The following is a 144179-nucleotide window of genomic DNA, read 5'->3' as shown; positions in this document are numbered from 1 at the left end:
CCTATTAAGAAATATTGTTCAAGGTTTAGTCCTAAATGGTTATCAAATTAACTAATGAGACTCGTGACAGAGAAGAAAAATGCATGGGATGCATATAAATTATCAAGCGATTCAGAAGCCTATGGCAGATATAAGCTAGTCTGTAATCAGGTCACAAAGGATGTTAGGCAGGCGAAGGCAGATTACGAGAAATCTTTGGCAAAGATGCTAAGAAAAACATCAAGGATTTCTTTACTTATATAAACTCTAAAAGGAAGGTGATGAATCTGATTGGTCCACTTGATATCGATGGTTCGACTGTTGACGATCCTGCTCAGATAGCAAACAAATTGAATGAGTATTTTGCATCTACATTCATACATGAGGGATTATTAAGGTTCGAAAATGCAGATGGTTATCAAATTGTAGCAGAGTGCTTAATGATTTTGTAATAACTGAGAGCAAAGTGTAGGAGAAATTGTTGAAGTTAAACATAAGAAAGGTACCTGGGGTGGATGGGATCTATCCAGTTATATTCAAGAAGGCGGCAAAGCAACTAAGCAAACCATTAGCCATAATTATGAGAGCATCCTTGGACTCAGGGGAGGTCCCCATGGACTGGAGATGTGCAAATCTATCCCCAATTCACAAAGGGGGATCGAAGGGTGACACGAGTAATTACAGACCAGTTAGTTTAACTTCTGTTCCGGGTAAAATAATGAATCACTGGTTAGAGATGCATTGCAGGATCATCTAGACAAGACTGCAGCAATAATTCAGACACAGCATGGGTTTTTTAAGAGAAAGTCTTGTCTGACAAATTTGATAGGATATTATGATGTGATTACAAAGGAACTAGATGCAAAAAATAATTTTGATATGATATATTTGGATTTCAGGAAAGCTTTTGACACTGTTGCACATGGACGACTATTGTACAAATTGGAGCAGAATGGTATTAAGGGTAAGTTGCTACAATGGATAAAAGGATGGTTGAGTGGGAGAAGATAGTGGGTGGTAATCATTGGATGCTGCTCTTCGTGGACTAATGTTATTAGTGGAGTCCCACAGGGTTCGGTTTTGGGTCCTCTGTTGTTTTGTATATTTATCAATGATATTGATGAAGGTATATCAGGCTTAGTGATATACCTTCATCAATATGGCAGGGTTGTTATTGACAGTAATGGCAGTGTGCTACTGCAACAGGATCTAGAAAATTTGGGGAGATGGGCTAAGAAGTGGCAACTGAAGTTTAACCTTGACAAATGCAAAGTACTGCATATGGGTAGAAGTAACCCCAGAGAAAGGTACCAACTGTGTGGTACAACACTTAAGGTGGTAGAAAATGAAAAAGACCTGGGAGTAATTGTGCAGTCAGATATGAAGTTTTCTGAGCAATGCAGACAGGCTGCCAGGGCAGGTCATTGGGTTTTGTCAATGATATATAGGAATTTTGATAGCAGGGAAAAGGAGGTGATTGTCTCTCTGTATAAGGCAATGGTCAGGCCACGCCTTGAGTACTGCGTACAGGTCTGGAGGCCTCATTTTAGGAAGGATGTAGATTTGCTTGAGCGTGTACAGAGAAGGGCAACAAGATTGGTGAGGGGAATGAAGAGATTCTCTTACCAAGAGAGGGTTAAGTTCTGAAAATTGCAGTGGCTGGAGACTAGACACCTGCGCGGTGATCTGATTGAGGTGTATAAGGCCTTGAATGGGTTGAGCACGCTGAATTCTGATGGGATTCTTCCACTTGTTCAGATTACGAACCTAAGGGGGCATAAATTCAAATTAAGAAAAGCGAGATGTAGAATAGATGTGCGGAAATTTGCCTTTAGCCAGTGGGTGGTTAATTGCTGGAACAAACTTTCATCTGTCGTTGTGGAAGTTGATAGGTTAAATAAATTTAAGGAGGAATTGGACAGGAATTTGGAGGGAATGGTGTGATTTTTTTTTCGTGATGCTGATATGTATTCTTTCCACATTATTCTTTATCTCAATTTTTTCTCTCTACTTTCTCCAGTTACTTTTATTTTCCTAATTGGTTTTAGCTGTATTCTCTATTTGTAGTGCTCCTTCTTACTGTCTTACTTTAATTTAACTTACATTAAATTGAATTCAATTTCAATATAACACTAAAATGCTTTAAGGGCTTAAGTCTCAGGCTCCGAGAGGATTAGACAGCGTACAGGTTAGTGCAACCGCATCGTATGCCGTGGAAGTTTGGTCTGCCGTACCTGCCACCAGCCTCAAGAAGCTATGGGGTATAGAATTCTCGGTGCTGAAGTGGGCCAACTTGTGGTCTTACCAGATTTACACGACATCCAAATCTGCAATCTGTTCCAACCTGCAATACACGCCCACAGTCCACAGAGCCCATGTGCAGAAAATAAAGGCATTCCTTCATCTGTGTTCATCTAAGTATGATTACTTGAACATCTGGAACACGGTTGGTTGGCGTTTGCCAGGAAGACACCTCCGTAGTACACCCTCTTTGTGTTCAAGGCTCCAGAGGTTACAGAGTTTCAAGAGATACTTCCCAAATGTGACCTTGGACATTGCTTAGTTAAAACGACGTTCTTCATCTGTTCACAGCTCTACGCACACCGAAACTCACAATGCAGTTGTCTTTCAAGGTGGTCTTCTTTCACATTTTAGCACTTTCCTTTCTTCCCTAATCCGTTCTTTCTATAGGGCTCTCCCCCTATGCGTCTTGCACTTTCCCTGCTCCAACTCGCTTAGGGGGTAGCCTTCCGCTCTACTTATCTCTGCTTCTTTCCCTTTTCTTATCTTTCATATCCAACTCGCTCCATTCGTCTTACTTGGCCTCTCTACTCTATCGCTTTGCAAGTAGGGGAGAGAGCCCATCAGGCGTCCCTTCTACCTACTTGGCCCGGCCCCTCGTGCTGGTGGACCGATGTTGAAAAGCTCTTTCCATAGTGATCGAGCCTCCCAGTAACTAAGAGGCAACACAAACAACACACTACTCACACATAATCCACACTACCGACACCAACTGGCCTTGCAATGCTGTGCATACATCACAGAGTGCTGAACGCGAATTTGTGGGGGAACCACAGGAACCGCTTGACAAAAAGCACTATGTCCGCTATATGACTTTGGACACTGTCAACTCGCTGAATATCGACACTGACCTATGCCTATTGGCAAGTCAATATCGAGATGACATCCTAGCCAATCTTACTGTATGTAAAGGATAAGGGTGCAAGTGTCGGTCCTAGTACGCGGATATCATTTTATGTTATGCTTAATTTGTAGTCTTCTTTGTTTTAATTACGATTACTGTAATTTTTTTCTATTCTGATATTTTGTTTTTAATGGGTACGTTGTAGCTGAACTTTGTATTTTTGTGCATGGTCACTTGTACAGTTAATGTTTTGTAAGATTCCTCTGGTTTTCTGTTCATGGAATCAAAAATGTATACGATTTAAGTTATTAAAGAATTTATTATTATTATATTATATTATACATGTTGGTATTATATTATATAGCAGATTATATTATATATGTTGTGCTTCCCCCATTGTTGTCCACAGACGTACTTGAACAATCACAGCAGCCTAGTTGAAACTGGAGCTCCACAAGACACTTTAGCCAAGGTATCTAGATATCCAGTCCGCTTCCACTGCATTGACATTCTTAAGCTATGTAAGGTGGGATACCAGATCAAAGGAAATATCTTGAATTCTTAAAGTCGCTTCTTACGAACAGGATTCTTCACCTGACGGTGAATAAAAAATCCTTCACTAGGAAAGTCAGTGTAGGTGTTCCCCAGGGTGGAGTCTTTTCTGGGCTCTTCTTTACTGCTGCCATTCACCCATTCCTATGCCAGCAAACGGATTTTCTCAGCTACGCAGATGATTTGAAGCTCCATGAGACTGACCAACCTGAGACTGCTTCCGAAACCGTCATCAACAGCCTAAAAACACTTATTACATATTTAGCACAGTTCTCTCTTCAGATTAACTCAAATAAATCTACACAAATAGTGTTTTCACTCAAATCGCACCCAATTCAACTAACCCTGAAAATCCATGGAACCTCCATCCCTCCAGTAACCAAGCACAGAGATCTCGGGGTCATCTTTTACCCTAAACACAGCTTTAAACACCATGTCGCAGATATTCACAACAAGGTCTGCCGATCCAGATGGCTTACCAAACAACACCTCCTTCATGTCACAGAGTCAGTATATTTCTTCAATATATTTACCGGTTTCTTCAGCCAATCATCACCTACGGATCTGAAATCTGGGCGTTGGCAGCGAAAATCACCTCATCTGATGAGTACTGGCTTCTTCCTTGAGTGCTCTTCAAGCACAAACTTTCACTCCGCACAAACTTACACACCTCACAAACTTACACACCTCACACGCACTTCACAAATGACCAAACTTCTAAACTACAGAAAAGTCTCAGAATGAATCTTCGTCCTCCGCTTGCTCGTCACAATTAAAATGATAGCGGGCGAAATCAATATGCCAAGTTTTTGGCAGATGTGTAATTGGAGAACCCCCCCCCCCAAAAAAAAAACCCTTAAGAGCCCTCCATTCTTTACAGTCCGTGGCGTGGAGACTCAAGACAGGCGGCAGATTCCTGCCAACGGAGATGCTCCAAAACGTCTAAGAGATGGATGCTGACTACAAGAGATTCCCGCTATTGTGAAAAAAAAAAACTGTTTTCACGTGATTACTTGTTTTTTTTTTTTTGTTTTTGTTTCCTGTTTTAGTTCATTTCTATGTTAAACTCCTAGCATTTTTGCTGTTATGGGCATTGCATCAGACATGCATGTAAAATTTTCACTTATTTTCAATGATTGCAATAAAGATATTATACGTATTTCGATGTGGTCCTTGTGGCCTACTGCTAGCCAATTAGATATCTTATGGAGGTCTCTCCAGACGAGAACACCTCGACTGCCACATCGACACAGCAAGACCACAGAATGTATTGTAGGGTCTGCATGTGTTCCTGCGCTAGATCTCGAAATATGTAATTAAGCATTTTTTCTGATTTTCTTTGTCTTCCAAGCCTGTTATTAGTCTATGCGCGGAATACAAACATTAACTAATGATTCTCTATTTAGTAGTATTCCTTATTACTCATTATTTTGTATTCTCTAATCTAAGTATGTACACTGGTGTGCAAAATTTAAGGACCAGTTATGTTTTCACCTGTAGCTTCTCATAGGAGTGGCCTGGATATCGGAAAAGCATACCAAAGGAACCTCGTGAGGTACAGAAATGATGAAGGAAACAGCACCGACACAACAACGGAAACAAAACGGTACAGAGGGACTTTATTCAAAAATGGCAACATAGCACTGGCTGCCATGATACAGATGCATCACTGCCAAAGATGAAACAAAGGGAAGAGGTGGTCCTCAGTAGAGATATGGCCACCCCTAATAAGTGTATAGTGTGTAAAGTGTGTTTAGGGTCTAACGGCACCAGGGGTTACCCCCATCTCCGTGTAGTCTACATTGTCACGTGTTACAGAACACTGTAAAGGCCAGAGATTTAAAAGTGTATGGATATTGTTGGATGTAGTGTCGTGTACCGTTGTTCATCTGGCTATTTAGCCGCTGGACCCCTACTGAGGCCCAACGTTGCCCACACTTAGCCCCGTGGAGGCAAGCCAGGTACACCAGTATTTTTAAATAAGTACTCTGGCAGGTCCTGCCACCTAATTTCCTGGGATTTCAGTGGCTAGGACAAAAAAAAAAAAAAAAAAAAAAAGGTGGGGGGTGCGCTAGAGGTTGGGTCAGGGCAAGGAGTTTTAAGTTATACAGGGTGGAATAATTTTGGGTGTAGGGCTAGGATAATTTTGACATGGGATGAACGCTAGTTGGAAAGCTAGAGGGGGAGGGGAGACTAAAGGCTGGGGGGTGAGAGACAGAAGTATAGGGTCGATAGAGTAGATGACCCCAAAATCAGTGAGGCAGGCCCATGCCACACCAGAAGGAAAGAGGGGGTGGCGGGGAGGAGACAAGGGGACCTTCACCTCCTCCCGGCCAGGACAGGGGAGAAACAGGGCCGTGCAAGGGAGCACGGGTTCACTATCGCCACGTGGCATTGGCAGCAATGCTGCGTGAAGTCATAGTTGGCAGAGTCCAGTCCGAGAAGGTAAGATTCGAGTAGTGCAGTCCTGGGACAGACAGGTCCCGTCCAGGTGGTGAAGTCATTTCAGTAGTGAGCTGCATGAAGATATATTTGGTAGAGTCAATCAAAGAGGATCAAATCCGAGTAGTGTCAATCCTGGGACAAAGAAGTCCCGTCCAGATAGTGGAGTCATTTCAGTGGTGAGTCAACTTGGTGGGAGGCGAAGCCGGAGCGGCAGTCATGGTAGATGAAGGTGATGTTGAGACTGCATTGTAAAGGCACAATTATTGTGCAGGTTGAAAGGCTTCACGGGGATTGCAGTATGCTGAAGCAAGTAGTGGTCTTTACACATGGCTGATTAGGCCGTTTCATTGTCTGGTTGGGTCTGATTCTGTGGTTGTGGTAGGGTTTTCCGCCTCGTGAAGAGGCTCTGAGCAAAGTTCGAAAAGGCTGTGTAGGTATGGTGGTCTTCCAGGAGATGTTGCTCCTGATCTCTAGGGATGAAATGAATTTGTGTGATGAGAGAAGATCTGAGGTCATCATATAGTAGGCAGTCATGCATCAAGTGATCCCAGGTTTCCTGGGCACCACAGGTGCAAAGGGGGCTGTCGGAAAGTCCAAGAAGGTTCAGTTTACTGCGAAAGGCACCATGCCCTGTTAGGAGGTACGTGGTTAGAAGGCCTGGGGAGAACCAGGATGGTGATTTGGGATATACTTTGCATATGTCTGGTATAAATTTGCGGGTGATGGCCCCTTTGGTGGATTCAGACCATCTGGCTTGCCAGGTCTGTTGTAAGTAGGTTAGGAGTCTGCTTTTTTCGCTGGAATAGGTGTTAGCAGGATCCGTGGTAAAATCAATAAAGGTGGTAGACTTTCCTCTGATGAGCTGATACAGCATCCCCACATGGGCCACCTCAAGGTCTAGGGGCAGTACACCGGCGAGGACCTGTAGGGCGTGCGTGCTGGAAGTGCAACATGCTCTGGTTATTGTAAGGAGAATTGGCCGTTGAATGATGTTCAGCTTTCTTCGTCCTACCACAGTAGAGGCTTTGTTGAACCATATGCCAGAACCGTAGGTGACAGCTGGTATGAATATGGCTTTATACAGTAAAGCTAGAGTGCGTTTTTTGAGCCCCCAATCTCGGCGGGTCACCCTGGCAATCAGTGCAATGTACTTTCTAATTTTCTTCTGTAGATAGTTGAGATGTGGGAGAAATGTTAGTTTGCTGTCGATGATAATTCCAAGGAGTTTCAGCTGAGTAACAAGCTTGATGGTTGTGCCATGTATCTTGATTTGAGGCGGCCTCCGCGGATCAAGATAGCCCTTCAGGAGAATGGATTGGGTTTTTGTGGATGAGATGGTCAGATGGTTTTTCCGGACCCACGATTGCAGGGTGGTAAGGGCTCTGTTGGCAGATATTTCAAGTTGAGCCCTGGAGTCCCCTGCCAGGATCAGGGAGAGATCATCAGCATATGCCAAGGTCTGGACATCGCCTAAGTCAGTACTGAGAAGCTCGTCGAGTACAGAGTTCCAGAAAAGGGGGCCCAGGACAGAGCCCTGAGGGCAACCTCGGTGGACACAACGATTCACACTGGAGAAGGGAGCCTGAACCACAATGCTCCTGTCACTGAGATAGCTGGCAATGCAGTTGTAGAGATTTCCTGGGAGCTCAGCGCGTCTCAGCCGTCCGAGGACGCTAGGCCACCATAAGGTGTCGAATGCCCCAGCAAAGTCGATCGAGATGACAAGGAGGTACTTCTGGGTGCAGTTCCTGGCAGCATTTGTAATGGTCTCCAGCGCATCGACCGTAGACATGCCCGGTTTGAATCCAAATTGATTTCGTGCTGGTAGCTGTGCAGTACTGTAGTGGTTTTCCAGTCTCCGTCTAAGGAGCTGCTCAAAAACCTTACTCAGCACAGAAAGGAGAGCAATAGGCCTGTACGAGTCAGGGCGATCATGCGGTTTAGTTGGATTTTTGAGTATGAGCCGAATGGACGCAGTTTTCCAATCAGTTGGGAACCATCCCTTTAGCAGGCAATGGTTGAAGAGGTTTAGCAGGGTTTCTGGAGCGAATTCAGCAACTTTTTTAATTATTTCGGGCTCAAGCATGTCCAGGCCTGGTGACTTGTTATTTCTCAGTCTCCCAACGGCCATAGAGAGATCCTCGACGTTGAAAGGCTCTTCCACGAGTGTTGAGTTATAGTTGTTATTGTCGAGGCAAAGCTGCTGTTGTTCTGGTGAGTTGTCATCTGGTGGCTGTTTGAAAGAGTGATCAAGTATGTTTGAAATTGAATGCTGCCAGGTGGAGGTCATGTGGCCTTGTGGGGTGATTGTGGAGCGAATAACTTCTCCTCTTGGCAGTTTGTTTGTTGTTACTTTGAACACGACACCCCAGGGGTCAGAGTTACCAACTGTTGATACCAGGTGCTCCCAGGACAGTCTTTTACGCTGCCTGATCATCGCGTTGTAGGCGTTTCGAGTTTCTCTGTACTCCTGCCGGAGGTATTCAATTTCTGCAGGAGGCCAGGATCGCCTGGCTCGTTGGAATGCACGCCTCTTTTGGTTTACTTCACGTCTGAGGGCCTGAAGCTCCCCTGACCACCAGGGGACTGCCCCAGGGATTGGATTTTTCCGTTTTATTGCTGTATTTGCAGCGATCGTAATTATGTCCGTGACCTTGCGCTGATGGGAGTCTGGATGCTGAACTTGCACATTCTCGGTTTGTAAGTGCAATATCCCATTGATGAGTGTTTCTTTAAACAGGCTCCAGTCAGCTTTGTTCAAAGCGTATCTGTGTTGCTTCTGTCTGAGAATTGTGGACTGAGTAATCGATCTGTACATGTTGAAAGTTATGGCCCGATGGTCTGAGGTGGACCAGCCCTCCCGTACGGTCCAATCCGACAGAAATCTAGCAAAGGACCTGGTGGAGAGAGTCACGTCAATCGTAGATTCCCAAAGTGAGCTGGAAAACGTCGGCAGGCTGTTGGGCCTATTTATGACTTCCAGACCACTATTAGCCAGAAACTCCTCCAACCGCTGTCCATTTGTAGCACCTCTACGCCCTGGGGTCTCACTGTGCCAGAGGGCAGAGCGGCAATTTACGTCGGCACAAATGACAATCTTTGCACCTGCCAGTTCTGTTAAGACGTGTTGTAGGTACTGGACTGCAGGTAGAATGTCCTCTCCCGGCCTGCAGTACAGAGAGACGGCATAGAAGTCGCCCAGAGAGGAGATGATGTGGGCACAGGCGGCCCATGGAGAACAGAGATGAGATATCTGCATCACAGTCAAGTGAGGATTCCTCACCGCGATCCCCGCCCAGGGTGTCACACCAGGAGCCTGGACAATTTTGTAGGACAAGGGGTATCCCCTTATTTCGTTTGAATGAGTGTAGGGTTCTTGTATTAAGAGAATATCGATGTTTTCCTCATCTGCCTTCCGTTGGAGTTGTCCCACAACGGCCTTTGCCCGCTGCGCATTTATTTGCAAGAATTTTATCTTGTTGCTGTTATACTGTTTATGCAGTGTCCCATAATTTATTCGTTGTTGGAGCGTGCTCTTGGCCTTGATGTAGACAGGGCATTTATTATCCCGAAGTGAGTGGACATGAGGTAGTTTCTGGCTTTTACAGTTAGCACAGATTGATTCATTGGCCTTGTTCGGGCAGGTTTCATAGCTGTGGCCTTTATCAGCACAGTGACCACAGGTCTGTTCTGTCTGGGTGCACGTGCGGGTCGTGTGACCGAAACGACAGCATCTGAAGCATTTTGGGACAGCTACATGCTCCTTGTAGCGGTGGGAGCCCCAATTTATGTACACTCGATTGTGGTGGGTCAGTATGTGCCAGGCTGTTGGTGCCAGTTCTACAACATAGTTGAAGGAAGTGCCACTTCTAGACTTTGTTTGGTACTTTGGCTTTATTAGGCTAGCTGGGTCCTCTTTTGGGAGTGCATGGTTTAGGTTACGCCTGTACAATTCATCTCGTATGGTGTTGGGATCCAGACCCTTGTCGATGTCATAAATTACTATTGAGGGTGCCTTTTTCCTTGGGGGCTCAGCTAGGAGGCCCAGGGTAGGTATCTTAGCATTTGTTAATATCATATCTCCAGGGCTGTTTTATATACCAACTTAAATATTACTCCCTGGAGAGTTCACATTGCATCCAGGAATATTCTTCTTCTTTCTCAGATGCTTACCGGTGTGATTGACGCCCCCAGTCTTCGAGGACTTATCTCTACTCCACGTGCTGGACGCAATAATGACAGTCCCTACCTACCACTGCATTCTACACTATCCAACCTGTGCTGTCTGAAGAACTTCTTCCCAAACAACGCAGTGAACCTTTTCAACTCATTGACAATAGACCCTGTGAAATACTCCGAAAGCAAGCAGTACAGAGTGAAGAGCATCTCAGAAGCGCACTGCTTACTTCAACTATAATCTTGACAATGAGTGAACTTGTAAACAATATTGTAAATATACGCACTTGTGTAAATATTTGTATTCGTGCATTTTTGTACACTCTTCTTATATTGTAAATACTGTAGATAATTGTAATTTTTTATTTTGTACACCCTTCATATTGTATATAATTGCAATTCTTGCAATTTGTACACCCTTCTAGCCGGTCGGCTGTGTATAAGGGGTGAAAGCAAACACTTGCTATTTTTTAATAAACGGATTTTAATAATAATAATAATAATATCAGCGTCGTCCTTCGAGTCAGTTTCTATGATGATGCCCGTATTTCGGGTCTTTCGAATGGATTTTATTTTAGTGTTTCTCAGGTCATCAGTAAGGGAAGCGATTACAGTCTTCTTAATCTCCTCGCTTGTTTTTGGTGCATTGGCTGTGGCCGGCTTGAGAATTACCAGGTGTGGTGTTGGTAGTAATGTCTTTCTTTTTGGTGGCGGGTCCGTTCTCGTATTTGGCTTTGTGTTCCTCAGCGCATCAGCAAAAGTTGGGGCGCGCTGTAGCATTTGTGTGCCCCTACATTCGAGGTATGCCTCGAGTTTGGCCTCATTCCTTTCAGAAGCAAGGTGAACGTTGCGCAGGATAGTCTCAAGCTTTGCCCAGATACCAACAATCTCGCCCCGAAGGGTTGAGGTAATGCGGCTGGAAGACTCTTTTAGTTTATTTTCTAGTTCAACTCGCAGGGCCAATACCTGCTCATTAACGGTGCCCTCTGGAAGAGTTGGGTCGATGTTAGTCGACTCTTGCTGTTTTGTCGTCTTTTCGCGGTTGTCTTGTATGGGGCCCTGGGATCCCTGGGGCTCTTGAGGCTCACTTTGCGAGCGGGTTTCCCTGTCCGATTGGGGAACTACCCGTTTTCTATGTTTCTTTTTGGATACCGGTGTCAGCCGGATATCCTCAAAATTATCCGTGATTTCAATGTCAGGTTGGTCACTTTTTGTATTATCAGTGGTTTGTTGAGCGCTCGATGACCGTTCAATGACGTTACAAATCAATTCAGTGGGATTTGTACTGGGTGTATCCATATTCTCAGATTAGTTGGAAATATCGGTTTATCGGGAATATTCGGATAACAGATTATTGCTGCACAGTTTGATAGAGGTTGAGGAATGACGAAGTTTGGTGCCAACCACAGGTTTGTAGCTAAATTTGAAGCCAGATAGCGCACGGATGTCGATTTGGTCTATCCCCCACTGTCACGTGAGGGGGGGGGGATCTACAACCGTAAAGATAGCCTAGGAGAACCTGTGCTACTTTCTTCTAGCGTTTTCGCAGAATCGCAGAAACTTATGGTGAAGTCTGTTTTTCCACTATACAAGCAGGAACAAAAGTAAAAGCTGTCCATGGTAAGTCTATTGCAGCGGGGGGGGGGGGGGTCACTGAAATCATGATTGCACCGAAAATTGTTCTCTAACATAGTTTGAAGATATTGGACGTTATCACAGTTCAAGGTTTCACAGGTGGAATTGCCGTCCCCAATCAATGCGGCAGTCAAGGTCACAGCTGAAGGGGTAGATAATTCACTAATCCCTGCGCCGGAGGGGAGTGCTACACATTCCTCCCAAGTCAAGTGCAGGGTATTTGCGTGGCAACCACAGTATAATTGGTGCCTCTCTATAGCCCTGCTGTCAGCCGCATGGTGACCAGTACGGTCTGGCAACAAAGGATATAGATAAAAAACGCAAATAATCTGCAAAGTTCCCGTTAAATATTCAAAAGTTTCTCACCCTGAGATCCACTGTAGTTGTTATACTAAGGAGTAAACTTTTCAAAAACTAGTAGACACTGTTACCACATATTCGTGAACAAGATCCAGGAGCGCGGAGAACGTGCGTTCACACTAGACGGCGGCCATGTTGTAGTCGGCCACCCCTAATGTCGATACAGGTTTTGCACCGCCTGTCCATACTTAGAACACTGGTGATAAGTTCTTTCGGTAACATCGTCCATTCATCTGTCAACGCCATCTTCAGCTGGTGAACATTTTGTGGTGGGTGTGAACGTGCCGCTAGGCGTCTCCCCAGAGCGTCCCATATGTGTTCGATGGGATTTAGATCGGTCAGGGGAACGGGCAGGCCAATCCATACGAACAATGTTCTCACTTTCCAAAAGCATATCACAGCTTCAGTGCGATGGAGTGTGGCGTTATCATCCATAAACACGAACTCAGAGCCAATGGCACCTCGGAACAGACGCACATGGGGAAGGATTACCTCAGCGTGCACCGATTACAGTACCACCTTCCAGTATCTGGAGTTGTGTACGTCCATCCAAGATAACGCCTCCCCAGACGAAAACACCTCGACTGCCACATCGATCCCTTTCAGTGATGTTACGGGGTAATATCGAGTGTCAACCTCTTGCCACATTAGCTGACGTCCAGAATCGCTGCTGAGACTGAATCTACTCTCATCAGTAAAGAGTACCTTAAGTAAAGATTTTGTGGTTGTAATCTTTAGAAATGGTGTTGGTCCTTACGTTTTGTACACCAGTGTAAGATGTTACGTTTTGCACACCAGTGTAACTCTCTGCGCTCGTTCCCGATTAGCACCTTACAAAATTAGATGAGCAATTGTACTACATATAATTGCATCACAATAAAAATATATTATATTTAAAAGAGTTACAGGTATAATATTCAGAAATATATATTACGGTAATTTCTCTTACAATTCAGACACCATATAACTGACGTAAACCAAATTACGTTATTAAGTTACGAATCGGAATGGCACATATTGTAAACAGTGAGTCAAGTTAGGCTACTCATGTTGATTATCTTGGGTTATCTTTGACTACAGACATTTCTAATTATACTTTAAATAATTATATTTAAAGAGTTTATCGTATTTGGATGTTTCCAAATACGATAAACTCTTTAAAACTCAGCACCCTTGGAGATTGAGTGGTGCCGAATTTGAAATTTTTTTTTGAAAAATTATCTGATTTTCGAAAGATATACGTAGTGGTTGAGCAGTTCTGGAGAAGCACATTTCAATGAATATTAACCTCTAACAACTGACCTTATTATCATTTATAAACCATTATAATGACTAAAAGTAGTGTAAAAATGTTCTCCTTAAGGAATAATTATAACTTGAAAACTAGACATCTTAGAAAGAGCTGATTGAGGTATATGACCCTGAAGGTAATCAGTAAAGAGGGAGGTATATTTTCACTGGCAGAAGAGAGGAGAACGGGGGGGGGGGCACAAATACTAAATTTTGGGGAGTAATAAAGGCTGGATCTCATGAAGGTTTTTTTTTTTTTTTCGGGCGGCTTGTTGTAAATCATTGCCTGCCACAGTGATCGAAGTTGATAGTTTAGTTAACTTCAAAACGGAATTGGGTTGCCACATTTTGAGAAGATATGAATAAGAGGGTTTTTTTTTTTTTTTGTTTTTTTTTGGCAAATGCCCAAAATGTAGTTTATGTTCAAATAATAAAGTGCGGACTGCAAATAGGCATCTTAGGGAGGACCTGAAAGAGATGTGCATAAGGTCCGGAAGGGAATCCGTAAAATGAACGAGAGAAGTATATTTTTCTGGCAGGAGAGAGCAGAATGAGGGGACAAAGAGGCGCCTCCGTAGCCAGGTGGGAAGGAGCAGCAGTGCGGAGCACACGTTTCTTGATTAGACCGGGGTTCGAGCCGTCACCACCAAATACGGAGGATGCGGAAAGGTCAGGGAATGACCACCGCATATCCCGGAGCAATATGGCCTTAGTTGCTAATGCTCCTAAAAACCAAATAACAACGAGGGGACAAAGTACAAAGTTCTGGGGAGTAACAGCCTGCCAAGTTGTCGAGGCGGAGAGAAGGCAAAGGAGAATTGGACAGTCACTTTTTGGAGACGGGGAAGAGAGTAGAGATGAAATAAAGGGCCCGCTTTCTTGCATCATAACAGCCATAATAACACTGATACTGATAAACACACAGCTCCGTCAAAGTTTTAATGATTTGTTTAATTCAAGAGAAATTCTCCCATTTAAACAACTGGAATACATACATTACTCGTATGTACTTATACATACGAGTAATGTGTTGGAATCTCAGTCCAATAAATTACTCGTATGTATATGAAATTAAACATTCACTGGAATCTCAGTTATTCATGTCACGCAATCCAGTAATTAAATATGAAAGAAATAAGTATTACAAAAATGACCCATTCAAAACAAATTCTGAAGTTTTGGATTATGCCTGATGCGGTTGAGATCTGAGGTTTTGGATTATACCTGATGAAGTCGAAACTACTTAAATAAGAAATTTGTCGGTACTAAAAGACGAACAAGCCTGGGGCTACAACTGATAGTCATAAATCTATCAGTTAGCTAATCAACGCCAAACTATTGAAATGCATTCTTGCATAGGACATTTTCCCCTACCCTTATGATAGGGGTTCTCAAACTTTGATATACCACGACTCCCTATAATGAAAATGAATTTATGCAAATTCTGGTCCACGAGTAAAACTGATGAGGAATTTGGGTAAGGAATAAATGTACCATTTACTTTTGATCAGTGATTCTGCTTAAATCAAGGCAAATTACAAAACAAAACTACAAAGATGGATAAATTTAAAACGTAAAATAATAGATGATTATAAAATTTTATTTCAAAATAACCTTCTGTAATATATATGATATTTTAAAGACAACATTACTTTTGGCGGTTCATAGAACCCTTCTGCCTCTGCAAAGAATAGCAAGCAAGTGTAAAGCTGATTCTGATGCTTAATAACAGTCAAAAGTCGGAGCTTGACTATCATATTTAAGGCAAAATTTAACAAAAAAGTGTGCGACTTCTCCCCTTCAAGTTACGCGCAATCACCCCGGGGGGTTCACGACCCACAATTTGAGAAACTCTGCCTGGAAAAAATTAAGGGCATTTTTCATGATGACATCGGCAAGTAGGTCAGAAAAATCCAATGCATCCTCATGCTCTATATAGAACAACCTAAATCTATTTTTTGAATAAACCAACAGTTTAGCAAATGTCAGCACCTCTCTCTCTCTCTCTCTCTCTCTCTCTCTCTCTCTCTCTCTCTCTCTCTCTCTCTCATCCTTCTCTCTTCTCTGTATAGCATTTGCTCAAGTGTTGAGCGAAGTTATATCTCTTTGAATGAAAGACACGTGCCGTACCAACTAAAATATCCTTCTCTCCGGCTAAAAGTGCAGAAAAAAAAACCGTGAACTGATATTGTTCATCATTTGGTATTATCACTTCTCGTTAAGTCATATCTGAAAAATATACATCACAGGTCAGTGTCACTTATTATCATCATAACATCATTCTTTTTATCTGTTAGACCTTGGAGATTGGCTTACCAGCACGGATAGAATGTATGTACACAATATACACTGAATGGACAGAAATCATGGAATACCTACCTAGTAACGGGTAGGCCCACCTCACGCCCGGATAAGGGCAGCCACACGGCGAGGCATTGAGTCCACTAGTTCACGAGCGCGTTCCATAGTTATTTTCCATCCATGCTTGCTGCGCCGTTGTCCATAATTCCGTTGCATTCCTGGGTGGAGGATCCAAAGCCCCAACGGACCTTTCCACAGCATCCCAAAGATGCTCCACAGGGTTCATGTCTGGTGAACGGGGAAGCTATTCCATGATGGTAAAATCTGCGGAATGCTCTTCGAACCATATTTTAGTCACCTCGGCTCTGTGGGGAGGCGCATTGTCCTGCTGAAAGAATCCATTGCCCTGTGCACGATGACCATGAAGGGATGCAGATGGTCTGCAAGGATGGACACGTAACCTGAAAGGTTCAGAGATGCGTCTAAACGTACCAGAAGTCCCAACGTGTGTCAGAAGAACACGCCCCAGATCATTACAGATCGTCCACCTGCCTCAACAGTTCCTTGTTGACATGACAGCTGCATAGCTTTGTGCACTTTCCGCCAGATACGCATTCTCCCGTCCGCTTGAAATAACTGGAAACGGGACTCATCGGACCAATCATGCAAGGTCCACTGCTGATGTTCTTTCGCCCGGTTGAGGCGTAGAGACCTGTGTCGTGGTGTTAGCAATGGGGCTCTTGTTGGTGGGCGGCTCCCATAACCTGTTGCGGCTAATGATCGCCTGATGGTCTTGGTGGAGACGTTTCTTGCACCTCCCTCGTTGAAGTCGGTGGTGATTTGTGCTACTGTCGTTCTCCTGTTGGCTGAAACAATGCGAGACAAGACGTCAACGGTCATGTTCACCCACCACCATTCTCCGCCCACAGCGCTGTCCACGATGAGATGTTATTCCGGAAATAGCGTATTCCCGATACACTCTTGATACTGTCGAACGGAGATAGTGGAATTTCTGTACCACCTTCGCGATAAAGTGACCCATGCGTCGGGCACTCATTATCATCCCTCTTTCAAAGTCGATTAACTTACGACGTTTATCCATACTGACATCGAATTGCCGTCTACGTGAATGCAGTGATGCACTGTACCTATATACCTATCAAGCGGTGGGTTCGTCCACTAGCGAGAGGGGTGACAGCGTCGCGTTGCCCAGGAACCAGGTATCCCATGAATTCTATCCTTTCAGTGTATTTGTGGTTTCGTCTTTGCACGCGTTTCAAAATGTTTGCCACGTTTTAGTTATGAGGCTATTTTTTTAATTTATAATCCCAACTATAACAAAATGTGTAGGATAATGTTTCTAGGAAGGTACGAAGTTAAGGAACAATTTTGAGTAGTTCTTTGCATTTCAATTTCACTTGGGACTTAGGCAAAAAACAATTCTGGCAAAATGCAGTCGGTGCATTTTAATTATTTAAATGAAAAAATGCATTTTAATTAAAAATGATTTTTATGAATAATTATGATTTATATCGATTGCATATTCTTTGGTATTATATTAGGAATGGACTGGTTTTAATGGTACCACATCAATAAAATCATATCAGAAAGCATTTTTTTTTTCTAAAAAAAGTTTCTCCCAGAAAAGAATATCATTTCAAAACAACTACATATTGTAATATTATCTCCCTATCCCTTTTCTTTCATTTTCTGTACAATGGTATAGCGGAAAATCTAGGACCTCCTTAGAAAATAAAAGAGGAAAAAATGTGCAGTCTCTGCGAAACTTATTATATTATATATTTCAGTACAAGAGCATAACATGTTTAAAATGTCATAATCACAAAAAATTATTCGAGTTCCCCCATCCTAGCTACGAGCTCCCCGCACATTGAGAGGGTCTTCCTCTATGTCACTACTGGAATCGCTTTGGAAAGCACACGAACTGGATTATCTTGTGCCATTAAACAGTAACCTGGATTGTTTGCTACTCATATGGTATTAGTTACAGTTCGTTAGTGACCGAAACGGCGATCAGGTTTGGGTCTCTCTCTCTCTCTCTCTCTCTCTCTCTCTCTCTCTCTCTCTCTCTCTCTCTCTTTCTCTGAGTTAATCGGTCTCAAGCGAAGGCACCGTGGTTTTTTTCCCGGAAATTCGGGTTTTTCGTCCAGAAAAACAGCAAATTGACCATAGAACACACCCAATTTTATAGACATATTATATATGGTGGAATATGGCCTAATTTGCCAATGCGCCTAAAACATACAACCACCCAACCTATACCTCCTCCTGCCATCTTCAGTATTAGTATTTTTCCATTTCCTTCTTTCTTGGCCCTCGTGGGTAGCACAGTTGGTAGGATCGCCTTCCTACCCACACCGGGTAGTAAAGACCTGAATTTGAGTCCTGTCGATGACGGGAGGAATTTTTATGGGCGTTTTTCACAACGTAGCTTAGTTAGTCGGTTTCAGGCGAGGGTAGCATGGTTTTCAATCCGATAAAAACTCTGGTTTTCGTCCAGAAAAACAAAAAATCGACCACAAGAACACACGCGCAATTTACAGACAATATGCAAGGAGCAATATTGCCTAGTCGCTGATGCTCCTAAAATAACAAAAACAACAACAACCTTCTTTCTTCCATTTCTTTATCATATCCTCTGTCATCTACAGTTTCCTAGGTCTTAATCCCTATCTATATCCTACTTCCTTTTCAGCGTTAATCTTCATATTGCCTTTTAACTTACCAATTTACCATTTATCATTTATACTTTGATTTGATACTTTGACTGATCCTTTGATTTAATACTTTTGACTGATCCTTTGATTTGATAATTTTGACTGATCCTTTGATTTGATCACACTTACGCATTCGAAAATACGCACTGTAAACTTTGTGCCATCACTGATGCTATGTTTCACCTGCTTCGGAACTACATAATATCCACACACTTAGCATAAACAGTCTGGTGATAACTTACACCTTCGTTCGGTAGCCATAGCAAATTGCAGGAAAAAATAAATCAGTATAGGAATCTACAGGCTATTATACAGTATATTACAGTGTAGGTTCGCGCTTATGGTAGGCCTCAAAAACATGAAATCTTAAACACGCTAAAATATTGGCACTGGAGAAAATCAATGTCACTACTGGAGATGTCACACAAAATATACACAGTGAAAAGTAAACCCCCGGTATAGCGCTTTCAAATGGATCGGTTCCAAAGAGACTACAAACGGGAAACTAAGCAGAATCCCCTTTTGGAGGCTGTATCAGCGAGGATAGAAAACGAACAATGTTGAATTAAAAAAATAGCGTATGAATGCATCAATATATAGCAAGACACTGAGTTGAAAACAGCGGCTCCTTTCCATCACCTTCAAATTGTAGAGTTAATATGGAACAAGTTAGTTAACGTTTGCAGCGCGTTACATTTGAGATGCAGTAGCAAGTAGTAATACAAATTTTGTAATTCGTGATTGATAACACGCTATATGGATATATTGTGCGATATGTATGAAAAATAGAAATCATCGCTGAATTTAATTACAACAGGACATTGGTCCGATTGTAATGAAATTTGGATGACTCGACAAGTCTCAATATCAGAGCTAAATATAAAATTTCATGAAGAATAATCCACTGGAAATCGAGTTATTATATATGGACACAGTCAAATAAATAATAATTTCCGGATTTCTATTAGTCATTTCAATGACACTTGGGGGGGATTCGATTAGTTTTTCCACAAAAGCCAAATAGAAAGTTTTATGAAAATCCACCCATTAGGAGTTGAGTTATGACATACGGATGGACGGGCATGGTGAAGACAATAGGTACTTTATTGCATATACGAGGGCATTGGAAAAATTCGTGGCCTGAATATTAAGGATTTATTTGAGGAGTCTGGTAACATGCTACTTTTCAATATTGTTCCCTTTGGAGTCAACAGATTTTTTCCACCGATGCTGTAATGCGTTTCTTCCAGCTGCAAAGGAAGTTTTCTCTTGAACCTCCAGGAATGCAACCATTGCAGAAATGACGCCACTGTAAGTGGGGAAATGAATGCCAGCCAGGAATTCATTTTCCCACGGACAGTGACGTCATTGCACTTTCGCCTATTTTCTAATATTTTCAAATTAGGAAAGACGTGAAAGTCTGATGGTGCTAGATATGGTCAATATGGGGGATGGTCCAAGATTTCAACGCCTCATTCATTCATTCATGCAGTGCAGCTATGGCAATGGCAGATTTGTGAGCAGGTGCATTGTTCTTGTTGAACAAAATTCATTTGCTGGGGTTTCCCGGCATTTGTTTTTGATGTTTTCATGCAAACGCCTCACAAGGTCTGCGTAATATGCCCCCATGACTTTCTGTCCTTTCTGGAGCGACTAGCAACACTCCATCCACTAGAACACTCCATCAGAATCCCTAAAACCGATGCCATAACTTTGCCAGCAGAAGGTATCGAATTGGCTTTCTTTAGAATGGGGGGCGGAACAGCTCTGTTTCCACTGTTTGGACTGCTCCTGTGTTTTTGGCTGAGAGTGATGGACACGCATCTCATCCATGATCACAAAAGGAAATGCAAGGAAATTTGCTGGATCTGCTTGAAAAATATGCAAATGTTCACTTGAGTTGGCAACTCTTGTACATTTTTGATCTGCTGTCAACAACTTTGGAACTCATCGTGCTGATACCTTTTTCATAGCAACAACGTCTGTTATTATACGGTAAACACGTTCAGATGAGATGCCCAGACGCTAGTAATGTACCGAACTGTCACTCGTGGATCATCATCACTAGATCATGCACACTGTCAACAACTTCTGGATCGACGGACGTTGCAGATATTCCACAACGTGTGGTCACTTTTCAGGCTCTTCCTCGCTCGTTTAAATTCTACTGCTCGCTTCTTAACGACGGAACAAGAAGGAGCATCTTCCTTGCAATGCTGTACCTATATCCTCTTGAATTGCTTTCGGCGTTAGTCCCTCCTTTCCAAAATATTGGATGTCTTCACTGTGATTGATTTTGTGCATCTTTCCCCATTCACACAACTTTGTTGACTTCAGGAAGTGCAATTTAAAAAATACGTTACTGAACCTTGGTGGGTTACTATTTGAAGTGCCATACATTAAGTACAGAAATTTTTAACACTCTACCACTAGTCTTTCATTCTCAAGCCACAAACTTTTCACTCGTCCCACTTATGCTAACGCGCCTAATAAACAAACGTCACCTGCACTAAAACTGGAAATGATTTCTATGAAGTAAACAAACTTTCCATAAACGATTCCTAGATTTTAGTCTCGATCATCCGTTTCCCAGAAACAAAACTCATGTGGAAGGAGGTTTATATCCAGATTTATTTCTTCTTGGAACCAAAAAAAAAAAAAAGAGATATAAGCGGAAAGAGTTTTAAATGGGAGTGCTATAGACATTGGAAATGCAATTCGAATCTTTTCTTCTTATCCTGTGCTAAGAAGAAAGGAGAGGAAAAAGCGAGATAGCAAATAAGCGGAAATATTATAACGGAACATAAGAAACAATTAAATATATTTTTATATTTATTATGCATAGTGTTATTTACTTTTCACTTTTAATCACAAAAAATTAAAATTCAATTCATTTAAGAAAGATAAATCGAAAAAACAACGCACCGATCACATTAGCTAACTTATTTATTTTTAATCACAGTGCGTTAGTTTCTATTGTGCAAATTTTAAGTTTCCGAATGCATTTCAAGGATTTTTATAGAGTGGAGAAATCAAAAATATGGGTTGAGTGAACATCATACGAAATGTATGAGAGTCATCTCCTCGCAATTAATACTTTCTTGTGTCCATCCTACTTGAAATCCCAGAATGGGCAAGGCACGTTTATTAAAATAACAATAGATAATTAGTGTTATTGCTGAATTTCAATGACTATGGGGGTTCAAATGTATTCTCTTATGATGTCATTTCTTTTACCTGTGGTAGTCAAACTTTCTTTTATATGCAAGCGGCCTTCACTTTAAGGTGGCTCCCCAAGGGATGATAGAGTGTAAACAATGTACAGTGTGCTGTTCTGGATGGACAGAGGCATTGTGGGACAAGTTTTATTTACAGCATGCTTTAAGTTGGTAGGGCACCTTATAAGATGGTTAGGTAAGGATCTTACATGAGCTCTATTTACTCATTTTAAATGCAGATTTTCTACTTTTCTGGATGAATTTCAAAATATAAGTCGATTCGACTACATTGCAAAGGATATTTTGAGTGATTCACACGGAAGATAGATCAATAAACATTAAAGAATCCGTCTCTCCTTTTTTTATGCCTGCAGGTTCGTGTTTCATGAAAATCAGGAATTTCAACAGAAGCAATCATGTTGCATTACCAATCAGCGTCTTACCGTAGAAGCACGCAAGTCGTTCATTGATGTGTCGGCACGCCTCCTGTCCTTCTGATGTTCTTGTAGTCCTTTAGTGGGAAGATAAAGTAAAATATTTAGTCTATCCGGGTTATGTCATGGTCGGAACAGGATGTGACAAGAATGGGTGGGGCGTACATTCAAAGAACTGAGATGAAGCTGCTTTGATGAGATAAATGGGAGAGATATCCGCAAGGAGCGATAACCTGCAAGTTCCTAGAATCTCAATACGAAGGTATTACAATTATCGGTTAAGCTAAAAGTAACGAAGAAGGCCTAGGTGTGTGGCATCCTCATAATAATTAAAACTTCTTATAAGGAAATGGCGATAAAAGAACTAATGCGGAAGTAGAGCATATAGCATGAAAAGCATTCGTGTATACTGAAGTAAAGAAAACCAACTTCGTGGAAGCCATGAAAGTTTCTTTTCATACATCTGAAACTTAAGATAACTGTCATCGAATTGTCACTCACTTTAAATCGTTTCACTGTAAAACATCAAAACTGAAACGAATCGGTACTAATAGTTCGAGCAAGGATTTTCGCTTCGTACGGCACAACAGTTTTCATTGCCGTGTAGATAAGAGGATTTCTAGGAAATGCTTCTGAGGACTTTTACTACCTCCACGTATCGCCGTAAAATCCCAAGTGAACATTTAAGTTACGTATTTAAAAATTACCTAGTTTTAAACCTAGCAGAAAAATCATCTTTGAAATTTGATTTGAGGAGGATATTACAGTTATACTGTTAAGTTAGTTATTGAAGAAAATACGCATTTCCACGTGGTAAGTTTTAAATTACATTTATTGGTAAATCAGGATAAAATTTTTATCACCCTTTTCAGCAGTCGGTCTCACTATCTAAATTATACTGGCGACTTTCTGCATTTTTTATTCGATTCTGCCGCCCGACCAGGGTTTTGGTTTTAAAACCCTTTATTAGATAAAAATCAAAAATTCAATAAGGAATTCAAATGTAACCATTTTAATTTAAGATATTGGGACCGATTGTGTAAAAAATTTATTCTGTCTTTCCAATGTCTAATTAAATAAACTATACCAAATAACAGCAGAAGCTGTTATTTGGTAACTTGTCACTGTATCTGCTTGGTTATAAATGCATAATTAAAAGAAGCTGGTTATAGACGTGCACTTATCAAAGTGCAACTCTAAAAAGGATCTATATTCAAAACCGTCGAAGCAGGGCCCAGTGCATATCCGAAACAGCACGGCTGGTGGTCCGAAGAGGGAAAACCCACGAACCGCCGGCGAGGTGTTGGACGACCACGACTCATCGATGCTCGAGGTGAGCGAAGGCTCTCCCGGGTGGTACGTGGTAACTGAAAGGCGACTGTGGCTCAACTCGCCGGTAACTGGAATGCTTGTGACGGGAGTAATGTTTCGCAACACACAGTACATCGAACCCTGCTGAAAATGGGGCTGCGTAGCCGGAGGCCGCTCCAAGTGCCCATGCTAACCACGGTTCACTGGCGACGGCGCCTACATGGGCACGTGATTGGAAGAAGATCGTCTGGTCCGATGAATCATGTTCCCTGTTGCACCATGTGGACGGCCGTGTACGTGTGCGTCGTTTACACGGGGATGTGATGGCGCCTGGATGCACCATGGGACGAAAACAAGCCAATGGCGGTGGTGTCATGCTTTGGGTGATGTTCTGCTGGGATACCCTGAGTCCAGTCATCCATGTGCCAGGCACTCTGACTTCTACCACCTACGCGGAGATGGGGGAAACCCCTGGTGCCGTTTGACACTAAACACACTCTACACTCTACTTAAACTCCCAAGTAATTTATACAATTGCATTAGCAGTTACCTGTGCGACAGGTCAGTAAAAGTCACTGCTCCTTACTATACAATAACCAGACGCATCTACAGAGGATGCCCACAGGGCTCCGTCCTGGGCCCACTGCTCTGGAACGTGGTCCTGGACGGATTCCTCAACCTCAACCTCGGAAATGCAGCCTCCCAGGCGTATGCGGATGACCTTGTCCTGACACTGGCAGAAAACTCCAGGGCACAGCTGGAAAACACAGCAAACCGGGCGCTCGCCACTCTACAACAATGGGCTGACGAAAATAACCTGAAGATATCATCCACTAAGACAAGCTCCATCCTACTTCGGGGAACTCTGGACACCAGGAGACCACCCCCCCCCAAAATAAAAGTACAAGGAACCACCGTCAAGCTGACCACAGAAATGAAATTTCTCGGGGTTGTCCTTGATAGAAACCTATCCTTCACTTCCCACCTTAACTATCTCAGAAATAAAATCGTAAATTACTCGTCACTATTTGCAAGAATCACCTGCAAGGACTGGGGCATAAAGAAGAAAACCCTTGCTCTTTTTCACAAACTGTGTTTCTGCCAGTCATGCTCTATGCCTCGGGTGTCTGGTACAAGAAAGCAACCACTGCAACTAATAAATGAAAACTAGAAATCATACAGAGGTACATCTTGCTGACTATCTCACGAGATTGCAACACAGTGAGTACACACGCGCTTCAGGTGCTCACGGGTGCCCTCCCCTTGGACCTGGAAGTGATACGCAGTGGACTCCTCTACAGCCTTTCCAGAGGCATACCGGATACCTGCCTAAATTTCACATTAAATGTAGCCAGCGAACCGAAATTAGAGAAAAGAAGACTAACTGTACATCTCCAGCAAACCTGGCAAACACGGTGGCAAATAAAAGAGCAAATAACGCGAAAATTCCTCCCAACTGTCTCGGCCGTATACCCAAAATACCCAAGCTGGCTCTCCCCAGGATTGCTGGCCACGTACCTCCTAACTGGCCACGGCGCCATCAGATTCAAACTGATGACCTTTGGACTGAGCAACACTGCCCTCTGTCATTGTGGCTTAGTGGAAAGGTGGGAGCATTTAATGTACTACTGCAAGCTTTATGAAGACCACCGATGCCGACTAATTACAGAATTGCATAATGTACCAAAGAATCAAGAGGAACGCTTACTGGAGGAGGAGCACAGCTACAAAGCACTGGCAAACTTTGCACAAGATCTTTTTGACAGAAGGCATATACTCTTCCGCCCCAACAGCCACAATAGTGATTCTCAGGCCCGCAATATATGACTTTGCAAACAACCATATATAAGGTGCACGGACAGTCACCATCAAGGCAATCCACAAAGGGATTGCATCCCAGGAAGAAACAGCATAAACTGAAGTAATCACATACTGGACCAAACACCCGCAACCACAGACGTGACTAATGTGACCTGTCCTGGTGCTAAGTGACAACTACGGACAGGATCCTACACCCGGACTCGACAAATTCGGATCCAACAAATGGACCCAGGATCCAATAACTAATGACCATGATTCCAGACAGAGACATAAGTAACCACGGACTGGAATGAATACCCAAAACTACGGACCTGACTGAATACCCAAAACTACGGACCTGACTGAATACCCAAAACTACGGACCTGACTAAGGCACCTGTCCTGCTGCCAAGTGACAACCACAGACAGGAACCTACACACGGATTGGACAACTAGGACCCAACCAAGGACCTGACTCAAGCAGACATGCAGCCGCCAGGCCATACGGCGACCTGTGCCGGCTCCTTTGCCGTGCACACTTTCCTCCCTCCCCTGGCAGAGGGGGAGGTGACAGCCTTCTTGTTGCCTCCCCCTGCCATCCCACATAAATAAAATACATTTTCTGTTTATACTCCGGTACGACCAAACGGTCAGAGGAGTTCACAAGATAGAAAGAATACAAGAAACAGCACCGTATTCAGCAGTTACGGGTTTGAATCCCGGTCACTCAAGGCACGTGTACTTATGCACCCGCGCGCCTGATCACTAGGCTACGGCGGCCTCATCTTTCTCTCTGGTGGGGCATGGGCATGCCCCACCAGAGAGAAAGATGTGGGATGACAGGGGGGGAGGCAACAGAAAACATGATCTTCAAATTTAAAGAGTTATTTGTGATTAAAATTTTTGTTATTTTTTATATTCTTTCTATACAAAATTAGATTAATTTTGTATAGAAAGTTTTGTATAGATTCTGGCCTGTCCAGCTTTTCAGCTGTCGGGATTCTGGGCTGTCGGGATTTTAGCCGTCGGGATTTTGGGCCAGACCCCTTGAGAACAGTATCGAAATGGAAAGGAAAATCGTTAGTTTCCCTGGTGCTTTGACATTCAAAAATCCTGATAATGACAAAATTGGCAGTCTTCTCCTCAGGGGTGGAATGAATAATGTCAATGTCAAAATGTTTTTATAATATCAACTTTATATTCAACATTTTTCATCTTGTTTCCTCACAGGTTTTCTGTTTATTTTTCTTTCAAAATTATGCCAGTGATCATCCTTTCCTCTTAGTAAATGAACTAATAAATATACAATCACCTCTCTACAGAAGTAATGTGAACTTTCTCTCAACAGTAAAATATTGTGTACATGTGCATATGCACACACAAAACAACAATATATATTTGATATATATACAACAATACACAGATATATATGACACAGATACAACAATATATATTTGATATATATACAACAATACACAAATATATATGACACAGATACAACAATATATATTTGATCACTGCGCAAAAAGTGGTACTTTTTCAGCTGATAATATTAAGAATGAAATATTATTCTTAATCTTAAACAGCAAACCCTCTACAAATGATGACATTAATTCTAAGTTTTGAAAAGATATATGAATAAAGTCATAGGCATACATAACAATTTATTTACTTCTCCTATCACCGAATAAATCTATAAAAAATGAGGAAGAAAGCAAAGATCATGTTATCTATCCCTTTAGTAATACATTTGGTTTATTTATTTAATATTTTTTTCTCAGCTTTTAGCTGGTAGTAGCAGGATCAGCGAACTGTTTGTTCTCCACTTCCGTCCCATCATACACAGATCCTCGACGGAAGGCTTCTGCTATGGGTCACTGAAAACGCGGAATATCTCACTGAGAAAGAAACCTTGCACCTCACCTTAACATCGGCTAACTACAGCAGGATTTTCCTTCGCTGTTACAAATGTAGTCAAGATTGCTATTCTTCCATACCATGTGAAAAAAGCCTTAGATCTAATCCATTCCAGACAAGAGAGATTTTTATGGGCTTTTTTTCACACCATGGCCGAGTTAGGGTGACACTCTGGCAAGAGTGGTACTGTTTTTAACACACGGAAAGTTCGTTTTTTTAATCCAACAAAACAGGAAAGCCGATCACATAATAAACGTAGTTTACAGATATAATACACTGATGCCTTATGTCCTTAGTTTCCCTGGTGTAAATACCCACGTAACAACTGAATAGTGAAAAGGCTGCATAAGAATTTCTATATAAGAAATTCTTCCAGTCGGTGATCACATTTGAGTAAAAACCATTCCAAACAAGCAAAAGTAGATAACTTACTATCCTCTCACGAAGGGCATCAAATGGTAATAAATTCTACAAACGACTTCGTTTTCTATAACACAAGTTTCATCGCGAATGTTGTCGCATGACTGTACCACTACGGTGATACTTACAAACTTGAGTGCTGGTGCTGCCATCTTCCGATAATAATAGCAACATAACGTTGCACTATGTTGAATATTCGTTCAATTAACGAATGCTCGAATTGCGCCGCAATGCACCAAGAAAACTCTTCCGGTTGATAACTTTACATTTTACAATTAACCAAATTAACCGCAGAGCGTTTCGGTTGTTTGTTAAACTTCTCAAAAACGTTGTTAAAATGAACGTTACTGGTTACAAGTTTGAGCACATTCGAAACTGGGGACTATGAAAACTAGTGTACAATGTTTGAATGTGTTGGATAAACTTGTGACAAAAAATATATTTCGTCGTTTTCGTTGCCAAATAGAATAATATTTAATAATATTAGTAAATAATAGTTATATTATATAATTAATAATGCTACTGTTAATTATGAATATAATTAACATCATCAGTAGTGTCTTGGGTCACTAAACACAGATCAACTATCGGACCATTTTCCATCTGCAATAAACAAAATGCAGGGTTTCATATAATTGAAGTTAAGATGCTGTTATTGTTCTTGATTTTAAAAATAATGAGGATTTCGTGTTGATGACATCATTAATTATTAACAAACAATGAAAGACAATTTTATTTATTCATGGTGCTCTTGGGAAATTTTTGGCACGTCGACTGCTGCAAGTGATCTGCTTTATAGTATATTATCTTTATACAATAGTGTGTTCACGAGCCGACTACGTGTTGCACTTTCCCGTGCAACACGTAGATCACAGGAAATATGCATATACAGTACTACCAACTAAAGAAGCCTTTAAGAATTCCTTTCCTCCAGTTTCTAACTAAGATGAATCATCTCGTGTCGCATTTTCTTTGCGATTTTTGTCAATCCACGGGCGCATTGCACGTATACGTGCTCTATACGCCTTACAACGCTTACTACAGTGGGCCCCCGCTTTACGATTGGTTCACTGTACGATCAAATCACTTTACGATGGACACTCCATAACAAAATACCGTTCACTATACGATGTGTAGTAAGCGCCGGTCATTGTGACCACGTTTACGAATTCAATTTCAATTTTATTAACGGCGATTCTAATAAGCGAAAATAGGAGGAATTATCCACAGGCTTTTATAAAGTAAAGATATAAAGCACAGATTTACACTGCATTACCTTACCAATTAAAAAGAAAGGAAGGCAACAAAAAAGTAAACTACACGTGGTATTCTCAAATGGTAATCTTCCCAATTAATAACCGGGCCCAATACTAACTAACATCAGAGATCGGACAAGAACCATTGCATTCAGCCTAGCATGACAATTGACTGTGCACAGTGCCTCTAATGCATTTACTTATGGCTTAGTCTGCTGTGTCGTATTTTCGTTGCGATTTTTGTCAATTCACGAACGCAAGTTACTCCAATGTGAAAACTGCCTGGAACGCGCCTAAAGAAGTTTCACTTCAAATGTAACTATCGATTGCTATTTTACGCATCAGTGCTCTTCAAATGGCCTCTAAAAGCCGATAGATTTTATTTTATGGATTTTAATTTGGTGAGAGAGGCAGCCACTTTACATTATCCGTTGTTGAGAATATTTAGTGTTCAAAGAGGACTCTTGCACACATCATGTATACGAATTAAGCATTACCTAATTACTATAGGCTCCGCCACTCGTTATTCGTTTGTAAAAGGTGTGAAGTTAAATTTTCGTCATAAGGAAAAAAAAATTTCTATCAAGGTCTCGCTTTCCCCTTGCGGAGTGGCTGTACTTGGTTAAGTACAGTTCTCCGGAGTACAGTTGTGCTCAGGAGGATTAGATTTTTATTCCTGAAATAATTTGGCGGATTTTTCATTCCATTTTATTTACTTACGTAACTCTCTCCACTAAATTTTTTAAGAATTTGTAAGTCCAGTTTTATCAGCCTATTTGATCGAAAAAATAGCACATGAACAAGAGTAATAAAATATTTGAAGACACTGAAGAATTTACATTTACAAAAACAATCGCTATTATCCACCTTAAACCATTGACCCTAGAAGGCAAACACAAAGCCTGCATTTCGTATTTAAAATTATAAATAATAAATGTACAAACAACCATTTGCCACCTTAATATTATACTCGCTGTGCGTCGAACATGTAACCACACATTATTCAAAAAAAATTTAAAACAGAATGTGAGAGGCATCCTTTATGAATTATTCACTTGCTTACAAGTTACGAGCTGTATTATTATAAGTTCTTGGTTTTACAGTGCGCTGCTTTGGTGCACAGATAAGCAAAATCCCGAGTAAAAGAAATAATTAGTTAAAATATTACTAGATATGTTACTACTAAATATTATTAATATTAAAATATTACCTAGTTAAAAATTTAATCAGATAACACTGAGTGTTCGAGATATGTTTCTGTTTGCAAACTATCCAAATACTATTTACCAGCAGAAAAGCATGAGTGCTCGCTGCACATTGTTAACTAATAATAGATGAATCTGCTTATACAGAAAGTAGCGGATCCAACTGTTCTACTTTCATTGTTATAAACTTTTTACTAAAAATCCATTGTTTTCGAGGGACAACGTACAGAGTAAAAAAGGGGAGAGAAAGAGCAAGAGGGAGGGAAAGAGATTTTCGGAAACATTTTTCGGTTTTCGCTTTACACCGTAATGTAGATATGCCGGTTGCTCTCACAACGAGGGAAAAATCTGCCATCAAATGTCTGGAAGAGAGGAAGTGCGAATTTGTACGGGTCATAGGAAAAGGAACGTTTGGAACTGTCGTTCACATGACAAATGGAGAAATGGGAGATATAGCTGTAAAAGTAGTCAGCGCAGCTCATGGTGAACTCTTATACTGGAAACTCCTCCGCCATCCAAATATTCTTCCTCTATTAAAGATTATTCGGCTACAGGGAAAAGCTATCATCTTCATTAGTCCCTTGAAAATAGGAACACTAAAAGAGCATGTGAAAAATAAGGCGTATAGACTTAATCCTCGTGGACCTAATGAATGTAGAGGTTATTTGAGAGATGTTCTATCTGGCTTGGCTTACCTTCATCAGTGTAGATACTGCCACCTTGACATTAAATCGGACAACATCTTTCTAGGGTTAGATTCAAGAGCCGTAATAGGAGATTTTACTGGCCTAAGAAGGTCTTTGCCAGTCAAAAGCATTCCTTTACCTACGCACTATCGGCCTCCAGAATTAATCCTTGGAAATCAATCGGAAGGAACAGCGGTAGATCTCTGGGCTTATGGAATGCTAGTGTTCGAAGTCTTCACTGTTTTTGCTTACAAGAAAAGGTTATCTAAAACCAGAAATTCAGGAAGCGATTTAATAAAAGTATTCAGACGGGTCGTCACAAAAGATTATATACTTAAAAAGGTACGAAAGAGCTTCAAAAACTGCTCTATATCTCCTAAAGATGTTGAAGATTTGTTAACATTCCTAAGCCTCTTCTTACAGGAAGATCCTTCTAATCGTAAATCTGCAGCAGAAGCACAAAATCATCCTTATAATAAAACCTACATTCGTGATGACGACTTGATGAGATATTCAGGTATGAAAACTCACTTTTCTTTAACCCTGACCCGAGATCTGTAAAGTGATTTAACAATAGACAACTCAAATCGTACTAACCCAGTAGGCCAGTTCTTATCAACCTTTTTATGTTGTCTTAGTGGCACAGTGAAGGCACCAAAGAAAAATTTCTCGTAATTCACTTATTACAAGGTTATTCATGTATTATTCAATAAGACTTAACGTACATAATTAGCGAAGAAGAAAATTACTGAACTACATTTATTAGCCATATAATGTACGATGGTGAAACGAAACATTTTATGAAAAATAGTTTTGAAATTTAAAGCAACGCCACAATAACAGTTACCTATCCCTGCTTTTTTTTCACATGGTCTCTATTACATTCTATACATTTTCGCCAAGTGGAAGCAATTCAGATTGAAAAAGAAAGTTACATCTTGTCCATGCAGCCAACAATGAACTGTTTTCTTCACGTCACCATTGGATTCAAAATGTTGTTTTCCATTGGGCATCCTGGACGTTCCGAACAAATACATATTTATGAGATATTTGTTGACTCTTATTGGTTTTTCTCCTATCGAAGTTAAAAATTCAATTACAGCTCTCTGCTTGTAACTTGACAGACATGTCTGTAATTTTCGATTGCTACTTCTGCCATGAAGTAGAACCGAAAAATTACGTCAGATGACAGGAAATTCAAATATTTCGTTCCTGAAGATTACATAAAGAGCAAAGGCTAATTACGAATTTTATGAATAAGTAGTCTACATCAGTGTTTCCCAAACTATGGTCCAGGTAACTCATGAAAGTGGTCTCCACGAAACTTGACGATGACACAGAGCTATTTTTGTAGTTGATAACAGTCCCATTAACAGTGATGGAAGACGGTGTAGGTATGCTTATAACAACCTAACGTATGCTACATATATTAACTATGAGCACATGTCGTTGTATTTAAAAAAATAGTTATTAATATTGCTTGTATAGTTTAATAGTTCTTGTGGTCTGTAGCCCCTAATTTCAAATATAAAAGTAATCCGTATTTGAGAAAAGGTTGGAAAACGCTAGTCTGTGTCACTTAACGTAAAATATACATCATTAACAAAATAATTCGAAGAAAGTGCATGTAGTGTAGGCTGTTCTAAAGTTGATAATTTTGAAATAGTCCGTATGGGTGAAATATTTTATGAATGTTTAATATTATTTAATTTTTATACTTGGGAATAGTAAATTCCTTACAAGAAATAATGGGATTTGATATGATTTATAATCAGTAAAAGTAACCGCTTCAAAAATGTATTTGAGTATTCCCATTTCGCATCTTTTTTTTTTTTTTTCAATCAATAGTTTATTTGGTTGACGTTGGGTACTGACCCTGGATGTTAATTGCACTGCAATTCATTTCATAACAACCAATCGATTTTGCATGTTGTTATTCAGGTTTGCAAATCAGTACTAGAATTGTGCGTCAGTTTTATGTGATGATCTTCTGGCTCGCCTTGTTGAGGTATAATGTAATAAAATAAGGAGAAGAAGTATATACTTGTGATCTTCTGCCATTTTACTCGCGGTTTCTTTCAAATTTTATTTAACTCTTATATTGTTTTGATAACCAAGTTTGTGAATAGACTGTTTTTAACCTCAGCATCAGATAAAATTCAGAAACAAGGTCGTTCAACTTATTATGACATTTAAAATCATTATTTTGAAAGCGAAAACATAAAATATAGTTTTAGCTGAAAGATTAGCAACGTAAACATAAAGTGGTTCAAGTATGCTGCAGAAAAAAGGTTATTGGTTACTGTACTTTATTAACAAAACAACTACAAATGACAAAGCGAAGTAGTTTGCAAAATAGTTGGCATAGAAGCTGTGGTGTATCATCCTGTGGTATGCAGGTGATGCGCTGCACCAGGGCTTTGATCTCAAGGGGATTCAAAAGGAAACGAGTAAATATTTTATGGGCCAAATAAATTAATGCTGCAACAGGGCACAAGCTTGAAATAATATAGAAGCACATTATATCATGACGTAAGAGTGTGCGAACTTTTATAAAATGTGTCATTTCTGAATGCAAATCAGCTCACATTTACCTCAAAAATAAGCGTCCAGAAGACGGGAGAGGAAACTATAGACCACATCTAAATGAGTGGTACGATTTCCTCAGAGCCAAGCAACGCAACAGAGTCGAGTCGCAAACGGGCCCACAAGCTATTAAAAAGAATATTCAAGGGTCCTGGTGTTATAGAAACGCACTCTTTCAGAAGGCTACATCGTAACTCATGTAAAGCTTTAGTAGTGGGGAGTAGAGCTAGTTGACTTTTAGAAATTCCTCTTCCCAGGCATCTCGCACTGTTCGATGGGATTTGAGACTGGAGATCTCGGTACCAAGTTCATTCGGGAAATACTTTCGCTCTGAAGAAAGTCCTCCACCAGTTGCTTCCTACAGGGGTGGGGAAAGAGAGTATTGCCCTTGCATATAAGCTTGCGTATAAAAGAATAGTACAAGGGGCGATTGTAACTTGCAATCAATTCAATAAATAAATAAATGGGAAGGAAATGAATAAGGTGCTCGCACCAAAAGAGGGGTTTGTGGTTGTTGTTCGGAGGGGTTGCAGACTTCCAGTGGTAGTTCTGGGTTCAGTTGGGGTCCAGTTCTGGGAGTGTCCAGTTATATAATGAAGGGTTCTGTCGGGCATGTTCCTGTGCTAGAAGTTAATCCGGAAGTTGAATAACAAGCCAGTCAGATAGTGCCCTGGCTTCTACTACTGTTAATCCGGAAGTTGAATAACAAGCCAGTCAGATAGTGCCCTGGCTTCTACTACTGCTGTGGTAATTTCTTTCAGTATTAACAGAGAACTGTTCTCGAAATAAGACAGTACTGGAGGAGCTATACAGCAGAGATGCAGAATTCAACTAAGAAGAGAGAGAGAAACATCACCGCACTCTGTGGAAGGAACCCGCACAAAGAAATCCCACCGTAAAAGAGAAGGAAGGTAAGTCCTCTGAACTGTGTTGTTTTGGAAATGGTACTTAGATAAAGTGGGAGATTATTTTAGAGTAAAGTTTAAGTTGAAGAAACACGAGAAATAAGGAAATGTTTAGTATTAAGTTAGCATTAAGTTAGCGACTTATGGATTGCTTTTGTGAAGAGAATTGATATTGGTAATTAAGAGAAATATGAGTAAGTGATTAAGATTGAATTTAGTTTAGTGTTTTAAGCTGTAGAGAGAGTTGGTATTGTTAATTGAGAGAAATTTTATGGAAATGATAGCATGTATTAACAGATTAAATGAGAAAAATGAATAGATTAGATGTAAATGAACACCAGTTATGTATTGTAAGTAATTTGTATGATAAATGACTTTTGTTTTTTTATTTGTGTCATTGCTCTTGAGAAACTGACAGCTCACATATAATATATATACTCGTGTGGGGGGGGATATCCCTCAGCTCCTGGAAATTCTCATTTTTTAACGCAGTCAGATAGCTTGTGGGGCTTAATGCTTGAGGGGAGCTGCTGTACGAAAATTATAACAATGGCCATTGACGGCAATACTAAGGTATAGGGAAATAAAAATTAATAACCCCCCACACACACACAACTTAGATTTAGTTTCCTCACCAAGCTTAACCGTCAGTCCCTTTCTTTCGTTAATACGGAAATAGTGCCATAAAAAGTCAAAAAGGAAATATTTTTTATTTTTGATAAAAAGGAAATAAGATTTTTTGAAGATGAGGGAATAAGAGGGGGGGGGGTTAAACTGCAATTCGTCTACAACTATCTCATTACAAAGCACCAACCAGCACAGAATCCAAAAGGACGTTTTATGCCGATAAATAAATATGTACCAAAATTAGATCCAGTTTAAACGATAACACTATTGAGTTTCTTCAGCGCTCACTTTATTCGGACAGGTAGTGCGGATGCTTATTTTTTTGTTTTTAGAATAACTGTATTTTGATAGAATGTTTATTACTGTAATAAAAGTTTGATTTAAAACGTGAATTCAAGTAATTACTTGTTTTTTCCTTATTTTATTGCACCTAATTGTCATCAAAATTTATTGCGAAAATGTTTTTATTTTAGTACCAGTATTTAATTTATGAAACCTGGATACCGGTATTAATACCTGGAAAACTTCTCAGCCGGCGAAGTTTTCCAGGAAGCAGTTCGGATGTTCTCTGTAATAAATCCCTAAAAACTCGGCTCGCTACAATCAATTTTTTCCCGTCGTTTTAGCTGGCCGCGGATATTCAAACCGCATACAGTAATACCCCGAAGTTACGCGATAGGTGGGTCCGACGAAAATCGTGTAAGTCGAATTCGCGTAAGTCGGGGTACAACTTTGCATATAAATACATATAAATTTTGCTTAATTGGGACCAAGGACTAACAAAAACACTAGTTTAGAAGAAAAATATTAATAAAATTGCAGTTCTTTATACATATTAATACAAAATATGTATTAAAAAAACAAATGACTTACGTTAAAAAGTTATTTCGATGTCGATGGCTTCATAAAATCTAACAAATTCGTCTGACGACACAGCGCGTTCTTTTTTTCACGCAGAATTTCTTCGTAGCAAGCTAATAATTTTTTTATTCCTTGCTTTGTAGCTATAACGCGTTCTTCGTTGGAGTCTATGTTTTCTAAAATTTTTAAGCCCTTTAAAATTGAGCCCTTTTCAATTTTCAACCTCTCAAGTTTGCAATTGTCATGTGCTTTTCGCCGTTGCTTCATTTAGGCCTGTAGCACGTGCAATATCACATGGTCTTTCATTTCGCTCAAAGCGTTTCACAATTTCATATTTTTTCTCTATCGACAGAGGCGGACTGGCCATAAGAATTACCGGGGAAACCCCGGTGGGCCAGTGTGATTTTGGCCATAAACCATAGTATGAGGCCACTATAAATTTTCCCGGGTAAGAATTTTTGATCCAGTCCGCCTCTGTTTATCGATAATTGCTTTTCTTTTTCTCTCTGAATCTGCAGTGTCTTCACCAGGACGCTTCCTTTTCACACCTTTTAATTAAGTATTTTACTCATTTTTAAGGAATAAAGCACAATTACAAAACGAGAGGCACGCTTGATACGCATAAACAAAGCTGCGCGCATGTAGCAACTGAATAAACAACACCATAAAGGCAGAGATACACTATTAACACCTCACATTTCTAGGGGTTACTACCATAAAACAATAAAAATCCAGTTGCGTTTCTGCTAGTGAAATCTGTTATAAACTGGTAGTAAATTCGATCTAATTGCATTTGCGATTATACCGATAGCTGGAATTGTGTTGGTTTTTACGTTATTATGGTGAAATGTGTTTCCCCTTCACTGATATAAAAAACATAAAAGCAGCAAAGTTGAATTTTGTTCATCTTTCGCTCTCATTCTCCGCCGTCGCACCGTATATCGATAACATATGAAAAACGACCTTGAAGATAGTGGGCGGCAGCGTTGCCAAACGAAAAAATCAAGAACCGCGTAACTCCGAGTTCGCGTAAGTCGGGGTATTACTGTACTTTACTTTGCAAACGCTTTCAACGATACGTTTTCTCGGTGCGTCATCCACCATCCGCCACCACGATGACTAAATGAGGGCACCAGATGTTCGAGAAACGTTTCAGAATTTCAACGTTGAAATGTCATCGGTGAAAGAAGTGTGCTCTCGGCCAATCTCTAGGTGTGAATATATACCAAATATTGTCTGCGTGGAGAGCACAGTGGTATCGTCAGCGTCATCCCCCCACTGGCTGGAAAAGGCCCGGGTTCGAATCCCGTCGATGACGCGAGGAACTTTAGTGGCTTTTTTCACTCCGTGGCTGAGTTAGTCGGTCTCAGGCATAGATAGCAAAGTTTTTTTTTCCTAGAAACTGCGGTTTTTTCGTCCAGCATATCGATCAGAGAACACGCGCAATTTACAGACACAAATACGGGTTAATGTATTAAATTACGGATAACCCTAATATAATAATTTAAATTTAATATTATTTCCATCAAATATTTACAGTATAATCATCACAGTGTACAAAGGCGGAGTTGAACTTTCGTTCAGATGCCGTACTACATAAGATATACATATATCATGTCTATCAAATAAAATAATAATAGAGCCTTAGGACCTTATATATATATATATATATATATATATATATATATATATAAAAGGTTCTCTTTTTATACTCTGGCACGACCACCAGGTCTGACGAGTTTACAATTGATTATTTTGACAATGAATATGAACATTAACTATATTTAGCAGTGATACAGCCCTTCCCTCGTGGGTAGCACAGTTGATAGAATCGTCGTCCCTCTTCCCCCCCCCCCCACACCAGGTGGAAAAGACCCGAGTTCGAGTCCCAGAATGACGTGAGGAATTTTTAGGGGCCCTTTTCAAAATGTGACTGAATTAGTCGATCTCCTGCGAGTCAATTTGCCTGTTTTGTTGGACGAAAAAACTCCGGTTTCTAGGGGAAAAAAACTTGCTATCTATGCCTGAGACCGACTAACTCAGTCACGAAGTGAAATAAGCCCATTAAAGTTCCTAGCGTCATCGACGGGATTCGAACCCAGGCCTTTTCCACCCGCGTAGAACAGTGTTGGGAAGATGATCCGGAAAAACAAGCATGCTAAGAGCTAACAAATGTAATCCGCTTTTTTCTTTTCAGGGACAATATTTAATGATATGAACGCCAGAAGGAAACCTGAAGTCAAAAAGGAAAAAAAAGAAAACGACTCCCTTTCTCCCAAGTGCAACAGAGGTTCTGATCACAACCAAGACTTGATCTATGCATTAGCAGGAACAACTAGAAACTGCTATCGAGCAGTAATGGGAAGCCCAGACCTGTCCAGTTCCTCGGACAGAGGTAATACCTTCGAATGCATTCGTTTAACATAACAGGTCTACACTGCGCTAAGCAATTATTAGATATATCGCAACAGCAATTACACAGATATAACATGACAATTCAGTATTTAGTTTATTTAATCTTTTCAAAGCCGTATACACTTCAGTTAGGTCAACACGTAGATGCCTGTTTTCCAGAGACTGTAATTTACAGATCCCAGTCTTTCTTGGTAAGAATATCCTTTTGTTCCTACAATTAATCTGCTGTTGTTCTTTGAACCTCAATTCAACAGACCTATGTTCTTCCTAAAACGAGGTTTCAAACCTGTATGCAAGTCCAGATGTAGTTTAAAGATTGTCTTACACAACGTGATTATCACTTTCTTATCGCTGCTAACAAAATTCTCCTACTGTATATCACTGACATAAACCTATGAGCCTTCCTAGACTGAGCTTTCCTTTTCTATCTCGCTCAGAGTACTTCAAGTAAAAATGTACAATTACTGCTAAATAATTTTCATTCTCCACAACCTTCTGTATGGTACCATCTAATTAGTATGTTATTCTTGGATTACTGCTATCTAAGGGCAAGGTTTTTAATTTATCAATGTTAACCCTCAACTATTAATTTTCAGCTTATCTGCCTAGATTATCTCGATATTTTTGAAGTAGCATATACCACGATCAAACTTGAAGTTCCCACAATATCATTAATAAATATTAAAAACAGTAAAGTGAGCCAACACAGACATCTGTGGTACCACTTTCACCACAATAGTCCATGAAGAGTAGTGGCCATTTATAACCACTCCTTCTCGCTGCTATTTAACCATTTCTTTATCCTTTAGTAATTTCTCTCTAAAGCCACAATGTCCCAATTTACACAACAATCATACGTGGTATTGCATTAGAGACCTTACTAAAATTTAAGTACGTATGACTTCAAAATTATTCTTTGCATCCAGTTCCTTCAGACGACCTCACAGTAGCTGATCAGATTGGTTAGTCATAACTCCTTTTAACAAATCTGCGCTGTGATTGTCTTATAGCTCCACTCCAACTAAAATGATCTTGCATTACTTCATTTACTATTGATTCCACTGTTTTCCTTCGCACAGAGGTTAAACTTACCGGTCTGTTATTACCACTTCACATTTTGAACCGCCTGTGAATAGGAGACATCGGCACAGTTCCAATCTTTAGGGATTCCCCTTATCTAATGGTGTTCTTATTATTTTGGCTAAAGGTTATAATAAAAGGTTATAATAAAAGGTAGTTATAATAAAAGGTAGCTCCAGTTATAATAAAAGGTAGCTCCTTTTATTATAACTGGAGAGCTTTCAGCAGCCCCAGGTGCTTTGTTCACTTTTGGCTACAGCAATTTCTTTTTCATCTTCCTTTCATTTATTATGAAATCATTTAACTCCCCAAGTATTAATAAACAATTTATTAGGGTCACCCGGAAAACTATTTCATCTACCCATTTGTATTGTGTCTATAAATTGCATGTGTTTCTCTGGCCGAGAGAACACTCGCAATTTACATGCCTGCTTTGCTGGACGAAAACCCCGGGTTCGGGGGTAAAAGCCTTGCTGTCTAGGCCTGAGACCGACTAACTCAGCCACGGAGTGAAAAAAGCCCATTAAAGTTCCTCGCGTCAAATACCACTGTCATAGACGTTTGGTAATAAATTGTTTATTAATACCCTGTCTTAAAAACTCCATGTATGAACGTAGATATCTGCGATATAACATTAGTGTTAAAAACAAAATACGGCGCCATTAATAAAATTAATTTGGCTTCAAAATTTTGATATTAAAGTCAGCATTATAAATAATTCAAGTGAAGTAAATGTATTCCTTCAATAAACGAGCAGATTACATCTTTAAATCAATCTATTTACTGTGAAAATTTCCAATATTAATAATGCCAATATTATAAATGAATAAGGGCGCTATAAATTAAACTAAAGAAAGATTTAATTCGTTTGATTACTCATATTAGAAATGCGAACAAGGTGGTCCAGTACGGAAACTTGACAAAGTCGAAAAGAGGTAAGGAAAACTTCGGATCAATGAGCTTTGAAAATAATTACCCTTGAGGTGGCATAATCAGACATCCAATATTCAAGTTCATTCAATCTGTCAAGTAAAGGAGCACTAACATGCAACGTTTCCAGGGATAAGGATAAAGCAAAAGTCCAACAAGAATGTCAACGTTTTGTGTAAGATCAGTGCACAATGTCTCATAAAGATGCTCTAGTGCACAATGTTTCAACAGTCTCGTGGGTAGCACAGTGCCTATAAAGAACAATCCTCCCCACCGGTTGGAAACGATCCGGGTTCGAATCGCATCGATGATGCAAGAAATTTTTATAGGCTCTTTTCACAACGTACCTCAGTCAGGCGGTCTTAGCTGAGAGTTGCATGGATTTTTACCCTGGAAACTCGGGTTTTTCGTGCAGCACAAGGCATATCAAGCAATTTCGTCCAGCACAGACATAATATATACTGGCAATATGGTCTCCGTCGCTGATACACCTAAAATTCTACACCACACACTATGTTTCATAAAGATACCCTAGTACACAATATCTCATAAAGATGTCCCAGTGCTGTGCACAAAATCTCACAAAGGTTCCTTATGTTTGTTGTTTTAGTAGGATTTACGAGCATCAGCAACTAAGGTCTGTGGTCTCATCCATATTGCTCCGTGTATACTCTCTTTAAATTGCGTGTGTTTTGTGGTCGATTTTCTGTTTGCTGGACGAAAAAATCCGAGTTTCCGGGACAAAAAAACATGCTACCATCGCCTGATACCGATTAACTCAGTCAAGTTGTGAAAAAGGCCCATAAAATTCCTCATGTCATCGATGGGGCTCCAACTCAGATCTTTTCCACCCATTGTGGTGGGGAGGACAGCGATTCTACCAATTGTGCTACCTAAGAGGTTCCTTAGAAACTCTTGACTGCACCATGAAAGTAATAGGAAGGAAACTGATGAAAGAAGTCTCTGGTACTGACTGATCACTTGAACCAAATACTGCCAGTCATCATAGGTGGAAACGAAGATGAAAGATCATGAACTATGGGCTTGCCTCAACGTTTCATATATTTGGAAGAACATTCGAAATTTCATCTTAATGATAAACGTGTGAGGGCATCTCAAAGGTTATGGATTTGCTGGAGAGTTTACTGAAAGCTTGAGCTGAGATTTTAAGCAATTGCATCTGATAATCAAACACCAATGTGACAATAAACTACCCAAAAGAATGTCTAAATTCTCTGAAGCTACCGGGCTCATAAACAAACTCAAGATCTGTGGTCTCGTCACGTAGGACTCTCATCTGTGGTCTCATCATGTAGTCCTACAAATGGTCTCGTTTGTAGGACTCTAGATCTGCCAACCTTCTGCAGTAGAACATGAATGACTCTTAAGAAGCTCCCATATAGTTGAAGTCACCATTACGAATGGCTAGGCAGCAGGGAGGATATACAGTATTCATTCCACGGATTTCCCATTTCAATTTATGTGGCTACAGTTTCCTGCTCTCTGAAGTTTGGTCATGAGCATCTACAAAGAACAGAAACAAACATTCAAGGTCGTTGACCAAACTATAAAGCCTATGTTTTCCTAATGGTAAGTTCTATTGGCTAATCTGCAGTTGAAAATGAGAAAAAAACATGCCATCTTCACCGAAAAATGGCAAAACATGCAACATTTTGTTTGCAAAACATGTTGCAAAACATGCAACATTTTTCCATGTAAACAAAAGTTTACATGGAAGCTTTACATTAATAAAACATTGTCCAAAAGTGTAATGCAATGGGGCGTAATAAATACGTATTTATCAATTTCATTTTTAAAATTGCATAATTTTAAAAATTGAAATTATTGATAAAATGAGCTTTTAAATTACTTTCATTCATAAATTTTGGCTTAATTTTAGGATTTTATATACTGTTTATGCGGCATGGAATTACTGTAAACACTGCACTTTAGCTAGTCCATAATAAAATATGCAGCAAAACATTAATCAACTGCATGGGTCCAAAGTCAAATCTGTGAATAATTTGTTGGTATTTTGCTGCATGTTTTATTATACAGAGGGTTTTATATAATCTCCTACCACGGAAGTGTTCCACGTACTATATTGAGGTAAACTCCTCTTATTAATTTACTCATATTATTATCAACGTAGAACATATTGAGTATTACAGCTCTGATTCATACTATCTAATAATCTCCTACCGAATTCAATGATTATATGTCATCTTAAAACCCTGAGAAAATATACTGAAGAACACAGCTAGAGTAATGGAGCCAATCTGCCAACACGGACGAGTCCAGGTTCATATTGCAACCTGATTTTCGACCGCCTTCGCGGGTAACGAAGTTGATAGCGTTTCTCCTCGCACATACCATGCGGAAAAAGCACGGATTAAACTCCCACTACTGCTGGCTAAAAATGATAAATAAGTACACTGAGATGGGAAGAAATTTTATACGCTTTTTCTACAAGAAGGCCGAAGCAGTCAGGCTCTGAGGAGTGCTGCACTGCCTTTTCTCCAAAAAAAGTAAGCCGACCATAAAACACAGGAAATTTATAAACACCACATAATGATGCCTCGTGGCTTTAGTTGCCCTGATGTAATTCTATATAGCCCAGATCCTCAAAGAGTCCTTATCCCACGCGAACGTGCAAACCATAACAGCACTTCCCTTTTTGTTGTCTCCAGAGATTGGGACAACAATTCCGCCATCCCTTTAATCCCTTGCAATGTATATAGTCTCAGCTGATGGACTATTAGCTCAACAGCTTGTGTTTTTTTTTTTTTTTTTTTTTTTCATTTTCCTCCCAAAATCATGTCCTTGCTCTATTTTTAAATGGCACTGACTAATAATTGTAGAATAACTGGAGAATCACATTACATTCGCATTTATCTGTTTACCAAGGAAAATTATTATTTCAGCCGAAGCATTTTATTTTATAATAACAAAGGATATAAATCGCATTTTTTTTTTTCTATTTAATCTACTTAAGTTTACCTATCTTTATATTCCAGAAATGCTTACAGATGAAACACAAGATTCCAAACAGGTGTCAGAAAAACACAAGACTAAGAAACAAAGCGCCTTTTCGTTTCTCCATTGTTTTAAAAGAAAGAAGCCATGTAGTTAATACAAAAAACTGAATTACTAAATTCCAAATATTATATTGTTTTAATATCGTCAATTAATATCTAGATAAAACACATCAATATTATAAAAGAGACAGACTGAGGAAGAGAAAATATATTTCTAGGATAGCTCAGAATGGTGAGTAAAACAATTGATAGAAAGATAAATCTGATACAGCGACTGAATATGCTTTAAGAAGACCTGAAGTTGCTCATTCGTATGGCGAGATCAGACTCCAAATTCGTCCAAATGATTTGCTATTTCAAATCTTATCCAGTCGAGATTTAGTTCGCACTTAACTGAGAGCACATCCTACTCTCCAACAACGTACCCACATTGAATAGTTACCTCTGATTCAGAGCTCCGTTTTTATTAACATTTCTGCAGAATAAAAATAAATATTCGCCGCCACCTCTGAAAGATAAAGTGGTTAGCATCCATTATCAACCAAATAGTCTTCTCTGCAATTTTATATGGCACCAAAATATGGGGTCTGCCGATCCGACAACTCTAACTCCCGCTGCACATCAGAATTATAAAATGCTACGACGATCAGCCAATGGATAGCATTTCTCTCCCACTCCTGCAATAATGCAGTACAACAGCCAGCCATAGTAACTAAGAATAACCGACACTGCAAGACTCCGAGCAAATATTCAATTACAATAACTGCATGCATCCTAACCAAAATTAGATGACAATAATTGCTGTTGTTGTTGTTGGGTTTTAGGAGCATCAGCGACTAAGGCCATGGTTGCTCTGTGTATAGTCTGTAAATTACGTGTGTTCTGAGGTTTATTTTCTGTTTGTTGGACAAAAAACCTGAGTTTTCGGGAGAAAAAAAACCACGATACCCTCGCCTGAGACCAACTAACCCAGCCACGTAGTGAAAAACACCCATAAAAAATTTCCCCGTCATCGACGGGATTCGAATTCAAGTCTTTTCACCGGTGTGGGGAGGACGGCATCCTACGAACTGTGCTACTGACGAGGGCTCAATAATTGCATGATTCCAAATTGAAATAAGACTAATTATTTAAGAGAATTAAACAGAAATAAGCCTTACAAGGGCATAGATGCTCACTGACCACATCTGACACCATCCGAAACTACTGCTACTGAAGAATCTCGTTTTAACACTCAGAGCCACGCCCTCCCTCTGTACAGATTTCTTTCCAATTTCATGTTTGCACATCGTAACACCGAACTGAGCAAACAAGCATAAAAAAATACAGTTGCCTGTATTTTTTTATGCTTAGAAAAAACATAGAAGCACAAAATTATAAAAAATTCAATCTTCTTGACCACCTCTTTTCATCAGCCTCGAACTGATATGCCTCCATTCCCTGACTATGGTGCTGGATGAAATACTTTTTAAATGGAAAATAGTAACAATTTACACCGAGTGGAAACTTTATTTGGTACATCCACCGAATAGCGAGGCCCTCCTTTCAGCCCTCAGAACAGCCTGGCTTCATCATAGTGTGGACTCAACAAGATATCGAAAGCGTGCCATAGAGATGCTGGTCCATGACTCAATTGACTCATCTGCTTCCCATAGCTCTTGCAAATTGAGTAGTTGCGATAACCACACCGAAGAGCTCGTTCCGCCTTATCCCATATTCTGAGTTTCCGGGAGCTTACATTGAGATCTGATGAGCGTGAGGCCAAATCAGTAGGCTGAATTCACTCTCGTGCTCCTCGAACCATTTCTATATAATTCTAGTCTTGGGACGCGCGCATTATCGTGTTGTTGGATTCGCAGATAGATATACTGCAACCATGAAAGGATGTACCTAGTCGGAAACAACTTCAAGATAACTTGTGGCATCGAACTCATAGCCCACTGAAGAACAAGGTACACCACTTAAACGCAGCACTTGAACCACCAAGTGGCATTGTTCACACCGGGCATAAACTCGTACTGTTTTCGCCACATTCTGATCTTCCCATCAGTATGAACCGGGATTTGAAAGACAAGCCAACTAGGCAGTACCTTCATGTTTTTGTTGACAGGAGTGAAACCGGGTTCAGTCATCAGCTCTGATAACACACCTGTTACAATGTAACAAATTGTGCGTTCTGAGATGGCTCTTTGGTTATTACTTTTTTATTGGATTTCTTTTTATAGCATTTCTGCACCCTGTACTAATCTTGTCAGCTTCCATTGAACTTTCAGCGTCAACGAGCTGTTTTCTATCACAGGAAAACCGTTGGCTGCATGTTTTTTGCTTATTAGTTACCAATATCAATACACCAAAGACACAATTGTACGTGAAATACACTGCTTGACAAAATTAACAGAACGAAATCTTTTTCGTGAATATTTTATTGTGAACAGTGTTGCCCCAGGATGCCTATTATATTTCATATAATAGGCATGCAAATTCCGAGAAATAGAAATCAATCGTTGGTTGGTTGGAGTTTTATGGCGCATCAGGCATAAACGGGTATATGTAATCATTTACAGGTGACTCTAATATAACAATTAAATAATTAGTGCCGAGCAGACACTGCGTGAGCAGTGTCGGCTCGGCATTATGGAAGCAGTTTCAAGACACAGGAACCATTACAATAAGAGCTGGCCAAGGTCGCCAGAGCAGGGCTATGTCAACCAGAACAGACTGCTGCCTCGCTCTAACAGCAAAACAAAACCCTACGATAGCCTGTCATCAACTGTCTCTTGACGTTGCTGCAGCCACAGGCGAAAATATTTCCAACTAGACTGTGTCAAGAAGCCTCAATTCAAGTGGAATCTACGCAATAATCTCCTTTGTATACCATTAACCCCGTCTGCAGGCGCCTCCGTAGCCAGGTGGGAAGGAGCAGCAGTGCGTAGCACACGCTTCTTGATTAGACCGGGGTTCAAGCCCGTCACCACCAAATACGGAGGATGCGGAAAGGTCAGGAAATGACCACCGCATATCCCGGAGCAATATGGCCTTTGTTGCTAATGCTCCTAAAAACTAAATAACAAACAAACAAACTCCGTCTGCGCGGTAGCACAGTGGTATTATCACCGTCCTCCCCACGCCCGGTGGAAAAGGCCGGGTTCGAATCCAGTCGATGACGCGAGGAACTTTAATGGGCTTTTTCACTCCGTGGCTGAATTAGTCGGTCTCAGCGTCATGGTTTTTTCCCCCAGAAACTGAGGTTTTTTCGTCCAGCAAAAAATAGGCAAATCGACCAGAGAACACACGAAATTTACAGAAAAAAATACGGGTTCATGTAATCAATTACGGATAATCCTAATATAATACACTCGGACCTCTCTTTAATGAACTTCCATATAGGGAAATGTTCTATGTAGCGAACTGTTTTGATATCCCCCTTGGTCTTTACATTGAAAATAGTTTCCGTATAACGAAATGATTTCGAGAGACCTGGGTACGCATTGTTCGCACTTCTGGCCTTCAGGCAATAGAGCTGACGCTGTAGAAAGCACAAATTAAGAGATAAACGGATTAAGACTTATCAGGACTATTAATAAAAGAAAAGGCTATAGAGTACGCATCTTTTCTCGGGGAAAAAACATTTCAAGCCGGTTCTGGTTGGCTGGACAAATTTAAAGAGCGTCATGGCTTACTCGAAAAAGTTATTTCTGATGAAAGTGGAGTTGCAATCTAAGAAGACTATACCCATTGGAAAGAAACAGTTTTTAAAAATATTGAGGATTACGAGTCCAAAGACATATTCAACGTTGATGAAAAAGGTTTATTTTTTAAATGTTTGCCGAACAAGAAACTGACTTTTAAAGGTGATAAATGTGTAGGTGATAAAAAAGTAAGGAGAGAATTACTCTTGGTTGAAAATATGACTGGTAATGAAAAACTGAAGCTTTTGGTAATAGGCAAAAGTAAACAATCCCTATATTTCAAAAGAGTCAAGTCGTTAGAGTTGGACAACAACTACAACAAAAAACCTTGAATGACAAGCGAAATTTTTGAGCAGTGAATTTTAAATTTCGATAGGAAAGATGACGAAAGAAAACAGAGAAATCGTGTTGATTGTCGACAACTGCCCTGCCCACCTTCACTGGGTAATTTCGAAACTTACAAGTGTGAAGCTTGTTTTCTTCTTTCTGAATAACTCGTCTTAACTGCAGCCAGTGACAGATTTACATATAAGCTAAACAAGCTACAGCTTAGGGCCTCACGTTCCAAAGGACCTCGCTCCATCTTAAAAAATCCTTTTTTTAATATTGTCACAGGTGAACAGTAAGGTAGAAGGGTCTCATACATGTTATACCTTAGGGCCACAACAAGTTTAAATCCGATCATGACTGCAGTCAATGGACCAAGGCATTATCAAGAGCTCCAAAATGCACTACCGAAGGCTCATACTGAAAAAAAAATTATACTGAGAATAGAAACCAACCAACCTAAAGATTCTGTTATAGATTTGTGGATGCGCATATCAGAGTTGGCGAAAGTGTGGAGTTAAGATGTGACGGAAACAACAATTAAGAATTGTTTCGCAAAAGCAGGTTTTGCTAAAATGCTAATTAACAAAAATGAGAAAGAGAGAGATGAACTACTAGAAGACGTTGAGCAATCTTGGGAAGAGTTCCAAGCGAGATTTTATCAGCGTAAAAATTGTTCTTGACTAATTTTTAGGAATTGATAATGTCATAGTAGCTGAATATCCGAGTTACCCCAACATTCTGGAGCGTATTTAAAGAACTAGTGACAATATCGACGATGAGTTGGATGAGGGCAATATTAAACATTCCAAACAAGAAACGTTGGCAGCATTTGAAACTTTGCATCGAAGCCTTCAGTGGAAGAAAATGTAACAGAAAATATATCTCAGTGGTTAAAGTTTAAACAAATTCGAACATTTTTATGAACGGTGTACAGTAGAATCCAGTGTACAACAAAAAATAACCAAATATTTTACGACATAATTCTTAAAAGTGTACTAGTATATTTTTCGCATCATATACGTATACGTATTAATACATACATATCTTAATATGTATGTATTAATAAATTGTTTTAAAATGTTAGAAAACGTAACCATCCCCACTGATTTATTTCCCATATTTCACTATATTTCTGAATTTGCAGTATTTTTCATTGTTGAAAAGGCCATATTTCTTTATAACGAATTTTTTTCAAGGGAACGATCGATTTCGTTATATAGAGGTCCGACTGTAATTTGATACCATTAACCCCCAAACCACTGTAAAGCTCGTCGAAACTGGTGCCATGAACATGCGACTTGGAGCCCTGAAATATGGGGTACAGTTCTGTTCTCTGATGAGTGCCGTTTTAGCCTATAAACAGATTCTAGAAGTCATTTCTTCACGAGACAGTGAGAATGCGGTACTATTTCTGCAACATCAGAGAAAGGGACACTTACAGTGCAGGCGGTAATCTCTTGTGGGGCGAAATAATGATCATCAGCCGCATCCTCTTCATGTTTTTGATAGAGGTACCGTAACTGTGCAGAGGTAGAAAAGATCCTGGAACCCTATGTGCAACTTTTTTGGGTGCGGTTGGCCCAGATTTTCTTTTCATGCACGACAACGCAACTGAACATAGAGCTCTAGTGGTGGAAGAATATCTTGAAACTGAAGATATCCAACGACTTCCGTGGACAGCACGATCACAGATTTAAATCCGCTCGAACATGTGTGGGACATTGGGCGTCGAATTGCCCAAGTAAAATGCAATAACCCAAGCCAACTCCTCGGTCACTGTGACGACAGCCAACGCCGACAGCGAACTCGGTTACTCTGAGCTGGTGGAAGAATGGGAATTGCTGCCACAGAATCTTATAGCCATCCTTATATCGAGCGGTCCACGGTTGTCATGTATGTTTAGCCGTTGGAGAGACTCACACGCCGTACTGGTGTCATGTGACCATATTTTCCAGCAGCTGGTATCAACATCTGTAATGTGACCTTTTTGGTAATTCTTATACAACCTCTAAAACGCTTCTCATACTTTCATCGCAAGCTTCACCAGGTTCTCCAAGTTTTCTAGGTGTTCTATTAATTTTGTCGAGCAGCGTAGTAAATGTGTCTCGAAAACTGCAAAAGTTGCAGTTTCCTAGATACTCATTAATACTGTATTAACTCCTTAATACTGTAAATTGTGTGTGTTCTGTCCTCCTTCACTATCTCTTGCCCCATTAATTGTGAAGCCCAACTACTGAACAGAACTACATGGCCCAGTGGCACCCTCGTTAAAAGATACAGAGAACAATCAACAAGGCCCACTACTAGTGCAGTGAACACCCTAGCAAAACAATAGCAATTAACGAACACCTCGCCAGACTTCAAAGGGGATACAAAAGTCTCCCTTTTTCTACAAAATGTTCGCAGCATATCCAATAAACTCCACACCTTGCAGAGTCTTCTAATAAATGCAGAACACTCATTTATCTGTGTGACAGAAACGTGGCTCCAAAATAATAAACAGCTGAACGCTCTGGTAGACAATTTAGGCTACAAGTGCATTGGTAGAGGGAGAGAGATCAAAAGGGGCGGAGGAGTAATTATGATATATAAAACCGACTTCCAGATTGTGAAAGAACACAGCTCTAATTCTGATAACTTTGAAGCTGTTATCGCCACATTCACTGGTGAGAACAGCAAGGTACAGCTTTGCCTCATCTACATGCCACCAGAACATACGAGAGAGATCAGAAATGAGTTCTTTACCTGGCTGGTATCAAACTTAGACGAAAATATTGACACAATCATTTTAGGAGATCTGAATATGCCGATATTTTCCACAAAATATATTAAATGCGAGGTCATCTTGCAATGCTTTGCGCGATACAACTTTCAAAGTCTACATAAGATGTCCACTGAAGAAGCCATAGACGAGATTTCGCGGTTACTCTTGCATATCGCCCGTCTAGGAGCAGCGAAAGTATTAAAGATCTCAGACAGAGCGAACTCTTGGTTCACTCCAGAAGTTAAAGTTATGTTTAAAAAAGAAGCAAAAGCTCTACCGAAAGTGGAAAAGAACTGGGCACCCGACTGATCGGACAACGTATAAATAAGAAAGGGAAAAGTTCATTCGACTGAAAAGACAAGCATATATTGAGGTTATTAAGGAAAAATTAAAAAAAGGAAAGAGAATAGTTAGCAAGAAAAACAACAAAAAAGAAATGACAGACCAGCTGTTTAGAGAATGGACAGAAGTCACATTCGGAAAACCTTTGAATGAAAAGCAGAAAAATTATGAGGAAAACATCCGCGAGATGCAGAAAATGATTGAAAAACTGATGGATCCCACTGGCACTAACCGAACTAGAGATAGAAACATATTACGTGAAATTAATATCAGCAGGGAAAACTTAAAGGAAGCTATTAACTCGCTCCCCAATAAAGCAAAGATCGGGCCGGACCAGTTCCCGCTATTCATTGATAAAAATATGTAGTGCTTACATAATCGACCCGCTCCACCACCTCTTCCAACGAATACTAAGTGACGGGGTTATCCCGAAAACATGGAAGAGATATTACGTAAAACCAGTTCCAAAAATAAACAATCCTAAAACCAGTAAAGATTTCAGGCCCATCGCAATCGGATGCTCTCTGCAAAAAGTTTTTGAGAAAGCAATCCTCAACACCGTCAATCAGCACTGCTTTGGGGACAGGCCACAATACTTACATTCTGTGCTTCCTCGAAGGTCGACTATTACAAATTTAATGGAGACTCTACTCCGAATACAGCTAGCTTTAAACAATAAACAACAGTTGGACATCGTTTTCCTGGATGTAGCAGCAGCCTTCGACAACGTCTCAATCCCAGCTATAACAGTAATCCTCAAGGAGTATTTCCTCATTTCAGGAAGCACTTTAAGCATTCTCACTAACACCCTTCAAGAAAGACAAATTATCGCAATAAACGGGAAACAAACAGCAAGTTGCTGTATCTCTAGGGGAGTACCTCAAGGGGGCGTATTGTCCGCCACCTTCTTCGCAATAGCACTAGCCCCATTTTTAGCGCAAAACTGTGAGCAATTTATTACATATGCTGACGATTTGAAATTTTTTGTAATCTCTAAAGAACAAGAAACTGCACCCCATCTATCAGAGGAAGCAAACAAGGCAATCAGGAAACTAGAAGAATATCTGCACTACATTGGCCTGAAACTTAATGAAAAGAAAACTGCCCAAATGACCTTCACCAACAAAAAGAAGAAAAATGAAATTACGATTCTAATGAATAATACCAGAGTCCAAAAATCCCCCGCACATGTTGACCTTGGCCTTAAGTGGGATGAAGGGTTAAACTTCATACCTCACTTCGAACACATTAGGAAAAAAGACATACGCAGCACTCTGGAGCACTAGACAAGAACTCACCTGTCTCCGAAGCCCTCATCTCATGAATCAATACATCCTTAAATGCGTTACACCGATTCCGTTGTACGCATCGACTATCTGGTCATCGGCCCCAGAGAACAACATCAAGGCCTTCTTAGGAGTAGAATACTGGCTCCTGAGATGGCTAAACAAGATCGCCGGGAAACCGTTTACCATCTCAAGAGCGGTCTTGTCTGCCAATCTGGACATCACACCCTGGAAGTATATCATCACAACCAGAAACATCCTAACTCTGGCAAAGCTACTAACGGAGAGAACAGATGCGCCGAAAGTGGGAAACGTGATCACTCGCCCTCGGATGATACGACCGAGAATAAACAGGGAAGAACAAAGTCTCAAGTGCCAACTGACTCAATTGGACTCTCTGGGAAGATTTTTCCCAGCAAATACTGTGAATTATTTTAATAATTTAAATATAGATCCAGAAAAACTATGTACAGACAAAATGTATAGGACAGAAATATTTGGTAATGTGTACCGGCAGGTACAAATATAATAAGAAGACTAATTGAATAATTTATATAATAATATTTAGCATTTAACAACCATTCGCAATTAATTAAACCAACTTAACAATTAATTCATTAACCACATACTCACATACTCTGTGTTTTTTCATCTCCAAATATTGTAAATAAGTTCATGTAAATATGCTTGTAAATACTGATATAATGTAACCACACCCTCTAGCCACGTGCTGTCTATGGGTGTCTCGTAAGAGAAATAAACAGATAATAATAATAATAATAATAATACTGTAAATTGTGTGTGTTCTGAGGTCGATTTTCTGTTTGCTAGACGAAAAACTCGAGTTTCCGGGATAAAAAACCATGCTACGCCTCGTCTGAGACCGACTAACTCAGCCACATTGTGAAAAAGACCCATAAAAATTCCTCCCGTTATCGACGGGATTCGAACTCAGGTCTTTTCCACGCGGTGTGGAGAGGACGGCGGTCTTACCAACTGTACTACCCACGAGGGCTCAGTTGCTGATACGCCCAAAACCTTATAACAACAACAACAAGAAAAGCAGATGATATCATGTCAATAGCACAGTGGTATCGTGCCCATCCTCCCCATACCGGGAGAAAAAGGCCCGGGTTCGAATCCCGTCGATGACGAGAGGAACTTTAATGGGCTTTTTTTTCATTCTGTGGCTGAGTTAGTCGGTCTCAGGCGTAGATAGCAAAGTTATTCTCCCAGAAACTGGGGTTTTTTTTGTCCAAAAAAAGACAACTCGACCATAGAACACCCGCAATTAACAAACATAAGACACACAGCACGGCAGATGAATTTAATTATTCGGGTGGCCTAAAAATAACAGGGTTTTTTTTTGGTATCATGCCAATAATACGACCATTGCTAGAATAAATAAATAAATAAATAAATTCTTTATTGCTGATAAGTACAGGACATGTACTAGAGAAGGTAGAAGGACGTCATTGCCCCTCTATGCAAGACGATAGTTAGATTTGCTCGTACTTATTTGAATTCTCTACAACAATACACACATGAAGAACAGTTTGGGTGTGGACTGCAATGTTTGACAATCATACATCTAAGGGGAAATCTTGTTGAAATGTATAAGCCAGGGAATGCATTTATAAAATGAATACGCAAGGTGCTTTCGTGGGTAGCACAGTTGGTAGAATGGCTGTCCTCCCTACACCTGGTGGTAAAGACTTCAGTTTGAGCCTGTCAAGGACGTGAGGAATTTTTATAGGCCTTTTTCACAACGTGGTTGAGTTAATCGGTACCATAGTTTTTTTCTCTTGGAAACTCGGGTTTTTCGTCCAGCAATATCGACCACAGACCACACGCATACAGAGAGTATGCACGGAGCCATATGGCCTTAGTCGGTAATGCCCCTAAAACCCCAGAACAACAACAACAAGCAAGGACTTTTCTCCCTCGTAGACCAGGGAGAACCAGAGAGCAAAAACAAAATTTCTTGGAATAATAGAAGATTAAATTTCATGAATAGATGACAAGGGCTAAAATTAATAGATAATCAGAGGACTAGGAAAGTTAATCATCAACAGTCTGTAGGAGTGTGAGATAAACATTCTTCACCACAATTGCTTTTATCGTGCAACATTGTTATATGGACAACCAAAACTGGACGTTTTTTGTCAAATGACTTCCTAATACTCTACTGTATAACTTAACTCAGCAAAAATTAATAATAAGAATTTTCTTTCGATATTCACAAATTGGAAACAATTGCTTACACGAAATAAACATTTCGTAACACAGGCGCTATTTTTGTTGTTAGGGGCTTTGTAGCGCAAAGGCACTAATGCCATACTTCCCAATACAGAAGCTAACTACAATGTAATAGAGGATGTGGAAATGATACTTTTGCGACGAGTATCAAACTCGTCGCAAAAGGTAATTACCCCATACTGGTAATTAAATTTCTGTTAATTTACAGAAACAGAAATTTAACTTAGAATTCTTCAAAAGATTAACCCTTCTAATTGTTTTGCTGCGATGGTAGTTTTTATGGGAATTTTTCATGTAAGCCGAGTCAGTCAATCACCATTGGACCTGGAAACTCTGGTTTTTCTTTCGAGAAAACGAGCAAACATGCCACTGAATACACGATTTACAGATAGTGTTTACTGGCTCCTCACGATCTTAGCTACTCCTGCAAATTCTAAACGACTCAACCGATTCTTAATTGTCGTTTGATATATACGTGCCGATTTAACAGATGCAAATTTTCTAGGTAGCGCCATCTTTGTTCGGGATGCAGAAAGTAAAAATATTGCCATTATTGTACCCTATAACTTCCTCATAGGTATTATAAATTTGGTTTTGGAGATATGATCAATAAATTTTGTGCTTCCATTACATAAATATAATTATAAAAACTCTAACATAAAAGTGCTATTGCTATCTCACCAACAATTTATTATAATTAGTTTATCTAGCTCCTTTTAAATTACATTTTGGATCCTGCAATTATTATCTTTCATTTTTATTGTCTTGTCTCATTATTTTAAATAATTTTGCAGTTATATTTTTCCCCCGTAGTATTAATTTTTTGCCTTTTCATCATCCTCTTCCAACTCGGACACGCGAGATAAATCATATTTCTTTTGAGCTTCAACATCTTTCCAGGGTATACTTTCTTCTTCCGAATCACCTTCAGAGGGAGCTCCATACTGGTAATCAAATTGGTCCTCTTCACTCTCCTCATCGCTCTCCTTTTGTTGCTGTTTTCGCTTTTTGGCTTCTTCCTCATCGCTGGAATCCCTAGATGAATAAGACTATTTCATCACCTTATTTCTATTCTGCTAACTGCTCTTACTTTTCATATCATTTTTTTACATTTCTATATTAATATTAAAACTTTTAGTTCAGACGAAAAGGCTGTAGAAATTCAATGGAATGTTCAATAGGATGATAGGCATATTAAGCTCTAGTAAAATTTGAAATAAGTTACATAATACGTTTTCATCAAGAAATCTCCAACAAAGAAAGGTTGCTAGCGGTAACTTCCTACTCTTCAGTAGATCCTTAAATACAGGGTAGTTATATAGTCTGAAATTATCTTAAAACTTTATAATTCATACCCTGTTAGAGCGTTCGGGAACAGCTAGCAAACAATTTTTTTTTTATATACAAGACAAAATTTAATTCTCGTAATGGCTGCAAATGGAAAGAAAGTCGACGGAGGAATCTTGCAGCTTTAAAAGAGAGGAACCATGCAGCTTTATTAAGCTGACATGTCATAATTGTTTGTTTTTGGCAAACCAGCAACTCTGGACACAGCGCATTCAATATCATAATGGAAGGCAGTGCAACATTAGCTTTATCTCAATATTAGGCATATTTAATGTCCTAGTCTTTTTGCTTGAACCACCGCTATCAGATTTGTAAAAGTATCTAGGAAACCAATGCATGTACGACAGACGAATAATCAGACATCCACTGCACTGTTCATCACACTGTTTCTCATGCTGAGCATGTATCATGTGATACACGATACATGCTCAGCATGAGAAACTTCGCAGAACATTCATAGGACGATACTATGAGAATATAAAGTGCTCTTAAAATTTCATGAATCAGTTCCTTAGAGAACAATTAGACATTCACGCACTGTCTATCTTCAGCGCCATCCGTATAAATTTAGTGTAATATATCAATTGCACACTATTGATTACTAGAAATTTGAAACATTATGTTTAGGGAAATCAATTACACGAGATTTTTTGGGCAGCCAAAGCACACCTCTGCTTGAATAGGAAAGAAAATAGCCATAATTATCAGTCTGAGCTGCAGGGTATGGCGCGTCTTTAATGCCATCTTTACTCTCGCTCTCTTCATCGTGTCCTAGAACTATTAGAACCCCTAGCATTGTCGCTGTTGTGGGTATTATTGCATCAGGCAATCATGTAACCAATCACTGCCTGCAATAAAGATATTTATTTATTTTTGAAGAACTGTTTAGCAATGATGCAGCCTGCAGCTTCTGTGTGCATATTATCTTTGTTTGCTGTAGGAGTATGTTATTCAGCCGAACCAAGGACTTTAGGTACTTAATTGTACTTTCTTCACGCATGATGGAGCTTCATCACATATTGTTCACCAGTTATGGCTCTTCTATGGGATATACGCTTGGAGACAATCGTGAACAACATTTGCCGTTTAAGATCACCAAATCTGAACTTGTTAGGTTTTTATGTGAAGGAAAAAGGAATAATGCTTAAAGCGGACCCATATAAGCATAATGCTCAAAACAGACCCATCAAAATGGATGAGACAAAATCCCGCATCCATCGGTAAAGTGCAAGACCAGTGGATGCAAGCAGCATAATCCTATGCCACCGGAACAAAAAAATTGAAAAATCCCGCATCATTTAGGAGAGCGAAGAAAGCCCTCAATTCAAGGCTGCCAGCAAAAATCACAGCTCCAAAGAGGTTAGATACACGAAAATTAACATACAGAATATTGTAACACTATTCACACTCAGCCAATCAATCTAGAATAGCAGAAGAAGAATAAGAAGAAATAAAAGAAAAAAAGACAAAACATTGGACGAAACAACATGCAACAAAATAAATCCACCACCAGAGAACTGTCCGGTGCCAGCAGTGGTAGAGGACAATGAAAAGACTTGCTGTGAACGACTGTGGAAATATCAAGCAGGATCAGGGAACAGAAAACTGATTATTTGACGTGTAGACTCAGAAAGTAAATGAAGAAATAATGTGAGAATCAAGAGTTTAAGAGATAGTTTCTGACATGGAATAGCTTTAAAGGTCCGTCGTCTTCTAACAAAGATTTTAAGCGCAAATTTCTGAATCACTGTGAAGGTTTGTTTGTTTGTTTGCTATCAGGTTACATTCACGTCCTGGAGAGAAGTCATGGACTAAGTGTGTGATATCCTGACGAAGGCCGTTATAAGGTGAACAGTGAGACAGCATACGCTGCCAATCTTCGATTTCTCCATACGGGCAATTATCAGTTGTGACAAGATTAAAATAGTGCGGCTGCGCATTAGAATATACATGACTCATTATTAAATATGATAAAAATAGTTCTGGATAGATTCCGGTTTGAACTGTAGTTCAGGTGAAGGAGATGTTAGGAATAAATTGCTTTGTAACAGAGCATTTAACTTTACCGTGTGCCATCTTGACAGTTCATTTCAAGATGGCACACGGTAGTGTTTTTTCTATTTTTGGATCCCCTGTTGCATCAACAGTTATATATGATGAAAAGAAAGAGGTATTCTCTTTCTACTATGATAAACGAAAACTTTGAAGATTAAATGTAGATTGAAGAGCAGCGTCCGTCCCAGCGATGACTTGTAGTCAGGTGTAGAGCCAGTTCGGAAAACACGGAGTACAACTAAAAGGAGACTGTATTTCATTTGGACTGTATATTGAGCAAGCTGACTTGTCTGAAACAGTGCATGAAGCGTATGTTACGAACTTGTTGGATTTATGGTTGAGGGATTTTTACACACTGGGTTTAGAGAGAGAGAGAGAGAGAGAAACATTCATCTGCTCTATAGGATATATAAGATACAACACGCTGAAAAATATCTTATTTCCAATGGACATGATTGTGTCAGCACTGCACATTGTTGTTCCTTGAGGTGTAAAATTATTTAAAGAGGATAGCAGATATATTGACCATTTGTAAGGCACTACGCCTATTACATTAGTGATAAGCAAATTTATTTTGGTTCACATAATTGCCTCTGGCATTCATTAAGCCAGCTAAAACTTGTTTTGTATGTAAGATGTTGAGATTCGTAAAAACGCTCGAGGTCGTTTCGGGTGACAGTTCGTGAACTAAGATTTTCTTTGGCCTCTTCAGATTTCAGATATTACGGCCTCCAGATTTATCAAAAATTCGCTTTATAGCCTAATTAAACAATAAAAAGAGAATGATAGAAAAAGCCATAATTAAATACTCACATTTCTTCGCTTATATCAGATATGTCTCCATAATCTAGTGGATTCATGCACACAGTGCACATGTTGTTCAAGTCCTCAAAGCAATTATTGCAATACACACCTGAAAATATATAAACAGGCAAACAGTAAGCAATTTTCACAGGAAGAGAAAGAAGAAAGATGAATTTCTAGAAATAGAAATCTGGCACAAAGTTGTTTGTTCATTGATTAAATAAAATAAATACATCATGAGACCTTTTTAAAGAGATTTAATTTTTGGCGACGCTGACTGCTTGAAAATGTCTGTAAGACATTTTCAAGCAGTCAGCAGATTTCACAGCAGTCAGAAATTTCACAGATGTGCAGCGCATCTTTTTGCTATATTCATTTGTTTTCTTTATGACCGATATTCATGAGCACAATGTTGTGTCGTGTGGCCGAAGTCCACACGACACAACATTGTGCTCATGAATATCGGTCATGCGGCCACTTCTCTAGGAATATGTTTGCTAAATGTCAGTTTAAAGATAAATCGGCATGCTGTGTTAATTGTAAACGTCGCAAAAGGCAATATCAGCATTCTGTAAGAGATCCTTCATGCCCTAAAAATATATTAGAGTTTTAGAACAGGCACGTTCGAGGGTCAATTATGAATAGTTCATTTTTAAATTCTGATATCAATGATTATAATGTTAACTTTGGTACGATTAAAAAGTTAAAAAATTATACAGGTAAATGGCCAAAGATCCAAAACTGTAGCAATTAAATGAAATTATAATTTCTGCAGAGACAAATTCAGTTAACGTAATTTCAATATAAGCATATTTTGTTAAAATGCACTGTGGCGATATGTCTATGATCTCTAGTTTTGCTGTTACGGCTAGAGTGATAGAGCCTGTGTTTCTATATCCTAAAAATTGTATAGTTAATTTGAATGATAATTTAGACATAACATAACTGTTATACATGGTCTTTGTAATAGTTGTATTACGTGTACATCTATTACTTATTTCTCTATAACCTTTTACCTTGTCTTTATATATTGTCCTCCTATGGAAGATAATGACACCTTAAATTCTTTAGATTTTGCCCTTATCGTGATTGATTCGAATAATATTCTGATTACATCGGATATGAATGCAAAGTTCAATTTATGGTTTAGTAATACAGTTGATTTGGTTAAACAACTACTGGAGGAGTTTATTATTAGCCATAATCTGTTAGTTATTAATAAACCTCATTTATTCATCACATATTTACTGTGTCAACCAACAACATAGTGCCAAAGAGCCTACATAAATACCTAGCAGCAATTGGCCTCCCAGAGAACGCCTACAAAAAAAAACTCCAGAAAGCCATGATCCTGAACACCTGTATATACGGTTACTATTACTGGTAAAAGAACAGTTACTATTATTCGTTAAAGAACAGTGTTCTTTAACGAATAATAGTAACCAGATATAACATCGATACCAGTACCCGTCACGGATACTGGTATCGATGTTATATCCGGATACCAGTACCCGTCACGGCATAAAAGAAAAAAAAAACAATACGGAGAAGAGAGTGTAATAATAATAATAAATTTATAGGTTTATAAAACCCTATAGGTTGTTGTTGTTGTCGTCGGTATAATGGCGCGATTAGCCCAGTGGTCACGACGCCAGACCACCAATATCATGAACTCGGGTTCGAATCCCACCGCGGAAAAAAAATCGCGAAAGTTGCTTCATTGGACCAACCTCCCTTGAGGTAGAAGAACGGCTGAGGCAGAGGATGGCGCCATCTGGTGTCGCTCGCATATCTACCACCCACCACTGGATGGCAAAGCTGAAACTGGTCCCCTTCCGTAGCCGGATGAAGATGAGAAGTAGAAATATTGAACATACTGCATCCAGTGTGACGAAAGATAAAGTCACTAGAGTTCGGGGCTTAGGCAGATGGGTCGGCTCGGAAAGTAGGAGACAGTCTCCTGCGGACGACAGTGAAGCGAGTAGCCTGTCTCTCGTATATTCCCCAAGTGTAAGACCTTGAATTTAGTAGCATTAAAACATAGCTGCCAATTCGTTGACCACATTTGAAGTCCGTTCAAGTCATCCTGATGGAGCGCTGATTGACACTGATCATTAACGACTCTGCCAATCATTATCATCTGCAAATTTTGATATCACGCTTTCTATCCCTTCGTCGATATCATTTATGAAAATGAGAAACAAGTGGTCCAAGAACAGATCTTTGAGGGACCCAACTCCTGACATTACACCAATCTATTAGGCAATGAAGAAATCCATTAATCACAACCCTCTGCATTCTGCCCTGCAGCTACCCAGCAATCCATCTTAGAATCTTACCAGTAATCCCAACCTGTTCAAGCTTATATAGTAACCTCGCATGAGGGACTGAGTCAAATGCTTTGCTAAAATCCAAATAAACTATGTCGAAATTGCTCTCTACATCCAGCTCATGAGTATCTCTGTCAAAATAGCCTACTAAGTTAGTTAAACATGATTTTCCCTTAACAACGCCGTATTGTGTGTTCTTCAGAATGCCATATCCTAAATGTCCCTGGATTGTACTCTTAATCATTGCCTTTAAGATTTTTCCTACCATTGAAGCCAGACTGACCAGTCTGTGGTTACCACTCTTACTGACTTTATGTATTGGCGATATGTTGGCACTTCTCCAATCCAAAGGAATCTCCCCTGAATATAAAGATGCCCTCATAATTAATCTCAGTGGTTCAATACATCCCTCGCAATCTCCCTCAAAACTACAGGGTATATGCCATCAACTCTGGGAGCCTTACTTGTCTTTATGCTCAAAGGTTTTTCTAATAAAAATTCATCTGTAATTACGACATCACTAATTTCATAGGGCCCAGTCTCACTCGCACAGCCTCTTCTCAGCATGAAGGGTCATTCGTCAGTAAAGACCGGTGCAAAGTACCTATTCAATTCATCCGCAACCTCAGCTGGGTTATCTACTTTCCCACACCCAGTGCACAAGGGTCCGATCTGATTCGCTTTCATTTTCATTGTATTCACATACATGAAAAATACCTTCTGCCCATTCTTTGCTCTCTTAACCACTTCTTTCCTCTCTTAACCACTTCTTTCCTCATACGCAGCCTTGTCCTCCCTGACCTTATTTGTAGTACTATTACAGATAAACTTGTACCTGCTATGGGCTTCGGCACTTTTCATCGCTCTGTAACCATCCCATGCTATCTTTTCTGCTCTATTTGACCAGCCAGCTCTGCAGTCATCCATTTGGAATTCCTCCTCCTGCAATATTTTCTTAAAGATATGTATGTGCTCATGGCTTCTGTGATTTTTGCTTTAAAAGTATTCCATAATTAAAATATACTCGCCATCCCTCAGCAATCTGCCAAATTCACAGATGTCATATAGCACCTTAAACTGTCAAAGTCCCCTCTTCTGAAGTTAAAATCCATACCTTTAGCTATTGCAACATCGTTCTTCATTTTCCAACTGACGATTGCATGATCACTTCCTGACAATGGTTCCTGTACTTTAAGCCCTGTTATGTCATATGATTCGTTAGTAATAATGAGGTCAAGAATATTTTCGCCCGTAATACTTTCTGCAACATGCTGGTACAAATAATAATCAACTAGTTTATTTAAAAAAAACAAAAAATCTCCATGGTGAGTTCCCCTCCCATATAGTCCAATCAATTTAGGGCAGATTAAAGTCACCCACAATAAGGCATTCGCGCCCCTATCTTTCCGTAGAAGTAACAGATAACACGTCGTCGATGCCACATGGCCCATAAACAATCCAGCACATAACCGAAGGGTCCAGTGTGATTACCCACACGTTATATACACACACACGACTAGGAGGCAATGATAATACATCAGAAACTAGCCCAGAAATACCAGCTGATCAAAGAAAATTTACTGTATTGCAAGTACGAGCCTCAGCCCGTACTAGAGACCTGTACTCACAGACTATGATGGTTTCCATCATAACCATCTGGCACAACAGACCAGACATAACCCTCATCGACAAGAAGGAAATGGCGACCTACCTGATCGACATAGGCGGTGCCCAACACAACCAACCTCCAGAAAATATATGAGCAAAATATCAGGAAATACTCAGACCTAAGGCAACAAGTCGACTATATATGTCATATGGAACAAGTAATAACCATCCCGATCAACGTGTTAACCAACGGCATGGTGCCAAAGAGCCTCCATAAGAATCTTGCAGCATTAGGCCTTCCAAAGAGCACTTACATGGATCTCCAGAAAACCGCGATGCTCAACACCTGTAGGACAGTAAGGAATTCCTCGATCAATAGTAACAATAATTATAGAAACTGGACACAACCAACCACCCCATGCTCTTGGTACCAGTACCCGTCACGGAGCGAAAAAACTCCATAAAGGAGAAAAAGGTTTTTTCTTTTTTTATAATAATAATAATAATAGAAAGGATTTAAAGACTTTCTGATACTATACAATATATCCACGAATCATTTCCTTCATATTCTTTATTTTTTTTTTTAAGATTCTCAAGTGATATTAATTTATAATTAAAATGAAATCTTAAACTATGTTCACTCAGTAAGCCAACACTGCTTGAAATCATGTTGAGAACCAATGATTCTAAAATTTAGCGTACCTCGCCTCATGGAAACAATGGACAATTACATTATGCCAAGAAAGAAAACATCTGAGTGGATTTCTACAGCATTATTCGGAATTATTACGGACAAGAGTTGGCCTCGCACATGAAACAATAGCTTCACGGAAATAAATAACCCAATCGGTGAGGAAGCAATTTTCATCTTTCATGAAAACTGTTTCCTGTATTTATATAAGCGCAATAGCCTTCAAAGAACTACAGTTAACTTAAGCAATATTTACCTTTGCAACCATCATTCGGGCAGTGCTTAAAGGTTCTCATATCATCTACTTTACCATGCAAATTGCAACATAGACATGCCTTGCGCACATAACCAAGAGCCTTCATGAGCCTTCCAAACATAGGAAATCTGTTGTATAAAAATAACTTTAATGTACAAATTGTCTGGCAATTTTTTCTTTACGAATATTTAAACATATATAGATTAGGAGAATATCCCTTTCTATATCAGAAAAACAAGATCCCATTCCTATTTTACTCTGAAGTCTTCCTTGTGCCCTATTATTTTAACATAATTTTTTCTTAAGTTTGGAAATTAGACCTTTACCGGCAGAATTTCATTTTCATAGTTGAGTTACAATTTAATTAGGTTAAAATAATGAGAATTAATAGGCACATGATTACTAGTGATTAAATATAGTACTAATAAGAGTATCTCAGCAGTCAACGCGGAAACTTACTGGTTACACAACCTATCCAAAATAGTTATGTCTTCAAGAGTATCATCACCTTGGAACTTCTGCTTGAGTCTTCGGCGTAAGAATTTGAGTGCTCCACCTCTCGTTTTTAAGATATGGTTATAAAGCCATATGGCTCGGTACTTCTCACGTTCTGGGTGGTAACACCCGACAACGACATGGCGCATTCGCAATCCATAGGATTCTGTTATAGCCAGCACGAAGCTGAGAGCATACATAATACCTATATAAATTATAATATAACGACATCGTTCAAATATTATTTTATTAAATTAAAATTTCACGAAATATCATTTGCATTGGCAAAAAGTAAAATAAAAAGGAGATTAGAAGTTAAAATCAAGAGAACAAATAAGAAAACACGTACCTATTTGTTGATACCTATCCATATCTGGAGGGACCGGATTTGGAAGACATTTTGTTGTGTCAATATCAGGTACAACTCCCATAACTGGGTCAAAGGACGTAATCATTTGACGATACATATCAGCTAGAACTCCGTCTCCGTGAACATGCATCTGTAAGTGAGAAGGGACTGCAAATAAAAAAAATCATCATCTAGCTATAAACAGTTATTAACACACAAAAGGTTCTAACAGACATTCATTCAGAAGACAAACTGACCAGCACATCCTTTGCACACACACACAGAATATAAATAACTCAAGTACAGAGTACATAAAACAATTTCACATGATGAATTTAAATTTTATATGCAGATGTTTATTTATACATCAAAGAAACACAAAATATTGCAAAATCTGTTTGGAGACGTATTCAATTCAAATGTTCAATACGACTACCTTCATATTCAACATAAAGACTAGTCGAGAAACATTATTAAAAAATAATAATAAATAACAATAACTACTTTGTACCCGGACCACGGAGTGTACGAAAATCCACAATGCAGCCCTTCGACATAAAATGTTGATCACTACTGCTCTGAACTAATAGTAAAAATTTTCCATTCTAATTGTATTCTTTAATTCTAATTGGTATTGTAAAAACGACCTTTAGAGAAGCTGCATAGCTAAAATTAGCAGGAATTTAAATAGCTCCGCAAAGTACCGCTAAAATTAACGGTACTTTGCGGAGGCTATTTTTTTATCAAAACTTCGGTCACGAGATTACTAATGAATTCATTTGGGAGAAGGCTAGTTACGAGTACACTTGGAGGCACTGCTCAGATAATTCAATAGGATTCAGGTTAGGAGACATCAATGGCTACTCCATTCGAGAAAAATAATCGCTCGGAAGAAAATCCTCCACTTGCGCAATAATCCTCCATAATGCTCCAAGAAGCATTATCGAGGATTATTGTCGACTAGAAGAAATTGTCTGGCAATTCTAAAAAACTGACAAAGGATTCAAAGTCGGTTTCTTTATGTCTCATCGCAGCTACAGCTCACTCTCTCTTGATGTTTTGTTTGTTTGTTAATCGCCGAGGAAACTAAGACCACGAGGATGAGGCGTTAGTATATTGTACCTGTATATTGCGTATGCTCTGTGGTCGATTTTCCCATTTTCTGAACGAAAAACCCAAGTTCCCGGAATAAAAAACCATGCCATCTTCGCCTGAGACCGACGGACTCAGCCACATTGTGAAAACAACCCTTAAAAGTTCCTGGCGTCATCGACTGGATTCGAACCGTACCTTTTTCTATCCAGTGTGAGGAGGAAGAACAGTGATTATGTCCACTTGCTACCCAAGAGGGTCTTCGATGTACAACTCTGTAAATGCAATATACAGAATTGCCCAGATAAACAGATCCCATAAAACCCTTATGTTTGTGAACTGGATTTCCAACTGTACAGGTCCCTTAATTCTGCGACGAGGTGAGAGTGACAAAAATCATGGTTCGTTTTACATGCCGACATCTCTCTTGCAGTGTGCAAAATGCAGTCCGGCGGGATATTCCGTCCTGAGGCGACTACAAACCCGGAGAAAGAGCTGATCTGCTGCTATGTCCTTAGGTAGTTTGGATAGGCAGGTATGAAAGAATTATACAAACCCTTTGTTTGTTCTCCATTACAAGTACGATTGAGTGCTAGTAGTGGTCTCATTATACCTCAGAACCAGAAACTTGGACCGAAAACAAAATTAAATATGAAATTCAGAACGTAAACAGTTTTTAATTTAGATACTGAGACTGATCAGAGCAAAGTTATCATAATTTTATCCTTTTACCATAAAGTACATGGTGATTTTTTATTCATCACACCATTTTATTCATCTCAAGAACTTTAATGCATTAAGGGCTTATGCCTCAAGCTGCGAAAGAGTTAGACTATGTATATTTTAGTGCACTTGCATCATTTATACACAGCCAATTATAGATTAGCAAATTTGCAATAGCGGTATTCACAATATGAGATGTACCTTAAACGATGCCGCTATTGCAAATTTGCTAATCTATAATTGGCTGTGTATAAATGATGCAAGTGCACTAAAATATACATAGTCTAACTCTTTCGCAGCTTGAGGCATAAGCCCTTAATGCATTAGAGTCCTAACTTATATCATACACCATCAGGAATCTCTCATATTGTGGAGATATACTTCACAACTGTTTTGTCATCAGGCAACTCGTCGTGAAGGTATTCACAATGTGAGATGTAACTTAAACGATGCCGCTGTTGCTATTCTATAATTGACTGTCTATAAATGATGCAAGTTCAGCACTAAAATATACATCTCAAGAACATCAAATATTGTTTATAAACAGAAATTAACGCTTTAACTATATTTAGCAGTGTTGGGAAATTCATTCTACATAATCAATGTATACTCCACGTTTATTAATAAGGTGTCGTTGTGAAGTGAGAAGAACATGCTCCAACATTATCCCCGACACAGAAAAATATTATCAAGCGCAAGAATGGTTCGCGGATTCTTGTGAAACACTGTCTTTGAGATAATGAGGGGTTGTCTCACAGATATTAGTTTACATCGAGAGTTTTAATATCCAGAGTTTAAATAAAGTGACATTGGAGCCCATGCCAGTCTTTTGCTATACATCTCAGGGTATCTTAGAAACCACTCTGTTATCAACAATATCATCCAAGAACTCTAGGACGTCTGCAGTATTCAATATTACAAACCAACTCTCCAAACCTTTCTCTACAGAGTAGTAGTGTTGTTCACAGAAAAATTTGAAGCTTTCGAAACTGCAAAGCAAAGAAATCGTGTGATGAAAAAAATCGCCCCCTAATACAATATTCACTTGGTAAAACGTAGCAGTACATCCACGTGGTGTACTTTTCTAACTCAATTAGAAACATGCTTTTTGTGCTAATGAAAGAGAAACGGAGAGATTGTTTATAAAACTGGAATTTAACAGATGAGTGGAAATAGTAAAAATGGTTTTTTTTATTTAACGTGACCATATATATATATATACTGTATATATATATATATATATATATATATATATATATATATATATATATATATATTTTTTTTTTTTTTTTTTTTTTAATACTGAAATTTATTCTGTCACGTAATACAACGGCAATCACTTATAACGAACAGCATTAAGTTTCCGCATGCTTGAGAACTTACCATGATGACACAAAATTTACCTTGTGTACTAGTCTTGACGGCTCCATGGTATCGAAGTAATGTCAACAACCAGTATAGGGAGTAATCGAGAAACATATAAAAGGCCATCTGACACCCACTGATGAGCAACATCATAAGTGCAGTCATCAGTCTCCGTCGTTCTGTGCGTCCCATCCAAGGTGAAAACGTGTGCACATACTTCCTCTTTTCACGAAACGAAAGCGGTAGAATAATTTCCCTTTCCATCTCTTTCCGCTTGCAGTCTATATCCTCAACTAGACTGGAGATGTAGATATTGTCAAAGTGATCACTAATCAGATAACGTTTCCGATACAGCACCGCTCTGAAAGTAAATTCAATAACAGAAATTTAGTGCAGTTATAACCGCACTTTCTTTTAAAAGCTTAAATTGTGACATTTTATTACGATGCACAGAAAACTATAACTTTGTAAAATAATAAGAGGAGTTTACCTCAATATAGTACGTGGAACACTTCCGTATGATACTCTCCAGAAATTAAAACGAAAAAATGGAAAACTTACATTAGAGTAAAAAGTAAATAATTAAAAACAAATTTAACACAATTCAAATCAATTTAACACAATTAAAAATCAAATTAACACAATTCAAATCAATTTAACACAATTAAAAATCAAATTAACGCAATTAAAAGAATCTAACGAAAATATTCAAAACGATTTTCCTTCCTGAAGCTGACAACGCTTTTCGACCGTATGTCGTGATCACAGGAATGACAATTACCGAATAGGGTTGAACCTGAAACTTAAATAGTGATTATTTCTCTTCGCGCATGCGTGTAAAGGTCCACACATCGGAGATAAAATATGGCCGCCGAACATTAACAGAATTCTCGTGTAATTTAATTTCTACGGTTTCTGCAATTAATAGTCGCGTATAATACGTTGAACGTTAAGTATTTTGGCCTCGTTAAATAAAAAAGTATGTTTTTCGTTAATGGCATGAAAGGCTAATTCTGACGCTGCTGAACGAGAAGCACGAACTGAGGCTTCATGTTGATTTACACGAATATTCAGAGAAAATGTCGAACCTTGGTAAGACGAGTCGCAATCACCGCAAGAAATGTTGTATACCAGATAATTAATTTGTGTTGCGAACCCGGAAAGAAAAGAGCGATTGTTCAATATAGTTTGTAATTTCCGTATTGGCCTGGCCACACTTTTAAATTCGGTATCTTTAAAGAATATATTAAGCTGTTTGTGCCACTGTTCAGCATATGGGACAGAAATAAAGTATTTTTTGATATTACTATTGTTGGTTGGTGTAGTATTTTGTATCCTATCCTTAGCCTGTACCCTAATTCGGTTTACTGTGGCAAGGGGATAACCCCTGTTTAAGAACCTGCTAGTTAATATTTGTATTTCTGAGCCCAAAGCAGATTCCGTCGTTGAATATCTATAGGCATTTAGAAATTGATTAAAGATAATCGATCTTTTGTAGGTGAACGGGTGATAGCTATTATAATGTAGAAGCATACCGGTGTTTGTAGGTTTTCAATAGATGCTAAATTGGATTTTTTTCGAGTCCCGAGTAAGCGTGAAATTTAGAAAGTTTAATGACTTTGTATCCGTATCCTCCCTTTGCAATGTAAATTTGAGTCTAGAATGAATATTATTAAACGAATGTAAAGGATCTTGGATAGTACTACTATCATTAATAACTAGAACATCGTCTAAATACCTCCCATAATATGTGATACAGGGTCGAAAAGGTATCAAATGCATATGCTCAATCGTTGAGAGATAGATCTCTGACATTAAGCCGCTCAGGCTCAAACCCATTGGCAATCCAAAAATTTGTTTGTACACCTTGTCTCGAAAGGTGATATAGTTGGCCTCAACTAACAGTTTAATTAAGTGAAAAATTTCCTTAATAGGTAGCTTCGTATAATTAATCGGTATCGAGTTTTTATTTAACATGTCCTAACTAATAATTAATGTGTATTCAACGTTTACATTCGTATATAACGAGGTAACATCTAGTGAGAATAAATTGTCATTGTCGCCAAGTCTACAGTCTTTAAGATTATTAAATAATGTATCGTAGTTCTTAATCCCAAATTGTATTACCTGTCTAAAGAGTTTTATAATGCTATACATGTATACATGTGTGGCTAAGGATGAAAATGTGGCTAAGGGTGATTATACGCGACTATTAATTGCAGAAACCGTAGAAATTAAATTACACGAGAATTGTGTTAATGTTCGGCGGCCATATTTGATCTCCGATGCATGGACCTTTACGCGCATGCGCGAAGGCAAATAATCACTATTTAAGTTTCAGGTTCAACCCTATTCGGTAATTTTCATTCCTGTGATCACGACATACGGTCGAAAACCGTTGTCAGCTTCAAGAAGGAAAATCGTTTTGAATATTTTCGTTAGACTCTTTTTAATTTTTAATTGCGTTAAATTGATTTTTAATTGTGTTGAATTGGTTTTTAATTATTGTGTGTTGAATTGTGTTAAATTGTAAGTTTTCGTTTTAATTTCTGGAGAGTATCATACGGAAGTGTTCTACGTACTATATTGAGGTAAACTCCTCTTATTATTTTACAAATATTAATATCAACGTAGAACGTATTGAGTATTACAGCTCTGATTCATACTATCTAAGTAAACTATAACGAAAGCGATAAGATGATACAGTACGTAGAAGGTGACGAAATAGAAGTAGAAGGTGACGAAATAGAAGTAGAAGGTGACGAAATAACGAAGGTCATAACTGACGATGACACCGCTCTTGTTGATGTTATATTTGTACATAGGAGATTTAACCGAGCCATTTCTTGTTTCCTGTTTAGTACGGGAGCTTGTATGCTGCCACAACATTAATTTGATTTGTCAATACACTGATAGGTGTCTCATTCCTGTGCCTTTATATGCATATGAAATCTGGTCCTCAGCACCTTCCTCTCTGCGTAACAGATTCCTGACGATGGAATACTAGATTCTGAGTGGCCGAACCGTCTGGGAGGGAACCCGTTCACCATCTCGAAATCTATTCTCTAGTCAATCTAGGCATGATCCCCTAGAATCTCACTGTTCTCAAAAAAAAAAAAAAAAATCTGTCCACATTCTCTAAGCTGCTAACCCGTCAGATTGATGCCCCATCGATAGAGGATATTATCTCACTTCCAAAAGCAAGCAATAGAAACCACCAGAGCGGGAAACGCCCACTTAGGATGAAGCTCACTACCCTGGACTCCTTAAAAGGAATGTTCCCGTGTAACATGATCGAACATTTCAACGTCACCACCTCCACAGATCCAAATAAGTTTGGAGAAAATAGAACATACAGAAGCCAAATTATGGACGAAATCTGGACCAAATCACCAGAACTACAATAAAATCTGAGCATTATTTATATCAGAAATGTATAGCATGTAAATAATTTAATGTAAAAATATATTGTAAAAGAAAAGCAAATTGTAATTACAATTACAAGAAGAAATGACATGTAGGACAACCTGCATATATAATAACAATATTAATTTAATATCAATCTTATTTTTTTAAAGTTAATCGTTAACTATTATTAAGTAAATTTTCTAAACAATGTCATCATTTTAAATATCGAAAATTTGTATAAAATTGTATGCGTATATACAGTGAAACTTCTCCTAACGGACACCTCTCGTTAACGGACATCTCTCTACAACGGACATTTTCAAATTCCCCAACTCACCTCTATTGGTTTTAACGTGTTTGCAGCTTCTGTCTAGCGGACATTCTCTGTAACGGACGCGGACAGGCAATCTGCACTGTTTCGTTTAGATTAGCATTTAATTTGATCTCCCCACTACGGACAGCGAGCGAGCTCACGGCCCTTTTTCTAGGAACTTTTCTTCCACGTATTGCCTCAACCGTGTGTTTATTTTCTATTTCCGATTCTCTGAATTTTATCAAGGTTTAAGTCGCGGTTCTAAACCCTTTTTCAAGAATTTTAAGACACGTGTAAAACTTCTGATGAATTCGGTGAGTGCAGGGGGGGTGAATATGGTCGGCCTTTCGTCTTTTCTGTTTCAGTTTTGTTCAGTGTCGTGTGAAGTGCACAATGTCTTCTCGTAAACATTTAACTTTAAGAGATAAAGTCGAACTCATTAATGCGTATGATCGGCAAAAAAATAGTGTTCGTAATCTTGCTACAAAATTCAAAATCGGGAAGACTCAGGTAAGCGACATCCTAAAGAAAAAAAAAATGAACTGCTCAAACAATTTTGGCAACACGGAAATGATCAGGTTCAAAAATCATTCCCGAAAACTGTTGGACTTCAAATTGACAATGTTATGTATGAGTGGTTTTGTAGCGAACGTGCTAAAAAAATTTCCATTAATGGGCCTATTATTAGGGAAAAGGCTTTGGAGGTTGCGAAATCTATCGGAGTAAATGAGTTCAAAGCTTCCGTGGGATGGCTAGACAAGTTCAAAACTCGGAATAAAATTTCTTGGAAAACCGTAAGTGGTGAAGGTGGATCTGTTGATACTGGGGTTGTAACAGAGTGGACCGTCAAATTGGAAGATTTATGTCGTGATTTTGAAGCTAAGGGTATTTACAACTGTAACGAAACAGGGTTGTTTTTTAAAGCTCTTCCTGAAAAAACAGTGAGTCTAAAAAACGAAAAGTGCCAGGGCGGAAAAATTTCTAAGGTACGCTTGACTGTACTATTGAAGGCGCCTCCGTAACCAGGTGGGAAGGAGCAGCAGTGCGCAGCACACGCTTCTTGATTAGACCGGGGTTCGAGCCCGTCACCACCAAATACGGAGGATGCGGAAAGGTCAAGGAATGACCACCGCATATCCCGGAGCAATATGGCCTTAGTTGCTAATGCTCCTAAAAAAAAAAAAAAAAAAAACCAACTGTACTATTGTGTACAAATATGCTGGGAACCTTTGAACAACTTCTTGTTATAGGAAAACCACAAAATCCTCGTTGTTTCAAGGGCATAAAGTTGAATCTTTTGGATGTTGACTGGAAGTCTAATAAAAAAGCGTGGATGACACGAGATATCATGAGCGAATGGATAAGTCACTTTAACCAAAACATGATTCGTCAAAACAGAAAAATTATTCTTTTCATGGATAATGCTGCATCTCACCCGCACATTGAATTGTCCAACATTCAAATCGTTTTTCTGCCACCAAACACTTCTGCAGAGTGTCAGCCCTTGGATCAAGGGATAATAAAAAAATTTAAACTTCATTACACAAAACGCGTTTTAAGACATCTCATTGCAAACATGAACGATGTGACATGTGCGAGTGACCTTGCAAAGAAAATCAGCATCCTAGATGCGATTCAATGGATTTCCTCTTCAGTAAACGCAATTAGAAAACAAACTGTCGTGAACTGTTTTGTAAAGTCTGGCTTCTCAAACGCAAAAATTGAAGTTGTGAACAGCAATGTGGATCACCAAGAAGAACAAGAACTTCAACATCTATTGATAATGTACGATACTTCATCTACAAGCTACAAAGATATAGACTCGAACCTCACTACAGAAGATGGTGCTCTAGATATCAACGACATTATCATCGATATTTTTCAAGAAGTTCCTCATGAGGATGAAGAAATGGAAGGAGGTCATTCTGTCAAAGAACATATAACGACGAACCACCGATGAAAATAGAAGAAGCGCTCATACAAATCAATTTTAAAAATGTTTTTCGCTGCTGAAGAAGATACTGAAGGACTTTCGATGGTTTCTTCAATCCAAACAAATGTTGAAAACAAAATTATCAGCCTGAAGAAGGTGCAGAAGAAAATAAGTGATCACTGTATGTATTTTCTTAAGATAAAGTCATAATATGCAGAGCACAATCGTATGTATATTATTTACAAAATATTGTTCAAAATCTGTATATATTTTAATTTAATTTTACATTAAACGTTTAACGATTTTTCTTTCTTTCCCCCCCTCAGACTTCTTGTTAGCGGACACTTCTCTATAACGGAAACATTTTCGTTCCCCACGGCTGTTCGTTAAAGGGAAGTTTCACTGTATATATATATATATATATATATATATATATATATATATATATTTGTATATATATATTTGTACACCCACTTAGCCCACTGGCTGTTCAGAGGGTGAGCCTAAGTTGAATAAGCAGATGATAATAATAATAATAAACACTGGACGTAAGCCGAAGCGAAACAAGTCCACCTCCATAGATGGATGAAGTCGTAGAGAAATATTAATCATACTGCATCGAGTGTGGCGCAGGATAAAGTCGCTCGCGTTCAGGCCTTAGGCAGAGGGGTCGGTTCGAAAAGTTGGAGACAGTCCCAGAGCAAGACAGTGGAGCAAGTGGCGCTGTCCACCGTATGGCTACCACAAGAGAAGGGCAAGACCATCCAGCCCCACCAACTGGAAGTGCTTCCTGCGCAACTGCGCTAGTGGCCACCCAGGAAGGAAGAAAACGCCAACGCATGAAATGGAGCATAGAAATGAATACGTACATCATGCGAGCATACTATGAAATAACCAGGCTAGAGACCGATATGCAATGTGCAGGTCGCGACTACATACCAAGTGGTTGGAACGATTCCCGGATATTCAGGTCACCGAACAGCGATTAGCAGACCAAAGAAGAACCATCGTCACGAAGAACCTAATAGCTCCTGCCATCTTGGAAAATATCAAGCAGGATGTGAGCGATGAACTACAAAGAACAAAGAATATGGCCAATATGGAACCAGAGGAGGAACAGCATACTACGAAACCAGAGGAGGAAGAGCAAGAAGAAATACAACCCATAGTAGCTGAAGTGGAAAGAGACGAAGTCATGATATCCAAATAAAATTAATATTTAAAAAGTCCTAATACCCTTAGGATCCGCAAGAAGGGGGAATTAGATCCCAAGGGATCACATCTGGTGAGTATGAGCTTGACACACCCAGGATCCTGAGCTGGATATCATCATTCTTCTCTCTCTCTCTCTCTCTCTCTCTCTCTCTCTCTCTCTCTCTCTCTCTCTCTCTCTCCTCAGGGTAATTCGGGAATTTTTTTTTTTTTTTTGGCTGGTACAGCATAAGCCTCAGGCTTCCGCGCACCATATGGCTAATAATAATAATAATGGTAAGAAGTAATAGTAAAATTAATAGAAAGTAGTTCCAAAAATATATTCTTCAATGTTATGCTTCTGCATTATCCGCAAACTGGGCAATTTTCATATGCTATAACTCTCTCCAAAACTAGAACTCCCTTGTTCTAGTTTTGGAAAGAGTTGTGGAAATATCACTCTAAAAAAATGATATTTCCATGTGCTAATGTCAGTCGCTGTTGATCCTGAATGTCGCAGTTTTGCTGCAATGGCACGAAAGGGTATATTCGTTGCTTTTTTGCAATGATTGTCTATAAACACTGTTATACCATAAGAAAATTTTGTATAAGTTATTTATTGAAAAGTTACCACTTCAACCAAATTTAATACAGGTCGGCTATTTTCGGAATTCTACTGGATCTTCTCATTAGGCCTAAACCACTGAATGATGAAGGGTCCTGGAAACTTAATACGGTATTCAGTTCCCAGTAACTGAAACTGTATTCAGTCGGTTTAAGCTTCGTCACTGTGTGACGAACGGTGGTTTCGGACCCTTTGTCCCACAGTGGTTCAAGCCTTATGACGGGGTTTAGTAGAGTTCCACAAGTAGCCAATCTTTATTCAGTTTAGAATGAAATAGTAACATTTCAATACATTAGTTGTACAGAGGGTCCCCGGTATCCTAGTACATTCAGTATCTAAGTCCCCGCAGTTACGAGGATTTGAAAATTAAAGAATTAAAGTTTTTCCCTTGAGAAAATTGACTAAGCACTTGAATATTTTTTGTCAGAATGATCTTCTTCATGATCGTGCAACGAAAGTTAAGCGCGAAGTTAAAGACATAACTAAATGCTACAACACAATTTTATCTGAAAAAATACAGCAAAAAAAAACACGAACTCCGAATTCATTCTTTATTCGTACAACTGAAAAATAGTGTAACTTCAATAAACTTTACTTAACTTTATATTGTGCAACATATTATAATAAAATAATTTTCTCGTTTTTCAGTTCCTTCATCCATTTTTTTACTAAACATTACTATATAATATCGGTGTAGAAAGACCATAGACAACTCTTAAATAAAAACTACGGTAGTAGTATGAAAGGCATCATTTCATCTGTATCTCATATTGTGCTCATCCTTCACATGTATTACACTACCTCGAATAATGTGTAGTGTAATACATGTAATTCATGTATTACACTACCTCGAATAAATATTTCACTTAGAGAAGACTATTGTTACTTATTCTCGGTGGGCACCGCTTGCAAAATGGTATGGGATAAGATACTCTGTTATCCACATACTATACCTAATAGACTTAGGAAAGCAAAAAGTTATAGGAAAGTGATAGTAGGAGAGGAAGAGGAAGAAATGCAGTCGAAAGAAGAGAGGAACAGTTACTCCCACGCACTGACTGAACTAAATCACTCACAAATCCTCTGAATAGGCAACGTTTCTCCATCCTTCACAACGAGTTACCATGTATTGCACTATCTCGAATAAGTAACGCTTCACTAACCCACAGATGAAAAGCCAACTAGCTTTGAAACGGTGCTGTCTGGGTGGGTGCCCACCGAGAATAAGTACAACAATCTTCTCTATTAGTGAATCGTTACTTATTCGAGGTAGTGCAATATATGGGCAACTCGTTGTGAAGAATGAGCACGATATGAGATACAAATGAAATTATGTCATTCACACTACTACCGTAGTTTTTCTTTAAGAGATGTCTATGGTGTATCTACACCGATATTATATAGATATAGAATCTTAAACTCTTAAAATATTATGCCTAGTTTCATTTATTTAAATAATAAACATTACGAAAATTTGGTCCCCGTTTTAAGTGGAATTTTCTGGAACCAATCATAACAGTGTCTTTATTCCATTAACTAATAAATATGCAATTGCATTATTATTTTATTTATTTACAGTACAGTATACCCATAAAGAGAAATTCAATATTACATCTATGGAGACTGAACTGGAGGCTACGTAGAAAATGAGACAGGACAGTTATGCAACAGCAGTAGTAGATCCGCATGTTTTCGGGAATGGGAAAGTTGTTTTGCTGAACAGTGAAATATAAGTGCATGCTACAGGTGTTATGAGCCAGCGCTTTTCGAAATTTTTTTGGCCGCATAACCTTTTTTCAAAATCTAGATCTTCTGCAGAACTGTTTTGTAAATTTAAATCTTCCGCAGAAGCCTAAAATCTTCAAAAACAATAATACGATGGATTACATGGTTAGTCACTATATGGGAATGAAGTAAAATAAGTAATCACTATCATGTGGAAGACAGTGATCATAATCTTTCCCTTTCAGCTACATAATCTTTCCCTTTCAGCTACATAATCTGCACCTCTTTCAGCTACATAATCTGCACCTCTTTCAGCTACATAATCTGCCCCTCTTTCAGCTACCACACAATGTTTTTAATGTATCTCAAAAACTCCTCCCAGACTGCTCATAATCTGCCCCTCTTTCAGGACCCACAGCTACTGAACTCATATTGGCGTATTTCCCTCCTCACGGTCTTCAGCAAGCTACTGGAGCGACTACTACACAAGCGAATTCAGTACCACTACTCTGCTGCCAATCTGAAATCACCCAATCAGTTTGGCTTCAGGCCCGGACTATCAACTGTGGATGCCATGAGGAATCTTCTGGTTGCTGTTGAGGAATGTCAGAAAAAATACTTCCTTGCCTTAGCAGTGGATTTTGCTGGGGTGCTCGACTTCCTCTGGTGGTCGAGCGTCCTGGGCAGACTTGAACAAGCGAAAATCCCAGCCAACTTATATAAGAACATTAAAACTTACCTCTCCCAACGAGATATAGAATTTGTGGCGCCGTACCACCGAATCACTAGAACAGTACACACAGGATGCCAGCAGGGGGTCTGTCCTAGACCCCCCCTGCGGGCATCCTGTGTGTACTGTTGGAACATAGTCTATGATGAATTCTAGCACATTAACCTGGGCGAAGTGCACTCACAGGTCTTCGCCGACGACCTAATCCTTACAGTTACTGCACAGTCCAGAGCTCAGTTGGAGGACCAAGCAAAAAACGTCCCAAAAATCCTGCAGAAGTAGGCAGAGGACAGCTTCCTCCAAATATCATCAGATAAAAAACCACATCAATCCTACTGAAAGGAACCCTCAACGTCAGAAGACCGCCTCAAATAAAAATAAATGGCACCACAATCAAATTTGCCACTAAAATGAAATACCTTGGTGTCGTTTTAAACACAAATCTTTCATTCCAACCCCACTTCAAACAAGTCAGGAGCAAAATAAGGAAATACTCTGCCATGATTACAAGGATCACGCGCCGCGACTGGGGCCTCAAAAAACGCGTCCTGTCGCTGTATTATAAAGACCACTTTTGTTCCAATGATTACCTACGCGGCTGTTATCTGGTACCACAAGACCACTATGGTGGTTAACAGGAGAATACTACAATCAACCCAGTCAATCCTACCCCCAGGGGCTCACATCGTGAGTATGGGCTTGGCACACCCAGGGTCCTGAGCTGGATATCATCATTCTTCTCTTTCTTGGTGATTCCTTTCTGCTTCTCTCTCTCTCTCTCTCTCTCTCTCTCTCTGGGTAACTTGGGAATTTTTTTTTGGCTGGTGCAGCATAAGCCTCATGCTTCCTTGCACCATATGGCTAATAATAATAATAATAATAATAATAATACCGATGGGTTGAATCTAGTGACTCGAGCCTGCAACACAGTCAGCACGGAGGCCCTTCAGGTGCTAGTCGGTGCCCCCCCATTGGACCTGAAGGCCTACTCTACTATTATTCCGAAGGGATTCATATCACATTCCGTAGATATACAATCGAACTGACAAATGGAAAGAGCACAGAAAAACTGCGACTACAAAAACACCTGCAACAAGAATGGCAGACAAGGTGGACGGCCCCACCAAGGAGGAGATCACAAGGTAATTCTTACCATATGTTGACAAGGTCTATCCAAAATCACTGGCTTGGCTTCAGCCAGGACTAGCACCCACTTTCCTTCTAACCGGCCATGGGCCCTTCATTGACAAACTTACCGCGCCGGGGCTCCTTGACGACCCACGCTGCACCTGCGAAGATGTTGAGAGCTGGTCACATCTTATGTATCGATGTCCAAGGTATGAAGATCAGTGGGGTTCATTCTACACGAGATTGATATACATCCCACAGGACCAGGAGCATCACCTCTTGGACTCATATGATGATTACGAAACCTTCGCAAAATACGCCCAGGACCTCTTTGCGAGGAGAATAACCCGATACGCGCTGACAAACTAGCAAGTGACTGGAACCAGATGCACTCTCCACGGCGCTGTTTCTCAAACAGAAAATAACCATTAACCAGAATGGGTCATTCTCCGAAGAACGATCACAACTCTGGACATGGCCTTCAACCGGATTAGACCTCGAACCCCAAAACTGACAAACAAAACCAAAATTGACACCACTTGAATGGGATACTCTCCCAAGAATGACGGAATCCCTGGACCAGACTACAACTTGGACTGGACCTGAAATCCTAAAATGAAAACCCCTATTGGGCTCCTACAACGGACTCTGACTTCGATAGCAGCTCTGCTGCACATGCGCCTTCTGCGATTCACCATAGCGACCACTGTCTGGGACTGACCCGTGGACGGGATCAGCCTGACCTACTGGACGGGCTGTTGTCCTACCTATGGCCACACCATGACACTGACTCCACCGGACTGAAAGGAAACACATCGAATTCGACCAACTGCAGCGCTGTGCCTATGTGCCATTTGGCAATCTGTACCCTGTTCCCTTGTGGGGTACCTTTTTCCCCTTCCCTAGCAGGGGGAGGAACCAGATTCCTCTCCCCTTTCCGCCCTCTTTTCCTTCTGGGGGGCATGCTGTATACTGGGGTTGCCTTCTCTATTTACCCCATACTTCTGCCTTTTCCCCCAGCCTTCAGTCTCCCCCCCTACTCTGCGTAATCAGTGCACGCCTCACACAGTTATTAAATCCCATCAAAATTACCAAACTTCAAATTTAACTGCGTATATATAAACTCTTTCGGTCATTCTATTTCTAGCGCTCAACCAGTTTTTTTTTTTTTTTTTTTTTTATTATTATTAATATATATATACAGTATTTAGGGCCCTAGCCACTGAAATCTCAGGAAACTAGGTGGCAAAGCCTGCCAGAGTAAAATATAAATCTACTGGGCACCTGGTTGTTATTGTTGTTATTTGGTTTTTAGGAGCATTAGCAACTAAGGCCATATTGCTCTGGGAATATGCGGTAGTCATTCCCTGACCTTTCCGCATCCTCCGTATTTGGTGGTGATGGGCTCGAACCCCGGGTCTAATCAAGAAGCGTGTGCTACGCACTGCTGCTCCTTCCCACCTGGCTACAGAGGCGCCAGGGCACCTGGTCTACCTCCCCGGATCAAAGTGTAAAGTGCATTGATATCTGCCGGCACCAGGGGTTTCCCCCATCTTCGAGTTGCTTTCATTGTAGGTGTATCAGTTCACTGGAAAGGCCAGAGTTTTAAAAGTGTGTGGATTTTGTATGTGTATAGTGTTGTGTATCGTTGTTCATCTGGCCGTTTTGCCGCTGGACCCCTACTGAGGCCCAACGTTGCCCACGCTTGGCCTCGTGGAGGCAGACCAGGTACACAGTAGTTTGAAATTCTACTCCGGCAAGCCCTGACACCTAGTTTCCTGAGATTTTAGTGACTAGGGCCTAAAAAAAAAAAAAACTCGGTAAGGGTGAGCCCCGGAATTAGAAAAGCCAATTGAGATTTATGCGGTTTAATTTGGACGAAATTAAGTTTTTGCAGTTTGTGTGGGGTTATACGCTGGCGTATTAGGCAGAGTAGGGGGAAGACTGAAGGCTGGGGGGAAAAAACAGAAGTATGGGGACTACAGAGAAGGCGACCCCAGTATGTTCAGTGAGGCAGGCCCGTGCCCCACCAGGAGAAGAATGAGGGTTGGCAGGGGAGGAGAGGAGACAAGACTGTCTCCTCCTCCCGCGGGGAAAGGGAATAAAGGTACTAGGCAAGGGAGCTTCGTGATTCATCTTCAGCTTCCGGGTGCTGTGCATGGTGGTTTGCTATAAGTGCTCTTCTAGCGAAGAGTTTCTGTGCAAAGATGTTAAGCGGGATGACTCCCGCCAGAATCTGGAGTGCGGGCGTGCTGACTGTCGAGACAGCTCGTGTGATTGTCAGAATTATTGACCGCTGGATACTGTCCAAAGTTCTTCCATTTACCACTGTGGTTACCTTTTTGTACCAAACTGGTGAAGCATATGTGATGACCGGGATGAAGGCAGATTTGTAGTAAAGGGACAGGGTCCGCTTGCTTAGCCCCTCAGTCCCTCCTGGTCACTCTTGCGACCAATGCAGAATATTTCCGTATCTTTTGTTTAATGTACTTTATATGGGGCTGGAAAGACAGATTTTTTTCTATGATGATTCCGAGATATTTGATTTCCGTAGCAAGTTTTGGATTTTCACTTGCGGTGGTCTGACAAGATCGAGTCTGTCCTTCAGGAGTACTGAGCATGTCTTACTTGGCGAAATCCGCAGGCAATGGATTGTAGCCCAGTTTTGCAAAATTCCTATCGTGTGGTTGGCTTTTTCTTTGATGTGCGCTCGTGAGTCAGCAGCAACAGTTAGTATCAAATCATCGGCCTGGGCGCCGACTTCGCCAATATCAGGAATTCATATTCCAAAACAGGGGTTTTAGGACGGAGCCCTGCAGGCACTCCCTTCTTTTCTTCTACTTTCTCCTTCCTATTCCTTATTTATTATAACCGGGATTCCACTTGTTGGAATCCCACTTAGTGTAATTTAGATAGTTCCTGGAGCGCCTCCACGTGGCTAGGGACGGCAGTCGGGACGCAGGTAGCTAGCTCCCTACCTCCCGGCTGCTAAGACTCCAGGGCCGGCAAACAACAACCATCACAACACACATATATACTTACATACACACACTTACACACACTTGCCGGCTATAAATAACCTACAGATGCTACAGCGGTATATAGAGGTAACCCTGGAGGCCGCAATCAATACAAGAATACCTTGTCCTTGTCCCTTGTGGATTTGTCTTGTTAGCTTCCTATACAGTGCATGTACTTCGATTGTTCTCTGTTTTAGGTAACTCCTGATTGTGTTTATACAGGTTTAGAGGCACTCCAGCCCGCCTAAGTCTCGCGAGGATGCTCGGCCACCAGATGGCGCAAATGTCCCCACGAAGTCGACGCTGATAACAAGAAAATATTTGGTTGTACAGGCTTCTGCCTTATCCAGAAGTGCCCTGAAAGCTTCGATCGTGGATAGTCCAGGTTTGAATCCAAATTGCATTGTGTTTGTTAGGTTTGCCCCTTCGTAATAGGGGAGGAGCCTCTTGTGCAGCACTTTCTCGAATAGTTTGCTTACAACTGGGAGTAAAGCGATCGGACGGTAAGACTGGTTTTTCTGGCTGTTTTGATGGATTTTTCCATATAAGTTTGATGTTGGCATTTTTCCAGTAATTGGAAAAGGTTCCTCCTTGGAGGCAGGTGTTATATAACGTGAGTAAGAGATCCGGGGTGTATTCCACCGTTTCCGGGTAAAAGTGTGGAAACGATGGGTCCCAACATGGGCCCAATGGCTAAAAAATGTCCAGAAGAACAACGGTACACAACATTACACATATACACCGTCCCAACACTTTTAAACCTCTGGCCTTGGCAGAGTACTGTCTCACATCTACAATGAAAGAAACGTGGAGATGGGGTAACCCCCTGGTGCCGTTAGACAAGAATACACTTTACACTTATCTACCATGTGAAATCATTTAGTTCGTTCCCATAAGTAATAATTAAAAATAAATTAAAAACAGTAATATGTATAGAAATAAAAATTTTAAAAATCAGCGATCAAAAATTAAAGCAACATTTGCGGAAAACACTTTGCAAACCTCTGCTCAAAACAGGTCTGAATATCAGATATTTCTTAATTCATATTAAAATGTTGTTAATGTATCTCAAAAACTCCTCTCAGACTTTGCTCATAATCTGCCCCTTTCATTAGAAAACAAAAATAAACAAAAGAAAGTTCGTAAAATCATATCTCTCTCTCATTAAAAATTTCGAGAACCCTATTTGAAAACTCTAAGCCAATGTTCTAAGCTAGTATCATGCAAACGTTTTTGACCACACATCCCTTTTGATTCCTAGCCAGTCTAAGCAACAAAAAAAAAAAGTCCCAAAAACTTACCTCTCAGAATTAGTAAATTGAGTAAGCTTATATCTTCTCGCGGACATCATGGTGTCCGCAGGCCACAGTTTGCATGACACTGCTGTAAGCCACATTTACGAAACAAAATCAGCGCTTTTGGTTAAAGACTGAAGCCTCATGGTGGGGAGGAGGGAAAGAGGAAGAAGAAATGCAAAGCAATGCTTCGTTTAAGAGAATCGTACTCTCAAAAGGAACCGCCCAGTTTAGCAGAGATTCAGAAAAAACTGGCCACCAGCAGAGGTAAATGCCCAAAGGGAAATCTACCGAAGCTTGAAGAACCAATGTACAAGCCTACTACGGTAGAAAATGAAGGACTCTAAAATCTCCTAAATCTCATATCCTTTCAAGTTTGAAATTGGTGTCCCACAGGTTTCATCCTTAGGCCCGCTATTATTTCTTATTTCTTATCTTCATCGACTCCTGGCAAGTGCACGTTGGTACCACTGGCAACAGTCAGCAATATTCTTCATACACTGTTTCCAGTAAATGACAATCCCAGAATGACAATTACAGAAGAACAGTCACATATATGCAATGAAAATAACAACTATCAAAATCTGGACAGTGAAATGCATTTCACCCCTGAGGAATTATCCACAGAACTACATAGAACTAAAAACAACAAAGGTTCAGATAATGACTTAATTGAAATAGATATGGTAAAAGAATTAGCCTAAAGCCATCCACATCATCTCATGCAATTATTTAATAACTGCTTAAAAAGGGAATTTTTCCCACCTCAAGGAAACAGGGAAATATGTTGATACTGAATGTTGATACTGAAATGTTGTTGATACTGAAATGTTGTTGATACTGAAAAATCTGGAAAAAACCAAAACCAACATAATGTTGATACTGAAAAATCTGGAAAAAACCAAACAGATACGAAATCGTATACCCATTGCCTAGTTTTGGGTTCTGGGCAAGGTATTGGAAAGGCTGTTACTAACCAGGCTGGAAACCCACTACGTGAATGCTAACCTCCAATCAGACAGACAATATAGTTTTAGAGAGATATGCTCCACTGGACACATTGAAATTTAACGCCAACTGCAGTTGGAAGAAATTTACATGCTTGCTATATTAATAGATTTTGCAGGAGCCTTTGATGTCCTATGGTGGTTCAGTACTTCGCAGATTGCGATACGGTTGAATACCACAAAATCTGTACTAATAATTCAAGATTACCTTGGAAACAGACAGGTATAAGCCAAAACCAGATATCAGTACATTACAAGAAGAGTGACACAAGGATGCCCCAGGGTTCAGTGCTAGGCTCTTGCTTCAGGAACCTGGCTCTGGATGAATTCCTGTGGATGGATACAGGGCCGACAGACAGGGTGGTGTTCGCTGACGATCTTGTCTTGCTCGTTAAGGCCGACACCTGGCTGTTTTAGAATACCGTGCCAATTTAGCAATCAGCAGACTCCAGAAATGGGCATGTATACACAAACTAACAATATCCAGTAGTAAAACTAATCTAATTTTACTCGTATACCAAGTGAAATTAATAATACACTTTATTAGACTATTCGCCTAAGCTATTATACATTAAGATTCTATCCTGGATCCGATATTCTCGTGTAGTGGAAGCCTGGGGTGACCTTTACTCTAATACTCTGGTCATCAGGGTTTGGTGTGCAGGTTGGTTCTGGTGGTCTGAAGGGGGTTGCATGTGGGGCACTCCTCTGGATATCTGACCTATTTTCTTTCCTGGTATATAGTAATAAACTTAATGGAAAACCTTAATGGAAAACAACCATCCTTCCCTGTCTATGTTAAGTGAATTCTGTTAAAAGGTAACTTGAATATACAGAGACCTCACAGTTAAAAAATTGAACGTAAAATAATGGCTCCAGTTACAGAACTGAAATACCTAGGCATAACATTTGAAAATAATTAACTTTCTAGCCATATTTCCAGCCTTGTGAACTATGCTGATATGACTGCTAGAATCAGCCGCGCTGACTGGGGACTCAAAGGGAAAATACTTGCACTTATCTATAAGGCAGGTCTGGCCAACCCAAATCGTTTTGCGGGCCACCTTGACGAACAACAAATTTTCCGCGGGCCGCACATAAAATAAAACAATCTTTTAAAAATAAAACATCAAATGACTTAAAAATTAATTTATTCATTCATTTTCATTATATATCTACATCAATGAGATATTTGCTTTTCTTTGCAATCACTGAATTTTTTTTAATCTATTTCAATATGAATATTCTTAGTTGCATACCTTAATTGGTTTGTTATTGAAGCTCGAGATTTACTTTCAATAAATTTCATTTTTGAAAAGAAAGTTTCGCAAACGTATGTAGATCCGAAGGTGCTCAACTTTTTTGTGCAAAAAATCTTAATTTGGGATACTTTTCCGCTGTCACATACATGTTTTAAAAGTTGATTTTTGATGTGGCGTGAATGTGTTTTAATCCATTGTTGCACTGTAAATCAACTACTTCCATCTGCAGAGTTTCCGGTTCGGGGAATGAGTGGTGGGAATTCGAAAAGTAAAGCTAGTCTAGTATTATATTTCTCATTATTTATCGTGCCTTGTGCAACTAGTGAGGCGCCTCCGTAGCCAGGTGGGAAGGAGCAGCAGTGCATAGCACACGCTTCTTGATTTAGACCGGGGTTTGAGCCCGTCATCACCAAATACGGAGGATGCGGAAAGGTAAGGGAATGACCACCGCATATTCCCGCAGCAATATGGCCTTAGTTGCTAATGCTCTTAAAAACCAAATAACAATAAACAGCAGCTAGTGAATGATTTCCCACTGATGTAGTCAGTAGTATAAAACACAATGTGGTGGGACGCATTATTTTTTTGAAATGGGTGGAAAGGGCCCGGGTTCGAATCCCGTTACTGATGCGAGGAACTTTTATGGGCTCTTTTCACTCGGTGGCTGAGTTAGTCGGTCTCTGTCGTAGATAGCAAAGTTTTTTCTCCCGGAAACTGGGGTTTTTCGTTCAGCAAAACAGGCAAATCGACCAGGGAACACACGCAATTTACGGACATAATACAAAATGCACGGGAGATGAATAAAAATATTCGGGTGGCCTAAAGTGCAAAAAAATCTTTTTTTTTTTTTTTTTTGGATTGTCAATACACTTGCTCAGCATGCCCTGGCAGGGACACTACCATTAGACCTAGAAGTAATTAGAAGAGGCCTCAATTATAGACTGAAGAAGCAAATCCCAACAAGCAACATCTTAGGAATCACAACACTGAGGCTGACATAAAACAGAAGAAAGTATTCTGTCCACACTATCCCTCATGCTCTCTCTTCTAAGTGTGTGTGTGTGTGTGTGTGTGTGTGTGTGTGTGTGTGTGTGTGTGTGTGTGTGCGTGCGTGCGCGCGCGCGTGTGTGTGTGTGCGTGTGTGTGTGTGTGTGTGTGTGCGTGTGTGTGTGTGTGCGCGTGTGTGTGTGTGTGTGCGTGTGTGTGTGTGTGTACGGAACCTCTAGTTTTACTGTACATTGTCTCTGCAACATGTAGAAACTAGAGTTTGTGGTGCTCCACAGGACCCTAGACTAAGAGACCAGAAGAACACAACATCACACACACTTTCTGGCCTTTACAGGAAACTGCACCTCAATACAACCGAATTGATGGCGGACTTGTGCGAAATCATCGGTGCCGGTGCCCCTCAACACTATGTTCACTATGCCCGGTTTGGGAGCACATTTACTAGCAGTAAGAGCCAGATCATTAGAATGATCCCATTCATTAGACTGTCCAGTCCTAGCTTGTAAGAACTAGAACATACCAGTTCAATGAATGGGACCTACCCAGGTTCTCTCTATTAAAATTAATTAAGACAAGACCCAGGGATTATGAAAATGATGGCAATATGACTGGGTAGGCATCATTCTGCTCAAGATGCCAATGTTGTAAATGTAAGTGCTTCTCCAAGGATGCGTGAGAGTAAACGCATCCTTGGAAAAGCATTTGTGCCCAGAAATACGACGAATGCGCAGCTACTTAAGCCAACAATTATTTTCAACAAGAGATCCATAAATCACGTAATAATCTTGTAATATGTTTCTCGGCTTCGACAACATATCCGACATGTGTTCTGAAAATACTGGCTAATGAAAGAGATCAACAGAGCCTTCCAATCTCCAAAAGTTGACTGGTAACTTTTGTAAACCTGAGTTTTATCAGTATATTAATTTATAAATTTGAAGTGGCACTGCTAGTTACACCTTCAGACTACTTTAATTTTATTCACAGAGTTACAAAATTATGTTCTTATCTAATAAAGATCTGATAATTCACAACGTTTTTCCAATAAATCTTCATTATTGGGCAAATACTATAAATACAAATAATGATAAACTGCACAGACGTCTGAATATACCAATAAATTTGTATCGTTCAAATATTACCATGTTTTTTTTAAATACCTGAAAATGACCCAGAAGATCGCAAACGCTGCCAGAATATCTGTTAAATCGACGAACTTCGTTAACTTGTCTGACCGCTGTGTAATTTCCTTCATAATATCTCCTCGAATCTCTTTAAACGTTTTAGTTTGTTCCAAGGAATAATTGTAAAAATGAACAAAGGTAATGTTCACGTAGAATTGCTGGTACATGTAATCCACAAAGCGTTTGATTTCTGAAAATAAATAAACAAAGGATTAAGAAATAAAATATATTTAATATGGGCAAAAAATTAGAAATTCAATAGCCTGGTTCAGTATTATGCAAAAAAAAAAAAAAGATGTAATTACTGATTTCGATGTCAAATATTTGAATTTCCACCGAAAATATTTAGCTTTCTGAGAGCAAACAAAGTTTATAAAGGCCATTTTGCCTGCCGATCCATGCACCCAGGTACAGCTAATTGGAGAATAACATCCTACAATAGTGTGCAGAAATATCATTTGCCTTCAGAAACAATTCCCGTCAATACAGATATATATGTGAGGACGGTAACGTTCCACTGGTATATACAAAGAAGCAGACTCGATGGAGATGAAAGACAGTTCATACTGCCTCCCGCCGTTTCCGCCTCATCTTATAAATTCCTTATTGGGTTAATATCTACGTACAAAGACTAAGTCCTTTAAGCATATTCCGATGAAAAACTGGGAAGCTAATTTCGAATGGTTCCTTCTTATCAAAAACTGAATTTGTCTCCTTCCGGTGAAGTACTCTCGAAATTGTTGTGGTAGTTTCTTAAGGTGTACCACAATATTATATCTGACGTTCTCATCTACAGTCATTTTATCTGTGGCTTTTAAAGCAATGCAGAATGTTTCCCCATCCGAACAAACAATCGAAAATTGTAGCTTTTTAATCATGAATTTAATTTTATACGTGAATTAAAGACAATTATGTTTTCACTATGAGGTTAAGGAGCCAAATTGGAAAAAAAAAAAAATAGAAACACTTTACTGCATGCAATAACAACTAACATTAAATCTTGAAATAAAAAAAAATTGCAAAGAGATGAAGAATTTAGATTTCATTTTAAATCCTAAATTGTGGCTGCTTTTGGAGGGAGTCGTCTTTTTAGAGGTCCCTGCTTGAAAATAGCCAAAAACAAACTTACATGCTGCCTACTATGGTGAGATTCCGTCATATCCAGTTCATCCTTATAATAAAATTCTTTAATAAGTTAACTGGTATACATTTTTGATTCCCTGTACAGATAACCAGAGGAATCTTACAAAACATTCACGATACAAGTGACCAATCACAAAAATACAAAGTTCAGCTGCAAATTAACCATCAAAAACAAAATATCTGAACAGGGAATTAATCTTAATAAAAACAAGACTACAAATTAAGCATAATATAAAATGACATCGACATACTAGGACCGGCACTTGCAAACCTGTCCTTTACATACAGTAAGATAGACCAAGATGTCATCTCGATATGACTTGTCAATCGACCATAGGCCCAAGTCGATGTTGAGCGAGTTGAGAGTGTCCAAAATCATATTTGGGAAGTATCTATTGAAACTCTGTAGCCTCTAGAGCAGTGGTTTTTCAACCGGAGTACTGCGGCACACAAGGATGCCGCAACAACATTCTTGGGGTGCCATGTAATTTGGGTTTAAGTTACTTAAAGTTATTATTATTTATTTATTTTTTTTTTTAATTTATACATTTATTTCATTATAAAACGGTGTACAGTATCCACTGTATCTTTTTAATTTTGTGGTGATCTATAATTAATCTTTATTTAGTACCTCTATATAAAGAATAAAATTATTATATACAAATGTATATATATATTAAAAGGTCGAAAACCACTGTGTTAGGTATTTTGGTATTTTGGCTTAGGGGTGCCGTGAAAAAATTACTGGGACACTAAGGGCGCCGTGAGCCGTGCAAGTTTGGGAACCTCTGCTCTGGAGCCTTGAACAAAAAGAGGGGGTACTGCGGAGGTGTCTTCCTGGCAAACGCCAACCAACCGTGTTCCAGATGTTCATATGATCATGCTTAGATGAACACATGTGAAGGAACGCCTTTATTTTTCGCACGTGGGCTCTGTGGACTGCGGGCGTGTATTGCAGGTTGGAGCATAGTACAGATTTGGATGTGGTGTAGATCTGGTGAGACCATCCGTTGACCCACTTCAGCACCCAGAATTCTAGACCCCATAATTTCTTGAGGCTGGTGGGAGGTGCGGCCGACCAAACTTCCACGGTATAGGAGATCACGCTACTGAAGTACGTGTTTCGAGGTATTTCCTGATTATTTGTTTATTGTGAGTTCTGCGTAAATCTATTTTCATTCCCCAGAAGGCTCGCAAGTCTTTGGAATGCTGGGCTTGGTTTTGTTGTTTAAAAGTGAGATTTGCGTCTAGAATTACCCCTAGGAACTTGACACTGTCTGTGGGAGTCAGAACCTTTCCTGCTAATTCCGGAAGTAAGGTATCAACGGATGTCATGCGACTTGGAGAAAAGATGAGATAGCTTGACTTCTGGGGATTAACTGAAAGACCAAAAAATTTGGCATATTGGCAGAAAGTATTAAGGTAGTTGTTCAAAGTTTCTGAGAAGGTTTGTCTTTCTTGTGGATCAACAACCTGGCGTTTGCATCGCAAGTAACACACAATATCGTCAGCATACGACAAGAACGCTGGAACTTGATCCATAAATGTAATGAATATTGCAGCGAATAGCAGAGCTGAAAGAGAACTACCTTGTGGGATTCCTACTTCTGCGCTTTTACAGACTGTGCTATTATTATTATTATTATTTAATAATAATTAATAAATTAGCACTCAGCTTTGAAAAAACAAAATTTTTGGTAATAAGATCTCCTCATCAAACCTTGGACATTCAACCCTCTATCAAATTGCAACTTGATTGCCTACATGATCAGAATTTCAAGAATTGCAAATGTCTAACTGTGGAAGAAGTTTCAAATCATTGTTACCTTGGGTTATGGATTGACTACAGTCTAAGTTGGGCAATGCATATAACAAACTTGTACAAAAAAATGAGATTTTATGTGTACTTTTTCTACTACATTAAGAATAAGTTAAATCTTAGAACAAAAGTTACCTTATTTTATGCATTAGTGGACTCCCAACTCAATTATTTAGTAAATATATGGGCACGAGCAAATAAAACAGAAATAAGGGCAATAAACAACTTAATGAATAGGATTCTGAAACTTTTAATGGGGACAAACTCTTGGAATGACCTGAACAAGAGAAGGCAATTTTTGTTGAAACATAAAATACTGTATCCAGTTCAAAAACTGAAGTTAAATCTATTCTTAAAAAATCTTAACACTATTTTTGAAGAGTCGAATCTGCAAAGAAATGTCTCACAAAATTTAAGGAACCCAAAAGCAATTACTTTGCCTCACCCTATTACACTAAATAGATTCGGAGATAGGCACACAATGAATATAATAAACAACTTGTTGGCTAGCATTGATTTCAGGCTCAGGAGAAGTTACCCGATCTCCAAATTAAAATTCCTAATAAGAAAATTCTTGATACTCAATGACACAGTAGATTAGAATTGATATGCAGATAAACTACTACCTCTGTTTACAGTGTGGAATATACTATGTGTAGTGACTTCACAGTCTTTTCTGTAAGATAACAAATTTGTACAAAACTGTTGTAAAGGAAGAATTACAACTTGTTGTCAAGAAATTTACTTTTCTTAACAAGTTCATTTATTGTAAACGAATTCTCTTGATAAATAAAATTGTATTGTATTATATTGTATTGTATTGTATTAGCTATATGGTGCATGAATCCTGAGGCTTATGCTGCACCAGCCAAAACAAAAATTCCCAAGTTACCCTAAGAGAGAGAGACAAGGGAATCACCAAGAAAGGGAAGAATGATGATATCCAGCTCAGGACCCTGGGTGTGCCAAGCCCATACTCACAAGATGTGAGCCCCTACATGTGAAGTGAAGCATTCTCCTACGTTAAAGACTTTTGTGGAGCTTGAGTGTATTGCCGGATATCCCGTAGAAACTATTAAGTAATGCAAGGAGGGGTGTGATTTGGACTGAGTCGAATGCAGATTTAACGTCCAGAAAAATGGTGTGTAGGTCCTCACTGTCATTCCAGGCGTGAATTATTTTCTGCGATAAGGACTGTAGTGAGGTTATAGTAGATCTATTCGGCATAGCATAATGGGTATGATCTCGCCTATGCGCAAAGACTGCGAGTGCAACGTCATTATAGATGCATTTCTCGAGGCATTTCAGGAAGGGAGAGGTGATTGATATTGGCCTGAAGTCCGCAGGTGTCTTCGTATGAGGCTTTTTTGGAACTGCCACGACTCTGTCAGTCAACCAGCTTGCAGGCGCCTGTCCCTGTTTGAGCATTTTGTTGTAGAGGTGGGTGAGCTCTCTGCTGATGAAATAGGGAGCAATTTTGAGACTAAAAAGAGGTATTGCATCAGCTCCTATGGTGGACTTCTCAGGTAGTGAGTTTATTATTTTCATTAGCTGTTCTTCGGAAATTTCGATGTTGCTGGTAGTTTAAGAAACGTTGAGCGCTTCATTACAAGGATATACTTCAGACACTCTGTGATCTCTCTTAAAACGCAGCACGTGGTCACACCATTCCTGAACATCCAAAGCCATGGGGATACAGGTATGACTTGTTGACTACACACGTTTGCCTTTGGACAGCCGGCCGTTCATGAAAGTGTCAATAGCTGAATGTTTGATATTCTGGAAATTCATCCTTGCTTTGGAAAATTTGGCATATGACTCTTCTGAAGGCGACTTCTTGTAGGAGGCGTGGGCTGCCTGTTTTTCCTGGAAGGCCTTAGCCAGGAGGTCATTCCACCATGGCTTCGAGTGGTGGCTAAGGATGCAAGTTTTGGACATTGCAGACCTTGCAATGAATTCCATCCATCTCGAAAGCCAGTAGACAGTCTCACTGATGTTAAGCTCTGCCAATATGTTCCATTGGTAAAGTTGAAAAAGGGTAGTAACTTTTTAAACGTTGATGTATTTAGGATTGTACACTCTCCTGACAATGTTTGTAGATTGCATTGGCAACATTCCTCCTTCGGTACCTGCAGTGATATTGTGGCAGCGATCGGATCGTGATCAGACGGGAGGAAGTTATCGGTTGTAGTCAAGGTTTCTTTTACGGAACAGTTTGAGAAGATGCGCTGAAGAGTGGCAACGCCATGCGAGGGAGGAACATCAATAAGACCAATGCCAATTTCTGACATCTTCAATGACAGTGTATCTAGGAGTTTCTTTGTGGCTGGCAGTGGTAGGTTAAAGTCTCCGAGGATGATGAGCTTTTGACGATGATTGATTGTGGATGACAGCCATGCTGTCAGATTGAGAACACAATCCTCAGAAACCGGTGGAGGGAAATAAAAGGCACACACAAAGATTGAAATTCCAGACACTCTGTAAATTTCCAGAACAGCTTCTATGTCCCCTCCTGGGTAAGTGCATGCCTTAATTAGAGGGAGTGTGCTCCTTTGATAGATTGCTACACCGCCACCTCGTCTCTCTATTCTGTTAGCAGCTAGAGTGTGATAACCAAGGTTTGAAGTGAAGGTAGCAATTTTCATCTCATCTCTGAGCCAAGTTTCGATCCCACTACTAATAAACACACACACACACACACACACACACACACACACACACACACACACACACACACACACACACACACCTTTATCAAGGTCACTTATATAAATCACACAACATATTACTGCGTTCATTTGAATTTATTTAGATAAATAGGCCGCAACGCACAGGTCTTCCTTGGACTTAATAATATGGCCTGGCAGTGTACACACCTACACATGGTGAATATTGAATACTACTAAAAAGTCATCCCAATTCTGCCTATCATTTATTTATGTTATAGCAGGGACGGTCCCAGAGAGGAATTACAATCGAAATTGATTGTGATTCCTCTCTGGGCCCTTACAATCAAAAGAATTTAAATTTTTATATGCTACAAGCTGAATGATTCCCCAAAATCTTGTTTTAGTTCCCTCCTTTAGAATATTCTGGGATTTCCCCGTATTATAGCTCTTAGTTTCTGCACGCGCCTGAAAGGTTTAAATATTTTACGGCATATATTTATACGATTATCTATGCTATGATCTATTTGTCTTATGTTTGAAATTCTCTGATATGTCTGTGGCATTGTTTGTCGATATCCTTTGTAAGAATATGGAGTTAGCCGATCTAAGTCTGCCTGAGATCGGCTAACTACAGCCCTGACTGAAGAAACCTTAAGAAATTCCTCTAGTAATCGAGGGCACTCGAACCCAAACACCTCCAAACGAGAGACAAGCGGTGAAACCGCTTTACTGTCATAAAGGACTGTCCTGCTGCATTTATCTAGCTATCTGTATATTCAGTTATGCACTCAAGTTTCACATGATTTAGCAACCTTGGCCTAAGGCCTGTTGCACACCAGCGAACTTTACCGCGCAGTAGTTTTTATTGCACAGTAATAAAAGAGTAATAAAACCGCGCGAAAGTCATTAGTTTGTTTGAAAACCCTAAATTACTTTAGTAGAGCTTTTAATAAAACGTACGCTCCATCCGACTTCATTTTCTTTTTAGTGACCTACAAGAAAAAAACTTCCGCTCAGTAAAGTTCGCTAGTGTTCAACAGGCCTTAAGCTTCAATTTAGAGAGAGTGGTCTGGAGTAAGGGTGCTTCTGTATTCCACTCACCTACGTCGAGGCGTTAACTGATTAAACAGGAACGTTGGTAGCAGCCATTTTCAGTAAAATGGTTCGTATAAATGCGTCCGGTTACGAATCTATGACCGAATTTTAAAAAAATGGCTATGGAGTTTTTCAGTTGTTAAAAATAAAAAATAAGACTAAGAAAATGTGTACCCAGTAGGAGGGGTGGTCAAAAAAAGTTGTGAGAAGGGAGTATGAATGAACTCCGTTCTCACAACAATAAAATTTTACCGGATACGTGTCTGCGTATCTGTATTTTTTTTTATGTGTATTATTTTTACTATTACAAACTCCACAGCCATTTTTTTTTAAAAAATTCAAACTATCTCTCAGTAACCGTTCAGAATCGGACACATCTTTACATGAATTTCCCTGATTCACTCTATACTGATACTGTATATGTACACGACGCTTTCGTCAAAAGCGCATGGCACTGTTGAGGATAGCTTTACCACTGATGAAGCTCTCCATTGATAATGCTTTATCACTGATACAGGGACTTTGCCATAAGTAGCAAAGAGGTCATTCTTATTCTATTGTACAAATTACTGAATATTATATAGTATAAATTGCTGAATATTGTACGCCAGGGCATACACGCCCACCCGAGCAGTTATCATGGGTCGTAGGACTTTTTTATTATTATTTATTTATTGTACTAGGCAATCCCCCGTAGATATTCTCGGTGGATACCACCACCCAGACGTCCGTTTCAAGGCTATCTCGCCAATCACCGTAGGTGGGTAGGTATCTTGGTGTTGTAATAGTGACAACCCAGTTATGAAATATAACTCCACAATATGAGAGATGCTAGATGGTGTAAAACAATTTGGTAGGGCTATAGCCTCAACATATGTAAAGATTTCACTTAACGAAAAGGTTAGTGCAAGTAGCATCATGCTTTTCGTAAGCGAATTCCCAAATTGTGGGTGGTGATATCCACTGAGAATAAGTAATAATGGTCTTCTCCATTGGTGAAGCGTTACTTATGCGAGGTAGTGCAATACCAGGAAGCTCGTTGTGAAGGTATTCATAATATGAGATATGATAAAAACGATGCCATTTTACCAATTCGGGAATTCACTTACGAAAAAACATGATGCCATTGAACTAACCTTTTCGTTAAGTGAAATCTTTACGTAGGTTGAGGACACAGCCCTACAAAACTCTTTCGTATTTGGAAATTTTATTTAAAGCAAATTTACACCTCCTGGAAAAGGTACAAGAAGAGCAAACGTCTGGAAACGAAGCTTCGGTGTTGTTTGTGTATATTCAGAAAACATTAGGAATGTTTCCTCTTTCTTAAGTTACACAAAACAGGTGAAATTTTAACTTAAGAAAGAGTAACTGTAGGTTAGGGGCCAAGTAAATTTGCTTTTAACCAAAGACATCCTACTACTGAGGTGAAAAATTATATATCAATTTAACAAATTATTACAGAAATACGAACGAAATGCAAAAAATTAAAAATCAATGAATGTGTTTCCAATTATATGAATATTCCTCTTCCATCAAATATATTTTTTAACGCTTATGCGGCATTAGTTTTGCTTTCTTAACATAATTGTGCCATTATTAAAACAGGTTTAGTGATACTTACGTGCTTTCAGTTTATCATATGTCAATTCCTTGATCTTCTTTGCAACTGAACAGAGGGCATCTCCAACTAACAAGAGAGAAACAGAAAAACATACAGCGAAATATTCGTACTGAGTTAATGATGATGAAATATATCAGTTTAGAAAATACACTTTCATTTGAACGTGGAGTTATTGTTTCCGAAATGCATATATATAAATAATTTTATTTATATAAATAAAAATTAATACTTTTGATAATTTCCAGTTGGCACTGTTAACTAAAATTTGCGTACTGGGACCATTTCCTAAGGTAATGTACAAGGCGGACCTAAAGTCAGAAAACATTTAAGTTTGAAAACATAAATATTTTAAAAATATGCTTTTGCAGGCCCCTCCGTAACCAGGTGGGAAGGAGCAACAGTACGTAGCACACGCTTCTTCATTAGACGGGGGTTCAAGCCCGTCACCACCAAATACGGATGATGTGGAAAGGTCAGGGAATGACCACCGCATATCCCCGAGCAATATGACCTTAGTTGCTAATGCTCTTAAAAACCAACAACAACATATGCTTTTGTTATAATTTAGTGTACTAATAGTTTCTTTGTTTGTTTTAGATATCTTACAAAAATGAGATTCACATCTAAGTTACAAATGAAGAAAAATATCCAAATCATCAAGTAGCATACAAAACAAATGCTTATCAATTTAAGAAATATTTTTGGAAAACTGCGCCCACAGGGAAGTGCGATACAAAGGGATGTACCCACGTTCTTTCGAGGTCAAGAGGTTCTAATTTTATTTAGTTCTCTTTGCCAATAGGTGCAAAATAAAGGAAGCGTGGAGAAAAGTCCCAAGAAAGTCAAAAAGAAAATCATCTCTGGCGCTAGGAATTTCCAAGACTAGTCTCAGGAAGATAACGTAACTTTCAAAATTCAAGTGCATCGTTAAGGGCTTATATTAATATGGGATTTACCATACCCCATTAATACAAACCATAACGAAAATGATCCAGATTGCTGATTCGAATTAATAAAAACATTGAAAAACAAACAGGAATGGCTGACCAAAATACATGGTCTGATGAGGTTACATTCAGATTAAATGGGCAGGTTTTGTTTGGTTTGGTTTGGTGTGGGTTTTATTGTCGTATTAGCAACCAAGGCTATAATGCGCCAAGACCAAAATGGGCAGGAGAAGAGAAATAATTATATGTGTTGCTTCTGTATGCTGGATGCTGATGTGGCCTTTTAAAATATCTGTTGTGACATACATCTGATTGGATCGCTGGGCAGGTGTATTTTCATTCCATATATAAATAAATTTTTGTTTATTCTCTGGAAGACCGAAGCCAGAGGAGTTTACAAATTCAATGTAATTGCATGCATAATTAACTATTAATGGTAGCCAGATTTTCAGCACCACAGTCAAAAAGGACGTGCATTTTTTGTAGCAACGCACGAACTGAATTACGCAACCTCCTCACTCGTGATCACGCACGCTAACCAATGGGCCGCGGAGTATGCATTGTATCAGTGTGCTCCTCGTCCATTACGGAGGTCGAGGTAATTGCACTGTCCCTAATTTCCCTTTTCCAGTTGCTTCCTCGTTTTCGTTTATTTCTTCTCTTATACGATCTAGAACGTTTGGAGAAATTCTAGCCTGTGGCCAGTAGTAGAATGTTTTGGTCTATAAGCTTTTTTTTCTGTTCATTAAGGAAAGTTACACTTCATATAGAGAATCTTAGGTACTCTCGTTAATTCTGGTCACTTAATATTTCACATCGTTGTATCCTCCGTCCAGGGATAATAGCCACCTAATTGCCATTATTCCTTTTGAAGATGTATTTTTCTGTGATGGGAAAGGAAGAGGTGATGAGGAAAGATCTAAATAAGACTAAGGCTCCTCTGACTCTTTTCGGTTTCCTGTTCTAGTAGCTTCGAACTAAATGTTCCCAGATTTTTCGTTATGTAGTTGTCCCTTGAATAAATTATCTGGACTATGGATCTATGAGGGTGGGTCAAATGAAACTGAGAATTCTTTTTTTTCCCAATAACTGGTATTTATTTTTCAAAAAAATCCACCCATAGTTTCGGCACTTAACCCACTGTAAAAGCAAAGTACAGTGGGTTTAAGTGCCCTGATTATAAAATTCTTTTCCTTGTTGTTTGATTGTTTCCTTCACTTCATCGTTCGTATGTAATTAGAGTCCTGAAAGATCATTTTCAGTCTTCCAGAAACACGAAAAGCATTCATAGTTGTGTAGACAGGCCCCATGACATATCCAGCTACTTAACCGTTGTACACGGATCTACCCTGATGATGATGTTGTCTACCAAGACCATTCCTTCTGTAACAACTATGTGAGCTTGACCTGGGCGAAGGTCATCCCACAGAGATTTTTTCCCTTCACCGTAACGATCTGCCCATTGGTACATGGAGGTAACATAGTTGCCAAAGTGTATCTTTTTCATACGCCGGTGAATTTATGCTTGAGAAATGCCCTTCGCTATAAGAAACTGAATAACACTGCACTGCGCTAGTTTTAAGGTGCCCACCAATGTGAACGACATTACTCTCTCTCTACCGCTATACATCTCCCTGCGCATACAGACGGCAACGTGCCTAATATTCAACAGAAGCATTCAAAATTCAATCCATAAATATGTATTCGTGTACATAATTTACATTCATGCATATAACTCACAAGATCCTTACACAGTATATTCCCGTTATAACACTCCTGTTTATAGCGCTATTCTGCTGTTAGCGCTCTTTTCTTCTAGTCCCATGAGCGCCATACATTTTTTAACGTCTATAGGAATCCTATTTCAAATACTTTCCCGCTTAAGTCCCATGTTTAGGGTTGCAAGAAGAAATAAATCTAGGTATAACCGTTCTTATTCTTCAGTTTTGGTTTTGAGAAATGGATGATAATCGTTTATGTCGCATGTTCTTTACAACTCGGTGTCTTTTTTATCGGTGCACCCGTACGCTTTTCTTTTATCTTTTATTAATTCAACATTGTTCGTACACTTTCCTTGCTGACAGGATAATCAATAAATATATTTTGTGTGTATGTCACTGACGTTACTGTTGGTCGAGGAACCCTCTGATTATCCTACAGGTGTTCAGGATTGAGACTTTCTGGAGTTCCTTGTAGGTGTTCTCTGGGTAACCTATTGCTGCTAAGCCATTATGTAGGATCTTTAGCACCATACCTGTGGTTGACACTATGATCGGGTGATTTTTTTGATTGATTTGGTAGTTGTTGGCGCATCGGCTTCTGTGGCCATATTGCACCTCCCAAGGTTTTTTTTTTGCAGTACTTTGATCCAAGCCCGAGGCGGGAATCGAAACCCGCGACCTTTGGGTTGCCGGGCAGGTACTTTACCCACTCGGCTAGCCCGGTCGGCACTATGATCGGGATGGTCGTTACTTATTGCATATGCCACATCTCTTTGATCTCCTGTCTTAGGTTCGTGTACGTCCTGATTTTTTCCCCATGGGCTTTCTGCAGGTTGCCAGTGTTGGGTACCGCTATTTCAATCAGATAGGTAGCCTTTTCCTTCTTGTCCACAAGGGTTATGTCCGGTCTGTTCTGTGGGATTGTCCTATCCGTTATTATGACGCAGTCCCAGAACAGCTTGTGGGTCAGGCTCTCTAATACTGCCTGGGGTTCGTAACTGTAGTACGATACACTTTCGTCGATCAACTGGCATTTCCTTGCTAGCTTCTGATGTATTATCCTAGCTACCTGGTCGTGTCTATGAGTGTACTAATCTGGGTGATCACCTTGCATCCCACGGTGATATCTTAGATCGTTTCTGAGGCCAGATGACATCGTCGACATGTGTCATTAAACACTCCGGGCTCCTTGGCGATGTATTTTCTATAGTTCCTGCTGTTGATTACCTGGTCTTCGATGGCGAGCATCAATCCTTCAGTCTCGGGGAAGAGGGTCCCGCTCGTGAGCCAAGCATTGGAAGCAATTTTATCTATGTGATCTTGATGGAGATCAATGTAGTGTCTTCCATGGACTGTCTTCTCTGCCCACCTTTCTAGCTTCGTTTGTGGCTCTAGGGTGAAGGGGAGACTCCTCGCTTAGGTTGAGTGGGGTATACCGCTTGTCTGGCTTCCTTATGGCCTGGTGGAGTGCTGCTGCTGTGTTTCTGGAAGTAATCCTTGAGGTTAACTATCGCTGTCTTCTGTTGCTCAATGAGGTCTATCAGGCCCCTTCCTCGTTCTTCTCCGCCAATTGTCAGTCTCTCCACGGCAGATTTCGTGTTGACGGCTCTTGGCCATCAAAGTCCTTGTCTTTCTCATGACATCCTCCAGCTCGGTGCTCGTCCAATCTATGACCCCGAAGGAGTATATTAGCACTGGGACTGCAAAGGTGTTTATGGCTTTAACTGTGTTCTCTCCGTTCAGCTTTGCTTTCAGCAGGCTTCTGAGTCTCTGATGGTATTTTTCGGTCAGGCAGGCCTTAATTTCCTTGTGCTGTAACTGCTGAGCCTGCATAATCCCCAAATATTTGTAGGCCTTTCCCTCTGCCATGGCTTCGATCTCTTTACCACTCTGCAGCTAGTAGTTTCGGTTGACTAATTTTCCCTGGTGCAATCCATAGGTCTTGCATTTGTCTAGACCAAATTCCATCATAATATCATTGCTGAATTCTTCGGTGACCTGGAGTAGTTGCTGGAGGTGCTTCTCGGTTCCCGTGTAGAGCTTGATGTCATCCATGTACATCAGGTAGGTGAGGGTGCAAAGTTCGTAGGTTCCTCCTTTGAAGTTATATCCGTACTTACTACTGTTGAGCATGGTAGATAGCGGATAAGTGCTAGACAGAACCGCAATGGGCTCAGGGGGGGGGGGCATCTCCCTGAAAGATTCCTCTCCTGTTGGGAATTCGCCTGGTTGTGATGTTTTCGAACTTAATGGTGGTACTCCATTTCGTCATCATTTCTCCTAGGAAGTTTATCACTATCGGATTGACTTCGTAGATGTTCAGCGCCTCTATTAGCCGGCTATGAGGCACGGAGTCGAAGGCTTTGCGGTAATCGATGTAGGCTGTGTACACGTTGCGGCGCTTTTTGGAAGCTTGCTCCATAACCGCGGCATCTATGGTTAATTGCTCCTTGCATCCGTTGAGGGAATATAAGGGGACAACTGAAATTACCATTTTTAACATGCTTGGGCTAGGAGCTGCAGTAGCTAAATTGAATCATAAAAAATGTCCTGGCATTGACCTCATTGAGAATCAAGTGATTGAAAAATTTTATGAATTCTTCCCTAAGACTTTATTAAACTTATTTAATAAATGTCTGCTAAGGCATTTATTAAATAAGTTTAATAAAGGGGGGGCTTTTAGAGGGGCTTTTCCCTCTTGAATGGAAGCTTGCACTCCTAAAAATCTTGCATAAACTGAGAAAGCCAAAAACAAATCCCAGAGCATACAGGCCAATCTCTTTATTGGCCAATCTTGGAAAATTATTTGAAAGGATGATTGCCCCAAGCATTTTAAAATTATTTACAGAACATCAACTCTCCTCTGATTGCCAGGTCGAACTCAACAAAGGACGATCCACTGAGGACGCAATCTCAACCTTGCTGACTTACATTCAGGAGACAAACAGCAAATATGTTCTTGCTGTTTTTATTGACCTTGAGGGCGCTTTTGATTCCCTCTGGTGGGAGAGTACTCTCAGGTCACTGCAAATGGAAATGTGTGACGACTACCTGTTCAAAGTCCTTAGATCTTACTTTAAGGATCGACAAATTAGAGTATGTGCAAAGCATTTATCATAAACGACTACCGTTTCAAGAGGATGCTCTCAGGGTTCAGTCTTGGGACCTCACTTCTGGAATGCAGTGCTAGACCAGTGGCTCACGAAGGATAGCGATGAGTTCATCAAAGTTACATATGCAGATGACCTGGTGGTAGCAGTGCAAGGAGGAGCAAGACAGATTCTCGAACAAAAAATTGAGTCAGTTTTGAATAATTTACTGGCATGGGCGGGTTTAAATAAACTAAAGATTTCTGTCGCCAAGCCCAATTTCATGGTGTTTAAACACCACTTCGATTATGGAAGGCCGCCAAAGGTAACCATATATGGTACTCAAATTCCATATTTTTTTATTATTATTTTATTATTATTAGCTATATGGTGCAAGGAAGCCTGAGGCTTATGCTGCACCAGCCAAAAAAAATTCCCTAATTACCCTGAGAGAGAGAGAGAGAGAGAGAGAGAGAGAGAGAGAGAGAGAGAGAGAGAGAGAGAGAGAGAGAGTCAAAAGTAGAAGGGAATCACCAAGAAAGAGAATAATGATGATATCCAGCTCAGGACCCTGGTGTGCCAAGCCCATACTCACCAGATGTGAGCCCCTTACTGTTTTCTCATTAGGTATTTGTAATGAAAAATGTACAGAACACCAAGTATTTGGGTTTAATTTTAGATCATCTCAGGTTTCATGTACATGTCACTAAAATCAATGAAAAAATCAAAACGTTCGTAGTTGCAGTTGCTAGAATTTCCCCCAAGGAACTGGGTTTATCCAAAAAAACTCTGGTACTACAAGACGATATTTCTTCCCATTGTAGTTTATGGTGCTGGTATTTGGTTTGAGGCTGCTACCAAGGTTACAAATAAAGCTAAGCTTCTGTCCCTGCAATGTGCAATGCTGCTTACAATTATATGCACTCCCAGGACAGTGTCGCCAAATGCCTTACAGGTTATTCCAGGTACGATTCCCTTGGATTTACACATTATTTTCCAAAGTATTGTATACCACTTAAAAAAGGGATGGCCGTTACAAATACTGAATATCACCTCTAATCCAAATAACAACATAAAGGAGGAAAAATGTAGAATTTTGGGTTAGCTTGTGAATTGCTGGCAACAACGTTGGGATCTGAGTGAGTATGGAATCATTACAAGAGGGTTCATTCCAGCCGTAAGCTTTGCAATAGACAAGAGAGTGTCTTCTCGGTTTGCTCCCACCATGACCATGAGTTACTTAATCACTGGACATGGCTTAAAGGCCAAACTATTTGAAAGAGGATTAGAACCTGATCCCTACTGTTCGTGCGGTGAGGTTGAATCTTGGAGGTATGTCATACTTGAATAAGGACTGTATACTTCAGACAGGCAGGAATTACTAAATAGGTTACCAAACCTCATGGAGAATAATTTACCTCTCTTGGTTCAGAGGTGGGACATCTTTGCTTTACTTCAGGAATTCTCGGCCAAAGTTTTTAAAAGAAGACAGGAGTTAAGAAATCTATTTCAGGATGCCAATTAACGGAAGTGCTGCATATTTGAAGACAGAACGCTTCGTGTACCGTCATCTTCATAGGATGTTTCTAGTTTACAGTGCGAGTTGATCTTCAGCTCCTGGATACCCAAATGCAGGCTTGCATTTGTGGATGGACTCTAAGTGTTAATGTTTTCTAGGTGTTATTTAAGTTAATGTCATTCTAAGTGTTATTTAAGTTAATGTCATTCTAATGTTAAGTTAATGTCATTCTAAGCGTATGTATGTATGTATTTGCTATTACATGTAAATAATTGTATAATGTTGCTTTTGTTTCAACAAGTATACATTGTTCCTAGTTGGAATTTTTTATTATTTTTTTTTTTCGCTGGCCTCCAAGTCTGGGCAGCCTTGAGGGCGTGCTGACGTCTACCAGTATAGCACTACTTCCAGTAGGTGTGGGATTTGTGCATTAAAGCACACACAGAGAGTGGTTGATTCAGGTGTTGGTTAGTCCCTGTTTTTTTTTTTTTTTTCTCCTTGGTTCTTGGCGGCCTGAGACCAGGGATGTAGGCACCCAACAGTATTGCACTTCTTCTGTTGGGTACAAGATTGTGCTTTGGCACTATAGATTATAATAGTAGAAGCAGGTCCGGCTCCACGTGCCAGGGACGGGCATCAGTTGGCAGCTGCTGATATCAGCTGCTTCCTGATGGCAAAGTGACCTGACATTAACAACACACTAAATACACAAACATTTCTTTAATACAATTTTAATCCTTCCTATACAAAATTTAACTATTACATTTAGATATATTTGTGTTTTCTAACCATCTCAAAATTTTCCTTGTTTTGAATATTCTATTTCTTAGCTATATTTCAGCCCCCCCCCACACACCCGACCGGGCTAGCCGAGTGGGTAAAGTACCTGCCCGGCAACCCAAAGGTCGCGGGTTCGATTCCCGCCTCCAGCTTGGATCAAAGTACTGCAAAAACCTTGGGAGGTGCAATATGGCCACAGAAGCCGATGCACCAACAACTACCAAATCAAAAAAAAACCACACACACACACACAGTCCCTGGTGGCGAAATGGCCTGACGCAGCACTATTTTTTCAGGCCTGTTTTGCAGAGGTTCTGAGCTTTTACAGGAGTAATAAGTGGAGATGGGCTTATGTCTAGGGGCCACCCTTCATATCAGGACACACAAGCAAATGTACAGAAAGACTACAGCATATATAAGAGTATGTATATAAAATCTGTATATAAATCTTGTATATAAATTGATTAATATGTATCTTGAGAATGCATATACAGTTGTGTGTTAATAAATGAAAAAAAAAGAAATGCATCCTTTGCTCAGCCGCTTGCATCCTTCCTGCTGTTCGGTCATTATGTTCTGGCTTTCCAAGTGGTCTGATATCTTCCTGGTTATGCAGCTGGTGAGGATCTTGTACATTGCTGGGAGGCAGGTGACTGTCCTATATTTTACTGGGTTTCTTGTATCTTCGTCTTTAGGCTTCAGATATGTGATTCATTGAGGGAGAAACTTCAGGATTGTCTCTGGGTGCCTTATCATTCGGGTGAACTGCTCTACCAGGTGCTTGTGTGTGCAAGTGAGCTTCTTGTACCAGTAGTTGTGGACATTATCTATGTCCACAACTACTGGAGTTCGCCAGTTGTGAGAGTCCTTGATCGTCTGTTTTCCTTCTTCTTCCTGAATATCCCACCCTCTCATTTCTTGTACGTCCTTGGATTTCTTGCGTTCTAGTTCTATCCAGGTGGCTCGTCTGCTATGTCTTATTTTCCTACTCCACATGTTTCCCCAGAACTCCTCAATCGTCTTCTTCTCGGGTGGTCCGTTCCCTTCTTTCCCGTCTTCTCCGAGATTCCTGTAGAAGTCTCTTTGGTCCTCATCGAAGATTCGATTGTTTATTTTCCTCTGGGAGCTCTCTTTGTATCGGCTTAATCTCTTGCTGAGTGCAAGGAGGTTCTGCTTCAATGTGTCCAAGTACTCTCCTATTTTCTGATTTTTTGTCTCATGTTTACTGCGGATGCTGTCTCTCTTGAGGATGCTCTTCACTTTTCCAATTAATTTCTTACTCCTATTGCCCCGTTGGTACTGGGTCAATTGGCCTATCTTGACTCTTAATTCTTCTTTATTATGGTGCGGTCCCAGTACAGCTTGTGGGTTAGGGTCTCTAGTATTGCCTGGGGTTCGTACTTGTAGTATGGTACACTTTCTTTGGTCAACTGGTAATGTTTTTATTATTCACGCACTTATTATTATTATTATTATTATTATTATTGCTCTTATATTATCTCTCCCAGATTGTGGGATTCCACTCCGTGAAGGTACTGCTACTAAGTACACAGGATGATTATAATATCTGGTATTACTGTGGGTCGAGGAAATCTCTGATTATCCTACAGGTGTTCAGAATTGCGACTTTCTGGAGTTCCTTGTAGGTGTTCTCTGGGAGACCTATTGCTGCTATGTAGAATCTTTGGCACCATACCGGTGGTTGCCACGATGATCGGGATGGTCGATACTTCTTACATCTTCTTGACCTCATGTCTCAGTTTCGTGTACTTCCTAATTTTTTCCTCATGGGTTTTCTGAACATTGCTAGTGTTGGGCACTGCTATGTCAATCAGGTAGGTAGCCTTTTCCATCTTGTCCCCAAGGGTTATGTCCGGTCTGTTGTGCGGGATGGTCTTATCCGTTATTGCGCGGTCCCAGTACAGCTTGTGAATTCGGGTCTCTAGTACTGCCTGGGGTTCGTTCTTGTAGTACGGTACACTTTCTCCAATCAACTGTATTTCCTCGTTAGCTTCTGTTGTATTATCCTGGCTACCTGGTCGTGTCTATGAGTGTACTCAGCCTGGGTGATTACCTTGCACCCCTTATTAACAATCAATAATAATAATTATTATTATTATTAATAATAATTAATAATAATTATTATTATCATTATTATTACCACATTGCAAAAATACTCAACATATATTTAGTTTAACTTAATAGAAATCTTTTCAAACTTACTTCTAGCAAGCTCACAGAGATTACGAACGAGCGTGACAATCTCGCATAGCCACTTAAACCAACCCAATCTATATCGACAGTCAGCTATAGCATCATTGAAAGCTTTCATGCACTTTTTATAGGGACCACCGATCTTCTCGTTGCAGACATTAATCATATTCCCAATCCACCTAAACATATTCTTGATTGCTTCCACTGTAAAAAAAAATTATATCTTATTAAAATCATTCAAATGACAACTAACAACAAGTGCATTTTCTTCTGTGGCAGAGCTATCACACCAAATTGAATCTCTTTTATTAGTTACCTTTTCTATCAAGTCATAATATACAATACTAAATTATTATAAAAATTATAATTTACGGGAATGGGGAATGAAGTGATCCCAGTACATAAAGAAAGACTCGTACTCTTCAAAACATGGCGTATTACAGTGAATTTAGGGAAATAGTAGACATGGCTCGCGTCTTGTAGATATGAAAAAAAAGTAACTTTTTTCTACATTGTTATCACTATAGCATAATTTCTGGGAGCCACCATAGACAGGGTACACATACACATGTTATTAGTATAATATTACGACACATTACCATCATCTTAAAACATAATACACTAGTACGTTGCATCTGTAGAAGTGTTTGGTGTTCGCGAACCGATTTGCACATCTGAGGGCAGAAAATGAGAAAATAATACGGGGAAGTTCCACGCCCTCCAGCTCAGATCAGCTAACAATAGCCCCAAAAATGAAGGTGCTTTTAAGAATTCTTTTAGTATTCGATCCCGCCCAAGAGTGGCCAAACGGTTTTACTGTCACGGAAAACTTTTTCACTTGAGCAGTAGTTGTTGTTGATGTGGTGGTTATGGTGGTTTTTAGCCGCGTAAGAAACAGTATCACCTTTTGTGCCTTTAAAATATGATATCTGCTCTACACCATCATCTACTTTTTTCCCTGTCCTATTCCACCTATCCCTATCGTTGTTGCGCAATATATTTTCCGTTCTCTGATGATAGTTACCGACAATCCAGAGCACGCCAATGGATTACCATTTGACAAGAAAGTGTAAAAGGTTGACATAGAACAGGAGCAAACTCCGAGCACAAGTTTTGAGAACAAGTGGAGAAATACCATCAGAACCTGGAGTCTCCCTGTCATCAAGACTCTTCAAAATTCTTGTGACATCCTTTTAACAGAAGACCATAGGGAGACACTGAGTGGACTGTACTAGGAATAGTAGAAGGGTGGTTTACCAAGATTATCAATACAAGACTGAGAAGAAAAGTGGGATGCTAGGTCGACTTTATCTTTAGCTGAGGTAGTCACAGAACCATCAGTTTTTTAACAGAGGTGGGAATAGAGATGGGGAAAAGTTGCGGCCAATTGCTTTGGCAAGAGACCAGAATGCTCGACTACCACTAGACAAGAAACAGGTTTTCTACTCTTCGCCTGTTAAAAATCTAATTTGGACTGATTAATAACTGCTTTACAATTGTTGTGAGCATTGGTGTAGACAGAAAATGAATCTGGAGATTTGAATGTAAGCCAATTACAATATGCAACATTCTTACTTTGAATAGCCTTAGCGCATTTTTGGAAATGCCAAAATTTAGATAAAGGACGAGATTTTAAGGTGGAGTGTGGAATAAAGGAGTTCATTCTACAATAATAATTTTACTAACACAATCTGGGCAAACAATGATATCAGAAAATTTTAAATAGTACTTCTACTAAATAAAAGCAGAATATAAATCTTACAGATCATCCTACTTTACATTCTTGTAATGCCAAACAACTTGAGTTTGAGAATGGCCACGAGAGAAAGGTTCCGTTGGAAAAGAGACCTGAAGTGCCTAGGTGGCCACTCACATCGACCATGTATTTGGAAGCGTTGTTTGTGAGAAAAAAAAATCCTTTAAGATCAAGAGTGTTGGCTGTGTTGTGAGGATTGTCTGGTATTCTGGTAGGTAAATGAACCTGTGCGAGGTCATCAGTAATTGCAAAAGCTTCAGCATCTCCACCGGTTGGGTCCACGTGACTAGAAATCGGAAGCCAGCTGGAGTTGTGAACATTAAAATCACCAAGAAAACTTACCTCACTCTTAGGAAAGTTGAACTGGATAAAGTCAAGTTTCAAGGAAAGGAAGTCAAAGAGTTCCAAGAGATTGGTGGAGTTGAGAAAACAATAGAGACAACAGATGAATTAAGCCAGAGAAGATCAAAAACAAGATATTCCAAATTACTAAGTCTCTGACAGGGAATATCAGAGCGGATATACGCACAATTACCACCTTTGAGGGGAAAGGAATCAACAGCGAATAATAATTAAGACAACTGAGATGAGCAGTGGTTGAATCAACCGATAATTGGATTCTATCATAAAATAGCAAGTGCAGCTTGACGGACTGTTAAGTAGAAATGGATATCATTCAGATCGGAACTGAGACCACGTATATTTGTGATATGAACGAGGAAGTGTTTGAGAGGTTAAGATCTTTTTCGCCATAAGTTTGTTTTATTAGTTTGACTATTCATGATGTATTCAGTAGCAAGAAAAGGTGGAGAAGACACGTTGTATGATGTAATGAAATTTTTGAATATGGCGTATCACGACAAGAATATACCCAGCCCCTGGACATAATCTGCCTCGACACTTCCCCCCATACACACTACTCGGACTCCCTCCAGCTCATTGGATACTCAAGCTGTCCAAGTCTGCAGATGATACAAAGGTTGGCAGGGTTGTTAATGACTAATGGCAGTGTGCTACTGCAACAGGATCTAGAAAAGTTGGGCAGATGGGCTGAGAAGTGGCAACTTTTTTTTTTTTTTTTATGAAAACCCCAAACATCGAAGGTATCAAAACCTATAGTGCTTAGTACCGTGTATGGGTTGAAGGAGAAGTATGGGGGGGGGGGGACCTTGACAAATGCACTGCATATGGGTAGAAGTAACCCCAGAGAAACGTACCAACTGTGTGATACTACATTTAGGGTGGTAAAAATGAAAAAGACATTGGGGTAATTGTGCAGTCAGATATAATTTTTTTGAGCAGTGCAGACAGGCTGCCAGAGCAGATCATGGGGTACTGTCAATAATATACAGGAATTTTGCTAGTAGAGAAAAGGGGGTGATTATCCCTTTGTATAAGGTAATGATTAGGCCATGCTCAGAGTACTGCGTAAAGGTGTGGAGGGCAACAGAGAAAGGCAATAAGCACGGGCGCCGAAAGGATATTTTTCAAGGTGGTGCGGGAATAAATTTTTTGTTCACCAAATTTTCATCAAACTAAATTAATGAAATATTAAAAATTGTGCATTACTTCGAAATCCAAAGGTGGTGATGATGCATGGGCGCCGGCAGCATGATGCAAGGTGGTGCACTTGCACCACCTTGCATCATGCTGCCGGTGCCCATGGCAACAAGATTGGTGAGAGAAACGAAGGGGTCCTCTTACCAAGAAAGGCTTAAGTTCTGCAAATTGCAGCGTCTGGAGACTAGGCACCTGCAAGGTGATCTAATTGAAGTGTATAAGGTTTTGAATGGGTTGAGCTGGCCAATTCTGATGGGATTCTTCCTCTTGCTCAGATTGCGAACCTGAGTGGGAATAAATTCAAATTGAAGAAAGATAGTTGTAGAATAAATGTGGGGAAATTTCCCTTTAGCCAGCGGATAGTTGATTGCTGGAACATCAGAGGGAATGGATGAGTGAATTTTTTTTTTTTTTTATTACTACTACTACTTCCTAGAGAATTACCAATAGGCTCGGTCCGGTGGACTATCTAGCGGCCGGCCTTCGAAAACCGTTTTACGGCTGTACCCTCGAAACATAAGGAAGATTTAGATTGGATTCTGATGCGTCTAACACCCTTACAACAGCCAAGGAACCAGCACATATGTACTTTTTGTCAGTGATGAAGCATTGTGATTACACTCAATGCTTCATTGAGTGTCAATGAAGGTGGAGTTAAAAAAAATATTTGTATTCATTCAGAAGTAGTTGTGATAGAAAGTTGAAACAAAAAACATGTATTACACTTTTTCAACCTAGCCAACAGAAAAAATGACACATTTTTGCCACCTCTCCATACACTTCCGCAGGGTAATTTTGTAGAAGTCCTCTGATTGTCCTTCAAACCATGACACGGCAGTAGAAATCGCCTCACTATCAGCAGCAAAGTACTTTCCAGGAAGAAAAGACTTCAGTGCAGGAAAGAGGAAGAAATCTGAAAGTGTAAGGTCGGGGCGGGGAGATACAAGCAGGATGCGGCAATATTTAAAACCCACATTCTTAGGAACAACTTACTTCAGTTTGCAAGGAATGCACAGAGGAATTATCGTGGACAGGTATACACCTTTTGACGGCTTTTTCCGTCTTCTTTTTTCTTTTATTGCAGTATGTAGCTTTATGAAGAGGTTAGAATAATATTTCACCGTCACAATACAGCCCTTCTGAGGGTAATTTCTTAGTATTACACCACGCTGATACAAAAAAAAACTGATACCATCGCCTTGCCAGCATTTGGCTGCACCTTTGTCTTTTCGGGGGGTGGTGATTCTGTATACCTTCATTGTTTTAAATTTTTCAGTTTCGGGATCATAGTGATGGATCAATGGATCAAGATTTCATCAATGGCGACTAGCCGTGAAAAATAATCCTCTTGCTTTTGTTGGCACATCGACAACATTTCATGTGCACATTGTGCCCTTTCCTTCTTCTGGTAAGGAGTCAAAAGTCTGGAAACCCATCTAACAGACATTTTACTCATATGCAACTGTTGATGGATGACGTTCTCCAAAGAACATACACTAATTTAGAGCTATGCAGCTAGTACGGCAATCTTCCAGGATTAATGCCTCAATTTTTACAACACTCTGTTCTGTTACAACAGTTGCTTGGCGTCCTGGAATTTCTTCATCATGCACTGAGGTTCTTCCACGTTTGAACTGTTTATACCAATCTGCAACAACACTCTAACCTGGGCAGTTTTCTCCATAAAAAGAAACATTTCTTTGTGAACCATTTTGGGTGTTTTCCCTTGCAGAAAGAGGAACCGAATCACTGATCTGTATTCCACTTTTCTATTGTGACACTTCACTTCATTCAGCGCTGCAAATAAAAAAAAATCAGATTGAAACCAAAATTTGTGTGGTTCCTATGAAACAAAAAATAATTATTTTTCTGTCACAACTACTTCTGAGTGAATACAAATCTGTTTTGAACCCTCTCCCCTCGTAGATAACATGCGATATTCATGGAAAAAGAAATAATTGTTGGATTTCTATTAGTCTGATTTTAATTAAGTTTGACATGGCTTGACAAATCTTTCTAAACCATTCAAATATAAATTTCATGAAAATCCTTCGACTGGTAGTCGGGTAATTAATTTCGGACGGACGGACACAGCGAAGAGAATAGGCGCGTTATGCATATATGCTGACAGGCTTACAAAGAAAGAACAATTATCCACATCGTGTTTGCTCATCCCTTCTAACAACTTGTCCAATACTCCTATAAATTTATTAAAACTACTGACTACCACAACACCTGGTGGAAGTTGATTTCAACAATCAATTAGTTTCTAGCTGAAACGAAATTTTGGCACATTTATCCTGCAACCTTCATGTTCAGATTTAAATTTATGTTCTCTTGTACCCGAGAGAGTAAAGATGTAATCAGCAATTAGCTAAATCAACCCCATTTTTTTCAGCGATATTTATTCCACTAATGAATGAAATATCTGCATTTATGGCCTACGCCGACGACATTGTATGTTACCTCTCAATCCCGGCTAACACCTCACCAGACCAGGCAGAGGAATTATCGAATTCTGTCATCCTGAACAAATATCTCTCCTCTTTCTGTGAGTACGCTACCTATTTTGGGCTTAAAATAAACCCTGAAAAATCTAAATATATCATCTTCTCACCTAGAGCACAAGCAGACTTCAATCCAGCAGCCCTCCATTGCGGGGAATGTTCTCGTCGCCACTCATTCAGTAAAATTCCTAGGAGTGGTAATAGACGAAAACCTAACGTATAAGGAACAAATCCAGCAACTGCGTTCAAGAGCGTTACGGGCTTTGTGGGGTATGAAACTTGATCTCTGTAGAACGCACAACAAAGAAACAGTCAGAAAATTTCTCCTCTACCACTTTAGTTCTATCATCAGTTATGGTATTGAAGTTTGGTCGGCTGCTCCTATGTCCAGTCTGAAGACGCTCTGGGGTCTGGAATTCTGGGTCCTAAAGTGGGCCAACAATTGGGCTCACCTACCCTATACAACATCAAAATCACAGCTCTGCATAAATCTGAGACACACCCCGGCCCAGCACCTGGCATATGCGAGGAAGCTCACAATGGCGCTTAATCTGTGCTCCGCTGCTCTCGACTTCGTTAATATCTGGGAAATCGTAGGCTGGAAAATCCCTGGTAGAGCCCTCAGAAACCGTCCAGTGCTCTGTTCTAACCTGCAGAAGCTCTCGACCTTCAAGCGACACTTCCCGAACAGCATCATCGGCGCGCTGAACTCCGCAAACATTGATTTGGATGTGTGGTCCAGAGAGCCTACAGAGAAGAAAAGGGAAAATCCATAGTGAAGTGCAGTCAGCATTCCTGCAATTGTCAGCGGAACTAGCCAATTCCCAGTGAAAGTCTCCAGACTGCCTCAATGTGTTGCAGCTTGTATATAATAACTATAAAATCTATATACTATAATGCAATATAAGCTCTGTATAATCAATCTATTATAATAACTATAAAATACATTTATTGCAATATTAGCTGTGTATATGTTGCACTGACTATGTATTTGCTGTGTACTCACGTAGTTTTTTATGTACTGAATGTAATGTGTCCAGTTAATTGTAAGATTCCCTGGTTGCCTGTAGCGGGAATCGTGTCCTACACGACTATGAATATAAAGAATTTTATTATTATTTAGATCCTTAAACACTACAATGAGATTTCTTCGCAGATACTTAGTTTTCAAAAGCTACAATTTACAGAATTCACATCTTTCCTGGTAAGATCTTTACAATTGTTTAGTTGTTGCCCTTCTCTGCACTCGTTCCTACAGATCCAAATACTTTGTAAAATAAGGTTTCCAAACGTATGCAGTACCCAAGAGCTGCATAACCATTGCGTTATACAGTAATATGGGATAATTACCTCTTTATCCCAGCTGACATAAGAAATCCCACGATCCTAGCAGCCTGTTTGCACTGATGCTCCAGTGCCTGACCAAGGCATTTCCGCACCCCAGCCAAAATGATTTTTCGACGCCCTTTACTAAGAATATATATATATATTTGCCTCATTGTTCTTTTGTTTTGGCGCCCCGGGCAAAGGTACTACTAGCTCGTACCTAAATCAACTCTGTGCTGCTCAGGGAACTTCATATCGGTCTGTACAATCATCCCTAAGCTTTTTTCATTATTTTCTATCTTGAATTTGATACCACTAAAATGTGTTATTCTAGGATTGCTGCTACCCATTTATAATTTTAAACTTCGACTGTACATTTTTGTCACATGTCTAATTAATCCAGATTTGATTGGAGTAGCATAGTCACTCTCATTAATCACCCTGTACACCTTTGTAACATCAGCAAACTTAGACATTAAACTTTACGTCTACATCAGTATCGATAAATATTATAAACAGTAAGGTAAGGGACTCAGCGGTATAGCCAAGATGCCTGAACCTCCCAGAACATAAATATTATGGTAACCCTTTGCTCCAGTGTTACTTTTCCCTTCTTCCTATCGAAATTAAACCTGCAACAAAGAAAAACTTTTCCATTTGTCGCCCAGGACACCTTGTTATAAGAATCCAAACAACTATGGGCGATATTTCTTAAATAAATTAGAGCGCACTATTCTGCAGCGTTAATTTATTCGAAAAATTCAGTGCTATATCGAAAATTCTGTCTTTACCGGTGAATCTGAGCCACAAGTTTGAAGAAACCTTTCTTTTTTTCTTTTTTTTCTTTTTTTCATAATGTTCAATTGTCTCGAGTGCTTCATAAATCAGCTACGAAAAGATACTATTTTGTGTCACAAGGTGAAATAATATTTTTTTCTCATTCTCGTAACTCGCTCCCTCCCACTATCCGCCAATGTTTAGGTCACAGGCAGTCCACAGTTCGGCCATTCTCAAATACACACACATGATTATCTATTTTATAAAATTATATTTTAAGAAAATAAACCAAATGATAATTGGCTCGTTGAAAAATTCAAGGTCTATTACTCACCTATCTCCAATAACAAATCTTTGATTGCCAGAAATGCTTTTTTCATCTGCCGGGCAAATTCCTTCAGTGCTTCCAAAACCGATCTCAATGCATCGACAATTGCTACATTAAGAAAACTAAGTCAAAGAAGTGTAACAGAACTATGGTAAATATTACGAGAGTAAATATAATTTTTAAATAAATATTACACGTAACAGCATCGAAACTCTTAAGAACAGAGTATAAAAAAATCTAGTGTACAGAGATGATAAGTAATATCCTTAATGTCCAAAAATTATTGCCCACATTACAAATTACTATATAACAGGAACTACAAGAGATATAGGCAAATTTTTTTTTTTTTATGAAAAGGACAACTCAGAAAGTTAATGTTTCCACATGGGCACCATTTATAGCAAGTAGGTTGTCCAAACAGTTTACAATTTGGCGCCAAGTGTTTCTAGCATTTGAGGCATTTTCTAGCATTAACCAGCATTCAAATCACTGACGCAATCATGGAAGCAACTGCATCAGTGCTTCGCTTACGAAGTTCATCCAGATTTACAACAGGCTTACGATACACCAGATCCTTCATTTAACCTATAGAAAAAAGTCCAGTGGGGCCTTTTTTTCTGATGAATGAAGGAGAGGAGTAGGGAATTAGTCCTCCCCGTCCAGTCCACCGGCCTGGAAAATTCTCACTGAGAAATTGTTGCATAGTCACAGCCCAATGAGCAGGAGCGCTATATTGCTCAAACACAACGTTCGGTTATTTATTTATTTATTTCGTATGATGTGATCAATACACGAAGGAACCAGTTTTTTCTTGCTTCCTTCGTGTATCGTGGCCGGGATATCCAACAAAACGGTTGGTTCGGCACCATCGTGATATCCAGCCCGAGGCGGGAATCGAACCCGAGACCTTTGAGTTGCCAGGCAGGCGCTTTACCTACCCGGCTAGTCCGGTCGGCAACGTTCGGTTGATGTTCTCCCAGCTGCAGAATCGCAAAATGGTCTAGCATATCCTAGTAATTGTTACCGTTTACGTCTCAGCGAAGAAAAATGGGCCAATCACCTGGTTACGGGAAAGGGCGCACCCCACATTCAATTTTGAGGAATCCCGTTCATGCTCACTAATGATATGATGGGTTTTGTTGCCCCAGATCCTGCAGATGTGGTGGCTGACCTAATCGGACGGGTGGAAGGTGGCCTCGTCACTAAAAACAACTTTGTTCAGGAAGTCGTCATCATTTTAAATCCGATTGCGCATATCCACAGCAAACGTTCTCTAATAGCAGATCGTCCGGTTTCAGTACTTGCAGAAGCTGGATTCTGTATGCATCAAGTTTCAGATGGTGGCAGAGAATCTTGTGAATGGTCTATTAGGGCATTTCTAGTTCTCTGCTAGCACGACAAATAGATTTCCTTGGTCTGCGTGTAAAACTTCTCGACGCTTACCGCAGCCCGACCTGCACCCTTCTTATGCAGGACAATGCCAGTTCCCTTAAACTGGTCTACCTATCAGTTAATGGGTCTGTTTGAAAGTCCCTGACCTCCATATTCCTTGCCGTACCGCCTTTGCACTGTAACTATCGATTTAAACTCGACAAACCACAATACACACATCGCTTTCTGTTGTACGTCGCCATTTTAATGATTATTGTAAGGCACAACTGTTATCAACACTAGTGACATCTACACGACGCTATATAAAATGGGCTCTTTCAAATGACATTATTCATATATCAGCTCTAGTTCGCGCTTAATAATCATTTGTAATCTGATCAATAATTTATGGATACTCTTTAATTATTGACAGAAATTCTCATTTTCATTTCATTCGCCCTTGCAGTACGTTTCGCTTAAAGACATGAATATATATATTTTTACAATATAATACAACAATTTTCTTGAAGATGGTTCTGTGATAAGTCGTGCGCAGCCATTGATTGTCTTTTATGATGCTACCACCAAACACAATTTCTCTGAGGATCTGTGCAAATTTGTCTCAATCAAGTAATCTCTCATGTGATTAGTTTAAAATTGTGTTTCGACAATTTTAAACATGTGGAGACCCGCTTTTAAACATGTAGACACGATATGAACCCAATCCGACAACATGTCGGAATGGGTTCAGATTAGCTACATTATTTAACAACTTTTGTGTTTTTTCTGTTTTGTTTCAGAATACAGGTACTAAATGAGAACTTACCTACAATAGGGGCAAATATTGACTTGATCATGATCTTCGTTTGGTTAGCAAGCACTTCCTGCCCACAAGCCATGCTTTCTATAAGGATATTTGAGTTTCGAATCGAATTCTTGGCTGGTCCACTCATCACAAGAATGTAAGTATAAGCGAGGAGAACGACTCGCCCCTTGCCTGAAAAATTACTCATAATATGTTAACATGAGAATTACTTAGATATATTATTTATGAAGTAGAGTGTTAGTGAAAATTTGAAAAGAAAATTAGCAATGCTCTTAAAATTTTATGAAAATACATTTCCATAAAATTACTTTTCATAAAACTGATTTCCATTTCCAGATTACCTTAAAATGTTTAAATAGCGTTATTATAAACAAAAAATATTATTCGTTTTAAACTTCATCTCACTATGGCATTTATTACGTTAAATATGCTGAAATTATTTTTAACTAAATGTGATTCCCATGTCTCCTTTAGGTCCGGATTCAAATCTCAAAATATTTTTCAATTCAATATGGAAATTAACCATGTAAATTTTAATTTCTTTCAATTTCAACTAAAACTGCATACACACGTGGGCAAACATATCAAACTGTTTTTATGCTTAATCAGAGATTTTGATATGACTAATCACAAACTTCCTCTAATGAAACTAAATTACTGAAATAATAGAGACACTTATATCGTAGATTCAAAACTTGTTATTGAATAGATCTTTAACGATTACCTTTCAGAACTCTTTGACTAGTGATACAGCTACTTATGGTTTGGTTCGAGGATCTACATATGTTCAATGAGTTTTTCAATGTTCGTTTGTGGCGTTGTCACTTTGTGTCGGAATATAAAAGCAGAAGGGTTGTTCAAAACAAATCCATATTCATTTGGAACAAATTCATTGGAAAAGGTTTTTTCTTTTTTTTGTCAGACATCTTATATAGCAGTTGTACAAAGTTTGCTATCTCTAGAACTGTTCCTAGTTTTATTACAACCAAGGCAAGGTAAAAAGTGACCATGAACAAAGTGGACTATACTGTAGATCAGTCATGCATTCCCTCTTTCTCAAGAATAAAAAAACAAACAGCTCATCCATATAGGGAAGGAAATTTTCACCTTTTCAGTGTTGTTGCCGAGTAATACAGGCAAGTTCAAGTAGGAGCACAGACATTTTCTCTTCTTTTTATTTAATTATTGTCTGTGGTAGGACAGTATCTGTCCTACCACAGACAACAATTAACAGGTCTGTCTCAATATTGACTTTTGAAAACAATTATGAAAAACCACTTTGACATATGTTAAGTTTGTGCAATGGTTCCCTCGCCTATTTCCACCTTTCCAAAATATGCAAAGGCACAATTACGTAGAGCAACTTTTGACCATGAGCAACGCAACAATGAATAGAATGCCCCCTTTTTCCTAAATGGTGATTACGACCGATAGATGAATTCACCATCTCAATCCTGAAACCAATGATCATTCGAAATAGTGAACAGGATTTCAGTCACCGTTCCTGTAGAAGGAAAAGACAGTCATCTCTTGAAAAGGTCATCTCAGGTCATCATGGTGTAATCTCACCAATTATATTCAAAGCAGCACCGATACCTTTACCAGGACATATTATTGCAATTTTCTTCCTCAACTGTGTTGAGGAAGAAAATTGCAATAATATACGGTTATTACGGAAAATGTACGGTTATTACGGAAAAATGGCGAGAATCAAAGCCATGCTATCACTCAACAATGCTTCTGCGCACAAACAATTTAAAGCTGTCCCATGGATGGCAAGACAGTGGCCTTGAAATTATGCCCACCTGCCATATTCCAGAGAAAGAAATGTGTTTTCTTAGTTTTTGAGTACGTAAAACAGAACTTATTATTCTTAGTTTCAACCTTCCATCATCAGGGAATCTAGAGGTAACATGGATCTTTACTGAACTGTCCTCCTACACTAATCTCCAACATGTATTGGGACACTGTCTGACAATGCTGATAATGATAATTTTGAACAAATGCAGATTAGACAAGATAAGTGTAAATACTCTTGTCCTGTTGAATTTCAGCTATTTACTTTGACAGAATTAAAAGATATTTGTGGGGAATTAAATGTGAATAGGAACCCTGGGATTGATCTCATTGAGAACAATGCAATAATTAAAATGGTTGAAATATTTCCTCAATACATATTAAACATATTAATATATGCTATATAGGCAGTACATTCCCAGGATTTTGGAAAGTAGCTTTGTTAAAGTTGCTTCATAAACCTGGCAAACAGATAACTGATCCCAGAGGGTATAGACCAATCTCATTACTTCCGAATTTGGAAAGCTTTTTGAGCGTTTAATTCAAATGAAACTTAATGAATGGATGATTCAATGTGGTTTTGTTAAAGGTGTACCTGCTGAAAATGCTGCTGGTGAATTGTTAAATAGTATACAGACAGCCCAATCCAAATATGTATCGTTTTGTATATTTTTTTGAAGGTGCTTTTGACACTGTATGGCATCAAAGTATATTGTGTTCCCTAAGAAAATTACATTGCACTGAACATCTCTATAGTTTAATTAGAAGTTATTTAATAAATAGACAGGTAGTTGTATGTTCACACCATCTTAGATATAGTAAGCAGGTTTCAAGAAGTTGTCCCCAGGGCTCTGTCTTGGGACCTCTTCTTTGGAACCTTGTCCTAAATTTATGGCTACAGGAATTGATTTTTGCAAAAGGATAGCATATGCAGATGATCTGGTTATCTGTTTGCGAGATAGGTCCAGATTGATGTTAGAAATAAATGCTAAGATTGTAATGGAGAGTTTAGTCTCATGGGCTAGACTGCAGAAGTTAAAAATTTCTTCAAAGAAAACTGTTATGATGGTTTTTAAAGGTTGATTAGACCCAGGTAGACCCCCAAGGGCCTTATTGGAGGGTAAACAAATCCCAATGGTGGAGGTGACTAAGCACTTAGGAATAATTTTTGACATTCGGTTATCTTTTTTTGCCACATTTGTCATTTATGAGTGATAAGATCAAAAAAAACTTTTCATCTGCAGTGATAGGAATAATTAGATTTGAGTGGGGCCTTAAAAAGAAGGTTTTAACATTGTATTATAAAGCAGTTTCTTTGCCTATAATTGCATATGGTGCGAATGTGTGGTATAATAAAGTAGTTAATGTTAAATTTAAGCAAAAAAAACTTTTGTCTGTACAGAGGAAGATGATCTTGGCCTTATTTAAATTCTGTATAACAGTTTCAACAAATGCTATACAGGTTTTAGCTGGGGTGATACCCCAGGGCTTCTATATTGCCTACAGAGTTTTTTCTTATTATTTAAGGAAAGGCAGAACCTTAACATTGATGGATATTATTAGTGATACATCTATAGGTATAGCACAGGCCAAAAATATTATTATGAATCTTTTAATTGGAAAGGTGGCAGGATAGGTGGAACTCAAGTGACACTGGAGCTGTAACTAGATTGTTTGTCCCTGAAATGGAGACCTGTATTTTTTTTTAACTGGTCACGGATCTATTAACAGCAAGCTGTTTAGTTTTGGATTAGTAGCAACCCATCGGGTTTTGTAGTTGTTTGGAATCCTGGAACCACATTTTTTATGACTGCCCCTTTTATGACTGTCCCTTTTACTGTTGCACATGGAAGACTGCTACACAAATTGGAGCAATGTGACATTAGAGGTAAATTGCTGCTATGGATAAAGGGGTGGTTGAGGGGGAGAAGACAGAGAGTGGTAATTAATGGACACTGCTCATCGTGGACTAATGTTATTAGTGGAGTCCCTCAGGGCTCAGTGTTGGGTTCATTATTGTTTTCTGTATTTATAAATGATATTGATGATGGTATATCAAGCTTAATGTCCAAGTTTGCAGATGATACAAAGGTTGGCAGGGTTGTCAAGGACACTACTGACACTATGCTGCTGCAACAGGATCTGGAAAGGTTGAGCAGATGGGCTGAGAGGTGGCAAATGAAGTTTAACATTGACAAATGTAAAGTACTACACATGAGAAACAGCAACCCCAGAGCAACGTATCAACTCTGTGGTACTACACTGACAGTGGTAGAGAATGAAAGGGACTTGGGGGTGGTTGTGCAGGCAGATATGAAGTTCTCTGAGCAGTGCAGACGGGCTGCAAGAGTAGCTCATGGAGTATTGTCAATGATATACAGGAATTTTTCCAGCAGGGATAAGGAGGTGATTATTCCCTTGTATAAGGCAATGGTCAGGCCACACCTGGAGTACTGTATACAGTTCTGGAGGCCTCATTTCAAGAAGGATGTAGAGCTGCTGGAACGAGTACAGAGAAGGGCAACAAGATTAGTGAATGGAACAAAAGGGTGCTCTTACGAAGAAAGGCTTAAGTTTTGCAAATTACAGTGTCTGGAGACTAGGCACCAGCGAGGTGATCTGATAGAGGTGTATAAAGCCTTGAATGGTTTGAGCATGCTCAATGCTGATGGGATTCTTCCTCTTACCCAGAATAATCACCTGAGAGGGCATAAATTCAAATTGAGGAAAGACAGATGTAGGCTAGACGTGCGGAAATTTGCCTTTAGCCAGCGGGTGGTTGGTTGGTGGAACAGACTTCCATCCCTTGTAGTGGAGGTTGATAGCCTAAATAAGTTTAAGGCTCAGCTGGACAGGTATTTTGAACGAACAGAGGGGTGAAGTGGAAGTGGTTTTTTTTTTTTTTTTTTTTTGGCTAATGCTGCATAAGCTTGCTTTCTTGCATCAAATGCCTCTACTAATGCTAATGCTAATGAAAACTATAGGGGGAAATTAAAAAAATATATCTGACTTTTATATGGGTAATGAATCTGAATATCTTGTGGATGTTAACAGGTATAATGCATTGCAAAAGTTTGCTAAATCTTTATTTAAAAAGAGAAGACAATTATTAATTATGATAATTACTGATTGATCGATTGACTGTAAGTAGTATTTTTTTGGCACTCAGGCAGTTTTTTTTATATACATATATATATATTTTTTTAATTTTTATTTATTATTATTTTTTATTATTTATTTATTTAATTTATATTTATTTATTTATTATTATTATTTTTTATTTATTTATTATTATTTTTTTATTTATTTATTATTATTATTTTTTATTTAATTTATATTTATTTATTTATTATTATTATTTTTTTATTTATTTATTATTATTATTTTTTATTTAATTTATATTTATTTATTTATTATTATTATTTTTTTATTTATTTATTATTATTTTTTTTTATTTAATTTATATTTATTTATTTATTATTAAATTTTTTTTTCCTACTGCTTGAGTGCGGAATAAATATTTTTTTTATTTTTATATTTTTTTTTTATGCAGGCTCGTAGGTTTGGGCAACCTCCGAGCGGGATTCTGCTGGCACCCACCGATCTTGCACTACTACCGGGTGTACGGGATTTTTAGTACATTTTTGTACAGACAATATTAGTAATACAGGCGCGGCTCTTTGTGTCAGGGTGCATCTTCCCGGGTGGTGGCTGCTCCCTGGTGGCAGAGATGCCTGATTTTACACACACCACAGCAGAACCTCTGGCGCCTCCGTAGCCAGGTGGGCAGGAGCAGTAGTGCGTAGCACACGCTTCTTGATTAGAACGGGGTTCGCGCCCGTGACCACCAAATATCGAGGATGCGAAAGGTCAGGAAATGACCACTGCATAACCCCAGCCCGGATAAAGGGTGAGGGTTGGCGTCAGGAAGGGCATCCGGCCGCAAAAATTTCGTGCCAAGACAATAAAAAACGCTGATCCCATATATAATGGGAAAAAGCGAGGACAAAAAAAAAAACAGCAGAACCTCTGCAGAGCGGGCCCGAAAAAGTGTTGGCGCTCGTGTGTCAGCCAACCAGCACATTAGGCTGACACACGAGTGCCAACACCTTTTCGGGCCCACTCTGCAGAGGTACTGCACCAACACAGATGAACAAGGTGGAGATGGGCAAATGCCTGGGAGCCACCAGCGATACCACACACACACACACCTTTCAGGCCATAATATGGGATTTTGTGCCTACAGATTATATAGGTGGAGATAGCCGCAAGGCTGGGTGCCACCCTTGTCTAATTTTTTAGACAAGGGTGCAGGTTTTAGTCAAGTCTGTTCCCTAAAGATATTCCAGAGTTGGATACATTGGAGCAAGGCAAGATACGTCTTGAAAACAGTATGTACACGGATTCAGCTGATATTGAGTGTTTCAATCTGTTGGAGTTGGGTTCTGCCATAGCTGGACTAAACAGCAAAAAATGCCCCGGAATTGACCTTGTGGAGAATCTTGTTATCGTCAAGTTTTTCAACTTTTACCCACAAGTACTGCTAAATCTCTTGAACAAATGCCTCCTGGAAGGATACTTTCCAAGTCAGTGGAAATTGGCATTGCTCAAGATTCTTCACAAGACAGGGAAAAATATATCCGATCCCCGTGCTTACAGACCAATTTCCTTACTTGCTAATCTGGGAAAGTTATATGAACGTCTTCTGGCTCCCAGAATACTAAAGAAATTTGAGGAAAACCAACTATGCTCAAACTGTCAGTTTGGCTTCAAAAAAGGGAGGTCCACCGACGATGCTATTCTTACGGTGATGAACTTTATCCAGAATTCATCTTCTAAATATGTTTTGGCAATTTTTGTGGACTTTGAGGGCGCTTTCGACTCCCTCTGGTGGGAGAGTGCCCTCAGGTCTTTAAGGCTGGCTAAATGTGATAATTATGTGTACAGGGTACTGAGATCATACTTTAATGAGAGATACATCATGGTCAAGGCAAAGCATCTGTCTTACAAGGCCCAGGTTTCGAGAGGATGCCCCCAGGGCATAGTGGCATAGTGGCATAGTATTTAGGTTCAGGCGCCACCGGTGGTTTCCCACATCTGCACCATATGTACTCTGTGATGAAATGCAGAACTACTGCACAGCCAGAAAAAAAGTGTAATGTCTGGTAATGTAGTATTGTGCTTTGTTCTGTTGTTGTGTCTGGCTGCTTGGCCGCGGGGCCCCTACTGGGACTCCACGTTGCCCGCCACAACCACTGGGAGGTGAGCCAGGCTGCCCATTATACTCTGGCTGCCTCTGCCAGGGTTGCCTAAGCTACCTGACAGAAGCCATAAAAAAAAATAATAATAAAATAAAATAAAAAAATAAAATAAAATAAAAAATTAAAAAAAAATAAAAAAAATTATAGTAAAATAAAAAAAAATTATAGTAAAATAAAAAAAATAAAAATAAATAAAATTAAATAAATAAAAAAATAATAAAAAGATGAAGAGTGGAAAAAAAAAGTTGAGGCTGTAAAAAAAAAATAAAAATAAATAAAAAATAAATAAAAAATAAAAAAATAAATAAAAAAAATAAATAAAAAAAATAAAAAAAAAATAAAATTAAATAAATAAATAAATAAAAATAAATAAAATAAAAAGATAAGAGAGCATATGGGGGGGGAGTAAGAGAAGAAGAAGAGGTCAAAAGTGGGGAACAGTAGTTGGAGTGGACCAAAGAGGGAAGGCAGTCCACTATAAGGAAGAGGATGGAGAAGGGAGTTGAAAATTACAGGAGCAGGTGCTCCTGTGAGTATCCTGCACCCAGGGTAAATTGCATTATCCTATCCCAGTAGGGGATGGCAGGGGTGGCACGTTATTCTGTTCTGCTCTAAGTTCTGCAAGTCTTGCTCTTCTACAATTGAAAACAGCCTGGGCGTAGCGTGTTAAGGCTAGGTATGTGGTCTCTTCTTGAAGTAAAGTTGACTCCTGATTGCGGGGGTTTTCCTTGAATCTCTGTGAGAAATTGAAGTCTGGCGTTGTCGTAAGTGAGACACTCGTACATAAGGTGTTCCCAGGACTCCTCTTCACCACAGTGGCAATATGGGTTATTTTCTATTCCCATGGCTGCGTTGGGGCCTCTCCTCTGGAATGCCGTACTAGATCAGTGGCTCACGAAATCACACGAGGATTCTCTAAAGGTGGCCTACGCCGATGATCTCGTGATTGCCATAGAAGGAAGGTCACGTAAGGTATTAGAGGACAAAATTCAACCCATCTTAGATGATTTGGTGGCATGGGCTGACATCAACAAGCTCAAGATATCTCCGAGTAAAACGAATTTCATGACATTTAAAAACCACTTTAATTACGGAAGACCACCAAGAATTCGACTGAATGGTTTACAGATACCTTATGTTCCTCAAAACAAATATCTTGGCATAATTCTTGATGATAAATTAACCTTTCTCCCTCATGTCACCAAACTGAAGGAAAAAATTAGAAATTTTACTGCTTCGGTCATAAGAATCTCCAAAAGAGACTGGGGTTTGAATAAAAAGACCTTGAAACTATATTATAAAGCAATATTTCTGCCTATAGTTTCGTATGGAGCAGGTATTTGGCACCAGAACGTCGTTAAGGTGAAAATTAAAAACAAGTTACTATCAATTCAAAGGACAATGCTTCTGGCACTAAACAATGCCCCTCGTACAGTATCAAACAATGCCCTCCAAATTCTTGGAGGAGAACTGCCTTTAGATTTATTTATTTTATACCGTGGCATGATTTATAAACATAAGAAAGGACTGCAGGTATCTATTATGGGAATTACAACCGACCGAGTTAGTAACTTAAAGACAGAACGGAAAAGATTATGGAGTGAAATGATTAGTATTTGGCAAAGTAGATGGAATGAGTCTGTGCACGGCGAAGTCACAAAGAAGTATATTGAAAATGTTGAGTTTGCTTCTACTCAACCTTCTGTTTCGTGGTTTGCACCAAGCATGTTTACGACGTATTTATTAACAGGCCATGGATCTCTGAGGGCCAAACTTTTCGACAGAGGATTGGAGCCGGATCCTTTTTGCACCTGTGGTCAAATGGAGGACTGGATCCATGTTTTACTGTTTTGTCCGCAATATACAAACCATAGAGTATTGCTGCTTAATCAGGTTCCAGGTCTAGCTGAGGACAACGTGAAAATACTAGTTGAGAACAAAACAAACTTTGAGACTTTCCAGACCTTTGCAGAATCGGTCTTTAAGAAAAGACTTCAACTAAGAACTCAAATCCAAAATCGAGTATAAATCTGACAGCTGAGCAGTTAATATAAATGTTGGTATCCAATTAAATATAAATAGGATGACTTGTCAGACATGTAAATTGAATTGTATTACTAGGATTTAGAGTCAAAATTTTATTATCTTTTGTACATATGTAAATATTTACTTCGTTTTTTTTTTTTTTTTTTTGCTGGTTTCCAGGTTTGGGCAACCTGGGGACGGGATTGCTGGCACCCACCGGTATTGCACTATCTCCGGTGGGTGTGGGATTTGTGCCCATGGCACTAAAGGTAATAGTAGACCCAGGCTTGGATGCTTGTGCCTGGGGGCAGGCAGCGGCTGCCTGGGTGTTGGCTGCTCCCTGGTGGCAAGGTGGACATACACAAGCGATAAAAAGCTTGCTGAGTTTCTGCACCACCACAGACGTGCAAGGTGGAGATGGGCTAAGGCCTAGGAGCCACCCTTGATACAGGTAACACACACACACACACACACACACACACACACACACACACACACACACACACACACGTGTTCATATATAATATAGTATATATATAGGTATAATGAGAATGATAATGCTAATGTATATAAAATTGTATATATATATTCTCTGTAAGTTCTTGTATATAAAATGTAAAGAATTGTGTGTACAAATAAATGGAAAAATGGAATGCCACCCTTGTCATTAGTATGTACATGAGTACTCTGAGTTTCAATCTGGGGCGTCAGAACCTTGAAAATTCGAAAAAAAAAAAATCTTTATCATTAGTTTCTCTCATTTATTTTAGTTTGATATTTTTTAACTGGATTTAGTAAATCACCATTAACATATCATTTTCAATTCAGTAAAAAAAAGCTAAAAATAAACATTTTATTATTAAAAAAAAAAACAAGGAGTTACATTGACACCACACAAGTGTCCTTGTTATAACTCACGATGCCAGTGAGTGAAGGAACTATTAACTATACTATTTTCTCAAGAAAGGAAGTTATGCGTACAGGTCTATAATCACTCACTTCGCTCTTTACCCCCCCCCCGCCTCCATCCTTTATGAATAAAAGAGACATTTGCACATCTCCAATCTATAGGGACCTAATCTGAATTTAAGGGATGCGCTCATAATTATGACCAAAGGTTTGCTTACCTCTCTTGCTGCTTCTTTTAATATAACTGAATAGATTCCATCAACTGCAGGTCCTTCTTTAGCTTCAGAAATTTCTCTTACACTTTCTTCTCAGTTAGCATAAAATCATTTAGCTCCCAATTATAAGTTGATATACTTCTGGTGTTGCCAACCCTAAAAACTTCTTCATACGTGAATGCAGATACAAAATATTTATTTAGCTTGTCAGAAATCCCAAAAAGATCATCAATAATTATGTCATTCATATGGAGTTGGCCAATATGGTTCATCCCTCTTCGACTAGTGTTTAATATACCACCTTAGAGCTTTAATCGCAGATTAGTTTGTACTTACTGTAGTCCATGCCCATTGATAGTTTACAATCATCCTGCAAATCTTATTTTTTGCCACTAGTGTCATCAGTTCATCTGACATCCATTTCGGTCTAAACCTTGAACAATATCTGTTAATTGATATAAAAAGCTTAGCGGCTTCTTTAATTACATCCTGAATACTCCCCGTTCAAAATTTACAATTGGTAATGTCGTCAGCTAGACCCACTGAAACGAATTTCGAATTTTAAACCTAAATTCTTTTCGGTGGGTCAAGCTGATGATATTAGCAACTGCAAATTTTGACCTGGAAGCATTCAGGATGTAATTATACACGCCGCTAAGCATTTTATATCAACTAAAAAGCCATTGTAATCATTTCACGAAAGCAATATCCTTTTCCTTTAAGTATTCCTAGTAGTTATATCTTTAAATAAATCCCTCATCGATATATGATTACTGTCGCCTAGAGCTCCCTTTCTCTAGAGATTCTTAATACACGAAGGGTCTCCACTGATAATCAAATAATATTAAAATAAATAAAAATAAATTTTCTGTTTATACTCCGGGACGACCAAACGGTTAGAAGAGTTCACAAGATATACAGAATACAAGAAACAGCACCATATTCAGCAGTCACGGGCTTGAACGGCGGTCACTCAAGGCACGTGTACTTATGCACCCGCGCGCCTGACCACTAGGCTATGGCGGCCCTTGCTTTCTTATGTTGCCGCTCTAATACGCTGGTGTAGAAAGCAGTCATCCAGAACATCAGTAAAGTTGTGTACTGTGTGAGCCATCCATGGTAGCAAATTCTACTGACTGGTCAGTAGATTTTGCTACCAATCTAGCTACCAAATTACATGAATAAAACACTCGTATTTTGCTTTTAAATGTTTATTTTTCGAATATTATATACCTTATTGTATAATATAATATAGTATGACCAATAAGATTTACAAAAATGGATAAATTAGTTCATTTGTAAAAGAACTCACTTGAAAATAATTCCGGTAACAGCAACAGGGTAATACAACGAACATTATCAGAAAAGGCTAATCCTATAGTGAGAAAAAATCCAAGAAGACTGCACAATACTGCTACTGTTCGAGCCTCAACATTTAACTGATACAGGAGGAACATATAGATGAGGAATGTAAGAAGGGCGCCAGACATAAAACCTATGAAACTTTTCAGCACATTATTTTCAAAGGTCCCACCTATGCATAAGCGACTGTAAAAAATCAGATACGGTAAAAACTTAAATGTTTATTATGTTGGATATACACAGTGTTTTCAAATATTACTACCACTAATATCATTACAGACGTATTACAGCAAAAGCCTGTTATAACCTGTTGTACGGAAAATTCGGTCTAAATGAATATTGCTCAAAACTATATTTTAAAATCAAAAGTAATTATATTCGTGCAGAGAGAGTTTCAAAATCATATTTTATTTATATTAAATAAAATATCATAAATTGTTTAATATACCACATATTCAAAAATACAGTACAGCAAATACGATGCATCGTTAATAGGTTCATTTTTTCATTTTTGCTTTTAATGTTTATTTTTCGAATGTTATATACCATATTATATAATGTAATATATATTAATATAATTATATTAATTACATTAATATAATATATATTAATATAATATAATATAGTGAGAAAATTCAATTTTAGTGCAATTTGAAAAGAGTAATTTTGGATTGTATAAACAGTGTGAGAAGTAGTAATTTTAATCAACTTTAGTGCAATCCAAAATCATTGAACAATACTCTCTCTCAAACTGAGCACTGCAGGAAAACAAAAAACAAACAAAAAAACGACGGACTTCAGCGAGACAATTCAGGAAGACGTCGTGATCATAGGCGTTCTACTGAACTGTTTTGCCACATCTTCCAAAACTGCCATTTTCTTTATTACTCCCATTGTCATACAAAATGGGGAACAGTAAATACGTTGTTTCAAACGACTTTCGGATACGACTGATGTTTAATAAACAATAAACACTGACTAGCGTTTATTCGTTCCTGCACTAACCATTCATTAATTTGACGTTTCGAAGTTCTTCTTTCTTTGTAGATGGAGAAGAAACAATGGAAAAATTAAAAATAGAAACTTACAAAGCACTAATAACAAGGTAGGTCATCCAAGAGCCCTAGTGGGCAGTACCGTGGGCGTAGTCACCGTTCTCCCAACACTAGGTGGAAAAGACCTGACTTCGAATCCCGTCAATAACGCGAGGACTTTTATGGGCCTTTTTCACAAAGTGGCTGAGTTAGTCGGTCTCAGGCGAGGATAGCGTGGTTTTTTCTCCCAGTAACTTGGGTTTTTCGTCCATCAAACAAATCGACCAGAGAACACACGCAATTTACAGACATTACATACGCAGCGCAATATGACCTAGGTTGCTGATGCGCCTAAAACCCTACAGCAACATCATCCAGGACATGAAAATATTTTCATTATAGTGAAATCTTGTTAAAACAAGTATTTTTAGTAACGGGATTTTACTGTACCATAAATATAACAATGCATAATGTGCACTTTACAAACTACAATTAAAAACTCATGACACTTTCTTGATGGCAATCTTTATAGCAGAAATACTTCAACTGTATTTAAAAAGTACACATAAAAATCACTACAGTAATCAAGCTCAATCTCATGAGATAAAATTCAGATAATACATCCTAGTACCCTACCACATCTTAGGCCAACACAGTCAAAAATTCCCAAAAATGATTTGTTTTTGCAAATAGTAGTGAGCTTCAGCAACAGCAGTAGCACACATTTATTTACCAGAGCTTGTAATTTTTTTGAAACATCCCAGAAAGTCATTTCTGCAAGCATCTGCAGCATTTTTCCTCGTAGCTGCTTTCACGTCGCATCTTTAGATGATGACCGATCATGAATTGTTATTACCATTACGATTAACATTAGTAGAGACATATGTGCAATAAAGCAAGCTTATAGAGCATCAGCCAAAAAAAAAAAAAAAAAAAATTTATTTAAGCTGTGAACTTCCACAATGTCAGATCGAAGTTTGTTCCAGCAATCAACCACCCGCTGGCTAAAAGCAAATTTCCGCAGATCGATTCTACAATCGTCTTTCCTCAATTTGAATTTAACATTAGCATTAGTTGAGGCATATGATGCAAGAAAGCAAACTATACAGCATCAGCCAAAAAGAAAAAAAAAAAACTTCCCATTTCACCCATCCGGCCATTCCAAATCTTTGTCTAGTTCAGCCTTAAATTTATTTAAGCTACCAAATTCCACAACAACATATGGAAGTCTGTTCCAGAAATCAACTACCCGCTGGCTAAAGGCAAACTTCCGCACATCTATTCTACAACTGACTTTCCTCAATTTGAATCTATACCCCCTCAGGTCATTAATCTGAGCAAGCTGAAGTATCTGTCAGCACTGAGCCTGCTCAAACCATTCAAGGCCTTATACACCTAGATCAGATTACCTCGCAGGTGCTTAGTCTCCAGATGCTGCAACTTGCAGAACTTACGGCTTTCTTCGTAAACGACCCCTTTGTTCCTCTCACCAATCTTGTGAGCCTTCTCTGTACTCGTTCTGGCAACTCTGCATCCTTCCTAAAATGACGCTTCCAGACCTGTATACAGTACTCAAGGTATGGCCTGAACACTACCTTATACAAAGGGATAATCACCTCCTTGTCACTTCTAGTAAAATTCTTTATATATCGTTGACAAGACTCCATGACCTGCCCTGGCAGCCCGTCTTCACTGCTCAGCGAACTTCATATTTGACTGTAGAATTACCCCCAGGTATTTTTCACTTTCCACTTCCCTGAGTATAGTACCACACAGTTGGTACGTTTCTCTTCGGTTATTGCTACCCATATGCAGTACTTTGCATTTATCAATGTTAAACTTCAGTTGCCACTTAAACAGCCCATCTGCCTAACTTTTCTAGATCCTGTCGCAGTAGCATACTGTCTTTAGTGTCATTAACAACCCTGCCAACATTTGTATCATCTGCAAACTTGGACATTAGGACTGATATACCTTCATCGATAAATACACAAAACAACAATGGGCCCAGCACCGAAACCTGAGGGACTCCGTGAATAACATTAGTCCACGTAGAGCAATGTCCATTTATTACCACTCTCTGCCGTCTCCCACTAAACCATCCACTTATCCATTGCAATAACTTGCCCTTAATGTCATACCGCTCCAATTTGTACAGCAGTCTTCCAGGTGCAAAAGTATCAAAAGTTTTCCTGAAATTCAAGTATATGATATCAAAATTATTTTTTGCATCCAGTTCCTTTGTGACCACATCGTAGAATCCGATCAAATTTGTCAGACAAGACTTCCCCTGGACAAACCCATTCTGTGTCTGAGCTATTACTGCTGTCTTGTCTAGGTGATCCTATCACCTCTTTAACCAGTGAGTCCATTATTTTCCCAGGAACAGAAGTTAAACTAACAGGTCTATAATTATTTGTGTCACCCTTTGAATCCCCTTTCGTGAATTGGGGATACATTGCACATCTCCAGTCCATGGGGACCTCCCCTAACTCTAAGGATGATCTCATAATTATGGCTAAGGGTTTGCTTACTTCCCTTGCTGCCTTCTTCATTATAACTGGATAGATTCCATCTGCCCCGGGTGCCTTTTTTATGTTTAACTTCAACAATTTCTCCTCCAATTTATGTCCCGTCAAGCGATTAAACTGAGCAAGAGGAAGAATCTCATCGGCATTCAGCTTACTCAAACCATTCAAGGCCTTATACACCGCAATCAGATCCACCTCGCATGTGCCTAGTCACCAGACACTGCAATTTGCAGAGATTAACCCTTTCTTCGTAAGAGAAACCCTTTGTTCTATTCACCAATCTCGCTGCCCTTCTCTGTACTCGTTCCAGCAGCTCTACATCATTATTAAAATGAGGCCTCCAGACCTGTATACGGTACCCAAGGTGTGGCCTGATCATTGCCTTATACAAGGGGATAATCGCCTCCTTATCCCTGCTAAAAAAAATTCCTGTATATCATTGACAAGCCACCATGAGCTACACGTGCAGACTATCTGCACTGCTCAGTAGACTTCATATCTGACTACACAATTTTCCCCAGGTCTTTTTCATTGTCAACTACCCTGAGTGTATTACCACACAGTTGACATGTCACTCTGGGGTTACTGCTACCCATATCAGTACTTAACATTTGTCAACGTTACAATTCAGTTGCCACCTCTCAGTCCATCTGCTCAATTTTTCTAGATCCTGTTGCAGTAGCGTACTCTCATTGGCAACCGTGCCAACCTTCGTATCGTCTACAAACTTGGACATTAAACTTATATATACCTTAATCAATGTCATTAATAAATACAGAAAACAACAATTGCCCCAACGCTGAACCCTGGGAGACTCCACTAATAACATTAGTCCACAAAGAGCAGTGTCCATCATTATCACTCTGTCTTCTCCCACTATCATCCCTTTATCCATATCAGCAATTTGCACTTAATGCCATACTGCTCCAATTTGTACAGTAGTCTTCCATGTGCAACAGTATCTAAAGCTTTCCTAAAATCCAAGTAACAAACCCATGCTGCGTATGATCCAAAACTGCTTCTTTAACCAGAGACTCCATTAATTTCCCCAGAATATAGTTTAAACCAACAGGTCTACAATCACCTGTGTCACCCTTTGCGAAATGGGGGACACATTTGCACATCCCCAGCCCGTGGGGGGACCCCCCCTGAATCCAACAAAGCTCCCACAACCATGGCTAAAGAACCGCTTACTTCCTTTCCTTTGCCGCCCCCTTCAATACAACTGGACAGACTCCATACACCCCAGGCGCTTTTCCCATGTTTAACTTGAACAACCTCTCCTCCACACTGCTCCCAGGCACTACAAAATCATTCAACTCCCTGCCAGAGATTTTAAACTTTTGGCATTCCTCTCCCTGAATATCTCCTCATGTGTGAATATAGATGCGAAATACTCATTCAGTTTGTCAGCTACCTAAGCAGGGTCTTCAACAGGCAAACCATCAGTATCAATTGGAGCAAACTGATTCATCCCCTTCCGTCTAGAGCAGGCCTGGGCAAACTTTTGGGCTGAAGGGCCACAACAGGAATTCAAAAAGAAGGCGGGCCGCACGTAAAATACTATTTTTAGATATATATATTATTTGTTATCATGAAGAAGAAATATAACATAAAAAAATTATTCTCTAACAACCAAGGATTTAATGAGATGAATGGAACTGTTTACATCTTTTAACTTTTTTTAATTTCGGGTGTTAATTTTGTAGTTGAGATTCTTAAAACTGCTTGTAAATGTTCATCGGTGATGCTTGATCGTAAAGAATTTTTATTTAGATTCATGATGGAAAATGTTTGTTCACATATGTAGGTTGATCCAAAAATAACCAACATTTTCCGGGCAAAATCTTTAAGTTCGCCCAATTTGGCCGAATTAAGAGTATTGTAAAATTTACAGATTTCCTCACGACGGTGCAATTCCCTTAAATCGGTATCACACTGCAGATCTATAATCTGAAGCTGTAGTTCACTCGGTGCACTACCAATTTCTATTGAAAATGGGTCGCGCACTATTGCCAAACTTGTCTCAATTTTTTGGAAGTCGCCAAATCTTCGTGATAAGTCGTCATTCAAAGCGTCGATAATTTCACAATATTTTTCAAACTTATTTTCTGGAATCTTCAGCAACTTCATGGTTGGAAAGTGATCTACCTTGTTAATCAATAAATGTCGAAGGAACAACTGGAGTTTTAATTGAAATCCATTCAAACTTTTTACCATATCATGGGCGTATAAATTTTTCCCTTGTAACACGGTGTTGAAAGTATTTAAGTGTGTCACGATGTCCAGGGTAAACGCAAAATCACAAATCCAGTTATTATCAGTTAATTCGGGAAAGTCCATAATATTTTTCAGTTTTAAAAATAGAACGATGTCATCTTTAAGATCCCATACTCGCCGAAGAACTTTTCCTAAGCTAAGCCATCGAATTTGGCTATGATAAGGAATATCTGTGTACTCGGATTCAATATCTTGAAGAAAATTAACGAATTGTGTGTGTTTCAGGCCCCTCGATCGTGTTAAATTTACTAGTTTAATGATACAAGATGTGACACGTTCAACTTTTAACACATTTTTACATAATACTTGTCGATGTATAATACAATGAACTGTAATTAAATTATAATCAGGATAATTTTCACAAATTTTATCCCGAATTTTCTTTAACGGTCCAACATTTTTACCTGTCAAACTTGCTGCTTCGTCAGTTGCTACGCTTACCATTTTGTTCCATTGTAAATTATATCTTGTTAAGCATTTTTCAACTTTTTCAAATACTGTATATCAGCCCGTTGTTTGGTCTTTAAGAGATTCCATTGAAAGAAGCTCTTCAATAATTTCAAAATTAGAGGTACATCCACGTATGAAAATTAATAACTGCGCAGTATTCTTTTGGTCGTTACTTTCGTCGAGAGCTATCGAGTACCATGTTATGGATTCTAATACTGATAATAATTGCTCATTCAAATTTGTATCGATACATTCAATTCTTCTTACTACGGTTCGCCCAGATAAACTTATATTCTCAAATTTGTGTTTAATGTCACGACATATAATTCCACAAGCTTCAGTCATACATTCTTTAATATAGTCTCCATCAGAAAAAGGCTCGTTGCTTTTTTCAATTATACGAGAAATAACAAAACTTGCCTCTACAGTAGCGTCTTGTTTCTTAGTTAGCCGCGTAAACACATTTTGTTGTCTAGATAAATTTTGAATCAATCCATCAGCAGTTTTCTTTCTCGCTTCCGGAGTTGAATTGCCACCATATTCGGAATTTTTAGTAGTGAAATGTCTTTTAATATTGTACTCTTTCAACACTGAGCCACTCTCCCGGCAGATGAGACAAATAGTCTTGTTATTTACCGATATGTTAGCAAAAAAATATTTTGTGTTCCACTCTGCATTGAAGACACGATGCTCTTGTTGAATTTTTCTTTTTTATTCATTTTTAAAAGGGCGTAAATATTATTTTTATCGCTACTGGCACCAAGATGATAACCGAAGATAATGCAAAAAAAAACTAACTGCGGGATGACCGTCAGAGAAAACAGAGTGGAACTGCAGCCGGTCAGCAGTCCTATCCTATTACTCCGCCACCGCAGCAAAGCCGTTGTCGTTTGTTTTGTTTGTTATTTGGCATTTAGGAGAATTAGCAACTAATGCCATATTGCTCCGGGATATGTGGTGGTCATTCCCTGACCTTTCCGCATCCTCCGTATTTGGTGGTGACGGGCTCGAATCCGGGTCTAATCAAGAAGCGTGTGCTACACACTGCTGCTTCTGCCCACCTGGCTACGGAGGCGCCGAAGCCGTTGTCGTCATCACTGGTTGTCTGTTACCGTAGTTTCGCGCGGTTAGTTTATAATGCAAATTATACCGTTATAAAAGCGCCCGTAGGCTCGCTCCGGTTCGCGTACAATTTCAAATTCTATCTCAATTTGAACAATACAGAGATGATAAAACAATTTACAAGTCGACAAATTCTATAATGTATTATATATGCAAATTGTTTTTCCAAAAAGGCGTCGCAAAAGGCATAAAATAAGTAAACTTTTTTAGAAAATACAATTAAAGCTCGCGGGCCGCACAAAACTGTGCGGCGGACCGCATGCGGTCCACGGGCCATAGTTTCCCGGGCCTGCTCTAAAAGTTAGTGCCTGTATGGGAATCCGAGTCTTCCATCTCATTAACGCGACCTGTATATTAAGCATATGGATATACAGTATTTTATTTCCTGCCGCCTTGTACTGGGTATTTACGAAAAGATTATTCATACTTTACTAAGTATAACGTATCATTATTGAATACTTACCTGATACAACTACCAGAACTACGAGGAATCATCTGTGGCCTCACACAGCAAGGACAGAAAGCATTACAGATGGTATATTTAAGGCAAGAACACGTCATCCGCCATACTGTTTCATACCAAGGATACTTCGGTGGTAGTCCAATTGTTGCACGCCAGCTGTTTCTCTTAGCCCTGGCCAATCGCTTCAAGATTCCTTTTAATTTGAATGCTTTAAACGCTAATGTAATAAATATCACCATCTTGAAAGTAAAAGTTCAAAGGCCGTTTTCTCTCTCTCTTTATTGCCTAAAAACAGTAAAACTTATAAACAACATAGATACATCACTAAGGCAGTCCCTAAGTTTATCCCAAATTATGTAAGTGCCTAATGTGTTTATATAATTAAAATTAACAATTTTATATATAGGAAATGACGTTACTTGATGATGTTACATGAAATTTCTCTCTCAAAATAATCACCATTATATCACGCGAGTTTTTTAAAAGTTTATTTAGCCTTATTGATGTTCCCGCAAGTTTTCCGAAACGTTACCTAATTGTCAACAAGCTTAAATAAAATAAGTTTTAAAAAACTCACGTGGTATAAGAGTGATTATTTAGAGACAAAAATTTCTTACAAATTTTAATTATAAAAATTTACAGATGTAATATACCATCGCCGCGTGGCCTCAATTTCCTAGAAGCAAAACCAAAACAACCAATTAACCTAAAAAAAAAATTTCTTAAACTACAGTATAGAGTTGTTCAAAAACAGCTTTACAACTTTTGAAAGTGTATATAAATTTATTTCGAGGATAAATTTATATAAATTTATTTAGAGGACGTACACAATATTTTTAAATTGGTATTAGTATTAATAATGGCCGCGTGGTGCAAGAAAGCCTATGGTTTATGCTGCACCAGCCAAAAAAAAAAAAAAAAACTCGAATAAAACAATAATAAAAAAACACGAATAATTAATAAAAGAAAAGGAAATTAAACCTATCATCCTATGCTTTTCCCTCACCCGAAGGTACTATCCAGATGACCTTTGAATTTTCCCAAACTGTCAGCCTCTACCACTCATGTAGGCAACTTATTCCAGTAATTTATAACTCACTGGCTAAAATAAAACTTCCTGCAGTCCAATCTAAATATCTTCCCCCGTAATTTGAATTTATGTTCCCTAGTTCTAGCATCATTTATAATCTTGAAAATTTCGTCTTCATTCATTTGACTGATGCCTCTCAGAGCCTTCAACACCTCAATCAAATCTCCTGTAAGGTGTATAGTTTCCAAACCATGCAACCCACATATTCGAAGTCTTTCTTCATAAGGACGCCCTTTTGCCGATCTCACCAGGCGAGTTACCCGTCTTTGCACCTTTTCAAGAAGCTCGATGTCTTTCTTTAGGTGCGGTCTCCATACTTGAACACAGTATTCCAAGTGTGGTCTAACAAAAGCCTTATATAATGGGATTATCACGTCCCTATCTCTACTTGCAAAAGTTCGATAGATCATCGATAGGACACCATGGGCCTTCCTTGCAACCTGTTTACAATGCTCAGAGAATTTCATGCCTGACCGTATCGTAACACCCAAGTCCCTTTCCTCCAGTACTGGGTTTAATTGAACTCCACCAAGTGAATAAGTTATTTTGGGATTACTGTTTCCCAGGTGTAATACCTTACACGTTGTTGGATTAAAGCATAGCTGCCATTTTTCTGACCATTCCTGAAGTCTATCTAGGTCTCTCTGAAGAAAATCAGCTTGACAATGATCATTAACTACTCTACCAATTTTAACATCATCTGCAAATTTAGACATCACGGCCTCTATCCCTTCATCAGTGTTATTTATGAAAATTAAAAACAACAGTGTTTCTAATACTGATCCTTGGGGAACCCCACTTCTTACATCAACCCAATCTGAGGAATAGCCATTTATCACAACCCTCTGCCTCCTGCCCTGAAGCCATCCTGATATCCATCTAAGGACTTTTCCAGTGATTCCAACCTGGTCCAGCTTATAAAGCAACCGCTCATGTGGGACTGAGTCAAAAGCTTTGCTGAAATCTAAATAAAAAATGTCGAAATTATTCCCTAAATACAGCTCATGAGTGACCCTTTCAAAATAGCGAACCAGATTTTTTAAACATGATTTTCCCTTTACAAAGCCATGCTGAGTACCCTTGAGAATTTCAATTCTATCCAAATGATCCTGAATTCCACCCTTGATCATTGTCTCCATGATTTTCCCTACCACTGAAGTCAGACTGACAGGTCGATAATTTCCCACTTCACTCTTAGAACCATCCTTATGTATGGGAGATATATTGGCACTTTTCCAATTCAACGGAATCTCTCCTGAGTCTAGTGATGCTCGCATAATTAGCCTCAATGGTTCCATGTACTCACTTGCCGCCTCCCTTAAGATTATAGGGTATATTCCATCAACTTCATGGGTGGGAGAGGCCGACAGTTTGAGGAAATTCAAAGGTCATCTGGATAGTACTTTCGGGTAAGGGAAGCGCATAGGATGATAGGTTTAATTTCCTTTTTATTTATTTTTTATTTTATTTTTTTTATTTATTAATTATTATTATTTAGTTATTTATTTTATTTATTTATTTATTATTTTTTTTGTTTTGTTTTGTTCGGATTTTTTTTTTTTTTTTTGGCTGGTGCAGCATAAGCCATAGGCTTTCTTGCACCATGCGGCCGTTACTAATACTAACTCCAGGAGCCTTACTGACCTGTAGGCTCGAAAATTTTTTCATTAAATAATCTTGCAAAATTTCAATATCATTAATTACATATTTTTCAACTTCGCTCGCTCCCACAATTTCCCATTGCCACAAAAGGTTTTTCTTCTGTAAATATCGATGCAAAATAACTGTTGAGTTCATCTACAACGGCAGCTGGTGTATTTAATACTATCCCCTTTCCCTTACCTATAGGTCCGATTTGATTTGCCCTGCTCTTCTTGGCATTTATACATATATGTGAAGAATTCCTTATCCCCCCCCCCTCTTTGCTCTGTTTTCTAGCGATTTCTCATAAACTGCCTATGCCTGTCGAACCTTTTCTGTGGCTCTATTTACAGATCATTTTTCATCTTGTAGCTGTTATAGACTTCAGTACTTTTTATTGCTCTGTAACTTTTCCATGCCACTTTTTTCTGCTCAAGCAATGTGGCAACTTCACTATTCATCCAACTTGGAACCCTCCTCGTGGAGTATTTTTTAATGGTAAATACGCATTCAAGGCGTCTGTGATTAATGTTTTAAAAGCATACCACAGTTCACTTGTATTCGATCTCTGTGCGATATCTACCCAGTTAATAGAGGCCATGTAGCAACTTAAGGCATCGTAATTTCCTTTTCTGAAATTATAACCCATTTCTTTGCCTTTTACTACTGCTACCTCTCTCTTCATCATCCACCATAGAACTCCTTGATCACTTCCTGGTTACTCTAATGTCAGCCCTGTTATGTCATCTGATTCATGGGTGATGATGAGGTCTAGGATATTCTTTTCTCTAGTACTTTCCCTGACAGGTTGATACAAATAACAGTCATCTAGTTGATTTAATAATTTTGTTCCCCATGTCGAGTTTCCTTCCCATTTTCTCCAATCAATTAGAGGCAAATTGAAATCACCCATAATAAGACATTGACGCTTACTTGCCCATTCCCTTTGCATGTAGACGCTTTCGTCATAATCTTCACAATCACTTGGTCTATAGATTACTCCTACTCGCATAGCTTTGTTTCCAATCTCACACCATACAGATTCTATATAGCACGTGAAACGTCTGAATCCGGGAAAGCTATCGTCGCACACAGGCTGCTTCTGATAAGAAGCATTATCCCACCACCCCTTCCGTCTACCCTATCCTTCCTAAATACATTATACAAGCCGTACTGAAACTCGTCATCACCTATTTACGGGGTTTCCGTAAGCCCTATTATGTCCGCGTTACTTGTTTTAACCAGCAGTCAGAATTTAGCAAAATACTTCCAAGTTTTACCTCGGATAGTTATGTTTTAATGTGACTGCTGTTTGTAATGCGGCAGACGTGCCGCCTTTAGAAAGAATATAAAAATAAATTTATATACTCTTTCAAAGCTGTAAATCTGTTTTTGAAACACCCTGTATTCTGTTCAGTTTTCTCACAAATGGTACTGCTCATCTTGTGAATTCTTTACTAGGCTGTCATGTGTTGCATTCATGAAATAGTACACTGCTCGTCAAAATCAACAGAACACGTAGAAAACGTGGTGTAACTCGTGCAACTTGCGATGAAGGCGGAACAAAATTTGGTATGGTGTGGTATCGTTGAATAACAATGAAATGAGGAGACAACGAGAAACTTCAGACAGGTATAAGGGACATTTATGGGAGTTCTTTAAAAATTACCAAAAAGGTCACAATACAGATGTCGGTACAAGATGCTCGAAAATATGATCCCCCTCCAACGGCTAAACAGGCCTGACAGCAGTGAACCATGCTCGATATAAAGTTTGTCTATAAGAAATCCCATTCTTCCACTAGCGCAGACCTTAACTCATCAAGTGACCGAGGAGTTGGCTGTCGGTGTGCAACGAGACGCCCAAAGGCGTCCCACGCATGTTCGATCGGATTTAAGTCTAGTGATCGTGCTGACCACGGCAGTCATTGCATAGCATATCTTCAGTTTCATTCCATAAAATTTCTTGGTCACCCTCGATGACCACTGGTCCTTTATCCCTCATCTGAAGGCAATCAGAGACAAGACAAGGCAGTTTACTGCTATGCTCTCACGTGTCACTAGGAGACTGGGGGTTGAGGGGTAGATCCCTTCAGCGCACATACTCCACTATCTTCATTCCAATTGTTCTCTATGGTGCACAAGTATGGTACCACCATACCAACAAGCGATTCATCCAAGCCCAACTCGAACAGACACAGAGAATTATCCTACTCCTTATGACCCGCGTTGCAGAACAACCTCTACTACAGCTCTCTACGTACTCAATGGTAATCTTCCCTTAGATCTTCATGCCATTTTCCAGGGTTGAATTTACTGTGTTCGCAAGAATCAAGTTGCCTCCTTCCTTGATATACAAACTCAGGTTGACAACGACATCAAAGTAGAGAGAAAATGCATTTAGGCTGAGCTCGTTTCCATTTTGCAGTCTCGTTGGTCAACTGGGAACAAGGGTCATATTGCCAGGAACTTTCTTCCCTTGGTTTCTTCCATTGATAAGAAGTGCCTTCAATAGTTAAGCCAAACCTAGAGACTTCGTATCGCTTAAGTGGATATCAAGAAAAAGCTGCATGAACTGGGTGTTTCTGAAAATGATCGATGTTTCTGTGGAAAAACCGAAGACTGTGAACACTTAATCTCTTCTTGCACCATCTATGTTGACCTCCAGAAATGACTACTCACAGATCTTAACCTGACTAATATGCAACCTGTTAGTTCATTAATCAGTTCCGAACATGCTTTTACAGATTTTTCCACATTTGCTACTTCTCTCTTCAAGCGAAGACGCCTTACCCTGGCATCAAATCCTCCACAAACCATCCATCAACCAGCTCCCAGTCACCTGCAATGGTTCAGCCTGCTTCTCTAAGTCATTACTCAATGTGTTCCCATTCTCTTCTCTTCTCCTTGCTGGCCTACATACATCCTTCTCATCCAGGTGGGATTTAAGTGCAAACCTTGGCACAATGAAAACTCGGGCAGACTCTCCTAAATAGGATCTGCTGACGACGAACTCTCCGTCGTGGGATTTACATGTTGTCATGCTAACACCCCTTCTGGGGTCAGGATTGATACCTGCCATGTGGGCTTCATATGGAATTCCCATAGGAGTATCTATCTCCCATGACTTTCACCCCCTGGGGCGAGTCCCCTTCCCCATTCCTCCGTGTTTCCATCTCTAGCAGGTTCCCTTCGCCGTGGCCTGCTCTTACTTAACTACATTCTGACCCACCTTTCTTCGTTATTTTCTTATTCATTCCTTCCAAACTTTTTTTTTCTGGTCTCTGTCAGGAAGGTCAGGTGACCCTGGCAGAGGCCAGTCAGAGTATAATGGGCATCCTGGCTCACCTCTCAGCGGTTGTGGTAGGCAATGTAGGGTCCCACTAGGGGCCCTACAGTCAACTATCCAGAGACACAACAACAGAACATAACACTACTCTGACACAAACCAGATATTACACTTTTTCTGGCTTTTACAAAGGTTCTGTACTTCTCCAGAAAGTACCATGGTGCAGATGTAAGAAACAACCGGTGGCCCCTTCCACAAAACACTATGCCACTATCTTCGGTTTCACGATATTCCTCCGCCACTTGAGCATTATGTGCAGTGGCGTTGTCGTGCAGGAAAACAAAATCTGGGCCAACTGTACCCCTAAAAAAGTCGCACATAGAGTTCGAGGATCTATTCTCGGTGGTACCTCTGAGCAGTTATGGCGTCCCTATCAAAAGCACGAAGAGAGGTGAGGCCGTTGATCAATTCGCCCCACACGAGAACATCGCCTTTACCCTAAGTGTTCCTTTCTCTGATGGTGGAGGGATGGTACCGCAATTCTCGTTGTCTACAGACGAAATAACATCCAGAATCTTCTTGTAGACTAAAACGGAACATCAGAGAACAGACCTGTACTACATTTGTCAGGGCTCCAAGTCACATGTTCATGGCACCAGTTTCGACGAACTCTGTGGTGGTTTTGAGTAAAACCACTAGCTTCCTTGCGTACAGTCCACTTGAATTCAGCCTTCTTAACACAGCCCGGTTGGAAATGTTTTCACCTGTGACCGCAGTAAACTCAAGAGACAGTTGATGACAGTTGTAAGACTTTGTGTCTTACATATCCCTCATATTAACTGTACATTTGTTTTCCGTATTGAATTGTAAACAAAGAGCATACTTTTCTATTTCCTCCCGCTAGTAGTTATGACGTCACGACTCTAACGGTGCAACTTCATTCTAAATAAATATACATATGCATAAATATAAATAAATATACATAAATATACATTGGTTACGCCTAGGGCAACCACACGTCCTCGTTTCCGAGGACATGTCCTAGTTTTTAGGGCGTCCTCGGACGTCCTCGTGGATTTTACACTTGCGACCTAGTTTTTTTGCAATTTAAAAAAGAATCTCATCATGAATTTATTTTCATGAAATGAATATTCTGTGCGTTGCACCTTCGCTCAATACAACAGAATCAATAAAAACAATGCGCTGGTTGCATTAAGTACTATCCCAAAATTACCCAAATGGACTATATCATCATCATTTGCCTAATTGAAAATCGATGACAGTAGATTATTTGACCAATTTATGAATTTTAACGAATTTAATTTTTTTTCTGAGAAAAAGAAAGACGATAATTGGGAAAACTTATTAGCCCATAGAAAGTGGGCTGAATATTTTAATCAATGGAAGAGTTCCGAGGTACGTTCCGCGCTTTTAAAAATTGCTCAATATACATTTTATATTTTTGCCCACAACGGGAACGTATAGCGTGTATTTTCATTAATTAGCAATCAATGGAGCAACATTAAAAATAAAATGGAAACAAATATTGTGAATAGTATTTTACTTATAATTTTAAAATTGATTGTAAAACATTTTATAATTACTTACGTTGTAATACAAACTTACTGAAAATGATTAGCAGGTAACGATAAATAGGTATTGTAATTTTTTAGTAATAAATATAATTTTTAAACTGTCCTCGTTTTTAAAACTAAAACTGCCGTAATTTTTTTTCCTATTTTATTCTAACGTTTGAATTCTAGATCTGGTAACCTTATCGCTACTTCCTTATAACATCCTAGCGGAAGAAGGATAACAGACACGTACACACAAAAATTAGTATGGACAAGAGCCGTTTGGGATATCGCGAGGCTTGGCGAAAAATGCATGTGACTTATACATATTCAAAAATATTCAGTAGTAAATTCTGTCCCAATTAAAAAAAAAAAAAAAAAAAAAGCTAAAAATTGCAACTTGCCGAGAGTGAGCGCATTCAGCATGGGCTCCGTACAATTTAACCTGGCATTGCCATTAAGCTGACGACGGGTAAATGCTCAGATAATTATTCATTGAACGTTTAATAGATATTTTAATGATATATATATATATACTGTAGCTATAATTTTGGCAGATATGTGCATGCACTGTTTATGGAAAAGGGACGTAATATTTATTGTTACGTTTGCCTACTTCTGAATGGTGTCTGTATAATCATTCTTTCACTGATCTAGCAGTAGCAGAAGTGCTTATATTTCAATGGCGGATTAGTATAGTGGATTTAAAAAATAATAATCTATAAACTTATTCGTGACCCTGGTACAATTTTTTTTTTTTTTTTGAAAATAAAAATTGCATTTCCATTTATTTTTAACCAACTCTAGTGATACAATAGATTTAATATATAAACAAGTTTTTAATGCAAAAAAAAAATTCCATTTAAGAACTCTGTAAAACAGCTTTGCTACTAATTAAAGGCGCCTATAGACGTATAAGAATACGTTGGCGTAAGTTTAAATTAATAACACTACAAAAAATGAACAACGTCAGAAATGTTCAAAAATTGGATTATAAAGAGGAAAACTAACTTACCGACAAGTTATCGCGAAGTATTTAATAACGGCTGGTATATTCTGGATGGCTACTTCGTTTAATTTCGCTTGCCCACCTATGGGCAAAATATAACACAATTTCTTAACTTAAACTCCAAAAATATTAACAA

General features: G+C 39.3%; 2 protein-coding genes across 2 annotated transcripts; both read right to left on the bottom strand.

Annotated features, from left to right (window-relative positions):
* Positions 1-54795: 54795 nt before the first annotated feature.
* Positions 54796-64066, bottom strand: LOC150085568 (DC-STAMP domain-containing protein 2-like). Its single transcript, XM_090374606.1, has 5 exons — positions 63916-64066; positions 63531-63771; positions 63072-63199; positions 58196-58295; positions 54796-55015 (listed from the first exon to the last, which is right to left on the bottom strand). The coding sequence occupies exons 1-5, from the start codon at positions 64064-64066 to the stop codon at positions 54796-54798; spliced, it is 840 nt and encodes a 279-aa protein (XP_090230732.1).
* Positions 64067-67047: 2981 nt separating this feature from the next.
* Positions 67048-141277, bottom strand: LOC150085567 (DC-STAMP domain-containing protein 2-like). The gene is made up of 8 exons (XM_090374605.1): positions 140989-141277; positions 127512-127733; positions 115993-116163; positions 113802-113903; positions 105551-105745; positions 95272-95337; positions 86901-87114; positions 67048-67456 (listed from the first exon to the last, which is right to left on the bottom strand). Exons 1-8 carry the CDS (start codon positions 141275-141277, stop codon positions 67048-67050), a joined length of 1668 nt encoding a protein of 555 aa, XP_090230731.1.
* Positions 141278-144179: the final 2902 nt, after the last annotated feature.

This window comes from Mastigoproctus giganteus, chromosome 5, assembly GCF_048544385.1.
Source record: "Mastigoproctus giganteus isolate SK-2022 chromosome 5, ASM4854438v1, whole genome shotgun sequence".
In the NCBI taxonomy this organism is placed as follows: domain Eukaryota; kingdom Metazoa; phylum Arthropoda; class Arachnida; order Uropygi; family Thelyphonidae; genus Mastigoproctus; species Mastigoproctus giganteus.
Note: the sequence above shows the minus strand (reverse complement) of the source record. Positions and strands in the feature narration are given on the sequence as shown.

Excerpts from the sequence above, each read along its gene's own strand:
- LOC150085568 (XM_090374606.1), bottom strand. The coding sequence starts at position 64,066 with ATGCATGTTCACGGAGACGGAGTTCTAGCTGATATGTATCGTCAAATG. Across the intron at positions 63,772-63,915 it reads GGATAGGTATCAACAAATAG|GTATTATGTATGCTCTCAGC; the intron begins GTACGTGTTTTC and ends TAATTTATATAG. Across the intron at positions 63,200-63,530 it reads TTGGATAGGTTGTGTAACCA|ATTTCCTATGTTTGGAAGGC; the intron begins GTAAGTTTCCGC and ends TTTATACAACAG.
- LOC150085567 (XM_090374605.1), bottom strand. The coding sequence starts at position 141,277 with ATGGGAATTCCATATGAAGCCCACATGGCAGGTATCAATCCTGACCCC. Across the intron at positions 87,115-95,271 it reads ATATGATAAACTGAAAGCAC|AAATCAAACGCTTTGTGGAT; the intron begins GTAAGTATCACT and ends ATTTATTTTCAG. Across the intron at positions 67,457-86,900 it reads ATCTTCTGGGTCATTTTCAG|AGCGGTGCTGTATCGGAAAC; the intron begins GTATTTAAAAAA and ends ATTTACTTTCAG.